Source organism: Theropithecus gelada, chromosome X (assembly GCF_003255815.1).
Source record: "Theropithecus gelada isolate Dixy chromosome X, Tgel_1.0, whole genome shotgun sequence".
Classification (NCBI taxonomy): Eukaryota; Metazoa; Chordata; class Mammalia; order Primates; family Cercopithecidae; genus Theropithecus; species Theropithecus gelada.
Genome location: NC_037689.1, coordinates 34385211 through 34492062, shown reverse-complemented (window position 1 = coordinate 34492062; position 106852 = coordinate 34385211). Strand labels below are relative to the sequence as shown.

At 41.6% G+C, this 106852-nt stretch overlaps 2 protein-coding genes and 2 pseudogenes across 5 annotated transcripts; 1 reads left to right on the top strand and 3 right to left on the bottom strand.

Moving 5' to 3' along the window:
* Positions 1-12854: 12854 nt before the first annotated feature.
* Positions 12855-13360, top strand: LOC112616586 (annotated as a pseudogene).
* Positions 13361-31315: 17955 nt separating this feature from the next.
* LOC112615134 lies at positions 31316-32070 on the bottom strand (annotated as a pseudogene).
* A 1328-nt stretch (positions 32071-33398) lies between these two features.
* Positions 33399-68092, bottom strand: PRPS2 (phosphoribosyl pyrophosphate synthetase 2). Of its 4 annotated transcripts, XM_025373111.1 has the most exons (8): positions 67834-68070; positions 60056-60250; positions 53611-53620; positions 49511-49609; positions 48680-48804; positions 38838-39011; positions 37717-37876; positions 33399-35180 (listed from the first exon to the last, which is right to left on the bottom strand). In XM_025373111.1, the coding sequence occupies exons 1-8, from the start codon at positions 67953-67955 to the stop codon at positions 35088-35090; spliced, it is 978 nt and encodes a 325-aa protein (XP_025228896.1). In that variant the 5' UTR covers positions 67956-68070; the 3' UTR covers positions 33399-35087. The 4 variants fall into 4 exon arrangements, with proteins under 4 accessions (XP_025228896.1, XP_025228894.1, XP_025228895.1 ...); XM_025373109.1 differs by lacking the exon at positions 53611-53620 and having other exon boundaries at positions 60058-60250; positions 67834-68092; XM_025373110.1 differs by lacking the exon at positions 53611-53620 and having other exon boundaries at positions 60067-60250; positions 67834-68092.
* Positions 68093-88221: 20129 nt separating this feature from the next.
* LOC112615791 (cytochrome c oxidase subunit 7C, mitochondrial-like) lies at positions 88222-88619 on the bottom strand. The gene has a single exon (XM_025372666.1). The coding sequence runs from the start codon at positions 88545-88547 to the stop codon at positions 88356-88358; it is 192 nt and encodes a 63-aa protein (XP_025228451.1). The 5' UTR covers positions 88548-88619; the 3' UTR covers positions 88222-88355.
* Between the last annotated feature and the right edge of the window lie 18233 nt (positions 88620-106852).

Sequence of the window (106852 nt, the reverse complement as noted above, 5' to 3'; positions counted from 1 at the left end):
GATGTAGAGTGTGGCATGGGGACATCTGAGGATAATGATCAGGGTTAACATATACTGGGCTGAAAAGTCAATGGTGCGATAGAGCAGCTCAAAAACCAGATACAGTAATAAATGACATTTATTGAGGGTTTGTTATGAGCCAGACACTGTTATGACTTTATATGTATTATCTCATTAAATACTAAAACTATATAAAATAGAGATCTTATTACCCATTTTTTACAAATACTGGAATTCATAACAGAAGAAATATTGGATTTGCCTCAAGTTACATAGCAAGTTATACCCACGCAGGCAGTAAAAACCAAATGTCTCCTTATTAAACCACTCTGCTATGCAAATGATATGTAAAAATCAATAGTTTTCTCATACATAAATAATTACTGATCCAAATTGGTAATAGAAGAAGAGATTCCATTCAAATCAGTGAAATCTGAAATGCTTTGGAAGAAAACTGATGGGAAATGCACAAGAACTAAGGTGATGGGGGGAGGATGGGGACTATAATGCTTCACCTGGCAGATGCAAGCTTTCTCTTTGCCCCACCAGACCCACTGTCCCAGCCTTTTATCCTGTTCTGTGTCCCTGGAGGCTGAGCTATATGTGCTTCATCAGTAGCCCCTTGCTCACTGACTTCTGGTTGGGTTTGGCCAATGGGAGGCGGTGGTTGGAAACTGAAGGGCAGGAGGAGGGAGAGCAGAGCTGCCTCCCTCTGGCTCCCTCCGCCTGGCCCTGTGTTGGCTGCAATCCTCTAATGAAGCTCTTGTTCGGTGATGCTCTCCTCCCTGAATTCCAGTAATTGTTCCTTCTCCTTCAGCTTGAGGTCGGAAAGACTCCCCTCTGAAGTGCTGCATCATCCTTTCGTACTTCCTTAAATCCTGTCCAAATATATAAATAGTCACTTTGCTGAACTCATCAATTTCTCACTTTAACACGCCGTCTGTTTCCTGGCAGGACCCTGCCCAGACACAAAGACATAAATAAATGAAGACAAATAATTGTTATTGGGGCTACAGGCCACAACATTGTAAAAATAGAAATGTTGCTTAAATTGATTTGCAAATGATGTGTGATCCCAATCAAATACCAATAGGATTTCATGCGATACTTGCCAGACTGATTCTAAACCGGGGTGCATTTTGGAAATCAGCTGGGCCTTTTTGTTTATCACAAAGATTGGGGTTACATTATCAACAAATATCATCTCCTTTCATATAACAAAGGGCACATTACCAAATATTTGTTATAAAAGTGAGGTGTTGGGTCTGACTGGGGTAAGACCACATGTGAGAATAGCCAGATAATTTCTGAATGAAAATAAAAGGGGAGGATTTCTCTTCCATATCTGTAAATGCATTATAATGCTGTATTGCCTCCAATGGCATAATACCAGTGCATCAATGAAACAGAGAAGAGAGCAGAAATAAGTAAAAGCACATATGGGTGTTTATAAAGTCACATCAATGGCAAAATGGATTATTGGGCAACTGGCTTGGAGTTTTAAAAAAATCAAGCTATTGTCCAACCTCATTTGTCTATTTATTTATTTATTTATTTATTTATTTATTTATTGAGATGCAGTCTCACTCTGTCACCCAGGCTGGAGTGCAGTGGCGCAGTCTCTGCTCACTGCAACTTCCGCCTGCCAGGTTCAAGCGATTCTCCTGCCTCAGCCTCCTGAGTGGCTGGGATTACAGGCACCTGCCACCAAGCCCAGCTAATTTTTTTGTGTTTTCAGTAGAGACGGGATTTCACTACATTGGCCAGGCTGGTTTTGAACTCCTGACCTCGTGATCCACCCATCTCAGCCTCCCAAAGTGCTGGAATTACAGGCATGAGCCACCGCGCTGGCCAAACCTCATTTCTTGTATCAAAATAAATTTCGTGTAGTTCAAAAATTTAAATGTAAGACATTGAACTTAAAAGTATTGAAAGAAACTATAGGTCAATATTTTCTCTAATCTTGAAGTAGAAAAGTAGTGCTAAGTATGACGATAACAGCAAACAAGCAAGGAACCAACAGCAACAACCCCAGAGTCTTAAAGAAAACGTTGAAAATTTGACTACATAAAAATATACCATTTATCTTTAAAGTGAGGGATGAGGCTGTATGATCAATAAAGACACATCCAGGTTTTATATGGTAAGATCCCAAGAGATTATGATATTATGAATTTAGCATATATAGTTTGCTTTCTTGCATGGTTATTTATGGTTGTTTGTTTGTTTGTTTGGGGACGGAGTCTCGCTCTGTCCCCAGGCTGGAGTATAGTGGTGTAATCTCAGCTCATTGCAACCTCCACCTCCCGGGTTCAAGCAATTCTCATGCCTCAGCCTCCTGAGCAACTGGGACTACAGGTGCACACCACCACACTTAGCTGAGTTTTGTATTTTTAGTAGAGACGGGGTTTCACCATGTTGGCTAGGCTGTTCTCGAACTCCTGACCCCAGGTTATCCACCCACCTAGGCCTCCCAAAGTGCTGGGATTACAGACACAAGCCCCACCACACCCGGCCTGATTATTTATGTTTCGTTCATATCTCCTAGTTCCCCCAATGATATCACAGACTCCTTGAGTTAAGAATGTGTTGTCCTCAGCATCCATTCTAGGTACTTAAGAGATCACTCTTTATGATGATGAAAATGAAAGTGATCATGAAAATAAGAACAATTCAATTAATTAGGCCAATTTTCAGAGGTAGATCATTAGGCAGATTAATTGATTGAAGCGACCAGTCATCTAATTATAGTCACTAGCTGGTTGAATTTACTAGGAGTTTAATCAAGTACAACTTGTCTAGTAGTCAAGCATCAATAAAGCCTATGTTTTCTTATTCAAAAGATACCAAGTTCTTCTTAACTCAGTATGGTGGACTCAATAGCTGAGTGGTAATTGGTTTTCTAATAACTGATATTATATCATTCTACTTGAATTCATTTATATTAATATACTAGTTTTTAAAAGAAAATCTTTTTTCTTCCCAACTTTTTTACTTAAAAAAATTTCAGATATATCGAAAAGTTGAAAGAATTGCACAATGCAGCCTGTATAGCTGCCTGAATTCAACAATTGTTGATAGTGAGCTACATTGGTTTTACTTTTTTGTATGTGTATATAATGTATTTATTTCCTTAATCATTAAAATGTTGCAGACAACATGACATTTTAACCTAAACACTTAAGCCTGTATCTCCTGAGATAAAGATGACACCTAAGAGGATTAATAATTTGTAATATTGGCCAATCTGGCAAGGTGGCTGAATAGGAACAGCTCCGGTCTCCGGTTCCCAGTGAGACCAACAGAGAAAGCAGGTGATTTCTGCATTTCCAACTGAGGTACCAAGTTCATCTCATTGGGACTGGTTAGGCAGTGGGTACAGCCCACGGAAGGTGAGCAGAAGCAAGGTGGAGCATCACCTCACCTGGAAAGTACAAGGAGCCAAGAGACCTCCCTCCCCTAGCCAAGGGAAGCCATGAGGGACTGCGCGACCCAGCCTGGCTACTACGTTTTCCCCATGGTTTTTGCAATCGCAGATCAGGAGATTCCCTCATGTGCCTACACCACCAGGGCCCTGGGTTTCAAGCACAAAACTGGGTGGCTGTTCGGGCAGACACCGAGCTAGCTGCAGGAGTTACTTTTTGTACCCGAGTGGCACCTGGAACTCCAGCAAGACAGAACCTTTCACTCCCCTGGAAGCCAGGGAGCCAAGCGGTTTGGCTCAGTGGGTCCCACTCCTACAGAGCCCAGCAGGCAAAGAGCCACTGGCTTGAAATTCTCACTGCCCACACAGCACTCTGAAGTGAACCTGGGACAATCGAGCTTGGTTGGGGGAGGGGCATCTGCCATTACTGAGGCTTTGATAGGTGGTTTTCCCCTGACAGTGCTAAGGAGGACGGGAGGTTCAGACTGGTCAGAATTCACCACAGCACAGCAAAGCAGCTGTGGTCAGACTGCTTCTCTAGATTCCTCCTCACTGGGCAGAACATCTCTGAAAGAAAGGCAGCAGCCCCAGTCAGGGGCTTACAGATAAAATTCCCATCTCCCTGGGACAGGGCACCTGGGGGAAAAGGCAGCTGTGGGTGCAGCTTCAGCAGACTTAAACTTTCCTGCCTGCCTGCTCTGAAAAGAGAGCTGCTCCTGACGTGGAGGATTCTCCCCCAGCACAGCACTTGAGCTCTGCTAAGGGACAGACTGCCTCCTCACGTGGGTCTCTGACTCCCGTGACTCCTGATTGGGAGAGATCTCCCAACAGAGGTCAACAGACACCTCATACAGGAGAGCTCCAGTTGGCATCAGGCCAGTGCCCCTCTGGGACAAAGCTTCCAGAGGAAGGAGCAGGCATCAATCTTTGCTGTTCTGCAGCCTCCACTGGTGATACCCAGGCAAACAGGGTCTGGAGTAGACCTCCAGCAAATTGCAGCAGACCTGCAGAAGAGGGACCTATTAGAAGAAAAACTAACAGAAAGCAGTAACATCAACATCAACATAAAGTACCCCCACACAAAAACCCCATCCAAAGGTCATCAGTCACAAAAATCAAAGGTAGATAAATCCACAAAGATGAGAAAAAAACAAGTGCAAAAATGCTGAAATTCCAAAAACCAGAATGCTTTTTCTCCTCCAAATGATCACAACTCCTCTCCAGCAAGGACACAAAACTGGACAGAGAATGAGTTTGACAAATTGACAGAAGTAGGTTTCAAAAGGTGGGTGATAACAAACTCCTCTGAGCTAAAGGAGCATGTTCTAACCCAATGAAAGGAAGCTAAGAAACTTGATAAAAGGTTACAGGAACTGCTGACTAGAATAACCAGTTTAGAGAGGAACATAAATGACCTGATGGAGCTGAAAAACACAGCACGAGAATGTCGTGAAGCATACACAAGTATCAATAGCTAAATCAATCAAGAAGAGGAAAGGATATCAGAGATTGAAGATCAACTTACAATTATAAGGCATGGAGACAAGATTGTAGAAAAAAGGATGAAAAAGAAGGATCAAAGCCTCCAAGAAATACGGGACTATGTGAAAAGACCAAATCTACAATTGATTGGTGTAGCTGAAAGTGACAGGGATAATGGAAACAAGTTGGAAAACACTCTTCAGGATATTATCCAGCAGAACTTCCCCAACCTAGCAAGACAGGCCAACTTTCAAATTAAGGAAAAACAGAGAACATCACTAAGATACTCCTCGAGAAGAGCAACCCCAAGACACATGATCATCATATTCTCCAAGGTTGAAAAGAAAGAAAAAATGTTAAGGGCAGCCAGAGAGAAAGGTCAGGTTACCTACAAAGGGAAGCCCATCAGACTAACAGTGGATCTCTCTGCAGAAACCCTACAAGCCAGAAGAGAGTGGGGGCCAATATTCAACATTCATAAAGAAAAGAATTTCCAACCCAGAATTTCATATCCAGCCAAACTAAGCTTCATAAGCAAAAGAGAAATAAAATCCTTTCCAGAAAAGCAAATGCTGAGGTGTTTTGCCACCACCAGACCTGCCTTACAAGAGCTCCTGAAGGAAGCACTAAATATGGTAAGGAAAAACCAGTACCAGCCACTGCAAAACACACCAAAATATGAAGACCAATGACACTATGAAGAAACTGAATCAACTAATGTGCAAAATAACTAGTTAGCATCATGATGACAGGATCAGATATTATTAACACATAATATTAACCTTAAATGTAAATGGGCTAAATGCCCCAATTAAAAGACATGGACAGGCAAATTGAATAGAGTCAAGACCCATCAGTATGCTGTATTCAGGAGACCCATCTCATGTGCAAAAACACACATAGGCTCAAAAGAAAGGGATGGAGGAATATTTACCAAGTATGGAAAGAAAAAAAAGGGGGTTGCAATCCTAGCCTCTGATAAAACAGACTTTAAACCAACAAAGATCAAAAAAGACAAAGAAGGGCATTACATAATGGTAAAGGGATCAATACAACAAGAAGAGCTAACTGCCCTAAACATATATGCACCCAATACAGGAGCACACATATTCATAAAATAAGTTCTTAGAGACCTACGAAGAGACTTAGACTCCCCACACAATAACAGTGAGAGACTTTAACATCCCACTGTCAATATTAGACAGATCAACAAGAAAGAAAATTAACAAGGATATTCAGGACTTGAATTCAGCTCTGGACCAAGCAAACCTAATAGACCTCTACAGAACTCTCCACCCCAAATCAACAGAATATGCATTCTTCTCAGGAACACATTGCAGTTATTCTAAAATTGACCACATGATTGGACATAAAACACTCCTCAGCAAACGCAAAAGAATGGAAATCATAACAAACAGTCTCTCAGACCACAGTGCAATCAAATTAGAACTCAGGATTAAGGAACTCACTAAACACCACACAACTACATGGAAACTGAACAACCTGCTCCTGAATGACTACTGGGTAAATAAAGAAATTAAGGCAGAAATAAATAAGTTCTTTGAAAGCAAGGAGAACAAAGATACAACGTACCAGAATCCCTGGGACACAGTTAAAGCAGTATTAAGAGGGAAATTTATAGCACTAAATTCCCATATCAGAAAGCTAAAAAGTTCTGATATCGACACCCTAACATCACAGTTAAAAGAACTAGAGAAGCAAGAGCAAACAAATTCAAAAGCTAACAGAAGACAAGAAATAAGATCAGAGCAGAACTGAAGGAGATAGAGACACAAAAAACCCTTCAAAAAATCAGTGAATCCAGGAGCTGGATTTTTGAAAAGATTAACAAAATAGGCCACTACTTAGACTAATAAAGAAGAAAAGAGAGAAGAATCTAATAGACACAATAAAAAATGATAAAAGGGATATCACCACTGATCCCTCAGAAATACAAACTACCATCAGAGACTACAATCAACACCTCTAAGAAATAAACTGGAAAATCTAGAAAAAATGGAAAAATGCATGGACAGACAAACTCTCCCAAGACAAACCAGGAAGAAGTTGAATCCTTGAATATACGAATAACAAGTTCTGAAATTGAGGCAGTAATTAATAGCCTACCAACCAAAAAAAGCACAGGACCAGATGGATTCGCAGCCGAATTCTACCACAGGCACAAAGAGGAGCTGGTACCATTCCTTCTGAAACTATTCCAAATAATAGAAAAAGAGGGACTCCTCCCTAACCCATTTTATGAGGCCACCATCGTCCTGATACCAAAACCTGGCAGAGACACAACAAAAAAAGAAAATTTCAGGCCAATATCCCCGATGAACATCGATGCAAAAATCCTCAATAAAATACTGGCAAACTGAATCCAGCAGCACATCAAAAAGCTTATCCACCACGATCAAGTCAGCTTCATCCTTGGGATGCAAGGCTGGTTCAACAAATGCAAATCAATAAACGTAATTCATCACCTAAACAAAACCAATGACAAAAACTACATGATTATCTCAATACATGCAGAAAAGGCCTTCAATAAAATTCAACATCCCTTCATGCTAAAAACTCTCAATAAACTAGGTAATGATGGAACATGTCTCAAAATAATAAGAGCTATTTATGACAAACCCATAGCCAATATCATATTGAATGGGCAAAAGCTGGAAGCATTCCCTTTGAAAACCGGAACAAGACAAGGATGCCCTCTCTCACCACTCCTATTCAACATAGTATTGGAAGTTCTGGCCAGGGCAATCAGGCAAGAGAAAGAAATAGAGGGTATTCAAATAGGAAGAGAGGAAGTCAAATTGTTTGCAGATGACATGACTGTATATTTAGAAAACCCCATCATCTCAACCCAAAAACTCCTTAAGCTGATAAGCAACTTCAGCAAAGTCTCAGGATACAAAATCAATGTGCAAAAATCACAAGCATTCCTATACACCAATAATAGACAAACAGAGAGCCAAATCATGAGTGAACTCCCATTCACAATTGCTTCAAAGAAAATAAAATACCTAGGAATCCAACTTACAAGGGATGTGAAGGACCTCTTCAAGGAGAACTACAAACCACTGCTCAAGGAAATGAGAGGACACGAACAAATGAAAAAACATTCCATGCTCATGGATAGGAAGAATCAATGTCATGAAAATGGCCATACTGTCAAAAGCAATTTATAGATTCAGTGCTATCCCCATCAAGCTACCATTAACTTTCCTCTCAGAATTAGTAAAAAACTACTTTAAATTTCATATGGAACCAAAAATGAGCCCATATAGCCAAGTCAATCCTAAACAAAAAGAACAAAGCTGGAGGCACCACACTACCCGACTTCAAACAATACTACCAGGCTGCAGTAACCAAAACAGCATGATACTGGTACCAAAACAGAGATATAGACCAAGGGAACAGAACAGAGCCCTCAGAAATAACATCACACATCTACAACCATGTGATCTTTGACAAACCTGACAAAAACAAGCAATGGGGAAAGGATTCCCTATTTAATAAGTGGTGCTGGGAAAACTGGCTAGCCATATGCAGAAAACTGAAACTGGACCCTTTCCTTACACCTTATATAAAAATTAACTGAAGATAGATTAAAAACTTAAATATAAAACCTAAAACCATAAAAACCCTAGAAGAAAACTTAAGCAATACCATTCCAGACACAGGCGTGGGCAAAGACTTCATGACTAAAACACCAAAGCAATGGCAACAAAGGCCAAAATTGACAAACGGGATCTAATTAAACTAAAGAGCTCCTGCACAACAAAAGAAACTATCATCAGAGTGAACAGGAAACCTATAGAATAGGAGAAAATTCTTGCAATCTATCCATCTGACAAAGGTCTAATATCCAGAATCTACAAGGAACTTAAACAAATTTACAAGAAAAAAACTAACAACCCCATCAAAAAGTGAGTGAAAGATATGAACGGGCACTTCTCAAAAGAAGACATTTATGCAACCAAGAAACATGTGAAAAAAAAGCTCATCGTCACTGGTCATTAGAGAAATGCAAATCAAAACCACAACGAGATACCATTTCATGCCATTTAGAATGGCAAACATTAAAAAGTCAGGAAACAACAGATGCTGGAAAGGGTGTGGAGAAATAGGAAAGCTTTTACACTATTGGTGGACGTGTAAATTAGTTCAACCATTGGGGAAAACAGCGTGGCAATTCCTCAAGGATCTAGAACCGAAATACCATTTGATCCAGCAATCCCATTACTGGACATATACCCAAAGGATTATAAATCATTCTACTATAAAGACACATGCACACATATGTTTATTGCAGCACTATTCACAATAGCAAAGACTTGGAACCAACCCAAATGCCCATCAATAATAGACTGGATAAAGAAAACGTGGCACATATACACCATGGAATACTATGCAGCCATAAAAAAGAATGAGTTCATGTCCTTTGCAGGGACTTGGATTAAGCTGGAAACCATCATTCTCAGCAAACTAACACAGGAACAGAAAACCAAACACTGCATGTTCTCACTCATAAGTAGGAGTTTAACAATCGGAACACATGGACACAGGGAGGGGAAAAGCACACACTGGGGCCTATCGGGGGTGGAGGGCAAGGGGAGGGAGAGCATCAGGACAAATACCTAATTCATGTGGAGCTTAAAATCTAGATTTCTGGTTGACGGGTGCAGCAAATCACCATGGCACATGTATACCTATGTAACAAACCTGCACATTCTGCACATGTACCCCAGAACTTAAAGTAGAATTTAAAAACTAATAATTTGTAATATCTCATATAGTTCTGTATTCACATTTTTTCAATTTGTCCCCAAAATATCTTTTACAGCTTTATTTTCTTTCTGATTCAAGAACTACTCAGTGTTTACATAGTGAGTTCGGTTGTGTCTCTGTAATTTCTCTACAATCTTTGCATATATAATAACTTCTTAAAAATGTATATCACCGCCAAAGATAACTTTAAGTTTTGTCACAAAAGTGTTACCATGACTGGCAGACCTGTATTTCTAGTTATATGCTGGATTGTTTTATATGTTCAAACAGGAACATTTTCTTCTAGGACAAAGCCTTAAGATTTTGAAACACTACTGTGTTAAAGCTGAACAACAGAAAAACACACCAAACCTGACACTGTTGTTTAAGAGCTATGAGAATTTTCTGTCTCCTCAAAAGAGAATGAGGCAGTGACGTTTGTTATATTCTTTGTTTCTTTTGCTTTTCTTTTCTTTCCCCTCGAGACATTTTGAATGGGGCTGTTAGTTGGCAAATATAAGACAATAGCTTTTTAACTTTTTCTTCAATTTTGCTGGAAAATACATAGTCATATGGTAAGAACTTCTATGTAGTAAATGGAAAAATAGAGACAGAGAAAACAAGGAAGAAAGGGAGAGAGCGAAGGAAAGAAAGAGAAAGAAAGAGAGTTGGGGGGAGGGAGGGAGAGAAGGCAGGCAGGCAGGAAGGAAGAAAAGGAAAGAATGAAGGACAGGAGAAAAGAAAGAAGGAAGGAAAGAAAAGCAGATTGAATGGAGCTTTTGGTTAGGCAAATATTAAACAAAGGCCTTTTTTATTTTTTATTTCATTTTAATACATATTTGTGTGGTACAGAATTCTTATACAGAGATGGAGTGTGTGTGGAAGGGAGGGGGAGAGAGAGAGAGAGAGAGAGAGAGAGAGAGAGAGAGAAAGGGACTGTGTAGCGTGTCGGAGGTCCCCAAGACTCTCCCGCCCCGGGCTTGGTGATCCACTAGGAGTCGCAGGACTCAATAGAGTATGGTCACAGCTATGATTTATTGCAGTGAAAAGACACAAACCAAAAGCAGCAAAGGACAATGGTGCATGAGGCGATGCCCAGAAGAAACCAGGCCCAACCTTCCAAGCATCCCCTCCCACTTTAGTCACACGAATGTACTTGATTCCTTCCGCAACAAATTGAGAAAACACATGCCAACTGCTCTCTACCAGGGAGGCTCGTTAGAGATTCAGTGCCCATGGTGTTTACTGGGGGCTGGTCATGTAGGCACACTCTGCCCAGCACGTACCAAAATTCCAGCCTCCCAATAGGAAAGCAGGTGTGCAGCAAAAACCATATTGTTTGTACAAATGGTGTAAGAGCACTGAGCCACTCTTCTCAGTTCTGGGAATGGTGGGAACCACCCTGAAATCCAAGTTCCCAGACATGAGCCAAGGGCCAACCTTTCAAGCAGGGCTTTCTAAAGAGAGCAGTCTCAGGCCTGCCATGTGTGTTGGTTTTTTGTTTTTGAGATCGAGTTTCGCTCTTGTTGCCCAGGCTGGAGTGCAATGGCGCGATCTTGGCTCATTGCAACCTCTGCTTCCAGGGTTCAAGCAATTCTCCTGCCTCAGCCTCCCGAGTAGCTGGGATTACAAGTGTCCACCACCACTCCTGGCTAATTTTTTGTATTTTTAGTAGAGACAGGGTTTCTAGATACAGAGTAAAAACTTTTCTGCTCTTCTTATAGACCATCCACCCAATCCCACACTCATCCCCACAAGAAACCATTCTTATTGGTTCCTTGCTTATCTTTCCAGAGTTTCTTTAGGCATACTAGCAAGTAAAAACATATTCTTCTGGCCCTGCCTTTGTCATACTTTGTTAGCATATACTCTCTTCCTCTCTCCTTTTTTTTTTTTTTTTTCATTTGCATTTCCTTCTGTACCTTTATCTCAGGGGCATCTGTATTTTTTCTTCTCATAGCTGGAAAACATCCCATTTTCTGGATGTTTCACAATTTACTTAACCATTTCCCTAATGGACATTTGGGTTGTTTCTGATCTTTGGTATGGCAAGCACTAGTGCAATAAATACCCTTGGGCCTCCGAAAGACCTTCTTCTGAAGAGTTAGCTGTGGCTCCAGTGAACTACCCCAGTCTGAGTGATGACGTAGAAGATCCTACCTTATTGGTCTAGTCCCCCATCTGTAAGTTAGCTCAAGAGAGATCACTGGATGGAGAGGATACAGTTCTTCTCTTTATCTTGTGAGAATTGGCCTCTCACTGGCTGGGGCACCTCATACTTTGTTTTCTAGGTCTCGTTGTATTTCTTCTTTCCTTTTAGGTGGAAATGAGGAGGAGTGGGAACAGCCCTTGGTGGGTAGGTAAGGTTTAGTGTAGGGTTGCCAAATTTAGCAAATCGGGACATGCTTCTACTAAAAAATTATTTTTTATCTGAAATTCAAATTTAATTGGGTGTCCTGTATTTTATCTGGCCACCCAGTTTAGTGCCATATTTTATTCTATTTTATTTATTTATTTTTAGAAACAGGGTCTCACTATGTTTTCCACATTGGCCTTGATCTCCTGGTCTCAAGCAATCCTCCCACTTCAGCCTCCCAATATTTTTAGATTATAGGCATGAGCCACCATACCCAGCAGTACCATATTTTAATCTAGAGATTTAAACATTGAAGGACTCCGGGGGTGAATGCTCTGAAATGAAAAGGAAGATCAGACTTGATCAGCATCCAGAGTGGCGATTAAACAAAGATATGGTCATGGACAGAAGCCCTAGGTTTGAGTCCCAGCTCTGCCAATTGACTCAGGCATAGACATCAAAGTGGTTCAATAGAAACTTGGCATTGGCCAGGCATGGTGGCTCATGCCTGTAATCCCAGCACTTTGGGAGGTCAAGGCGGGTGGATCACCTAAGGTCAGGAGTTTGAGACCATCCTGGCTAACACGGTGAAACCCCATCTCTACTAAAAATACAAAAATTAGCTGGGTATGGTGGCAGGCACCTGTAATCACAGCTACTCGGGAGGCTGAGGCAGGAGAATTACTTGAACAAGGGAGGCGGAGGTTGCAGTGAGCCGAGATTGTGCCATTGCACTCCAGCCTGGGGACAAGAGTGAGACTTCAGCTCAAAGAAAAAAAAAAAAAAAGAAACTTGGCAACATAGCAGGATGGCAAGATGGCTGCCTCTGCTTTTGCTGGTGTGATGAGAGCAGCTTCAGGAATCTATGGCTCCTGAATATTTTTGCATCTCCAGCCCACCGAAACTGTGCCAGGAATGCCTCTCTTATTTCTGCATTGTCTACTGGACGTTTTAGTCATATTCAGACACCATTCATTTCCTCCACTCCCAGGCTTATTACATCTGTCAGAAACTTGACATGTGGGCATACTTCAGTGATCCCCAACAGAGTGGCCCCCTTGCTTCCAAGTGTCCTGAAGCTGCCAGTCAGAACTGTAATATACATCAGTACACAAAAAGACAAGAGAAAGACTGTGAAAACTGTCATCTATAGGTTTCTTCAACTTCATTCTGGCCTTTGGGTGAGGAGAAAAGCTGGTTATAAGAAAAAATTCTGGAAAAAGATACCTGCAAGAAAAAAGTGATTGAGGGAATTTGTGTTCTGCAGTAAATCCCAGAGTAAACTCTAAGATAAAATGACAACGTCCTTCTGGAAGAGGTGAAACTGGTATGCTGAGGATCCTTATCAGAACTATCATTATGAAACAAACCTGAAAGTATAGATCAGAAGTTTCACTTGTTTCTCAGTTATTGAATATGTTTCTTTGTGTACATGACATCTTTGCAAACATAGGTAAATATAAAACTGATGTAAATTGTACCAGTTACTATGTAAACATCCAATGCCAACATGAAACTTATAAAAGTTTTAAACTTAAAAAAAAAAACAAACAAACTTGGCATCATACATCTTCTCCCAAAGCTGGAAAAACACCTCTTTACTGATAGGAACTTAAATAAACCCCTTAAACAAGTTGCCCGAGTCTAGTTAATGCTGTGTTGCCAGCATGTGGAAGTACAAAGTCTCAGGTTTCTTTATGCAAGTTGCTTGGTTTGGATGAGCGTGTGAGTGAGAGGTAGGTATGAATCCCACTTCCTTACAGTTCATGCTAGTTTTTTCCACTCTCAGATGTTGTAAGTCAGGGTCTGCTTGATGCAAAGGAGGGAGGACTTTCATGACAAATATTGTGGTATTTGTATAACAAGTCTAAAAGTTTTAACCCCTTCAGTTAGATACAACCATGGACATTTTTCAAGTAATAATATTTTTATTAGAAATTTGCAGATACCTTGAGCCTGTTCTTTGTAATGACATGGAAAAAGAACACAGCCTACATATCCCTTTGTATATAGGATAATTTTAGCATTGTAAAGCCCCAGTGTCATAATTAACCTTGTCTTTTGTTTCTCATTCCCCTTTTAAACTAAAGTATGAAGCACTTCACTGCTTAGTTCTTCTGTAAGTTTCATTTTACTATGAAATGAAAGTGTTCTGAAGATATCCTTGACAGGATATGCAAACGAATGTAACAAAAACCTTCCTTTGTGTTGAAGGCTGGTCCTCAGTACATACTAGATTTTTCCAGATGAGTCCAAAAGGTCAGATGCCTTGAAAAAAGGCCCCCGATGCAAATAATCAAGTAGTTGACCTGGTAAAAAAGAGGAAAGACTATTCATGCATGCATTGGTCTTTGAGCGGTTCCACCTGCTGTCTTGTAAACTCAGAAGCAGTTTTCCTGAGGTGGGTGTTACTGACAATCTAGCTCACCATCTGAGACCCATAAGTAGATTCATGAGTGGTGAGGTATAGTGAAGACCTTCACTTGTTTGGGATTCAACATACATGGCCAGCCAATGAAAATGTTAACTCACACCTGCATATGCCTTCATCTTGTTATGGAACTCGAGGCGCCATCATTCATAATGCTTGAAAATAAAACACCTGCAAGGCAGCTATTGTTAAAACCTAACTTGCCCACAAGAAAGCTGATGCTCAACGAAGTCAAATCTCTAGTAATAAAACTGGGTTACTATTCATATCTTGACTCTACTGCCCAAGTTCTTTCCGTAAGTCATCTAAACAGCCAGGACCTCAGCAATCTGACTAGATAAAAACAAAAAATTCTTCTTGAGTTTATGATCCTAAGGGTTTCTTTTTCATATTTAAAGCAGGTATTCCTATTAGATGCTGTCACATTTTGCTTATCTCTTGCTGTGTAACAAACCATCCCAAAACGTACCTGCTTAAAACAGCAACCATTTTATGTGTTCATGATTCTGTGGTTGACTGGGGCTCTGCTGGGCTGTTCTTTGGTTGGTTTCAGTTGGGGTCTCCTGTGAGGTTGCAATCAGATGGCTTTGTTCACATGTCTGGTTCCCCAGTGGGGAAGGTTGAGAGGGCATGATCTTTTCCTCTTTTCTTCCCCATGTGGCTAGCTTGGGTTTCTTTTCATGGTGGTTTGATCCTGAGAGTAAGCATTTCAAGAGAGATAAGCTCCAATGTGCCAGCACTTATCAAGTGTTTGCTTACATCATTCTTGCTAATGTCCTATTTATTGGCCGAGCCCGAAGTTCATATGGAAGGATACTCCACAGGAGTGTGAATACCGGGAGTTATGGTTCATCGGGAACCACCAAAGTAGCAATCCACCACTTGTAATATATACAATAGAAATGTTAAAAATTTCATATTCAAGCCAAGATCTGTTGTTTCAGATTTTTTTGAAGAATATTGGATTTAAAATATATTACTTTAGAATACTATGCAGCCTCCAAAAGTCACATATTAGAATATTACATGACATGGAAAAAGGTACTATGCTAAGAGTAAACCAAAAAAAGTTTTAAAACAAGTATTTGTTTGTATGTATACTCCACTTTTAGCCATTGTTACTGCTGATTATTTTCATTACTTGTCTTTGCATTTATCAAAATTTTGTCAGTGCATATATACTATTTTTAATCAGTAATAAAGTATTTTTGCTATTGAAGAAAAAATCTGAAAATAGTATTGCAATAATAGGTGATAGGTTAACGAGGTTTGAGTATGTTTATACAATATTATTTATATTGCTATATTGCTTTATAGATCCTGGAAAGTAAAATATTTGTAGTCAATAAAACAAAGTTCTTACAGAAATGCAAATAAAACAATACCCCAGTACTGTTAAATTATCAGATTGGAAAAAAGGAAAAAGATGATCAATTCACAGTGTTTGCCAGGATTTAGGGACTTTGGGTGAAAGTGCAAATGGATACAACCTTTCTGGCAAGCAATTGAAATAGATCAGGATTTTAAATGGGCATTACTTTGTAGGAATTCTTACTAAAGAGGAAAATGATTTAAATTCTCCGAACTGTAGCTACTGACTTGTACTGATTTGTGAAATTAATGGTGGTGCTTTGTTCTTTTATATACTTTCCGCCATTCTTCATACCATCTACACATAGTTTCCCAAAGCTGATACACATAAATGTTGAGAGCAGGCGGCAGAACTTGAAAGCTTCATGGTCCATGACCTTACACTGGAGCTTCTCAATCTCGGCTGCACATTGGAATGGGATCATTACAAAGTTCCTGACTACTGTATTGACACCAAAGGTTCTGATTTAACTACTCTTGGGTGTTGCCTGAGTATTTGGAATTTTCAAGGATGCCCATGTGATTCCAATTGATAACCAACTTTGAGACCAACAGGCATAGTCCAAACTCTCTTGACTGAACTGACCTGAAATTCTGACTGGTTAACCTGCATTCTCCTTACCTTCTGTTGAAAAAAAAAAAGTTGGTCGATTTCTTATTAGTGTCTCAAGTTGATAGGCTATCAGTACATATGTCTTATTGCTCTCAACAGTTGAGTTGTTTTCCTAGAGCCGGTTGTGTCTGTTTCTAAACTTTTTATTCTCTATTTGTTTTGTTTGTTTGTTTGAGACAAGGTCTTACTCTGTCACCCAGGCTGAAGTGCAGTGGTGTGATCATGGCTCACTGCAGCCTTGATCTTCCAGGCTCAAGCAATCCTCCAATCTCAGCCTCCCGAGGAGCTAGGACCACAGGTATGCACCACCATGCCCAGCTAATTTTTAAATTTTTTGTAGAGACAGGGTCTCGCCACGTTGCCTAGGCAGGTCTTGAACTCTTAGACTCAAGCGATCCTCCTGCCTCTGACTCCCAAAGTGCTGGAATTACAGGCGTGAGTCACTGCACTTGGCCCTAAAACATTACTTTTTAAAGGCAATTCTCATATTACTGAAATCATTGGAAATTGCTTAGATATTGGGTGTTTGTTGAATCCCTTATTACAAATGACTTAAGTACTTTTAATTTCAATGTTTTTTGATAATAACTGCATTTTTGCCAATGGAATATGAATAATATAGGAACATTACCTTATGCTTTGTGCTGCTAGAAGACCAGCATTGTCTTTGTCTTTCCATAAAACCAAAGCGTTAGTAACAACTGAAATATCCCAAGCAACCACAACAGTGCCCAGCAATTATAGTTGTTGGTTAAGTGAGTACAAATATCAGAAACTTTTGTTCTAGGTACATTCAAACCTTGAGGTAAGTCAGAAGCTTGTATTCTCTGCCAATGTCCACCAAGTTGGCATAACTTTTCAGCTGATTTACAAGATTTGCCATGAAATATAATTAAATTCGAGTATAACTTACCAGAACCAGAGCCATTTTTATCAGAGAAGGAAGTGATCTTTCCTTACGCAACAGACAGGGACCATTACATTAGCACCTAGCGTGGACTTACCTATTAGGGTGGTTTTCAATTTTCTCCTAAGGTTTTTGGTGATGCAGATGCTGCTAGTCCAGGGCCTCACTTTGAGAACCACTGCCTTATAGATCACCATTATTTAAAAAATCTCCAGTATACAGTGTTGTTATTTTGGTTCTCATGTTAGCATAATGACCTGAAAAAGGACTAGGCAAATGCAGTGAGTGAAATGAAGACCTTGTTTTTGGAGAAAGGCAAAGGACAACCAAATCAGTGGAAGCAAGTATTCAGGTTCTGATAGAAGTTATCATACCGTGTTTTTGGCTTTTCCTCACTACCCTGAGGTTTAATGATAAGCTTCTTCACTGTTATGCACTAGTGATTAGAATCATTGAAGTTGCCTGGGTTAATGCAAACATCTCTGCTTAAAGAACAGAAAAGCTCCATTTTCTTTTTGTTGTTGTTGTTGTTGTTGATTTGTTTGTTTGTTTTGAGACAGGGTCTCTCTCTCTGTCTCTCACCCAGGCTAGAGTGCAGTGGCTCCATCTCAGCACACTGTAAATCCGGTTCAAGTGATTCTCCTTCCTCAGCCTCCCGAGTAGCTGGAATTACAGGTGTTTGCCACTGTGCCCAGCTAATTTTTGTATTTTTAGTAGAGACAGCGTTTTACCATGTTGACCAGGCTGGTCTCGAACTCCTGACCTCAAGTGATCTACCCACCTCAACTTCCCAAAGTGCCGGGATTACAGTCGGGAGCCACCATGCCTGGCTGAAAAGCCCCATTTTCTAACCCTAGCTTTTCCTCTAGGGAACTGTGTAACCTTACTAAGCCGGTTACTTAGTCTCTTTGAGCCTTAGTTTCCTCATCTATAAAATAAGATGGGAATCATTCAGTCATGAATGTTCCATCTAACTCCAAAATCTTATCAATTCCATGACCTTTGACAGATGTAATGGGCTCTGATTTGACCACAGATGACTTTTGCCGTTTTGGCCCATAAGAGTTAAATTACCAGGTGACTGGGAAGATGGCCAAATAGGAACAGCTCTGGTCTGCAGCTCCCAGAAAGATCAACACAGAAGGCGGGGGATTTCTGCATTTCCAACTGAGGTACCCGTCTCATTTCATTGGGACTGGTTAGACAGTAGATGCAGCCCACGGAGGGTGAGCAGAAGCAGGGTGGGGTGTCATCTCACCTGGGAAGTGCAAGGGGTCGGAGAACCCCCTCTCCTAGCCAAGGGAAGCCGTGAGGGACTGTGCCATGAGGAACAGTGCATTCCAGCCCAGGTACTATGCTTTTCCCACAGTCTTTGCAACCCACAGACCAGGAGATTCTCTCGTCGGGTGCCTACATGACCAGGGCCCTGGGTTTCAAGCACAAAACTGGTCGGCCATTTGGGCAGACACCTAGCTAACTGCAGTTTTTTTTTTTTTCATACCCCAGTGGCACCTGGAACACCAGCGAGACGGAACCATTCACTCCCCTGGAAAGGGGGCTGAAGCCAGGGAGTCAAGTGGTCTAGCTCAGTAGATCCCAACCCCACAGAGCCCAGCAAGCTAAGATCCACTGGCTTGAAATTCTTGCTGCCAGCACAGCAGTCTGAAGTCAACCTGGGATGCTCAGGCTTGGTAGGGGGAGAGGTGTCTGTCATTACTGAGGCTCGAGTAGGTGGTTTTCCCCTCACAGTGTAAACAAACCTGCCGGGAGGTTTGAACTGGGCATAGCCCACTGCAGCTTGGCAAAGCCACTGTAGCCAGAATGCCTCTCCAGATTCCTCCTCTGTGGGAAGGGCACATCTAAAAGAAAAGCAGCAGCCCCAGTCAGGAGCTTACTGATCAAACTTCCATCTCCCTGGGATAGAGCACCTGGGGGAAGCGGTGGCTGTGGGCACAGCTTCAGCAGACTTTAATGTTCCTGCCTGCCAATTCTGAAGAGAGCAGTGTATCTCCCAGCACAGTGCTTGAGCTTTGCTAAGGGACAGACTGCCAACTCAGCTGGGTCCCTGACCCTCGTGCCTCCTGACTAGGAGACACCTCCCAGCAGGGGTCAACAGACACCTCATACAGGAGAGCTCCAACTGGCATCTAGTGGGTGCCCCTCTGGGATGAAGCTTCCAGAGGAAGGAAAAGGCAGTAATCTTTGCTATTCTGCAGCCTTCGCTGGTAATACCCAGGCAAACAGGGTCTAGAGTGGACCTCCAGCAAACTCCAGCAACCTGCTCCTCAATGACTAGTGGATAAATAACGAAATTAAGGCAGAAATAAATAAGTTATTTGAAACCAATGAGAACAAAGACAGCATACCAGAATCTCTGGGATACAGCTAAAGTAGTGTTTAGAGGGAAAGTTATAGCACTAAATGTCTTTGTTCTCAAAAGAAAGCGGGGAAATACCTGAAATCGACACCCTAACATCACAATTAAAAGAACTAGAGAAGCAAGAGCAAACAAATTCAAAAGCTAGTAGAAGACAAGAAATAACTAAAAACAGAGCCGAACTAAAGAAGATAGAGGCACAAAAAACCCTTCAAAAAATCGGTGAATCCAGGAGGTGGTTTTTTGAAAAGATTAACAAAATAGATAGACCACTAGCCAGACTAACAAAGAAGAAAAGAGAGAAGAATCAAATAGACACAATACAAAATGATAAAGGGGATATTACCACTGATCCCACAGAAATACAAACTACTATCAGAGAATACTAAAAACAGCTCTGCGCAAATAAACTAGAAAATCTACAAGAAATGGATAAATTCCTGGACACATACACCCTCCCAAGACTAAATCAGGAAAAAGTCAAATCCTTGAGTAGATCAATAACAAGTTCTGAAATTGAGGCAGTAATTAATAGCCTACCAACCAAAAAAAGCACAGGACCAGACGTATTCACAGCTGAATTCTACCAGAGGTATAAGGAGGAGTTGGTACCATTCCTTCTGAAACTATTCCAATCAATAGAAAAAGAGGGAATCCTCCCTAACTCATTTTATGAGGCCAACATCATCCTGATACCAAAGCCTGGCAGAGACACAACAAAAAAAGAGAATTTTAGACCAATATCCCTGATGAACATCGATGCAAAAATCCTCAATAAAATACTGGCAAACCGGATTCAACAACACATCAAAAAGCTTATCCACCATGATCAAGTGGGCTTCATCCCTGGGATGCAAGGCTGGTTCAACATTCGCAAATCAATAAACATAATCCAGCATATAAACAGAACCAAAGACAAGAACCACATGATTATCTCAATAGATGCAGAAAAGGCTTTTGACAAAATTCAACAGCCCTTCATGCTAAAAACGCTCAATAAATTCGGTATTGATGGAACGTACCTCAAAATAATAAGAGCTATTTATGACAAACCCACAGCCAATATCATACTGAATGGCCAAAAACTGGAAAAATTCCCTTTGAAAACTGGCACAAGACAGGGATGCCCTCTCTCACCACTTCTATTCAACATAGTGTTGGAAGTTCTGGCTAGGGCAATTAGGCAAGAGAAAGAAATCAGGGGTATTCAGTTAGGAAAAGAAGAAGTCAAATTGTCCCTGTTTGCAGATGACATGATTGTATATTTAGAAAACCCCATTGTCTCAGCCCAAAATCTCCTTAAGCTGATAAGCAACTTCAGCAAAGTCTCAGGATACAAAATTAATGTGCAAAAATCACAAGCATTCTTATACACCAATAACAGACAAATACAGAGCCAAATCATGCATGAACTTCCATTCACAATTGCTTCAAAGAGAATCAAATACCTAGGAATCCAACTTACAAGGGATGTAAAGGACCTCTTCAAGGAGAACTACAAACCACTGCTCAGTGAAATAAAAGAGGACACAAACAAATGGAAGAACATACCATGCTCATGGATAGGAAGAATCAATATCGTGAAAATGGCCATACTGCCCAAGGTAATTTATAGATTCAATGCCATCCCCATCAAGCTACCAATGAGTTTCTTCACAGAATTGGAAAAAACTGCTTTAAAATTCATATGGAACCAAAAAAGAGCCCGCATCTCCAAGACAATCCTAAGTCAAAAGAACAAAGCTGGAGGCATCACGCTACCTGACTTCAAACTATACTACAAGGCTACAGTAACCAAAACAGCATGGTACTGGTACCAAAACAGAGATATAGACCAATGGAACAGAACAGAGTCCTCAGAAATAATACCACACATCTGCAGCCATCTGATCTTTGACAAACCTGAGAAAAACAAGAAATGGGGAAAGGATTCCCTATTTAATAAATGGTGCTGGGAAAATTGGCTAGCCATAAGTAGAAAGCTGAAACTGGATCCTTTCCTTACTCCTTATACGAAAATTAATTCAAGATGGATTAGAGACTTAAATGTTAGACCTAATACCATAAAAATCCTAGAGGAAAACCTAGGTAGTACCATTCAGGACATAGGCATGGGCAAAGACTTCATGTCTAAAACACCAAAAGCAACGGCAGCAAAAGCCAAAATTGACAAATGGGATCTCATTAAACTAAAGAGCTTCTGCACAGCAAAAGAAACTACCATCAGAGTGAACAGGCAACCTACAGAATGGGAGAAAATTTTTGCAATCTACTCATCTGACAAAGGGCTAATATCCAGAACCTACAAAGAACTCCAACAAATTTACAAGAAAAAAACAAACAACCCCATCAAAAAGTGGGCAAAGGATATGAATAGACATTTCTCAAAAGAAGACATTCATACAGCCAACAAACACATGAAAAAATGCTCATCATCACTGGCCATCAGAGAAATGCAAATCAAAACCACAATGAGATACCATCTCACACCAGTTAGAATGGCGATCATTAAAAAGTCAGGAAACAACAGGTGCTGGAGAGGATGTGGAGAAATAGGAACACTTTTACACTGTTGGTGGGACTGTAAACTAGTTCAACCATTATGGAAAACAGTATGGCGATTCCTCAAGGATCTAGAACTAGATATACCATATGACCCAGCCATCCCATTACTGGGTATATACCCAAAGGATTATAAATTATGCTGCTATAAAGACACATGCACACGTATGTTTATTGCAGCACTATTCACAATAGCAAAGACTTGGAATCAACCCAAATGTCCATCAGTGACAGATTGGATTAAGAAAATGTGGCACATATACACCATGGAATACTATGCAGCCATAAAAAAGGATGAGTTTGCGTCCTTTGTAGGGACATGGATGCAGCTGGAAACCATCATTCTTAGCAAACTATCACAAGAACAGAAAACCAAACACCGCATGTTCTCACTCATAGGTGGGAACTGAACAATGAGATCACTTGGACTCAGGAAGGGGAACATCACACACCGGGGCCTATCATGGGGAGGGGGGAGGGGGGAGGGATTGCATTGGGAGTTATACCTGATGTAAATGACGAGTTGATGGGTGCAGCAGACCAACATGGCACAAGTATACATATGTAACAAACCTGCACGTTATGCACATGTACCCTACAACTTAAAGTATAATAATAATAAATAAATTAAAAAAAAAAAAAAAAAAAAGAAAACCCCATTGTCTCAGTCCACAATCTCCTTAAGCTGATAAGCAACTTCAGCAAAATCTCAGGATACAAAATCAATGTGCAAAAATCACAAGCATTCCTATACACCAATAATAGACAAACAGAGAGCCAAATCATGAGTGAACTCCCATTCACAATTGCTTCAAAGAGAATAAAATACCTAGGAATCCAACTTACAAGGGATGTGAAGGACCTCTTCAAGGAGAACTATGAACCACTGCTCAAGGAAATGAGAGAGAACACAAACAAATGGAAAAAGATTCCATGCTCATGGATGGGAAAAAATGATATCCTGAAAATGGTCATATTTCCCAAAGTAATTTATAGATTCAATACATCCCCATCAAGCTACCATTTACTTTCTTCTCAGAATTAGAAAAAAACTACTTTAAATTTCATATGGAACCAAAAAATATACCATATAGCCAAGTAAATCCTAAGCAAAAAGAACAAAGCTGGAGGCATCACGCTACCTGACTTCAAACTATATTACAAGGCTACAGTAACCAAAACAGCATGGTACTGGTACCAAAACAGATATATAGACCAATGGAACAGAACAGAGGTCTCAGAAATAATGCCACACATCTACAACCATCCGATCTTTGACGAACCTGACAAAAACAAGCAATGCAGAAAGGATTCTCTATGTAATAAATGGTGTTGGGAAAACTGGCTAGCTGCATGCAGAAAACTGAAACTGGAACCCTTCCTTACAACTTACACAAAAATGAACTCGAGATGGGTTAAAGACTTAACTGTAAGACCTAAAACCACAAAAATCTTAGAAGAAAACCTAGGCAATACCATTCAGTGCCAAGACCAGCTTGGTTGGGGAGACCCTAACCCAGCGGCGCTAGAGGAATTAAAGACACACACACAGAAATACAGAGGTGTGAAGTGGGGAATCAGGGGTCTCACAGCCTTCAGAGCTTAGAGCCCCAAACAGAGATTTACCCACATATTTACTAATAACAAACCAGTCATTAGCATTGTTTCTATAGATATTAAATTAACTAAAAGTATCCCTTATGGGAAACGAAGAGATGGGCCAAATTAATTGCAGCAAGAACACACCCTTAAGACACAGATCGCTCATGCTTTTGTTTGTGGCTTAAGAATGCCTTTAAGCGGTTTTCTGCCCTGAGCAGGCCAGATGTTCCTTGCCCTCATTCCCATAAACCCACAACCTTCCAGCTTGGGCATTAGGGCCATTATGGACATGTTACAGTGCTGCAGAGATTTTATTTATGGCAAGTTTGGGGGCCAGTATATGGCCAGATTTTGGGGGGCTTGCTCCCAACAATTCAGGACACAGGAATGGGCAAAGACTTCATGACTACATCACCAAAAGCAATGGCAACAAAAGCCAAAATTGACAAATACCATTCGGGACATAGGCATGGGCAAAGACTTCATGACTAAAACACCAAAAGCAATGGCAACAAAAGCCAAAATTGACAAATGATCTAATTAAACTAAAGAGATTCTGCACAACAAAAGAAACTATCATCAGAGTGAAAAGGCAACCTACAGAATGGGAGAAAATTTTTGCAATCTATCCGTCTGACAAAGGGCTATTATCCAGAATCTACAACGAACTTAAACAAATTTACAAGAAAAAAAAAACCCATCAAAAAGTGGGCGAAGGATATGAACAGAGACTTCTCAAAAGAAGATATTTATGCGGCCAACAAACATGTGAAAAAAAGCTCATCATCACTGGACATTAGAGAAATGCAAATCAAAACCACAATGAGATACCATTTCACACCAGTTAGAATGGCAATCATTAAAAAATCAGGAAACAACCGATGCTGGAGAGGATGTGGAGAAATAGGAATGCTTTTACACTGTTGGTGGGAGTGTAAATTAGTTCAACCATTGAGGAAGACAGCGTGGCAATTCCTCAAGGATCTAGAACCAGAAATACCATTTGATCCAGCAATCCCATTACTGGGTTTATACCCAAAGGATTATAAATCAGTCTACTATAAATACACATGCACACATATGTTTATTGCAGCACTATTCACAATAGCAAAGACTTGGAACTAACCCAAATGACCATCAATGATAGACTGGATAAAGAAAATGTGGCATATATATACCATAGAATACTATGCAGCCATAAAAAAGGATGAGTTCATGTCCTTTGCAGGGACATGGATGAAGCTGAAAACCATCATTCTCAGCAAACTAACACAGGAACAGAAAGCCGAACACCACATGTTCTCACTCATAAGTGGGAGCTGAACAATGAGAACACTTGGACACAGGGAGAGGACATCACACACTGGGGCCTGTCAGGGTGTGAGGGGCTAGGGGAGGGATAGCATTAGGAGAAACACCTAATGTAGGTGACAGGGTTGTTGGGTGCAGCAAACCACCATGGCAGGTGTATACCTATGTAACAAACTTGCATGTTCTGCACATGTGTCCCAGAACTTAAAGTGTATATATATATATATATATATGAGTTAAATGTTAAATTACCTTGGATATATTGATTCCTCTTCATTCTGGCTTCTCACAGCAGGATGAAAAATAACTGAAGGGCCAGGTAACCCAAAAACCTGCATGGCTCATCAAAAGATCTGCTCTCTTGACTGGGCGAGGTGGCTCACATCCGTAATCCCAGCACTTTGGGAGGCCAAGACAGCAGATTATCTGTGGTCAGGAGTTCGACACCAACCTGGACAATATGGTGAAACCCCATCTCTACAAAAGTACAAAAAAAAAAATTAGCTGGGCATGGTGGTGGGCACCTGTAATCCCAGCTACTCTGGAGGCTGAGACAGGAGAATCACTTGAACCCGGGAAACAGAGGTTGCAGTGAGCCAGATTGTGCTACTGCACTCCTGCCTGGGTGACAAGAGCGAGACTGCATCTCAAAAAAAAAAAAAAAAAAAAAAGTGCTCTCTTGAGGTCACTGTTAAAATTAGGCTAAACTTCAATCATCTCCTTCAAGGTTACTGTTAGTATATTAATTTCTTCCTTTTTTTTTTTTTTTTAAATTGGAGACAGGGTCTTACTCTGTCATCCAGGCTGGAGCGCAGTGGCGCGATCTTGGCTCACTGCAACATCCACCTCCTGGGCTCAAGCGATGCTACTCCCAAACCCCCCAAGTAGCTGGGACGAGAGGCCTGCACCACCATGCCTGGCTAATTTTTGTATTTTTTGTAGAGACAGGGTTTCACCATGTTAGTCAGGCTGGTCTCAAACTCCCGAGTTCAAGCAATCCTCCTGCCTCGGCCTCCCAAAGTGCTGGGATTACAGGTATAAGCCTTCATACCAGGCCTAGTATATTAATCTCTTGATTTAAAAAAACCAAAATCCTTGTGACTTATTCTAAGGCTGAATTGTTCTTAGAGGAACTTGAGGGAATAATTTAGTGACGGATTCAAAATCTTGTGCCCAGATCATGGCAGATGTAGAAATCAGTGCTTGTAGCCCTGCGTCAAAAGGATAATGTGGCTGGGTGCCATGCCTCACACTTGTAATCCCAAGTGCTTTGGGAGACTAAGGCAGGAGGATCACTTGAGGCCAGGAGTTCAAGACCAACCTAGTCAACATAGCGAGACTCTATCTTTACAAAAATATTTAAAAATTAGCCAAGCATGGTGCCGCACACACCACTGCACTCAAGCCTGGGCAACAGAGCGAGACCTTGTCTCTGGAAAAAAAAAAAAAAAAAAGAAATGAAACAAAACAAACGACAACAACAAAAAAAACAAAAAACAAAAAAGCAAGGATGATGGGATTATTTTGGTGTAAACCTCATTTTGTACCAAAACGCTAGCATTGAATTTTTAAAAGTGAGGTATGATTGCCGTTGTCTTATCCACTTTGTGCTAAAATGCTTTTTTAGTTGTGATTGGGCCAGGGGCCAGGATGAATCTCCTCTGTAACTCTGACCTGAGTCTTCAGGAAAGAAGATAGAGGAAGAAAGTCTTGGTTAAAATAAATCAGGTTGTCAAGCAGGGGTGATTCTGCCCCCAAGGAACATTGGCAAGGTCTGGACACATCTTTTGGTTGTCACAAATGTGGGATGGGGGCTGCTATTGGCATTTAGTGAGTGGAGGTCAGAGATGTTGCTCACCATCCTACGATGCACAGGACAGCTCCCCCAGGAAAGAATGAGCCAGCCCCAAATGGCAAGAGGGCTGAGGCTGAACAACCTTGAAACATGCTGGGAGGTGAAAGCAGGGAATCTGTCCCTGAGGAGTGTCTGGCCCCCGGGAAAGGCTGGTGCTTGGACTAGTTTGTCCAACCTCCCTCCCATCTCTCCACCCCCAACACCCTCCTCCAGTTCTTCACATCTCTCTTACCTTCCCCCTCCCCTGTCCCCATTCTGAAATGCCTCCATCAAGGACTTCGGGAAGTTTATTGTGGATAAAATTGGCTCTCGGGAAAATACAAGAGAAACATGAGAAACTAATAAATGTAGGAAAAAAATCCTCAACAGTAGAAGTATACCAGAATTGGCTTTGCAGACAATGGAGTATCTAGCAGGAAGTTTTTAATCTGGAAGAGATGGGGTCACATACTTTTTAAACAAGTGCACCTTTGTTCTTTTTGCATTTTAATGCTGAATATAGCTGTCTTTGTAGGCTTAAAATATAAATGATTCCGATTTCCAATTTTTTTAAATACCAAAAGAGTAGGAACACACCAACACAAATACTAAAAGAACAAAGCCTGATCTACCAGAAAATCTGGGGAGGGGGAAAAAGTGTTGGAATCACTGCTGAGAACTGAACCCAGCAGGCCACATTCCTAGCCTTTTCCTGGTCACCCCACTGTTTCACACACTCCAAATAAATTATCCTGCCTACAGCATGGTGCCATCATACTTCTGTGTTGTTGACATCAAATGATTGTGCATAAAGCTACCTGTGTCACCTGGCGTGGTGGCTCATGCCTGTAATCCCAGCACTTTGGGAGGCTAAGGCATGTGGATCACCTGAGGTTGGGAGTTCCAGACCAGCCTGACCAACATGGAGAAACCCCATCTCTACTAAAAATACAAAATTAGCCTGGCGTGGTGGCACATGCCTGTAATCCCAGCTACTCGGGAGGCTGAGGCAGGAGACTTGCTTGAACCCGGGAGGCAGAGGTTGCCGTGAGCCAAGATTGTGCCGTTGCACTCCAGCCTGGGCAACAAGAGCAAAACTCCGTCTCAAAAAAAAAAAACAAAAAAACGACCTGTGTCAATTCTGAAGGCTAGATTCATGTAAGCCTTATTCATGTCTTTTATTTATCTCGTACTTATATGACAGCCACATCCTAACACTATGGTATACTAATAGAGGCTTCATAAGGAACTGTTGAGTGAATGAATGAATGAATGAAAGAAACAAGATCAACTCCTTCATTTTGTCTGTGGAAGGACTAAAAATATGAATTTTCCGTTTGACATATGTCTAAGCCAAGATGTTCACATGAGTCAAAATACAGAGAAGCAAGTGGTATTTCTCCAATGTATTAAAATTCCTAATTTATGTACATGTAATGAAACTTCTCCAAAATGCAAGGGTTGAAAGTGTGTTTATGGCTGCACCAGTGCACATCAGTGGAGGATTATTGACTGTTCCAAAATCACTCTTGTGCCAACTGGTTTTCCTCAGAGTGCTTTTTAATTCAAGGACTTTTTCTATGAATTTTGTATTGTTAAAAAAAAAGTCATTCATCACATTCATTGAAGACACTAAGGAAGACTTCATTCAAGGGGGTCTTTGTGATAGGTTTAGGGACCACGGACTGCAATGGGGTCTTACAGTGGGGGAGAGAGATTAATCTCAGCTCTGGCTCCTACAAGGACAAGTGGAGATTTGTAAGCAACGAACAGGGTTGGGGGCAGTGGATGGAAAACCACTAAGGAAACATCAGGGGTAGGAGGGATTCTTGCTAGATCAACTCAAACAGAATTCTTGCTAAAGGCAAGCCTGGGTGATAAGATATTGACGGTGGTCAGATACAAAGGGCAGGAGTTTGTTCGATAAACTGACTTCACAGGATTCTTGCTCAAACTAAATTCCACAATGACAGAGAGGGAAGCCCAAGATAGGCCTGATCAAGGAGAGGATTCAGAGGAGCCTGACTATTGTAGGACAAAGAATGAGCCTTGGTCAGTGTTCAAGAAAGAATTGCCCTTTGAATGCTATGAATGCATTCAGGTGCAGAAATTAATGCAAGGTCAGACCACCATTGCTGTGGAGAGGGATCTCTGCCTATCTTTCTTTTGATTCTTGAGAAGATTGTTCCATAGCCTTGGTCCTAAATACAGAGTTTTCTGAGGCTTAAAGGAATTTAGGGTTGCACCACACATGGTGGTGCACACCTGTAGTTTCAGCTATTTGGAGGCTGAGGCAGGAGGATTGCTTGATGCTATGAGTTCAAAACCAGCCTGAGCAATATAGTGAGACCCTCTGTCTCAAAAAAAAAAAAAAAGGAAAGAGAGAGAAAGAGAGAGAGAGAGAGGAAGGAAGGAAGGAAGGAAAGAAAAGAAGGGAAGAAAGGAAGAAAAAGAAAAGAAATTTAGGGTCACTCCTTGGTTCCTTTGGTGAGTAAAAGTCAATGGCACATACTGAGCTCATCCTATGGTAAATGTACATTAAAATATGCCCAGAAATAATCATTAGGATGACTTTAAAGAGTGACGTGTTCAGTTTTAGTTCTTAAAATGTGTCCATAATTCATGGTCAGTCTTAGTTTCCATGCAAGGAAATACTAGATTTAGCACTCCTTATATAGGGAAAATCAGAGAATCATACGTCCTCAGACACAGATGGCCATGCCCTCACAAATGTTAAGAATCTCTTAATGTGCGGAAGGACAACGTACATCAGGTACCCTTCAGAGCACTCTGCCTTCTGTCTGGACTGTTCCCTGGGGTCTCTGAAGACCACTTAAGGTGTTAAAGGTAGCTGTGCCAAAGGACTGGTAATCAAGCCAGACTTGAAGGTATTTTCTAAAGGTGCCCCTGCTTTTTCTCTCTGATTTTGTGACTACAGCTCTTGAGCTTCTATAGTTAATTGAACAGATTTTAAAAGACCTGTAATGCCACAGGTCCCCTGTACATTGTTGGGCTCATCATATAGCCTGCTTTTTTGTTTTTGCAACCAGCACAAGATCAAAGCCATGCTCGTGGGATTCCTTACCACGGTGGTGCTAGGGATGCAGAACTATCCACCTTAGAAGAGGGAACAGGAGACCAAATGTCCTGGTTTGCCCAGGACTGAGGGGTTTCCTAAGATATAGGTCTTTCAGGGCTGAATTGAGAAAAGTCCCAGGCAAACCAAAACAAGTTGGTTACCCGATGGAGAGCAACCATCTGTGCCTTCAGTTAGCACTATTCCAACTACATCTAGAATAAATGGCATCGCCTATTAAAACTGCTGGGGACTTCTGCAACCATCTTTCCTCTAATTTTTGCAGAAAGATGCTCATACTCAGAGTGGCGTACACATTTTTCCCAAGGTCACCCAGCTTGCTAGCAGCATATCAGGAACCAGAATCTAGATCGCCACACTCCCAATTTAGGGCATTTTCTACTGCATTATGTTTTTCACTTTCTTATTCTCTTTTTTTGTCACTCTCTTAAAATGTAAAATTCATTTAGCCGGCTTTTCTTTTGGCCACAGAACTCATCTGTTAGGATACTGAAGACTGTTCTTCCCATTTCTATTGGGCACCACTTTTGGTTGTATTTATGATGGGATGGATGGTGAATGAGGGCTACAACGAAATCAGGTTGTTGTAAATGACCTCAATTGATTACTATCTCTATAATCACCTGGCACCTATCTGTTGTTGCTACTGCCCACTGGAAGTATTGCTGTTGTTTTTAAGAGATGGGGTTTCTCTATGTTGCCCAGGCCAGTCTCAAATTCCTGGGCTCAAGCAATCCTACTGCCTCAGCCTTCTGTGTAGCTGGGATTACAAGAATGTGCCACAGCATCCAGCTGAAAGTTGTTGTTGTTGTTGTTTGAGACAGTCTCGCTCTGTTGCCCAGACTGGAGTGCAGTGGCACAATCATGGCTCACCGCAACCTCTGCCTCCCGAGTTGAAGTGATTCTTGTGCCTTAGCCTCCCAAGTGGCTGGGATTACAGGCATGCGCCACTATGCCTGGCTAATTTTTGGATTTTTAGTAGACTGGGGTTTCACTATGTTGGCCGGGCTGGTCTCAAACTCCTGACCTCAGGTGATGCACCTGCCTTGGCCTCCCAAAATGCTGAGATTCCAAAAGCATTGTTTTTATTTATAGAGTCCTAACCACTTCAGTAGTAGGGGGAGTGGGAGAGGCTCCTTTTTCAGTCCAGGGACGTCCATAATGGTTTGATGTTACCAAACACACCGGTAAGTGGCATCATGGATTTGGTAAACTAACAACAATGTGAGCGCATCAATCTCTGCTTCTGTATGAATCCCGAATTTAGGATTTTCAACCGTCACTACTCCAACTTCTATTTCTGAAGGTTTGAAATCAATTGATAAAACAGTAGACAGGCATGTAATTGCAGTTTCCACTGTCTGTTCAAATGTCCAATCAAATTTCTTTTTCACTTTTTTTTTCAAGGAAGCTGGTTAACTCAGTTTGTTTAACTCCTGCTGCAGTGGCTTTAAATCACAGCCGTAACCTGGAGGATCACACTTTCACACCTGAGGGCCTTGTTCTTCATCTATACCAGTGAAAATCGTACAACAACCAGGAGACCTCACTGTAGCATTCTGAGTAGTATCAGCAATTCTTCTACACAGAATGTCCACAGGAATCTCAGTCATACTTGTATTTCCAGTTAGCTGCCCCATAGCGTGCCCTCTGTACCTGGGATCTGCTGTTAGCTGTCATTCCGGTCATCACAGTGACAGCCAGTGTTTTCAGTTAGAGTAAGTGAGTCACTGTGCTGGAATCCGATAATTTGTCAGGTATTTCTTCTGTATGATAATTACAGCAGTCTTTTCCTCTGGCAGTTACTGATGTAAGGCCACCCTGGTTAACAGCTTTAAAAGCATGTGCATATTCTACTTGGTAGTGCTGGCCCTGGGGCAAAAAAAATTTTAATGTGGTGGGCAAAACCAGCGCTGCCACGGGACATGCTGGTAGAACCACTACTTTAAGCATAATCAAGTTTTTTTGTTTTTAACATGCAACTATTTGTCACCTAAATGCTACCCTTCACTGAGGCAGTCACATGCCAAGACAATGTAGCCCTTCTAAAATGGCAGGAGGGCATTCTGTTCCCTTCTAGGCTTAACACCTAGAAAACGCATGAAAATCTTGCCTCTTCATACCTTACATTCTTTCTAGGGGTAGTTCAGGAGACTCTCTCTAAAAACTGAAGTTAATGTACAAACCGAGCAATTCTAAACACTTCACACTCATTTATTATCCCCATCTCACATGTAAGGACGCTGAGGCATAGGGGTTAAGTAACCAACCCAAGGTCGTTGTTGCTGTTGGTTTTAAAACTCTGGTAAGTGGTGAAGTCTGTGTTCCTGGGCATTATGCTTTCAGAATAGGAAATAGAGCTCAAAGACTGCAATAAAGGAAACCACCCAGGATGTGATCTTGGAAAGCAGGGTCAGAAAAAAGGTGGAGGGATGTGTTCCTGGGGCACAGGGAGATAAATCAGGAAGATAAATATTGGTAGTGAGAAGGAGGAACCTTGTTGATTTCACGCAATTTAGATACAGGATAGCTGAGTATGTTTCAGCCTCTAACTCCCTTCTTCCCTGGGACATCCTTGCTGAAACACATCATGTACCAAACACCCTCTGCTGTCCTGCGTCAGTCCACATTGGAACACACCATAGGGCTCTGGAAAATTCTGACATGAACCATCTAATGGTGATCACCGAGCCCTTCCTGGTCTCCCCAGCGTGATTCCAACCTCTGCATGCCTTAGTACTCCATCTTTCCCTTTACCACTTCCCTGTCCCCTGTAGTTCAGCCAGCGGATTAGACAGGACTTGCCATAGGAAATGAAACATCTCTGAAGAGGTATGACATCATTATTAAGTGCAATTGTAAAGCTGATGAAGTGTCTTTGGCTTTCACTTCTCCTTCACTTCCTTCCTCCTTTCTAGTACATTCTACCATGTTCTCTCATACACACTGTGATCACCCTTTTTCTCAGATGGACCTAGCTGTAATTCTTCATATTTCACTGTGACTTTAAGACAACATGTTGCCATTCTTAGTGTTACACATACTTTACAGCTGAGCTTCACCAGGAGCATGTAATTATGGCTTTACTTTGCACTCACGAGAGTAGTTTGAAGTACCACTGAACAGGCTGTTCTATGGAGACAGGAATCCTTCTCGGTGCTTCAGAAATCAATGAATAAGAACAAGTTTTATGCAGCCTACATTTAAGCTTGGTTTGCTCCCATAGATGGATATTGAACATCACTACTCTGATGTGTGAACACACTGTACCATCTTTAATTTTATAGGAAACATGTGGAATTAACAACTTGGACACCTTATGTGGCACAGCTGTTATGCTTTGGGGGAAAGGAGATTGCTAGTAAGTTCTTCAGGAAGAAACACCTTCAAAATGGAAAACAGCTGACATCAATTAACTTCTGGCTCTTCTGTAATTTTGTATGCTGGACTATAATCGTAAAGTAGCAAACATTTTCAGGTACTGCAACACATCACTCCATCAAAAAATATTACTCCACAATGATAATACAAACTATGAAAGCAGTCAGAATGATTTTATTGAAGTTTTTTAGTACAATGTTAGAGGATCTTAAAATCTTATATTTTAAACCAATACAAGCACTGCAAATGATATATTCCTGAATCTAGTTGATGTAGTATCTAAAAAGAAAAGTGATCATATGAATATCTATAAGTTGACTAACGTAATTTAAGATGGAGGCTAAACAACTTTGGTATATTCATATTTCTCTGGCTCCTGTTTTTGGCCAGGAAAGTGCCAAGTCCACCCCCATTCAGTAGAATTGGACAGGACCAATGTATTTGGTGGTCTCACTTAAGTTTCCACGCCAGGAACCGCAAGAAATGTACAACTTCTGGGATTAAGTTGCTCCAAGACAGTCTTCATCACCTTTGTGAACTGGAAAAACCAAATAGTCAAGGTCTGAATTTCCATTGTGTGTGGCTAAGTCCAGTCTCATTGGTTCATAAAAATATTCTGAAGGACATTAAAATACAAAGGTGGGGCTAAATAATGATAGAAACCATCAGTTCTTAATTCAGAGAATGACAATGCAGGTTCCTATATCCTTTTTAAAAATCTGAGATCATTATTTTAAAACTAGCTCTATACATTCTTAGGCTTTAAATTTAATGTTAGCTGAAATGATTACCTTTAAAGGTCAATTGGCTTTAGGCCTTGGCGATTGCTCAATATAATTTTGGAATTTTAGGATGCAGCATTTCAGGTAAGTGACAGTTATGTTTTAGAAGAGGTAATTTAAAAAATGATCCAGAACTACACTGTTCTAATATGTCTGATGTATACCCCCCAAAATGTGTCAGTGTCCATATTAAGCTAAATAAAATTTGGTCCAAATTAAGCACAATAACCAAGATGGTTTATATGAAACTGAGTTATCAAAAAAAAAATTCAAAATCCATGGTATGATAATTATAAATTTTCCAAGGTTCACTCCAAAGTAAAAGGCTAATTAATTCTATACAGGGTTTTACCCAAATGTCCATAGGCATTATCATATATATTTACACAGAAGGTTTTAATCTGAGGTCACCTTTGGCAACCTCGAAATATATAAACTATGACTTCCACAATGAAATTATATACTTGAAAGTTGTCGCCTCAAAGTACTGAAAGAACAAAGGAAGAGATCACCTGTACCCGTTAAAAGTCAAAATGACAAAAACGTTTCTCATTTAAGACAGTTCACTTAAAGACCAAATAACCACCACCATTTCCCCAAAAACTGGAAAGAAATGATCTTGAGCTTTAGAAGGGGAAACAATAAATCTTAGCATATACAAAGATCGGATGCTTTTGCCAGTGATTAACCTATCATTGCTGAGTACCTACAGCTAAACATCCAGAAAACAAAAGCAAGTCAGAAGTCAGAGTAGGCTTGCTGGGCACCTCCCATTCTGGATTTATAGCGGGACATGGCTGAACAGGTAGGACACGGATTCCCCATTGTGTGTCCTTCGGATTGCTTCGGCCAAGATCATGGAAATGTCAATGACCTAAATGCCAACGAGAAAAACAAAGGGAGAAGGGAAGCAGGACATCTTAGTTAGAGTTCTTTAAAAACTGAACAGCTGGAAAGCTGAGAAACAATTTCTGTAGCATACGTGATGTGTTGCTATCAAAACCTCCCACACTTTTGAGAGGACAGACAGCTTTGGGGTATGTCTTCAAATTACAACCCATTGAACCAGAACCGTATGGGATCCTGGAAGGGAGATTTTCAGTGCAGAGACAGAAGGCTTTTCAGGGATACTGTTAACCAGAGACACCCTTTTCCAGGGGCATTTGTTATTTTAAATTAACTTTAATCATCATATGCAAGGTTTTTCTTTCTGTTTCTGAAAAGGCGCTGACTGCTTCATTTAAAAGCACAACTGTGATCTTCTAACTCAGGGATTAGCAAACTATAGAGGACCAAATAGTTAACATTTTTGGCTTTGGAAGCCAGAGGGTCTCTGTCACAAATACTCAACTTCCCCATTGTAGCGTGAAAGCAGCCACCGGCAATACATATATGAATGGGCATGGTTGTGCTCTGATAAAAATTTGCAGAAACAGATGACAGGCTGGATTTCACTTGTGAGCCATAGTGTGCCAACTCCCATCCTAAACTACTGCTAATCAGGCATGAAAATATATGACATCGCTATTCTGACCATTTTCAGACTTATTGCTTTGTGTCAAGCAAACTGCTTTTCTCTCTGAGGAATCAGAAATCATGAAGCAGATCACTGTGATGCACTTTCACGCTCTGCTGATGGGAGATGAGGCTTTGGAGCAATGAAATGACTTGCCATGGCCGGGCTCGGTGGCTCAAGCCTGTAATCCCAGCACTTTGGGAGGCCGAGATGGGCGGATCACGAGGTCAGGAGATCGAGACCATCCTGGCTAACACGGTGAAACCCCATCTCTACTAAAAAATACAAAAAACTAGCCGGGCGAGGTGGCGGGCGCCTGGAGTCCCAGCTACTCGGGAGGCTGAGGCAGGAGAATGGCGTAAACCCTGGAGGCGGAGCTTGCAGTGAGCTGAGATTCAGCCACTGCACTCCAGCCTGGGCGACAGAGTGAGACTCCGTCTCAAAAAAAAAAAAAAAAAAAAAAAAAAAATGACTTGCCAAGGTTCACAGAGACATAGAGGCAAAATGGAGCTCAAACCCTTTGACTTATTTCAGGCCAATTGCTATCTATATGATTATCAGCTCTCTGTTGGCCCATGGGCATCCAATCAGCAGGGAAAGGAAGGAGCAAAGCTCTGAAGATCCTCCGCTCAGCCTGCTGCTCCCACCCCCATTTTTTTTATTGTGTGAATGTGTATCTATCTATCTATCTATCTATCTATCTATCTATCTATCTATCTATCTCACTAAGATCAAGTATAGTGTCTGTTCTTATCAGTTTAAAATTTACATATATAACATCAAATTTGCCATTTAAGTATATAATTTATTGGCATTAATTACATTCCTAATGTGTGTAACTATCACCATTATTTATTTCCAAACTGTTTTTATCGTCCCAAACAAAAACTATATAGTCATTAAACAATAGATAACTCCCCACCGCCCCCCTTATCCCCAGACCCTGGTAGCCACCATTCTACTTTGTCTCTATGTATTTTCCAATCTCAGGTACCTCCTACAAGTAGAAACACAATATTCCTCCTTTTGCATCTGGCTTTTTTTCACTTAGCATGTTGTTTTCAAGGTTCACCCATGCTGTAGCATGCGTCAGGATTTTTTTTTTTTTTTTTTTTTTTTTGAGGTGGAGTCTTCACTCTGTCGCCCAGGCTGGAGTGCAGTGGCACCATCTCGGCTCACTGCAAGCTCCGCCTCCCGGGTTCGCGCCATTCTCCTGCCTCAGCCTCCCGAGTAGCTGGGACTCCAGGCGCCCGCCACCTCGCCCGGCTAGTTTTTTGTATTTTAGTAGAGACGGGGTTTCACCGTGTTAGCCAGGATGGTCTCGATCTCCTGACCTCGTGATCCGCCCGCCTCGGCCTCCCAAAGTGCAGGGATTACAGGCGTGAGCCACCGCGCCCGGCCGCGTCAGGATTTTTTTCCCTTTAAAGGCTGAATAATATTCCATCGTAGCGATAGACCACACTTTGGCCGTCTGTTTGTCTGTTGATGGCCATTGGGTGGTTCTACCTTTTGGTTATTGTGAATAGTGCTGCTATGAACATGTCTGTACAAGTTTCTGTTTGAATATGTTTCCAAATTTGGGGGGCATATATCTAGGGGTGGAATTATTGGGTCATATGATAATTCTAAGTTTAGCTTTAGCACAGCCCATTTCTGACCGTTTTTCTATTGTGATTTTATTCACTCTCTACTTCTAAATAGCGAACGTTGACCTCTGCTGGTCCCGGCCTTTTTCAGGGATCTAATATGATTTATATCCTGCCACCATGAGAAGCTGCTGCCTCTGCCAAGCATGTGCCTTAGCAAGGAGCCACACACACAGAAGACATGATGCTATTTTTAGGGATCTAAAGTAGGTGCCTGGCTGCTTGGCTGCCTGCGGTATAGACACTACCTGAATCTTGGTGCAGTGTTTCATTTTGTCCTCTTGCGGAATTGTGTTTGTGACGACAACAGCCTCAAAGGCGGCATTATTTATTCTGGAAATAGCTGGTCCAGAGAAGATCCCATGGGTAAGGATAGCATACACTTTGGTGGCTCCAGCTGACAGCAGCCTGTAGAACAGCAGAAGATAAAAATTAAGGGTATGCAAATATTCTTGGCATACTCTCCCCTAGTATGAATGGTAAAAGCAAAAAGTGTGCTCTGTAAAAGAAAAATGCAACACATTTTACTCACATTTATTAACCTAAGATAGGATCATTCAAGCATAAGCAAAACACTTTGTATTCCATTAAATCGGGGACTATCAACCTTGGCACTTGAGCCAGGATAATTCTTTGTCATGGGGGCTGTCCTATGCATTATGGGAAAATTCAACAGCATCCCTGGCCTCTACCCACTAACAACACCCTACCCCCCAGCCGTGACAACAAAAAGTGTCTCTAGACATTGCCATATGTCTCCGAGGGGGCAAAATCACTCCTGCTTGAGAGCCACCCGTTTAAACCAATATAGCCAAAACGTCATTGTTTTGATGTGTAATCAATATAAAAACATATATGTAAATGAGATATTTATATTCATTGATTCATATTAAGTCTCCAAACCTAGTGGCCTTTTTACACTCTCAGCACATCTCAAGTCAGACTGGCCATATTCCAAGAGCTCCACGGCCATGTGTGGCTGGGGGTTTCCATAGTGGACAGCAGGTCTACAAATCCTTCAGACACCCATGTGGCCGAGAAGGCTGGCACGAAAGCCAAATGGAAGGAAGCAAGGGACTGAAGAAGCCCGAAAAACCATCTTTCCTTTTGTGCTCAGGGCAAAGGGAAGCACCTTCTTTGACCCTTTTTCAAGTACACTACAAGGTCACCCTGGAAAACGAAAAGGCCCATGCTTTCTTTTCTACCCGAGAAAGAAGTATAAAGATAAAAGGGCCTAGAATCTCCTTTGGTCTAAAACTCCACTGCCAAGACCAGCAATAATCAGGAGAATAGAGCCCAATTTCTAAAAGCTGATGTGCTTCCCTTTCCTAGTGAGAAGTCCTAACGCTTTCCCTACCGCCCTGCATACTTGTCCGCAGCATGGCAGATGGTGCCGCATGTGTCAGCCATGTCATCCACGAGGATGGCCACACGGTCCTTCACGTCGCCCACCAGGACCATCCGGTCCACTTCATTCGCCTTCTTCCTCTCTTTGTGGATCAAAGCAAATTCCACATTCAACCTGTCTGCAATTGACGTGACCCTGGCAAAGGCACAAATGAACATGTTCATACAGAGTCAACTAGAGATCTCTTCTTTAAAGTAGTATTTTAGGAACGTAGCAGGCAACTACACTCGAGACGATGCAAGAATCAGGCCTCTCTTGATCAGCCCAGGCATGGTCTGGGGCAGGCACTTACCAATCCACAGGGAGAAATGTGCTAACGGCAGACCTTGCAATTGGGGTGGCTGGGAATGACTGTCCGGGCACCCTGGCCACTGGATCAAACTACTGGATAAGAATTTGATATTCAATTTGTTAGTATTTGTGGGTAGCATTTTAACCATGACAGGCACAACTTAAAGCAAGTTATTTAGGAACTATTTGCCCAGTTTGTGGCACAGATAGTGGGGACAAAAGTCCTGGTTAATGCAGCCATCTAATATGTAAGCTAGTCAGGATGGGCTTCATTGCATTCAAGGTTTAAGGAGACTCTAAACTGTGAGTCCAGCTCCTCTGCTCATCTAAGGCAAATGCTCAGACATCAATGGTGCCAGGTATGGCATTGTGCCTGTAGGCCTAGCTACTCAGGAATCTCAGGTGGAAGGATGGCTTGAGCCTGAGTTCAAATCCAGCCTGGACAACATAGCAAGATCCCATCTCTTTACAAAAAAAATCACTGGCTCAGGAGGAGTTGAGCTGCCAACAGGAAGAGAAAGTGGGCAGGCCTCGCTTGTTGGTGAGCCTGAGGCATTTCAGATTTTCCTGTGAAGAGTGGACTTAAATGGTAAAACTGATTTTAAGACAATGCCACAGGCATAATGTAACATTAAGATTTTTCCTATTCCAGTTTTTTAAATAACAGTCATTATGCAATTTAGCTGAAAAAATGCTCTGGGGACCAATACACACATAGCCCAACTTAAGACGCAGTACATGGAGGATAAAACCTCTATACACTAGTTTTAAAGTCCTAGTCCTACTCATTGTGTCATCCTCAGATGGCGACCAGGAATGGAGCTCCTCGCGTGCTCTGATGAAGGACAGAAGGGGCAGTCTCTGGGGCTGAGAGGGCAGTGGGAGGGAGGGGAGCCTGGAGCACCTCCCCTCCCTCCTTCTTGAGGACTTTCAAAACAACCCCAGTTTTTTTTTTTTCTGCTTCTTTGTATTTTTTTTTTTTTTTTTGAGATGGAGTTTCACTCTTGTTGCCCAGGCTGGAGTGCAATGGCACAATCTCAGGTCACCGCAACCTCTGCCTCCTGGGTTCAAGCAATTCTCCTGCCTCAGCCTCCCGAGTAGCTGGGATTACAGGCATACACCACCACAGCCGGCTAATTTTGTATTTTTAGTAGAGATGGGGTTTCTCCACGTTGGTCAGGCTGGTCTTGAACTCCCGACCTCAGGTGATCCGCCCACCTCAGCTTGCCAAAGTGCTGGGATTACAGGCGTGAGCCACTGCACCCAGCCAGTGTTTCTTTTCAACTGTGGTAAAATATACATAACACGGAATTTATCCTTGGAACCATTTTAAAGTGTATTAATTCAATGGCATCAAGTACATTCACAATATTGCACAACTATTACCTCTATCTAGTTTCAGAACATTTCATGACACCAAAAGGAAACCCCACATCCCTTAAGCAAGCACTCCCTATCCTCCCCTCCCCCCAGGCCCTGCCAAGCAGGAATCTATTTTTTGTCTCTATGGATTTACCTATTCTGAGCTTTTTGTATAAATGGAATCATAAAATACGTGCACTTTTGTGTCTGGCCTCTTTCAATTAGCATAAACTGTTCACAGTTCACCCACATTGCTGCATAGATCAGTACTTCATCCCTCTTTAAGTCTGAATAACATTCCACTGGGTGGATACAGCGCATTGTGTTCATCCATTCATCTGTTGGTGGCCACTCAGGTTGGTTCCACCTTTTGGCTATACTGAATACTGCCGCTATGAACACTGCTGTATAAATATCTGTTTGAGTCCCCGTCTTCAAGTCTTTGGGGAATATACCTCAGAGTGGAATTGCTGGGTCATATGGTAACTCTGTATAACGTATTCGGCTAATATTTCCTCTTTTTTTTTTTTTCTTTTTTGAGTCGGAGTCTCACTCAGTCGCCCAGGCTGGAGTGCAGTGGCGCGATCTCGGCTCACTGCAAGTTCCGCCTTCCGGGTTCACGCCATTCTCCTGTCTCAGCCTCCCAAGTAGCTGGGACTATGGGCGCCCGCTGCCACGCCCGGCTAATTTTTTGCATTTTTAGTAGAGACGGGGTTTCACCGTGTTAGCCAGGATGGTCTCGATCTCCTGACCTCGTGATCCGCCCATCTCGGCCTCCCAAAGTGCTGGGATTACAGGCGTGAGCCACCGCGCCTGGCCTTCCTTTTTTTTTTTAATGAGAAATATCTTTCATTTCGTCTAAAGAGGTGAAAATAAGATGTTTTTATATTTCTCACTCAAAAGATTTTTAAACTCTTAAAACTGCAATATCCTCTTTTCAAAGCACATGCCATCTTAAAAAAAATCTTAGCAATGTACATTTGCACTCAAAGAAAAACATGCAGCACCACTGTCTTCTGACAAAATTCTGCATAAAAAAACCCTATGCAACTTTTTGCAAATATGTTCCTTCTTTATCATTCAGGGACTTCAAACCACAAACATTCAGTGCAATATTTATTGTTTCTTATTTCTGTAGGAAACACAGGACCAATGATGTCTTCTGACAACTGTTTCCTGATGATTTGTTGGGTTTATAGGATCTGAGGATCCTCAGATCCTATAAACCCAACAAATGAATTCCCAAACAATCTTAACAAAACTATAGAAGACCAAGAAAGCTTAAAAGAGACAAAGAATAAAGACGAGTCACCTAGAAAGGATGACCAAGTCCTCAACTTCCCCAATGGAAGCCAGAAGTTATGGAGTCATATCTTCAATGTGATATGAGAAAATAGCTGTCAGGCTAGGACTCTACACTCAGCAAAACTGCCTTTCCAGAAGGAGGGCAAAATAAAGATAGTTCCAGCCAAACTATACAACCTGAGAATTTATTTCTAACATATAACCACCTAAAGAATGCAACTTAAGCAAAAGGAAAATGACCACAGATACACTGAGATGTGGTGGGGGGCAGGGGCAGAGAAAGGTGAGCAAAGATATTGATCAATCTGTGGACAAATCTAAACAAACGTTGATTGTACAAAACCAAAATAATAATAATGTCTACTTTGTGAAGAAGGAAAAACTAAAGCATATAATAGCTAAGCATGGTGGCTCACACCTATAATCCCAGCACTTTGGGAGGCTGAGGCAGGCAGATCGCTTGAGCCCAGGAGTTGGAGACCAGTCTGGGCAACATAGTAAAACCCCGCCTCTAAAAAAAATACAAAAATTAGCCAGGCATGGTGGCATGTGCCTTTAGTTCCAGTTGTTTGGGAGACTAAGGTGGGAGGATTACTTAAGCCTGGGAGATTGGGGCTGCAGCGAGCTGTGATGGCGCCACTGCACTCCAGCCTGGGTGACAGAGCAAGACTCTGTCTCCAAAACAAAAAAAGCACATGGTAAGGTGGTGGTCATAAATCCAAATATGTCAATTATCATAAAAGAAAAGGGACCAAACTTTCCAGTTAAACACAGAGACTGTGAGATAAGAGAATAAGACATCAACGTCCTTGAAGCAAAGGGAAGTATTACTACGTTGAGGTCCATGCTTCTCCTACCCTTAAAACACTCATCCTACCCTTAAAACACTCATCCTTCAGGATGCAACCCAAACCACAGTAGCCCTAGCAGATACCCTTTGTTTGTAAACTTGTCTAGCTGTCAACAGTTTCCTTACTTAAAGATTTAATTTTAAAAAATCAATTTAAAGGCTAACAAAAATTTTGCTCCATAATCACCTTAAAACACATACAGTTCAGCCGGGCACGGTTGCTCACGGCTGTAATCCCAGCACTTTGGGAGGCCGAGGTGGGCAGATCATCTGAGGTTAGGAGTTTAAGATGAGCCTGGCCAACATGGTGAAACTTCATCTCTACAAAAATACAAAAAGTAGCCAGGCATGATGGTGGGTGCCTGTAACCCCAGCTACTCGGGAGGCTGAGGCGGGAGAATCGCTTGATCCCCGGAGGTGGAGGATGCAGTGAGCCAAGATCGCGCCACTGCACTCCAGCTTGGGCGACTGAGCGAGACTCCATCTCAAAAAACAAACAAACAAAAAAGCACGCACAGTTCTACTATCTACATGCCAATGTCATAAAAGTCACTTAAACTTCAGGTAAGGAAAGCTACTTTCTGGGAACATGAGACAGGTTTTCCCAAGACACATGAACACCTTGCACAAAATGTCCACATATATTACCGCCTGCTTATTTGGTAAAGACTAGGCAGATATGGGCATGACAGGACACCAATACACAGCCCAGCACTGGGAAGCACTGCCCTTTGTGGCAGAAGTTCTATACCGGAGAAGTTGAAGCAGAACCTGTTTTCATCCCTCTGCCAGGTGATGCCTGTTCTCATGAGCCTGCTTACAAGCAAACAGCAGGGTAGGCATGGAAGTCGGACTCGGAAGGAAGGTGAGCTCTGTGGTTCTTGGCAGTGGGGGACACAGACATCTTACTTGAGTGGGGAGGCCTAGCCACTTAAAGGTATCCAATGGTAATGTCAGAAGAAGAAGATAAGGGAAAATACATACCCCTGCAAATAGCTTCCTGGGTTTTTAGAACACTATGATTTCCTGAAAAAGCTATAGATAACTCTTCTTTTCCTTGTATATCTTGGAGACCTAATACATACTCCTAACAAATGATGTTGACACAACGTACCACACTGAAATCTTAGGCAGAAAAAGGCAGAATGAAAATTATATTCATACAGTTTTGGATTTCTTCTGGGCACATATTTACAATCTTTTCTCTGTGGGTGCGTGGGCCATATCAGCTCCCCCAGGAGAGACAGATACATAGTACACCAAATTATTCATAGTGGTACTACTGGTCGAGATATAAAGTCGTTAAGATTTTCTTCTTTCTACTTTCCAAATTTCCTATAGAGCATCTCCAAAAATTATATAATCAGAAAAAAAAGTTAAACCTGAGTTATCCAGTTTTACCCTCTTCCCATACCACTTTTAGGTTGACACTTGCTATCTCAGCAGTGGTAGGTAGGTTTCTTAGGTTTAATTTGTTTTCCATGGGTAACCCAACCAAGCTACAAAGCCTACCCAAGAGTGACCTCCTGTGGCAACATTCAGTTTTATCTGTAACGCGTCAACTTTCAAAGCTTTTTCTAAAGCAACAAACTCCAATTGGTCAGACAGAAATGTACAGTATTTTCCTTTGCTAAATGTGACTTTTTGCATCAAGCAAAGAAGCCACAGATAATGTCAACCGCATGTGTCATGTATTACCTGCAAGGCTGTTCTGAGGAGACTGTCAGTTGGGGGCCAGAACATGAAGATGACAATGATGTGTTGTGGAAACACTTGGAAAAGATAAAGGAGGTGACAAAAAAATCTGAAATGTATGTCCCTAAAAAGCTTGATTTTCCTGACAGAGGGAGCAGGGGTGGTTGAGTGCAGATTGCTTGAAAGGAGGTCTGAACAAAACAAAACAGCATCTGAACCCCAGCCATTTACTCTGTTTACTTTATTCTGCATTTTTTAAAAGTAGGAGTTGGCAAATAGCTATCTATTTGAAATGGGGAAGTCTGTATATGATGAAAGATGCCATTTCAAATCAACAGAGGTGGATTATTTAATAAATAGGTTTGGAAAAACTAGACAGTAGGGTGGGGGGGGCTGGATTCTTATTTCATTCTTTATTCCAAAATAAATTTCAGATGGAAGTAAACTTGGGACATTAAAAAAGAAAAAAATATACAAAATCATGGGAGAAGACAAATTTTAAGAGAAGGATGACTCCTACATAAACTCAGAAGCCATAATGCGAAGAAAAAATAAACATGACTATATAAGAAGGTTTTTAAAGTCCTGCAGAGAATAAAAGTACAAAAAAGGAGAAGAAATGAAAAAACTTGGAGAAATATTTGCAACACACATGAGAAACAGCTGTGATCTCTTGTCTATGCAGAACTATAGACAATCCACAAGAAAGGTCCCAGCCAAGAGAACAATAGGCAAAAGATCTGAATAGAGACCCCTTTCATGGCAAATCAACATGCCCTGGTAAGGGCACTACCCTCACCCACAGCAACCTGAGCTCACAGGAAGAGGAGGCCATAGATCACCTACCTGATCTGGAAGTAAACTGCCTGATAACCCACTGTGTGAGCAAGGTTGTGTAGAAAGTCACCGGCATCCATTCCTGATGCAACGTCAACTGGTATATCTCTTGGAAAAGACCATATTTTGGCACTGCCCATCAAACCTAAAATGGCTCATGCCTTTTGACTCGGCAATTCCACTTCTAGGAATGTATCCTACTTGCACATGTGTACAACATGTCAAAGCAACGATATTGCTTCAGAACTGCATTTAAGAGTGCAAACAATGGCACCTACAAATGGGTAAGAGGGGGCCTGACTCATAGGAGCTGTGGTACAAGCACACAAGGGAATATTGCGCAGCTGTACAACACAGCTATGAAATCATTGTTAAGATACAGCAAGTGAGTTTTTTAGAAAAGCACAATGAAGAACTGTGTACATCACATTGCCATTTGTGTGAAATAAATAGGCAGATATATGCTTAAATAACACAATTCTGACACTGGAAATAACAGTGGCATTTAAAGAACGGGGATGGGACTGTACTGTCTGAATTTCTGCTAAGAGCATGTATTATATTCTTACACTATGTATATAAAAACAAGGCTGGGGGAGGAAAGAAAGATGGTCAAACAAATTTGTGGAATCTACTATTCTTTGGGCTGAGTAGCTGCCAAAATAATATTTTCTGGTTTACAAAGATATCTGCCAGACAGAAAGGCCATGTCCTATACTACCAATTGATATACAAAGCCTCCAAAAGATAACCCCAGAAAGATAGAAAGTAGATTCCTGGCTGCCAGGAATAAGGTTGGGGGAAGTAAATGAAGAGTGACTGCTAATGGGTATAGGGTTTCTTTTTGGGGTGATAAAAATGTTCTGGAATTAGACAGTGACTGTTGCACAGATCTTTGAATATGCAAAACACTGCTGAACTGGACACTTTAAATGGGTAAATTGTACATATTTGGAGTTTTTTGGTTTTTTCTTTTTCTTTTTTGAAATGAACTCTCGCCCTGTCACCCAGGCTGGAGTGCAGTGGCATGATCTCAGCTCACTGCAACCTCCACCTCCCAGGTTCAAGTGATTCTCCTGCCTCAGCCTCCTGAATAGCTGGAATTACAGGCGTGCACCACCAAGCCCAGCTAATTTTTGCATTTTCAGCAGAGACGGGGTTTCACCCTGTTGGCCAGGATGGTCTTGAACTCCTGACCTCAAGTGATCCACCTGCCTTGGCCTCCCAAAGTGCTGGGGTTACAGGTGTGAGTCACCACGCCCAGCCAATTGTACGTATTTGAATTACACTGTAACAAAGCTGTTATTATAACCCAGTTACATCTGAGGCTAGCTCCTGTACCCCTTTGGCTGGCTTCTTTGCCTCTAACCTTCCATCAGGCCAGTGCATTTGCCTCATTGAACGCAGATTCCATGTGACTTGCAGAACTTTCCAAGTCAACTGCAAGTAGATACGACTCCAAAATGTTGCTCACAATCTTTTGCAGAGGACACTCAGCGTAATTCAACCTTGATTCTTGGCCAAGGGCAATTTTGTGAACATTACACACCGTACAGTAATAGGCTAAGTGATACAGCGCTGCTCTCCACCCCATGACTGCCCATCTAGGGTCTTTGCAAGTTAACTTTCTGCTCCCGTTTCTTATATATTTGTGTCTCCTCCCTGGCCACAGCCACTTCCTGCTGCTGACAGAGGCTGATCTCCAGCTGTATGGTCTGTTCCTTCTCTTCTGTGCTGGGAACCCAAGCAGCCGTTGGAAGGCAGCTTTGAGCAGAATGAACAAGGCTCTTCTAAGAATCAGGGCCTGTGTTTCCCTGCAAGAGTGTTAAGACAACTTTCTGGGCTACTTCTAAGCTTTTGCGTTTGATCCTAGGTCCTCAGCTGGGTTGCAGGCAGATGAGGGTGCCGAATGAGGGACAGGCTTTTGATGTCAGACATGCCGAAGGCTGATCACTTGTCACTTTCATCACACCTCTATTAGTGCACATTTAGAGCTTCCTCGCTTCCTCACTGGACTGGGGGGTGGGTAGAAGTCTCTCCTACCTCTCCCTTATAGAGGTCTCTACCTACACAATAAAACTCCCCTCCCAGCCTTTTTTCTTCCCAGACAGCATCTGCAAAGCTCTACAAGGTCATTGGGTCACCAAGCCTCAGTTTGCAGCATTCTCTTATTGTGCTCATCCTTGATTGTGAACACCCTGTACCCCGATTGCTTGTTAACACCTGGAGTATCTCTGCCAAGCCCTTGAGATGTGCTATTCAGTACCACGTTCTCACACCACTAGGTGCGTCATCACTGCCATACTCTTACTACCAGGTTGTTAACTCTCCTTCACCTCAGTTTCCTTTTAAACTTACTTATTTGATAGTCCAGTAATTGTTCTTTTATCCCCAAGTATTGGCTGCCTGCTGCCCTGTTGTCTGCACGTGCTGGGTGTGCGTGGACTGTGTTCTCTTGGTTTTCTAACTTTGGATCAAGCATCGGGTCAGGTTGAGCAGGGAGCACTCACCGAGCAGCTAGGATTGTGAAATTCTCCCTCTGCAGGGGCTCTGCAGCCTGGAGCACATTTCCGTGTGTATTCCACTCCACATCTGAATGTGGCACAGGCTCACAGGCTCGTGGTTTGACTTCTCATAGGTGACTATTTCCTCCCCTAATCCAAAGGCCGAGGTAAAGACGGGCTTTCCCCTGGCTTTTGGCTAGAAATCTGGCTTTCAGCCCTCTTTTCTTCTTCTTCTTCTTTTTTTTTTTTTAGAGTCAGGGTCTCACTCTGTTACCCAGGCTGGAGTGCAGTGGTGTGATCATAGCTCACTGCAGCCTGGAGCACCTGGACTCGAGTGATTCTCCCGCCTTGGCCTTCCAAGGTGCTAGGATTACAGGCATACATCACCGTGCCTGGCTTTAGCTCCCTTCTTTATGGGGGTTTCCACGTGAGCATTAAAACCCAAGCCACCAGACTCTTCCTGGACCTGATGCCCATCCCCCAAGCCACCTGGCCATGGCTTTCAGCCTCTGCTTTATTTCTTGGTCTCAGATATTTCCCTTTCTTGGTATTCTATGTACAGAGATTTCTTTTAAAAAAATTTGTTCTATTTTGGCTACCATTTCCAAGTGCTGTTAATTAAAAGACTTATTTTCCAATTAGGCCCATTACTTTTATAATCAGAAAACAATAACTTAAAAAAACCTCGAACACATCTACCCTTTGCTGAAAACAAAGAAACCAACATATACCTATTGTGTATGTGTGTCTCTGTGTATATTTTCTTCTTTCCTGAATGATGAAATATTAACAAAGATGATGGGTTTCTGCTCTGAAAGTGAAGCCTGTGGTCTACCTACTTGCTCATTAGCAAAATAAAGTTTTAAGTAATTTACAGCATGCTTCCTTATCTAATACATGGCAAAAGGAAAAACCAATCAGCAGATGGAGAAATCTGCAAGGTGTAGCCTGCATGATACCTTTTGGCTCCCCCTGCGTCAGGTGAAACAATGATACAGTTCTTCCACTCGGCAATGTTTTCCCGAATCCACTGCAGGACTGCGGGCTCCGCATACAAATTATCCACAGGAATATCAAAGAATCCCTAAAGGGAGAAGTGAGTGTCATGTTGCAGGGTTTTGTTTTGTTTTGTTTTTTCCTTTTTTTTTTTAAACAATAATTGCTTTCATTAAATAACATTTGCATTTTTTGTTCAAAAGAAGCTTTTATAACAGACGCCCTTTTGTTAATTTTAAACAGAATTAAATCAAAAGACGGATATGTTATAGGGGCATATTTCAGTCCAATCTGTCTTTTGGGACATATTCTATTGTCTTATGATGGCCTATATTCTGAGGAATAGAATGGCTATGCAGGACTGTGAGGGAAAAGGTTTGTTGTCTCTTAGGTATTTATTATAAATCAAATACTTCACGTTCATTATGTAACACAAAGTGGCACAGTAAAATTTGGCCTGTTTTAGAGACAAAGAACATAAGTTATGAAGAAGTTAAAAAATGTATATTATGATATTATGACTCCGCCATTCTAATTATTTTCCATAAGCTGAGATGGAACTACATAGAGTTTACTACCAAAAAGCCATCCCCACTCCTCCAAAACTGATTGGGCGGCAAGGTGCTGATAGAGACTGGAAGTACTAATATCAAATTATATTTCCAAGTTTAGTAAAGACAAAAATCCAAGACAGTAGCCATATATAAACTCAAACACAAGTAATGTTACCTCTTCTAAGATTATTTAATTTAACAGACTTGATTTAACCATTTGCAAAAGGAAAACATGGATACCTGTATCTGAGAGGCATGCAGGTCCATGGTGATGATGTGATCCGCCCCGGCCACCGACAGCATATTGGCCACAAGTTTTGCAGAAATTGGGGCACGACTCTAAAAATAAGAACATTAATTTTATAACAGGAAAAGATGGATACTGTTAGATTCCTCCCATTAGGACGTACATGAGAAAGATAAATCATAGATGCAATCAACGAAGCATCAAAAAGAAAATTATACATGTTGTAACAGCAAAAGATATATTCGTTCCATCTTATTCAGCAAACATTTACTATTTACATATACCACTGCAAAACTAAGTGCTTGACGCTGGGTATAGAGAACAAGTATAAAAGAAGCAAACAGTTCAACACATGTACATGTAATGTCACAATATGTATAACTGAAATCATGATAAGTGTGTAGAAATAAAAGGTACCGAGAGAGTAAGATGATAGTAGTAGGAAGGACATAAAGTTTAAACAAGATCATTATTAGCGGTCCCTCTGAGGAAATCGTTTCTAAGGCAAGTTTAGCAAAGGTTAGGAGAATAGTGTTCTAGAAGGACCGAGTGGCACATGTGAGATCACTGAGGCCAAGAGACCCTCACACAGCCAGAGGCTAAAGAAGTCCAGCTATTAAAGAGGAATTCATGTGCCAACAGTTGGATGTTAACACTATTACAATGGAAAAAAACAAGGTCAAAGAATGAATACTGTAAGGGGATTGATAATAGTTACTATTTAATTTCATACTTAGTGTCATTTACTGACATTACATTCTTTGTAAAATTACCTAACTTCTCTATAGCTTTGGTTTCCACATCACAAATTATGGACAATACAACTGCCCACATCGAAGAAATTCAAGCGATTATACAGACACATGATTAGACCTAGGTGGCGTTCAGCATTTTGTTGTAAACAACAGTATTTCTGCCGGGCGCGGTGGCTCAAGCCTGTAATCCCAGCACTTTGGGAGGCCGAGACGGGCGGATCACGAGGTCAGGAGATCGAGACCATCCTGGCTAACACAGTGAAACCCCGTCTCTACTAAAAATACAAAAACTTAGCCGGGCGAGGTGGCAGGCGCCTGTAGTCCCAGCTACTCGGGAGGCTGAGGCAGGAGAATGGCGTGAACCCGGGAGGTGGAGCTTGCAGTGAGCTGAGATCCGGCCACTGCACTCCAGCCTGGGTGACAGAGCGAGACTCCGTCTCAAAAAAANGCAGGAAGGAATTACATAAAAAATGTTAACAGATTATTTGTGTTTTACCGAATATAGCACTTTTTAAAAAGAAATATATATTTTATCATTAAAAATAGGTATATATGGGGTACGGTGGCTCACGCCTGTAATCCCAGCACTTTGGGAGGCCGAGGCAGGTGGGTCACAAGGTCAGAAGATCCAGACCATCCTGGCCAACACGGTGAAACTCCGTCTCCACTAAAAACACAGAAAATTAGCCAGGTGTGGTGACGCATGCCTGTAGTCCCAGCTACTTGGGAGGCTGAGGCAGGAGAATCACTTGAACCCGGGAGGCAGAGGTTGCAGTGACCGAGATTGCGCCACTGCACTCCAGGCTGGGCGACAAAGTGAGACTCCGTCTCAAAAAAAAAAAAAAGTATATAAGTATGTTCAAAACACAAAGAAAAGAATAAGAGGAAAACACTCTAAAAAGTTAACAGATGTTTCTAGAACGTGAGATTATAGGAAAATATATTTTTCTTGTTTTTTATTTTTTCAATCTTCTCCACTAATTAGAGATCATAACTCATGTTTTCATCATTTAACTCCCCTGTACTACATCCCACGTTGCCTTTGGGATAAAATCGAATTTTCTCAGCTTTATTCTCTCAAGTTCTCCAGCTCGTCTGGCTGCAGCCTCCTAGGAACAGCTCCTTTCCTACACCTCTGCTTCAGGAAGCCTCCCTGAAGTCGGCCTTGGGATTGCTCTTCCTCCTCTAGAAAACACTTGAAGTCTGGCCATTATACCCACATGCCTGCCTTGTCCCTATTCCACTGCCTCTGCCGAGCCAATGTGTTTGATCCTCCAGGTCTGGTTCAAATCTCCCAATTTTAAGGCAGCACTCCAGGAATCATCTCTCCTTTCTAAGGGGGCACAGAATTGGTAAGCATTTGGCCCTACCATTTGGGACTGCCTTGTGATACCTGCTGAAAGATAGATGTTCCGATATATTATATGTACAAATGTCATAGTTCACAATTAGAATACATCCCTCAAGGGCAAACAATTGGTTTTGGAGATTTTCACATCATCCGCAGAACACAGTTCCACACTCTGCATTTGATAGTTCTTCAATAAATATTTACTAACAGATTAACACTAAATGTCCAAGGCTTACTCATTAGCCTCACTAATTACGAGAATTATTTAGTGTAACAAAGTTCCAGGACAATAAAAAAAGCAAATCAGTTGCTACAACTGCTTTGTAATAGAACCTGATTTGCAACGCTAATCAATTTTGTGCTTTTCCTACAATTGTCTAATCAGTTACTACGGGTTGAATGGTCCCCTCTAAAATTCAGGTGTTGCCAATGTGATAGGATTAAGAGGTGGGGCCTTTAAAAGGTGATTCGGCCCTGAGGGCTGCTCCCTTGAGAGCGGGATTAAGGTCCTTCTAAGGGAGGCTTCAGGCAGCATTTTGCAAACTTGCCCTTCCGTCTTCTGTCATGTAAGGACACAGCATTCTTCCCTCTGGAGGATGCAGCCCGTAACAGACACCAAATGCCGGTGCTTGGTCTTGGTCTTCCAGTCTCCAGGACTATGAGAAAATACATTTTTGTCCTTTTTCCCCCCCTCCCACGACACACGTTCGAAGAATATTTCTTTCTTTTTTTTTTTTTTTTTGAGACGGAGTTTCACTCTTGTCGCCCAGGCTGGAGTGCAATGGCATGATCTCAGCTCACTGCAACCTCCACCTCCCAGGTTCAAGCAATTCTCCTGCCTCAGCCTCCCGAGTGGCTGGGATTACAGGCATGCGCCACCACGCCCGGCTAATTTTGTACTTTTAGTACAGATGGGGTTTCTCCACGTTGGTCAGGCTGGTCTCCAACTCCCGACCTCAGGTGATCCGCCCGCCTCGGCCTCCCAAAGTGCTGGGATTACAGGCGTGAGCCACCACGCCCGGCACCAAAGAATATTTCTGTTCTTTATAAATTACCCAGTGTGTGGTATTTTGTTACAGCAGCACAGACTAAGGCGCCAGCAAAAAGAATCCTCCCTTCTCATCTCTCCTCAGTGGCATCCAGTGTTTCTTAACTTCTGGGATCCAAACCACAGGGTAATTTCTAAATTCACACTTTCTGATTTTCTTCTTCACACCTTGTTTACAAGTTTGGTTTTTGTTCTGTGTCTCAGAGTTCGGCTCATACCCAACTGAATCTTGCAGGAAAAATGATTTACTAGTTAACTGACTTGCTAGCCTATACAAAGAAAAGTACAGCATTGAAACAAAGGTAGAGTCAAGGTACAGTAGCCAAAAGTAAAACACTCAGCTCCCCTAGTGAAAAATGCATAAAAGTCAAATGTTTTGCAAGTCAGCCCAATCATGACAGAGTCCCAGGCTATTCCAGATGTTATTCAATGCATCAAACATCGCCTTTCGAAAAGTGTAAATTTGACAGGCTTTTAAAAAAATTACAAGACTGTAGAAATTCACATCAGGAAAAACTGTTCTCAATTTCTCTGGTACAAAAAAGGAAACAAAAGAAAATTTTATTGAAAAGAGAACATGATCTTGAAAATGATTTTGAAAAAAGAAAATCCCCAAACTACAAGTCCTTTACCCGCCTCAGAAGTCATTATTCCCAGCCTTGCCCACAATCTACTATTTTTTTCTTTTTTCTTTTTTTTTTCCTTTTGAGATGGAGTCTTGCTCTGTCACCCAGGCTGGAGTGCAGTGGTGAGATCTCAGCTCACTGCATTACAACCTCTGCCTCCTGGGTTCAAGCAATTCTCCTGCCCCAGCCTCCTGAGTAGCTGGGATTACAGGTACATGCCACCATGCCTGGCTAATTTTTGCATTTTTAGTAGAAATGGGGTTTCACCATGTTGACCAGGCTGTTCTCGAACTCCTGACCGCAGGTGATCTGCCCACCTCGGCCTCCCAAAGTGCTGGGATTACAGGTGTGAGCCACCATGCCCAACCCAACCTCTTGTTTTTACCAGGGAAGGGAACCAGCAGTTATTGAGTGTGTTCTATAGCAGGGACTGGCAAATTAGAATCCATGGGCCAAACTTAGCCCACGGCCTGTTTTTGCATAACCAGTGAGTTAAGAATGGTTTTTACGTCTTTAAATGGTTGAAAAACAATCAAAAACAGAACAATATTTTGTGACATCTGAAGATTATATGAGGTTCAGATTTCAGTGCACATAAAGTTTTACTGGAACACAGCCATACCCATTCATGTACACATTGACTAACAGCTGCTTTCACACTAAAATGGCAGAGTGGAGCTGCTGCAATAGACCCAGTGGCCCACTGACATTGACATCCAAAATGGCATCCAAAATGACATTCAGCTCTTTTCAGAAAAAGCCTGCCCACTCATGTATTATGATATGGTAGGTACTTCATAAATAGTAGCTAGTGCTGTACTTAATTTACAGATAAGGAAACTAAAGATACAGACAGTTTAAGTAACTTTTACAAAGGACAAACTGAGTAAATAATGGTGCTGGAATTCAAATCTGAGCCTACTTGATTCTCAATGCCAGAGCTCAGACCACTTGGCACCATGTCTTTTACAATTAATATTACATCATCATCATTTTTCTATGTTAATATTATATTGTATGGATGTGTCCTAATTTATGAAACCATTCCTTCGCCATCAGAATCTGTCCCTGGTGTCTTGTACATACAACGAAAACCCCAAATAAAATGTTACGTATGTGCAGGGCTTGCTTAAAAAGCAGCAACAAGGTTTACAGAAAAAAACAAAACCAGATTTGAATCTGGTTAAGAGCTTCTAGATTTTTTTTTTTCTGGGCTTCTTTGCAAGGAATTCCAAGTAGAGCAATTACACAGAATTTCATTGTCATTAGACGTCATAGGTAATACAGTCCTCAGGGAAGGGAAAAAGCACAACAGAAAGTCTCGGAGGGCTGCCCAGAGCTCCTCCTGTGGCTGCGCAGGAGAATTTTCTTTCTGGGATGAGAGATCAAGTGTAGCCACAGCTTCTCATCACAATCTAACACCACATGGCTTTATGCCTTCCTAAATGAAGCAAAAAGGTAGAAGTGCATTTCCCCTACCCCTCACCCCCACCCCAATCATGCTTGGTCTCCTCATCATTAACCTGTACTGGTAAACAGTAGCACTTGTCTAAGAGATTCTAAGAGATGAAGTATGCTAACAGGCTGCGGCCATCTCTCTTAGGTGCTTACTAAATACCTGTTCCCCTCACCGAAGTACAGTTTCTCAGTACAAAGCCAAGCCATGTGATCCAAGGTAAGGAAGGAATAGTTGGGAAAAGTATTATCAGTCATTTAAAAAATGCAAAGGTGGGCCAGGCGCGGTGGCTCACACCTGTAATACCAGCACTTTGGGAGGCCGAGGTGTGCAGATCATTTGAAGTCAGGAGTTCAAGACCAGCCTGGCCAACATAGCGAAACCCCATTTCTACTAAAAATACTAAAATTAGCCAGGTGTGGTGGCGCATGCCTATAATCCTAGTTACTTGGGAGGCTGAGGCAGGAGAATTGCTTGAACCCTGGAGGCAGAGGTTGCAGTGAGCCAAGACTGTGCCACTGTACTCTAGCATGAATGACAGAGCGAGATTCCATTTCAAAAAAATAAAGCAAAGGCATACCTCAAATAATAGATAAAATTAAGAATTAAGAATTCCTCTTTCAGAAGTTTGGGGAGAGAACAAAATTGTCTCCTCACTACAATATGAGTCACACTGACTACACAGACATGTAAGAAATAATGGTGTCAGGACAGCTTATGTGTCTTGGCCACCTCCAAGGTCAGTCCAGAGGCTATAGAGAGGGTGGCCCTATGTCACTTGCCCAGGACAGTCTAGGCAGACACCTGTTTCCCAGCACAGTTATCCATAGAGCTCCCTTTCAATCTTGAAAGCATCCTGGCCTAGATGATAAATGATATGTACTAGCTCCAAGCCCAAAGTGTCCTTAAACTATTTGTCTCTTAACACATCAGTGACTTCCTTTAAGACCTCCTGGAGTGAGCTGAATGGTGGCCCCAAAAATATCAGAGCCCAATCCCTGGAACCTGTAAATGTTACCTTTATTTGGAAAGAGGGTTTCTGCAGATGTGATGACATTGAGGATCCTGAGATGGCGAGATTATCCTGGATTATTCAGGTGAGCCCTAGATGCTACCTCATGTATCCTTTAAAGAGAGATGCCAGGTGTGGTGGTCATGCTTTTAATCCTAACACTTTGGAAGGTCAAGGCAGGAGGATCTCTTGAGCCCAGGAATTCGAGACCAGCCTGGGCAACATAGTGAGACACGCCTTTACAAAAAGCAAAAAATATTAGTCAGGTGTGGTGGTATGCACCTGTAGTCCCAGCTACTTGGGAGGCTGTGGTGGGAGGATCACTTGAGCCCAGAAGTTTGAGGCTGCAGTGAGCTAAGATTGTGCCACCGCACTTCAGCCTGGGTGACGAAGTGAGATTCTGTCTCTAAAAAGAAAATTGAAAATGAGAGAGTGAGCGAGAGATCTGATGGAGACAAAAGACGAGGCCATGCGCAGATTCCAGCAGAGATTAGAGTGATGTGGCCTCAAGGCTGGCAGTCACCAGGAGCTGAAAGAGGCAAGGAAGGAGGAGCCTCCCCGGAAGCCTCCAAAAGGAATATTCCTCTGCCAACACCTTGATGTTGGACTTCTGGCCTCTAGCACTTAAGAGAACATATTTCTGTTGTTTTAAGTCACCCAGTTTGTGGTAATTTGTTATAACAGTGCTAGGAAACTAATACACCCCACTGTGATTACTTCTTTCCTAGCTGTGTTCTCTAACGAGAAACCACACGACTTCCTAAGCCACTACACACACTGTCTCTCAAATGTTACCAGTGGCCCTGCTTATGTGTGGTTGATGATGAAAGACCTCTCTTCCATCAGCAGTTAAGCTCAGAAAGTCATGGAATTGTCTGACTGGGATAAAAAATTAAAAGCAGCTACAATGTTATTACCAAGAAACACACTTACAGCAAAGTGATTAAAGAAAGGGTAGAAGAAAGAAAATAAACGTGTTTTCACAACGGGCCAAAATGGAAAACACATTTAACTGTCTAACATCGGGAAAACTGCTACTAGCTAGTTAGACAACACAGTTCCACAAAACGGTTAAAGCCGGCTAGGTGCGGGGCCTCATGCCTGTAATCCCAGCACTTTGGGAGGCTGAGGTGGGCAGATCACTTGAGGCCAGGAGTTCGAGACCAGCCTGGCCCACATGGTGAAACCCATCTCTACTAAAAATACAAAAAATTAGCCAGGCGTCATGGTGCATGCTTCCCAGCTACTTGAGAGGCTGAGGCAGGAGAATCCTTAAACCTGGGAGGCAGAAGTTGCAGTGAGCCAAGACGGCGCCACTGCACTCCAGCCTGGGCAACAAGAGTGAAACTCCATCTCAAACAAAACAAAAAAACAACAGTTCTAGCCACTGCAGTCCCAGAAATCCACAGGACTCTTCTTGTTAGCGGTGGCTGGGAGCACTACGTGCAACTAGGGGATGGAGGCTGGACTGCATCACACCTCCTACAATAGAAGGAGTGGTGAAAAAACAGTGCTAGTTTTTCCAACTCAAATAAGAAAACATTTTGAAAATACAACTTTGTAAAAAGAGGTCACCACAAATCAGATATGTGCTAACAAAATTGTAGAGCTTCCAATATTTTATCACTTAAAGAGGAACATGGGGTTACAAATCACCTAACAGTGGAGGAGGGCATGTATAATGATAAAAGGAGTAATTTTCTAAAGAAGTTACAATATATTCAATATCTTAGGGCCAAATACAAAATATAAAATCTATTGAGAGTGAAAGAGCTTGATTAAAAATACAGCTACAGGCTGGGTGGTGGCTCACGCCTGTAATCCCAGCACTTTGGGAGGCCAAGGCGGGCAGATCACTTGAGGTCAGGAGTTCAAGATTAGCCTGGCCAGCATGGTGAAACCCTGTCTCTACCAAAAATACAAAAATTAGTCAGGCGTGGTGGTGCACACTTGTAGTCCCAGCTACTCAGGAGGCTGAGGCAGGAGGATCGCTTGAGCCTGGGAGGCGGAGGTTGCAGTGAGCTGAGATTGTGCTACTGCACTTCAGCCTGGGCAACAGAGTGAGATTCCGTCTCAAAAACAAACAAACAAACAAACAACAAAAAACCAGCTACAATGTGAGAATTTACTAAACCACAAGGAAGGAAGAAATAATGGCAGAAGAAATAATGGCAGAAAACTAGCTCTTCCATGACATGGACAAGGAGAAAGATGCTAAACAATCCTGTGGAAACATACAGATGGGAAGAATAGCTAGGACAACAGATTATACCAATGGGACAAAATTAGAAAATTGAAACTTAACAGCTAAAAATACACATAAAACTCTAGAATCAAGTTTAAAATAAAAGGAGCTATACGAATAGCTAGTGGGAGGATACCGCTTCATAGCAGTGCATGTGACCTAAGGTTTTGGCTGCCCAAGGTCAAGTTTAGATCATAAACACACACACACACACACACACACACACGCACACACACACACACAAAATCTATCAGTGGTCTAATACAGTGGTTGGCAAACTGTGGCCTATAGGCCAAATCCAGCTAGCCACCAGCCACCAGTCACTTGTGTTGGTACTGCTTGTGAGTTAATAATGGCTTTCACATGTTTAAATGGTTGAAAAAAATTCAAAATAATATTTCAAGGCACGTGAAAATAATATGAAATTCACATTTCAGTGTCCATAAATAAAGTTTTATTGGAACACAACCATACCCATTCATTTACATATTGTCTATTGCTCTTTTTGAAGTACAACCAGAGTTGAGTAGTTGCAACAGAGACCATATAGCCATTTACAGATAAAAGATGTGGACCCTTCTAATTAGATTTTAGGTGAGAAATTAACTCATTGGCCATCTTCAAGACAGGGAATGGAAACCATGACTTGAGGAGGCTGGGATTAAAATTCAGGGGGACTTTGATATATGAATTCAAATTTATAAAGGGATTTTTTTCAAATATGAGGGGATCTTGTGTGCTACTTCAGAAATCTGTGTTGTTTCAGAAGTGAATTATGGAGATAAAAAGCAGCATATTGGGGAAAACTTCTCTTGCACTGAGTTACCAAATCAGAGAACAGCAGTGTGTCTTGCAAACTGGCAGGATTCTCTGAGCCCAGCTGAACATCTATCTATCCATAAATTATGGAACGTACAACAGCTGGGAATTGACCACTGTAGTAGGTCAAACAATATCCCCCTAAAACTCATGTCCACCCACAACTTCAGCATGTGCCCTCATTTTGGAAATAGGGTCTCTGCAAATATAACCAATGTAAAGATGAAGTTGAGTTCATTCTGGATTAGGTTAGGCCTGAAATCCAATGACAGTGTGCTTATAAGAAACAGAGAAGAGACACAGGGAAGAGGCCAGGTGAAGAGAGAGGCAGAGACCAGAGTGATGTAGCCACAGCCAAGGAATCCAAGGAGACACCAGAAGTTAGAAGAAGTGAGGAAGCATCCTCCCTTACAGACTTCAGAGGGAGCGTGCCCCTGTCCATTCCTTGATTTCACACTTCTGGGCCTCTGAAACTGTGAGGGAAAAATGTCTGCTCTTTTAAGCCACGCAGTTTGTGTAATTTCTTATGACAGCCCTAGAAAACGAATACAATCTCCTTCAAAGTTCTTCTCAACCTCCGATTTCTCTGTTGCTCTCAAAGGCAAAGGCCAATCAAATTTTCTTCAATTTTTTTCTAAAGCCTCACAGAGCCTCCTCTGATGCTAATGTTGTGGAAAACATAATTCAATGATACTATTTCTACTCTTTTTAAAAGGTTAAAAAGAGATCATGGGTTTTTTTTTTTAATTAAACTTCTTATTTTGGGGGAATTGTAGATTGACATGCAGTTGTATAAAACAACGCAGAGATCCTGTGAACCTTTTACCCAGTTCCCTGTGGTAACCTCTTGTAAAACTATAACACAGTATCACAGCTAGGATCCTGAAATTGATACAATCCAGTGATCTGATTCAGATATGCTCCAGTTTGACTTGTACTCTTATGCATGTGTGTTCTATCCACCACCACAAAGACATACAACAATTTCATTATAACAAGGACAATAATGGTATTTTAATACCTGCAAAAATATGCATTACCTGTTTATTTGAATATTAACGTCAGGGTAGGTTCAAAGCCAAACCTTCAACAAACGAAATGAGGAAGCATATTTACTTGATCATCAAAGGAAAAAGCCAACATTTTCCAGATAATTCTAATCAAATGGATAAATGAGGAAAAACAACATTGACAGTGGCCCAGAGCAGGTTTCTAGGGCAGGACACACCTCTCCTACCTTGTCCTTTTTATCTTGTCGGGCATATGGGAAACACGGGATCACAGCAGTCACCCTGGATGATGACGCGATCTTGCAGGCATTGATCATGATAAGGAGCTCCATCAGGTTGTCGTTAATTTCCCCACAGCCACTCTGGATGATGTAGACATCTTCCCCTCTCACACTTTCACCAATCTCCACGCTAGGAAAAGAAAACTGCCATCGGTTAATATTGAAGCATATTTGCATCTTGGGCATCCCTGAGACCACCCCCAGGTTTGGTGATCACCAGGATGACTTATAGGACTCAGCCTAATAGTTGCACTCATGGCTGTGATTTGTTGCAGGGAAAGGACACAGAGCAAACTCAGCAAAGGGAAAAGGTGCATAAGGTGAAGATGGGGGAAAGAGGGTGCAAGCTTCCAAGACTCCTCCCCAAGGGGAGTCAGAGGTAGAGCTTAAGGCCCCAGTAGTGAGCTGTGACAACACGTGTGAAGGGCTCTCTACCAGGGAAGCTGCTTAGAGACTCAAGTCCCAGGGTTTGTATTGTGGGCTGGTCATATAAGCACCCTCTGCCTAGCACATACCAAAATGTCAGACTCACAGGCATTCAGCATGAACCACATTGTTTATCAATTGTTTAAGAGTTTATGCAGTGAGCCATTCTTACTGGGAAACGGTGGGTACCCTCGCAAAATCTAAGCTCCCAGAGGCCAGCCAAGGGCCAACCTTGCAAACAGGCCTAAGTCTCAGGCCTGCTATGTTAACTCTTTTCTGCAAAATACTATATTTAGTTTTAGTTTTTTATTAAAGTTATACAGTCATATTGCTTAAAAAATTCAAACCATTCTGTAAGACTTATAACAGAGAAAGTGCCCAGAGGCCACCAATTTCAACTCTTGATAGGGTTTTTAGATATTTTCCTTCAAGTCTAGCTAATATGTGTGTATTGCTGTGTCTTGATTTTTCATTTTAGGCAAAGTATATTGACTTCTCACTATGGAAGATGAGGATTGAACTCTATTTCCATTCAGTTCCATCACTTGCAATGCAAACTTCCCATCTCGCCATCGTCCCAATATAGATCAATATACACATTAAAGATTGACTCTACGTTTTTAACTGCACAAATGCTGCTTAGAGCTCTGCCATGCAATAAACTTAAACGAATGTTTATATTTTCTTTTCATGCACATCTTTTCTTTCTATTTTCCCTGGAGGTCATTCTCTTACCTTTTTATCTGCTAAGTTTTCTGAATCCTGAATCCAGATTCCACCCTAAACCCTTCACTAACAATCAAAATCTCCCAAGGTCAGAGGCCTCAAGTCCCATCTGCATTTCATCATCTTGCAGGCATCCCTCCCAGGGGTGGCAGGCCTGGGTTATCTCTCTGCCTGTGCACAGCTGCCATCCGGGGATCCCCTGCCCCCTCTCCTGCACTCCATTTGCCATTTTCTGTATCCTCTTTCTTGGTATACTTCCTTGTTTTGCTGGTTGGCATCCTCACATAGCTTCTGGAGAAAGAGTAAATAGCAGCTAAGTTTTTGAAAATTGCATGTCTGGAAGTTTCTGTATTTCCAGGTACAGAATTCTGGATGTCCAACATGAGAGGGAGAGCCAGCTCATCCCTGGTATATTCCTTTGGTGGGAAGAAACAGAAAATAGTGCTGTGTGCTCAGGCACGTCCTTCGCAGAGCTCTGCATCCAAACCAAGACGATGGTCAGCTCTGCTATGTTTTGAAAGGGGAAATTTCTTTCAATGATTGATATTATTTGGAACAACTTGAGCATAGCATGAATTTCGTGTCTTCTTATGCACAACCTCTTATCCCGAGACTGCAGAAAACTGCACTGCACCCAGCTGAATGAAGCCACTTAGAAATACACAAACATACCCATGTACACACCTCAAGGACAACGAGCCACACTCATTCACATTTGGTGTCACAACTTTTCACGTCATTTCAGAGAACCCTAAACCTCAGGCATTTTTTCAATGGAAAATCCCATCTCTGTCGTAATATTTATGTAATTTTTTTTTTCTCACTTTGTTGCCCAGGCTGGAGTGCAGTGGTAACATCTCAGCTCACTGTAACCTCTGCCTCCCGGATTTAAGTGATTCTCCTGCCTCAGCCTCCCGAGTAGCTGGGATTACAGGTACACACCACCACACCTGGCTAATTTTTGTATTTTTAGTAGAGACAGGTTTTGCCATGTTGGCCAGACTGGTTTCGAACTCCTGACCTCAAGTAATCCGCCCACCTCAGCCTCCCAAAGTGCTGGGATTACAGACGTGAGCCAATGCACCCAACCAATATTTTTTGAACATGTAATACATGTCAGTGTTTTATCATTTTGATAGGATCCCTAATCCGAAATTCTGAAATCTGAAACTTTGAGTGTCGACATCATGCTCAAAGGAAATGGTCATTGGAGCATTTTGTATTTTGGATTTTTGGAGATTTGGAATGCCCAACCAGTGAGTACAATAGAAATATTCCAAAATGCAAAAAAATAAAAATAAAAATTTAAAAATCTGAAATACTTGTTGTCCCAGGCATTTCTGATAAGGGATACTCAACCTGTATAACATTCCTATGATTTTTTAATGGGTCACTGAGGAAGTTTTTAAACATTATGTCCCTAACCCCATTTTTCTCATAAGCCCTGTGGTTTTGGATTGCCTGATTTTGCATAGCGTGGTAATTTTTAGGAATACATATGTCACGTTACAGCAGAATTGTCTGTAAATGTATTCATCCCAAAATGAAATATTTTAAAATTACAAATGAGGAACATGAATAATTATCCTTCTCCCTTCTCCTGCTATCAGATACTCAATACAATTGTTTTCTTAAAAGAGTCAAATAAGGTCGGGTGCAGTGGTTCACACCTGTAATCCCAGCACTTTGAGAGGCTGAGGTGGGCGGATTACCTGAGGTCTGGAGTTCTAGACCAGCCTGACTAACACGGAGAAACCCCATCTCTACTAAAAAATACAAAATTAGCCAGTGTGGTGGTGCATGCCTGTAATCCCACCTACTCAGGAGGCTGAGGCAGGAGAATCACTTGAACTCAGGAGGCGGAGGTTGCAGTGAGCCGGGATGGCACCATTGCACTCCAGCCTGGGCAACAAAAGTGAAACTCCGTCTGGAAAAAAAAAAAAAAAGAGCCAATTATACCTAATGAAAATTTAAAAACAGGCTGGGCATGGTGGCTCATGCCCATAGTCTCAGCTACTTGAGAGACTGAGGCAAGGGGATTGTTTGAGTCCAGGAGTTCTAGTCCAGCCTGGGCAATGTAAGCAAGACCCCGTCTCTAAAAAAATTTTTAAAGGAAAATAAAAATAAAGTTTTTCAAGTTGACATGTTGTGAAAATTGTTTTGATAACATTCACACATTTTCTTGCATGCCTTCTACTATGGAGGAAAATATGCCAACCTCACAGGATGAGAGGGACAGAAAGAGTTCTATGTGCTCCCTCCTATTTCAAGATCTAAGGAGCTAAATCTAACTGCTTTGTGAACATTACATCAACTATGCGATGAACTTAATTTGGAAATTGCTGTGGTTTAAATGTGTTCCCTAAAGTTCATGTGTTGAAAGCTTAATCCCCAGTATAGGAATATTGACAGGTGAGACCTTTAAGAGGTGATCAGGTCATGAGGGCTCTGTCCTCACAAATGGATTAACGTCATCATTGCTATAGTGTGCTCACTATCTTGAGAATGGGTTTATTATATTAGCAAGTTTGGCCCTCTTGCTGTCTCTCAAATGTGCTCTCTTGCCCTTCCACCCTTCTGCCATGGGATGATGCAGCAAGAATGCCCTTGCCAGATGCCAGCCCCTCAATATTGGACTTCCCAGCCTCCAGACCTATGAGAAATAAATTTCTTTTGTTTATAAATTAGCCAGTCTCCGGTATTCTGTTATAGCAGCACAAAATGAACTACAGCAGAAATCAAGTACAGTATTATATAGCTGAGAGGTCGACAAAACACAGCACACAGGCCGTTTTTCTATGGCCTGTGAGTTAAGAATGGCGTGGTGGGCAGAATAATGGCCCCCTAAAGATGTCTACATCCTAATCCTTTGAATATGTGAGTTTATATGGCAAAGGGGAAATAAGTTTGCAGATGGCATTCAGGTTGCTCACCAGCTGACCTTAACATGGGGAAATTATCCTGGATTATTTAAATTGGCCCATTGTAATCACAGGGCCCTTAAAAATGCAAGAGGGAAACAGCAGAAGCAGGGTCAGAGCAACATTTTGTTGCTGAAATTGAAGGTGGAAGAGGCCAATAGTGAAGGAATGTGGGCTGCCTCTACAAACTGGAAAAGGCACGGGAACAGATTCTCCCCTAGAGCTTCAGAAGAGAATGCAGCCCTGCTAACCTGTGACAGACATTACTGAGGCAAGGGGATTTACAGAACTGTAAGACACAGCAGCAACAGAGACTACGCGTGCTAGCACTGCCTAAAATATTTACGATTTGGCCCTTTACAGAAAAACTTTGCCAACTCCTGGTCTTATGACGTTTATCCCACAAGATTAGATTCTTTGGCCTGTTTTTCCTCAGGAACCTCAATTCTCATATGACTAGCAGTCCAGGGGAGGACAGAGAATATCATCACCATGGCAACTTTTCCCCTAAAGCTAGTCCTGCTTCTACTCAAAAAGATGATCATGACTACCTTTATTCTAGGTCTTTAAAAAATTGTGGCCAGAAGGCAGCATCCATTTGCCGTTCCGCCAGAGGATCTTTATTGACCCCCAAATAAAAAGGCTGAAAAGCATCACTGACTCAACAATAAACTGGCATGGTAACTAAAAGATAGCCACAGACTCTTAACACTTTTCCCATCAAGGAGCAGGGTCTAGTCTCCCGCCCTTGAATCTGGGAGGGCTCTGTACTTGCCCAACAGCTTATGACAGAAATTATGATACACCAACTTTCAAGCCCAGTCCTTAATGGACTGGTGGCTTCAATGTCCTGTCTTTTGGAACATGTGCTCTTAGAACCCAGCTTCCATGCTATAAGGAAGCTCAAGCAGCCCCATGGAGAGGTCTACAGGAAGAGGAGCTGAGGTTCCTAACCAAGCTCCTGGGCAAAAGCTAGTAACAACTTTTGCTACCAGTTTTTACCAGTCATGTGAGCCATCTTCAAGAACCCTCCAGCCCCAGTTAGCCACCTCAGCTGTGACCATATGGGGCAAAAACAAGTTTTCTTCACTGAGCCCTTCCCAAATTGCAGATTTGTAAGCCAAATCAACAATTACGGTTTTAAGCCATTAAGCTCTTTATTTATTACATGGTAACCGATAACCTCGTATAACTTTGTATAACCTTGTCTCACAGTATAGCTTAAGATTCTGCCAGCAGGTTAACTGACCAGGGTAAAATGTTACAACAGAGACATCTAGACACCTGCTGTCCTAAGATGTCACCATGGAATTTCCATGGTCTATAGTGAAGCTGGAGCGGACCTCTCCCTGCATATCTGAAATGATTTAGGGATGAAAAGGTAAAATTAGAAGGCTCTATGTTCAGTTAAGTAGCGTATAAAAAATGTAAAATGGGAGGATTGATGGCCAGGAGACAGCAAACCAGATTTCTGATTCTAGTTCAGTGACAGATTCAAGAAGGGGCCCTTACATGAACTGAATGAATTTTGTCTTCCTTTTGCCCTTCAGTTTCTCCTCTCTACAATCACACAGTTAAAAGCTGGATTCCTAGCACAGTACCCAGTCCAGAGAGGGCTGTTTATAAAAATTAAGCTCTGTACTTGTACAGTTCATGGAAAAGAGAAAAATCAGGCAGTGAACCTTTTATATTCTATATATTAAAAACATAAAATATAGCTATATAGGCAATTCCCAAACTTCATGCTGAGTGGTTTTTGAGGCCCCACAATTTCTAATTATCAAGTGATGGTTATAAAACACCAAAAACGAAATAAAAGTGAGTCTGCTTTATATTTGAACCAAATGTATAAACAATCATACCTCAATGTCTGAGTGAGTTTTGCCCAACGGCACATGCGGTATTTTTAGGAGAAACTCAACACTGACTTAGCAGTGAACTGATCTAGATTAACCATGCTCCTTAGCAAAAGATCATGCAGCACTGAGTACATGGAAGGGCAACATACTTGCTTTCAAAATTTACTTCACCAAGAAATTTCTCCTTTACTCATATGACAACACCTTCTGAACAAAAACTATTCTTCTCATGTTCCTAAAGCGACTGAAACTTGAACAAGACTGGCAAAATATTGCAACACTCAAACCTAGCTCTATCCTTCTCCAGAGCCCTACACCATCCTCTCAGACTTCTGCATTAAACACTGCAGAGCGGAATTCTTTAGCCAAAGTCCACCTGCCACTCATTCACAATGTTTCTTCACTTATATTATCATCGGAGCCATAACTGGAATTTGCCACCTGGAGGAAGTCACATAAGATTCACATATCCTAAAAAGCCGACTTGCCAAAAAATAGTACCTTTCCCATCAGTATTAACATAACTCCTCATTAAGAAATTTTTGCCTGACCCCAAGTCATCAAGATTTTCTCCTAGAAATTTAATAGTTCTAGATTTTACACTTAGGTCTATGATCCACTTCAAAGTTAATTTTTACAAATGGTGAAAAGTATGGATGGAATTTCTTATTTTTTGGGCATATGGGTGTCCAACTGTTCTGGCACCATTTCTAGAAAATGCTGGTTAAATTGGATCTTTGCCAAAGATATAAAAATTATCAGTAACCGTGGACAGTTAACGGTACTAGATATTGGAGGAAGAAGGGGGAAAAATGAGACCAATTTGAAATGAGTCAAGGGGCTGTGTGGACTCAGGCACGTGGACAAAGGAGCCCCCCCAGGTCAGCTTCCGAGGATGGCCACCACCTGACCCACAGGCAGAGGCGACCACTTCTCCTGGGCTTGAGAAATGGGTGTAAGTTACAGTCGAATCACGGCATTGTTGCTGTACACAGCAGAGTCCCAGAACAAGAAGGAAGCTGAAAGTCCATCATCTTTGAAGCAGCAAGAGTAGTGGGAGCAGAGGGGAGCCCAGCACGTGCGCCCTGGGGTTCTCACAGTCTTTCAAACCTTGGCACAACTCCACGCTCTGGATAACGCAGTGGTCTGCGCCCTGGCTGCTCAGGAGAGTCAACTGGGAAGCTGTAAAATCGCTGATCCTCCGCCCGTTGGATCAAACCCTTGGGGGCAGGTGGGGGAGGCAGCGTTCAGACCGTCCCCAGGTAAACCCACTGTGCAACCGGAGTTGGGGTCGGGAGAAACCTTTAGTCGCACGCACTGGTCTGAGGTTCAGCTTTGCAGGGACGCGGAAACTGGGACCAGCCAACCCTGGACGTCCCTCCACCGCGCGCTGACCCGATGCGGTTCCCGCCCGCTTCGCCCACTCTCCCCGACGGTCTGTGACCGCCCAGACGTCTCCCTTCCGGGATGGGGACGCCAGGCCCGGCAGCGCCGCTGGGAGGCCGGGAGCGGCTCGGGACCGCGGAGTCGCCGCGGTCCCAGGACCAAAGGCCCTGCCGCCGGGGGTACAGCCGGGGCGCGCACCGGGACGCGCGGCGCCCAGCCTCGGCTTCTTCGCAGGCGATGGCGCGGGGGCGCGGAGGCCGCGTTGCCACCGTCCCGCCCCGGAAGGGGGAGCGCGGCGGCCGCGGAGGTGGCCCGGGCAGGCGCCGGCCCCCAACCCGGCCCCGCAGCCGCGTGCCCTGCGCTCTCCCTAGCCCGGCCGCCAGCGTGGCCCCCACCTGGTCTCCTGGTTGCTGAACTTCTTGGTGACCACCTTGCCCAGCTCCAGGCCCAGACGGTCGGCCACGCGCTGGGACAGGTCCTGATGCGAGCTGCCGCTGAACAGCACGATGTTGGGCATGGTGGGGCGCGGGACTCCGAGGGGCGCGCGGCGGCGGAGGAGGTGGCGGAGGCGACAGCGACAGCGACGCGGGGGGCTGCTGCTGCGGGAGCGGGAAAGCGCGGCGGCTAGATGTAGGGAAGGGGAGGAGCGGAGGGGGAGGAGCCAGAGGAGGAGCTGGAGGGGGCCGAGAGGGAGGAAGAGCGGCAGTGGAGGGGGAGCTGGAAAGTGCCAGGGGGCGGGGGCACAGCCCTGGCAGCAGTTTTGGACGCCCTGGGTGGTCCTGAAGCCCGAAGGTGTCCTTGCTCCGCGAGAGAGCTCCGAGCCTCATTCTTGACCTTCCAGACCTGCCTCGCGGGGAGAGCCAATGAACCGCGGTTAGCTGGGCTCAGAGGGAGAGTTCGGGACGGGGCGGGGGGCTGGGGGGATCCCTCGAGGTGCTTCGCAGCCCGGAGCGACTTCCCACCCCGGAACATCGCAAATCCAGTGTGGGCGACTGGTGTTCAACTATGGCAAGGGTCTGCAAACTACAGTCTATGGGCCAGATCGCGAGAGCTCCCTGTGTTTGTACCAGAGAGCTAAGCATCGTTTTCATACATGAACATTTGCACTTTATGTGATGATAGCAGACACCGCCTTTGAACTCCAATGAAGAGAACTATCCCCCCGGCAAAAGAATTCCTTTTCTCTTATTAATAGATGTGGGTTGCAAATAATTGTACTCAAATATTATTGTATTTTGGATTATATCAATAAAAACATTGTGACAATTTTTTTTCTCTCTTGTTATGTAAGTTCCTGCGTAATATCTTCCCTTTTGTTGCTTGGTCTGCAAAACGTAAATATTGGCCATGTGGTCCTTCATAGTTCAAACTTGATGACCCCTGAACTACAGTTGCCCCCGCACCATGTGTCCTTAAAAAAATCCAGCCACTATGTGAGTCCTCATCACAGGCTGAGGGGAAGTGTTGCTCTTGATGGCTCACTGGATCAAACCAAGTCCCCCACATTCACCATTTTTCGGTAGATGTGATGGTCCTTGGGCCACTTCACAACCTTCCGCCTGTCGGATGCTCAAGGGCCTGATCCCAGGAACACAGATCTCCCTAGACAGTCCAGCTCAGTCCCTCCACATCCCTGGAGTCAAGGCCTCCTTCCCCTCTTTCCTGCTAGAAACCAGCAAAAAGGTTTTCTCAAGATGCCAATGCAGTACCAGAGCCAACTTCAGGGCGCAAACCAAGTGTAAGAGAAAGGAAACCAGTCCCTGTCTATAGAGGGCTGGTTGGTGATGCTAGTCACAGTTTCACACTCCTCAACAAAGGCTGATTCAACCGGGTAGATAAATGGCTTGGTTTTACTAATGTTTGCCAAGAACTGGCTCTCCATCAACAGCAAAGCCCACTTGCAATTGGGTTGTAGCCTACACTAATCAGACTTCATAATGGGATTTGGGAGATTGCTGGGGTGATTCGTATCATTGGGATTTTTCATCTGGGTCCTTGTACTTTGCAAGGAAATTACTTTGCATATCGAGTGTTTCTTGTAAACTTTTGTATCTGCCAACCTATCAAAAAGTTATTTAAACTAACAATTTTAGCAACATTTCTGGCCCTTTTTCATTCCGCCTAGAGATGTGTATGTGCCCTATTATATGAGAAAACAAACAAAAACCCCTATCTGCAATGGTTTATTATCTATGTATTTCACAGTTAATTACCATAGCAATGAGATTTATACTTGACCACTATGTTTAAAATTTTTATTGAGTGAGTCTGCTAATGTAGTTATATTTAAACTCTTCTAATAAAGTTTACTATCAGCAAATTACTATAATTTTTATATACTTAAAATTTCTCTCATAGATAAAATTGACTAATAATGGATTCCTCTAAATATATACATGCTCTTCTCAAAGGGAAAGTGGCATCCGCTTAGCATGATGGGGCTGTGGTTCTTTGGTAACACAGAACCAAAGCTGATGGACTATAAAACAGTAAAAGTTAAAGCCCCTGGCCTTTGGGTGGGTAAATGGCTGCAGATTTGGAAGCTTGGATTGAATTGTGACAAACCATGGCCTTGATAGCACCAAGGAGAAACAATATCTCAGTTGGGGCATCTAATACAATGATTGTTGGTTCAATAGTTTGATGAGTTACTCTGCTTAAATGCTGAATGTAAACAAGGTGAAATGTGCCATTGGGGTTGATGAGAATACTAATGGGAATCATTGAAAAATCATCATGAGTCACAGACTGTTCAGAAAGCTGTCACTTGTAAATGAGTAGCTACAGATGATTTTATTTAAGTGCGAACACTTTCTCTCCCAAGTGCCTTTATACTTGATCCATAGGAGCCAGGTTGTGGGAAACGTTGGTCTAGAGCAGGTTTCTGAACCTCAGCACAACTGATATTTAGGCTGGGTAATTCTTTGTTGTGGGACTGTCCTGTGCATTGCAGGATGTTTAGCAACCTCCCTCGCCTCTACCCACTAGATGCCAGTAGCACCTATCCACCACTGTGACAACCAAAAGTGTCCCCAGACATTGTCAAATGTCCTACAAGGGGCAAAATCACCACAGGTTGAGAATCACTAGTCTGAATGAACCCCTGGCCCTTCTCTCCTCCATGTGGGCCTTTCCTCGTGGTTGCTTGGGCTTCCTTACAGCATGGCTGCAAGGTTCCAAGGAGTGTTCTAAGAAGGTAAGTCTCAATGAGCAAGTGCTTATCAAGCCTCTGCTTTTATCTTGCTTGCTAATGTCTCATTGACCAAAGCAAGTTACATGGCCAAGACCAGCCGTCAACATGGTATAGGACAACAAAAGGACAAGAGTACTGTCCACCAACTGTCTACCACAGTGCACTTCTTGAACAGCATTTGAAGTTGGGGAGCCTCTGGAAAAGAGGAACACTTGTTCAAAGACCCAAGACTTAGAAGAGAAAAAGAACATATACTCTGTGCATATGTGATCCAGGTCTCAGACTGTTTATAAAATATACATTATCTTAAGATGAAATGTTAGTTTAAAAAATAAAAATGATGAGATATTTTCCATTGTTGATTTTTATCTTCATTGACTCATGGATAGAGATTAATGGTAAAACAATGATTTGAATTTATGAACAGTTTCACGTCTTCTATTTCCTACATCATCTGGCCAAGTTCTTTGTATGTAGTAAGAAGTCTAAGTATTTGCTGAGTGAATTTATCCCTGACTATTTTAGGGCTGAGAAATGGAAGAAATGGCCCAAAGACACATGGCTAGTTGAAAGCAGCAAAGAAATTAGAATGTGGATCTTCTAGCCCAGTCCTTTTCTCTCTGGAATGGTACTGTCCAAAAGAAATGTAATGATTGTTTCCTATATGATGCTATGAAAAAATTTTAAACTTTTTTTAAAGAAATATAATGCAAGCCACATATGTAATTTATACTTTAGTAGCTGTATTTTAAAAGAATATAAAAAACAAGTGAAGGTAATTTTAATAATACCTTTAACCCAATATCCAAAATATTATCATTCCAACATGTAATCAACATAAAACATATTAATGAGCTATTTTGCATTTTTTGTATCAAGTCTTCAAAATCCAGTATAGATTTTACACTTAGAGCACATCTTAATTTGGACTTGCCATATCTGAAGTGCTCATCAGTCACATGTGGCTGATAGTTGCTGTATTAGAACAAGAAGTTCTAGAACACTAGTTCCTAAGAGCAATGCCAAGACACTCTGACATAACCTTTTCCTTGTATGTTTTTATTAGGGGTGTGGCAAATAATTTATAACTTATTATGAAACACTAACATTTACAAACAATTTATTTTAAAAATAAGCCAAAATAGATTCAACTTTAATTCTGTATTAATAACATTTTCACTCATAATCAAGTATTTTTTCTAATTTTTATTTCTAAAACTTTACCTTTTACTTCTATTGTTTAAAGAAAAATTCAAAAACAGAGATGAAAATATAATGAACACCCATGTACCCACCACCTAGATTTTGTAGCTGTCAAAAATTTCCCATGTTTGCTTTATCTATTTTTATCTAAAGTATTTTAAAGTAAATTACAGATGTTATATATTCACATCTAAATTATTTAGCCTGCATATATCTGTAAAAAGATAAAGACATATCACCATATGCAAACATTAATTTAAAATTGATCAAAGACCTAAATGCAAGAGCTAAAACTATAAAACTCTTTTTCTTTTTCTTTCTTTTTTTTTTTTTTTTTTTTTTTTAGCAGAATCTCACTCTATTGCCCAGGCTGGAGTGCAGTGGTGTGATCACGGCTCACTGCAGTCTCGACCTCCTGGGCTCAAGTGATCCTCTTGCCTCAGCCTCCCGAGTAGCTGGGACTACAGGTGCACTCCATCATACCAAGCTATTTTTTGTATTTTTTGTAGAAATGGGATCTTTATAAAAAATACAAAAATGTTGCCCAGGCTGGTCTCAAACTCTCATGCTCAAGTAATCCACCCTCCTTGGCCTCCCAAAGTGCTGGGATTATAGGCATGAGCCACCGCACCCAGCCTAAAACTATGGAATCCTTAAAAGAAAACATAGGTATGAATTTTCATGACTTTGGATTAGGCAAATATTTCTTTAATATGACATCAAAAGCACAAGCACCACCAACAAAAATATATAAACTGGACATCAAAATGAAAAACTTATGCTTCAAAGGATACCATCAAGAAAGTGAAAGAAGTCCAGGCATGGTGGCTCACGCCTGTAATCCCAGCACTTTGGGAAGCTGAGGTGGGCAGATCACGAGATCAGGAGTTCGAGACCAGCCTGACCAACATGGTGAAACCCCGTCTCTATTAAAAATACAAAAGACATTAGCCGGGCGTGGTAGCACGCACCTGTAATCCCAGCTACTCAGGAGGCTGAAGCAGGGGAATCACTTGAACCCAGGAGGCGGAGGTTGCAATGAGCCGAGATTGCACCACTGCACTCCAGCCTGGGCGACAGAGCAAGACTCCTTCTCAAACAAAACGAAACAAAACAAAAAAAAAGAAAGAAAGAAAGAAAGAGAAAAACAACCCAAAGAATGGGAGAAAATGTTTGCAAATCATGTATCTGATGAGGGTCTTGTATCTAGGATATATAAAAAATGACCACAACTCAATAATTAAAAGACAACCAAATTTTAAAATGATCAAAGGAGACTGCACATGAATGTTTATAGCAGCTTTATTCATAATTGTTAAAACTTCAGCGCAACCAAGATGTCCTTCAGTAGGTGAATAGACAAACTGTGACACATCCAGACAATGGAAAGCTATTCAGCACTATAAATAAATGAGCTATTATGTCATAAGAAGACATGGAGGAAACCTAAATGCATATTACTAAGTGAAATAAACCAATCTGAAAAAGCTACAGACTGTAGTATTCCACCTGTATGACATTCTGGTAAAAGCAAAACTGCAGAGATGGTGAAAAGATCAGTGGTTGTCATTGGCAAGAGGCGAAGGACGGATGAATTGGTGGGGCACAGAGAATTTTTAGGGCAGTGAAACTACTCTATGATACTACTATGGTGGATGCATGTCATTACATATCTGTTGAAACTCATAGAGTGTACAATATCAAGGGTGGACCTTGATGTAAATTATGGACTTTAGATGATAATGACGTGTCAATGTACGTACATTGATTTTAGTTAGTAGGAGAGGCTGTGCGTGTGTGTGGGCCGAGAGTATATGGGAGGTCTCTGTACTTTTCACTTAATTTACTGTGAACCTAAAACTGCTTTAAAAAATTTAATCTCTTAAAAAATGAAAAATATGTGGGCAAAAGATCCGGTAGACATTTCTCCAAAAAAGATATCCAGATGGCTAATAGACACTTGAAAAGAGGCCAGCGCCATGGCTCACGCCTGTAAATCCCAACACTTTGGGAGGCCAAGGTGAGTGGATCACCCAAGGTCAGTAGTTTGAGACAAGCCTGGTCAACATGGAGAAACCCTGTCTCTACTAAAAATACAAAAATTAGCCGGGTGTGGTGGCAGGCATCTGTAATCTCAGCTACTTGGGAGGCTGAGGCAGGACAATTGCTTGAACCCATGAGGCGGAGTTTGCAGTGAGCCAGGATTGCACCACTGCACTCCAGCCTAGAAGACAGAGTGAGACTCTGCCTCCAGAAAAAGAAGAAGAAGAAAAAAAGATAGTCATCATAATTAGCCATCAGAGAAATGCCAGTGAAAACCATGAGGAGATGCCACTTCATACCCACTATGTTGGCTGTGATAAAAAAGATAATGATGACAAATGTTGGTGAAAATGTGGAGAAATTGGAATCCTCAGACACTGTTAATGGGAATTCCAAATGTTGCAGCTGCTTTGGAAAAGTCTGGAAGTTCCTCAAATGGTCAGAGTGACCATATGAGCTGGGAATTCCACTCTTAGGTATATACTCAAGAGAGTTGGAAACAGGCATTCAAATGAATAGTTTACATGAATGTTATCAGCAGCGCTATTTGCAATAGCCGAAAGATGAAATCAACCCAGATGTCCATCAGCTGATGAGTGGATAAACAAAATGTGGTCATCTGTACAATGAAATATTATTTAGCTTTTAAAGAGAATGAAATTCTGATATGTACTACAGAAGCTTTGAAAACATTATGCTAAGTGAAGAATACAGACACAAAAGACCACTTAGTGCATGATTCCATTTACATGAAATGTTCAGAATAGGAAAGTCTATATACGGAAAGTAAATCAGGGTTTGCCTAGGGTTAGTTAGGGGGATGGGAAGATGGAGGGATGGCAGGGCTAAAAGCAAAAGGGTATGGGATTTCTTTGGGGTGGTAATAAAAATGTTTTAAAATTGTTATGATGAGTGCACAACTCTGTGAACATACTAAAAGTCATTGAATTTTACACTTTAAGTGGGTGAATTGTATGATATATAAATTGAATCTCAATAAAGCTCTTGAAAGGAGAGATAAAGACATTTTTCTTTATGATTCCAAGACCATGATCACATCTAACATACTAACATGTCAGGTTGTCTTGATATAATATTGAGATAGATCACTGGTTTAAGGTGCTGACAGCCTTGTAAGCCTCCATTATAAGCCTGCATTTTAGCCTTGTAAAATGCAAACTTTCTAATTCTATTAATCTTTGCTGTGTACAATATTAGCCGGAATTCTTCAGTACAAAAGAGCTTCCCTTCGTCTTCTGGGCTACTTGATTATCCTAAAATAAGGTTTGTACTAGAGAAAGAAGAGAAAAGTTAAATTTTCTTCACTTTCATTACCACTTTCCAGAATCAGAAGTTTGGTTTTTGAACACTGTTTTCCATGGAAAGGAATCAAGTATTCTTGCGATTTGACCAATTCAAGGTCTGGATCAGGAACGGACGAAGTGAACCAGAACATCTTGTCTCAGATATAGCAAAGATGATGGGGAATACGTCAGAAGGATAAAGGTGCCAGTTTAAAATGATTACTATTGCCAGACATGGTAGCATATCTATAAACATGGTGACTCGGAGGCTAACACAGAAGGATCACTTGAGCCCAGGAGTTTGAGGTCAGCCTGGGCAACATAGTGAGACCTCCGTCTCTCAAAAGCAAAATTAATTAATTAAAAAGTGGCTACTATTGATTAAAGGTAGGACAGTGTGAACATCAAAAATTAATGCAACTTTAGTTGCTTGAAATGTACCAAATATGTAAAAATCAGTGAGTCCATAGTGATACTCAACAGAATGAAAACCTGAACAAAAACAAAACTCGCTTGAATTCAGTGAAGATGAATATGAAACTGGCTTCTTTCTGTGAAAATTGGTCATTAAAGCTTTCTTCAGAGGCAAGGTGAAGATGTAATTACACTGATTTCTCTTGGTAATTCCATGTAATCTGATGCTGCCAAGGGGAATGTCCTTTTCATGCAGGTTGTATCAGTCACTTCTAGAAATAGTGGACATGGAAGATTCTTAAAGGGGGTAAAGGATTTGCATTGCGGGGGAGGAGGCGGGATAATATTCTGATGTACATGAAGTAATTGAAATTAGGCTGAGCTTAACTTTGGTGTGAGTGTCTAAATTAAGCAAGGGTCAATAAAAGCGAGTTGTCTCAAATCCTTTCTGGAATAAGGTAGCAATTAAGAGAAGAAATAACAATATTGTGTATGTACATAGCACTTACTATGGCAGGGCTTTGCAGCAACCCTATGAGTTCAGTTTTATTACTCTCATCCCCATTTCACAGGTAGAGAAACTGAGAAACAGAGAAGTTAGATAACTTGCCCAAGGCCACACAGCTACATAGTGGAGCCAAGCAGCTCTTTACCACTACTCTCTCCTGCTCCCCACTTCACTCTCCCATGTAAGTGTAAGCAGTTGAAGAAGGCTTTCAATTAGAGATGAACGTAGTGTATAAAGAGTCCTTCTCCTTCCTTGTGATAATGTTTTCTACTTCTAAACAATCCCGGTAACACAGTCTTGATAAGGATTATCCCACCTCGCCAAGAAATGTTGGGATGCCTCCAAGCGTGACCCTGGGCTTTCTTGTCTTTATTCTTTCTACAAACTCTCCTTGATGTCATCCAGGCCCATGACTTAATCTTGATGACTTTCATGTTTGTATCTTCAGCTCAGACCTCACACTTGAGGTCCAACTTGAACATACAACTCTACAACAGGGGTTGGCAAGTTATGGCCCATGGGCCAAATCCTGTCTATAACCCATTCTTGTAAATCAAGTTTTACATATTTACACATTCATTCATCTACATATTGTCTGTGGCTGCTCTTGTGCGACTAGGACAGAGTTGAGGGGTTGTGGTAGAGACTCCATGGCCTTCAAAGCCTAAATATTGACTATTTGAACCTTTAGAGAAAACACTGGTCTTCTCCAATGGGAAGTCTTCATGCTCTTGGTCCAGCCTGCTCTTCCCTGAATACGTGGCACCTCCAACCACTCAGTTAATCAGAGGCAAAATGTGTGAATCACCCTCGATTCTGTCTTTCCTGTCACCCTCCCATCCTAAGACTGTTGATTCTGTTTGCCAAATCTGGACTTCTCTCCATCGCCATGGCCACCAGGCAGCCCCTGCATCAGCCTCCTTGAACCCTCAAGGAGGGCTCTCTTCTAAAGATCTTTGTCTCCCTCTAATCCCTTTCTATACCACAATCAGAATGATTTTTTAAATTTTTTATTATTTTATTTTATTTATTTGTTTTCTTGGAGATGGAGTCTCACTCTGTCACCCAGGCTGGAGTGCAGTGGTGCGATCTCGGCTCACTGCAACCTCTGCCTCCTGGAATGAAGCCATTCTCCTGCCTCAGCCTCCCAAGTAGCTGGGATTACAGGTGCCTGCCACCATGTCCAGCTAATTTTTGTATTTTTAGTAGACACGGGGTTTTGCCATGTTATCCAGGCTTGTCTCAAACTCCTGACCTCAGGTGATCCACCCGCCTCAGCCTCCCAAAGTGCTGGGATTACAAGCATGAGCCACCGCGCCCAGTGTGACTTTTTTTTTTTTTTTAAAATCAAAGCTAATGAATTACTCTTCTCCTTAAAACCTGTAGATGGCCTCCCATAATACTCGTTAATTGGCCCTGCTTAACCCTCCGAGTTCATATCACCTTCCCCCACTGACCTTCAGCTTCTCTCCTCTCCTTTCTAAGATGCACAGAACCTGTCTGGCCATGGGAACTTTGCACATGCACCTTGCTCTCTCAGAAAACTCAAGATGGCTCCTCTATCACAGGCTTGGTTCATTTAATCTTTTAGTCTCAGTTTACAAAGATCACTTCTTTAACTTCCCTCTACACAACAATTCTCTGTCCTCCCCCAACCCCCAGCTCAGTTTTCTTGATCTCATTACTCTGTCTGTTGATGGCCCTCATAGTATTTATCTTCATCTGTAATGATCAATTTGCTGCCTTTAGTTGCATGTTGAATATCTTTGCCATTGGTGACTAGAACATAAATAACGTTAGGTCAGGGATTGGATCAGTCCTGGTCATAGCTTTATCCTCAGAGTCTAGCACAGAGCTAGCCAGACAACAAATACATGCAGCTTTGTGGGTCAGCTATAGGGTCTTTGTTACAACTACACAAGTCTTCAATGGTAGCACAAGTAAATGATTGGGAGCGGTGTGTTCCAATAAAACTTTGTTTATAGACATGAAATTTAAATTTCATTTAATCTTAATGTGCCATGAAATATTCTTTTGGTTTTTTTCCCCCAGCCATTCAAAAATGTAAAAACCATTATTCGCTTGAAAGTTGTATAGAAACAAAGCTTCTGTGATTTGGCCTTAAGTAGTTTGTCAATCCCTCATCTAGCATATTGCTTGGCAGAGTCTCATAATTTTTTCAAATAAAGAAGGCATGCAAGCAAGAACTTCAAAATTAGAAATATTCTCCAACCGATTCTCCTTATATTAGAAATCAACGTGATCCATGCAGATAGCAACCAAGAGTTCATTAATATCTGGCATCTTCCTAAACACCCACTTCTCCTTACGTTGTGCAGACAAAGTCACTCTCATAAATAACCCAGATATGGAAAGGAATTAGTATTCAGTGACTCTCAGAAACTTTTTAGAGTAATAAGGAATAACTCTAACAAAGCATGCCTTTCTGTTCATTGTATAATAAGGTACACACACACACACATACACACACACACAGAGCTAACTTTTTCAATTCTACCATTGGTTTTTTTGTTCTCTGGATTCTGAATTATCTCAACCTTTTTCTTCTCTTCCCTGAGAATACTGAGGCACTTTTCCTTCGAGAAACTGGTAGTAAACCAGAGAATAGTGTTTGCATGTATGTGTTCTTAGTTTTCTTATTCTTGACTTAGATCTTTACCACCATTTTCTGTTCCCACCATCATCAGGTCTTTAGGACTGTCATGGTAACACTGTTTCTCTTTATTCTCCTACCTTCAGTATCTTTTGCTCCCCACGGATCAGAGGTGTCAGCTAAAAAAATACAAATTGCTTATTCTACCTAATTAATTTAGCCAAGGTAGTAGAGAAACGTTGAAATCAATATTTTATTGGTGTTTATTTTTTTTTAAAACTGTTTATTTCAAAAGCTAGTGTTTTTTTTTTTTTTAAAAAGAGAAAACGAATAATTTTTGAAAACATTTTTTTTTTCTTTGAAAACAGACCTCTAAAGGAGGTGAAAGAGTTTGGCATGTACTTTCTGATGGCTTATCATATATAAGAATCTGATTGATGACCATAGATTTTTAACCAAAAAAAGTTCTTTTCCATGAATGCCAACTTACCATAACAACTATCTACATATCAGTTCTCAAAAGCATGACGTAATTTTCTCGATCTTTTAAAAGAAGAATTATGTGACCTTATTCAGGCTTGAAAAAGCCTCAACTCAAGTGTCTTTGGGGAAAAAGCCACACTTAGTAAATGATTAACTTGCTTGGCATTCCTTCAAGGTCACTCCGTCATAGATAAGAGGACTGTGCCAGCCACCATCAGGAATTTAAGATCAAGCACACTTCTCTCTACTATTTAGACCCTCATTTCCAGATACCTTAAAGGAAGCCAATGAGATACATTTAATAAACATTCATATTGTGTGAAATACAAATAAATATAAATTGTATCAGTTTAATATAGAAAAAGGTTGCTTGTTTATTCAATAATTGATGGGATCCCAAGAAGGGAACATGAGTTCCTACTGTGTGCCAAGCTCCTTGTCATAGATTCACCTTTCATTCCCACAATAACCCTGTCGGATAGTGTTTCACTAGTACAGATAAGGAAACTGAGGCTCCTGGATAGTGATGCATCCAAGGTTACCTAGCAAGTAAGAAGTGTGCAAGGATCCAAACTCTCTGTTTTCTGTTTATAAGTTTGATTTTTCATATTGAAACACAGAAGATAATTGCTCACTCTTCTCTATTGGATAGGGCGAACTGTCCCTAGGGAACCAGTGGGTTTCTAGACATCTGATGATAGACCACGGGTGACAATAAATATATTTACAACTGGAATGGGAGTAAAATTAACATAAAAATCAATACACATATAAAATTATAAACGCCCTCCCTCTTATTCTCTAAACTGAGCTATACCAATCCAAAACTGCTTACCAAGTAATCTAAGTTGTAACATATTGCTCATTGAATATTCTAATAATTTCTAAATCGTTTCTTGATTTTTAGAAATTGTTGCTGCTCTGTTTTGTTTGACACAGCTATGACCAGATGAATGATGCCTCTGTCTGAGCCATGATTTGATGCAAGGTGCCAAATCCAACTCATCCAATGACGTCCCCCTTAAATGGAGTGTCATTAGGGCCCCAATGCCAGCTCTTGGATTTGTTGCTGCTCAGGGGCCACCAAGATGAGTACCCAGGTCTCAGCTGGCTGAGCCTTTGTATATGAGAACTTTCTACATGGCATGGACTCCAGAACTATGGCTCTGCAAACCATGGGGCCACCAATGTCCCCTGATCCAGCCTGCTCTGTTCCCCCCTTCCGAACACCAGCGCTAGGCTCCCTACATTGGCACCACCCCCATGTCCCATGACCCACCTTTGAAGCTGTTAGAGGGTCATGTCCCATGACCTGTGCCATGTCCCACGGCCCGCCTTTGAAGCAGTCAGAGGTAACATCTTATCTAATCAGCAGAGAATATATGTTAAGAGTAACAATACTATTTTTCAGTGCTGAATTTACTTTCAGTTTCTGATGAACCAACAGCAAATTAATAAAAAACATTTTCCTGCCAATTTTCCTAGCTGGTATGTTAATATATTTAATATTTTTATAATTTTCTGAGTCACACAGCTACCAGAAGATCATATATCATCATTGGTCATCATGACATTCAGTGACATGGCAATTACCTTAAACTAACAAGTTCATATTATAATGCAAATTATAAGTTGTTTTTACCACTAGTAACAATTGCTATTTTACTATTTACTGATTCATATAGAAATACATACATTTCAGGTTGAAACTTATAAAATCACTGATGTTCAACCATTTTTAACCTATAAAAACAGTAGTTTCATATGGTCCCACCAGATAGTTCTAACAACTTGAGTGGCAGTACTGGGTTATACCTGTGGAATATACTCTGATTTAGACAATTATACTTTTCTCTTCTTGGCCAGTGGTTCCCAGCCAAGGGGCAATTTTGCCTGCCAAGGGACATGTGACAATGTCTGGAGACATTTCTGTTTTTCACAGCTTGGGAATGTTACTGGCATCTAGTGGGAAGAGGTCAGGGTGCTGCTAAGACATCCTACAATGGATAGAACAGTTCCCACAACAAAGGATGATTCAGCCCCAAATGCCAATAGCACCAAGGTTGGGAAGCCCTGCTATAGGCAAATTGTACAGACTAAATGGCCACATGTGTATATGTGTCATTGTGGTTTAGAGTTCTCTCCCTTTCATTTTCATCTAGACCTTTATTTGTGCTTAACTTTTGCTTGTAAATACCTTGTATTTTGTTAACTGTGATCCTCAGCTGAGGGGAGGCTAATTTAAAATTAGCAGCTGGGAAAATAGTACACCATAGATGAGTAAAGAAACCTTACTGTGATTGATTTTACAACAACATTTAAGTAAAGAGAAAATAAATGAGCAATGTCATTGTCTACTCTTTCTACATGAAATTCAGGTTTGTAACTGTTTGCTCTCCTTTTCTTTTAGATTTTCACCTAAATCCTCCCCTCCCATACCCTCTGACTTGCTCACATTGGTTTACCGATTGCCTTAAGGTATCTCATTCTTTCTGGCATTTTTACTCCCCGCTGTTCTGTCCCCAATTCCATGCCTGGACCTAGTTGTGCATTCTTCTTTAGTTACTGTAAACTTACTATACTTACTATGGTGATGTTCACAGAGAACTTGCTTAATGTGTGTTTTATGATTTAATTGATGGGCCATATTTCACACATATAGTTCTATATAGTTTATTTTAACCTAAACTTTTTATTTTGGAATCCTTTTAGATCTGTAGAAAGGCTGCATAGATGGTGTAGTTTCTACATGTCTTTCACTTAGTCTCTCCCAATGTTAACCTCTTACACAAGCACAACACATTCGTTGAAAGTATGAAACGAACATTGGTTCAATACTATTAACGGAACTCTAGACTTTATTTAGATTTTACTACTTAACCACTGTAGTCTTTTTTTCTGTTCCAGGATCCAATCCAGGATCCTACATTGCATGTAGCATAGAGGTTTATTTCTTTGATATTTCCTTTAAAGAAGAGTGTTTGAAAGAATGACATTGGTCTCAATTTCTATTTTGGGGAGAAATGCAACCCTGAAGAAAACATCATACTCTATGCCACACCCCAGCCTGTAGTGCGTCCCCCAGGCTGGAGTGCAGTGGCGCAATCTCGGCTCACTGCAACCTCTGCCTCCCAGGTTCAAGCAATTCTCCTGCCTCAGCCTCCTGAGTAGCTAGGATTACAGGCATACACCACCACACGCGACCAGTTTTTTTTTTTTTTTTTTTTTTTTGTATTTTTAGTAGAGACAGGATTTTACCACGTTGGCCAGGCTAGTTTCAAACTCTTGACCTCAAGTGATCCGCCCATCTCGGCCTTCCAAAGTGCAGGGATTACAGGCATGAGCCACTGTGCCTGGCCAGGTTATTAACTTTTAAAATATAGAAAACTCCATGTAAACACCAAATCTTTGACATCTCTTGAAAAACCAGAAGATCTGGGAACATAGATCCTGCCTGCACATGTAGCCATAGTTGTCTGCCTCTGGGTAGAGGCTGCCCCCTTTTCCCGGGGCAACATTCTCCTGTCTGCCATCTGCCCCAGCGGTCTCTATTTTCTGCCCATGGAAACCAAACGTTGATTGTCCTATCCTCAAGACTGTGCTTGGGTTTGCTGTTAGACCATGCCCTAAGCACACCTTTCCATTTGTTCTGTTGGCTCTTCTAGGTGTCTGATTTTGCTTGTATGCCTCTCAGCCTTAGGACTCATTTAAATTAGAGGGCAAATAGCTGCCTGTCTCCAATTAACCTGGGCCTACAATGCAGATCAGGGCGTGCATGGGGCTGGAGAAATTTAATTATCCTCCTGGAGAGGGAGTGCGCTTTTACCGTTGAAGAGAAAAAACCAAAGAGCATATCAAGTAGGTCTGTACAAATGTTGCCTTAAGATGGAGGCTATTCTGAAGCTCTTGATCCTGAACTAGGCTCAACAGAGCATGGCCGGCAGCGTTGAGGTCAGGGATAGAGACCCACGAAGTCAAAGGACTTGCACTCTTCCACATGGCAAAGTATCTGCTTCTTGCCTTGTATTTTAGAGAATTAAAGAAATTTACAATTTTAAAATGAATAATGCAGCCCTAAGAAAACAAGTAACAGTGGAATTGTCTAACTCTAGATTTATGTTTCAGATGCTGTTGGTTGGAAATTTTATTTTTCATATAAATTGTAACCACATGTGGCTTGAGATTTGCTGGTTTAGCTTAACCTCCCAAATAATACTTATTTTAGAAATATGTTTATATTTCCATTTTCTTCTGGAGAAAGGTTTTTATTGTATCATCATTGTTTTGGTATTATTCTAATTTTTATTGTGCATTAAAAAAAAATAACATCTTATTTTATTTTTTGAGACAGGGTCTCACTCTGTTACCCAGGCTAGAGTATGGTGGTACGACCCCAGCTCACTGCAGCCTCTGTCTCCCAGGTTCAAGTGATTCTCCAGCCTTAGACTCCCGAGTAGCTGGAACCACAGGCACATATCACCACACCTGGCTAATTTTAGTATTTTTTTTGTAGAGATGGGATTTCACCATGTTGCCCAGGCTGGTCTCAAACTCATGAGCTCAAAGCCATTCACCCACCTTGGCCTTCCGAAGTGCTGGGATTACAGGTGTGTGCCACAGCGTCCAACCTATTGTGCATTTTTCCTATATTTTGGAAAAATTAAAGTATGGGAAGTGTATCGGTCTCATGGCAAAGCATCTGGAATGGAAAGAACTAGAACTTACTATTTTAACCTTTTGAAATAGAGCAACTTCCAGAGAACTTGTCTTTCTAAAAGTGAAGGAAATTTAAGAATATATTTCTTCTTGATCAGTTTATTGAGTGTGTGCTGAGAATCTGTATTGGTAATTTTTATTTTTGGAAAAAAAAACTTCCAAAACAATTTTGCAGTTTTGAATGAAAGATGACTGTATGCAAATCAAATGTTCAACTATTAATAAGTTAGTGTTTGAGGGCAATTACATTTCAAAGATATAAAAATCAAAAGAAAAAATTGGGAAAAAGTTTGAAGAGAGAAATAAGGTGTTTTCTACAATATTTTCTTTCCATAACCCCAAACCTTTTAATAAAAGAGAGCAATTTGAATTGTGCCTGTTATTTAGAAAGATGATAAAATAGCCAGTCTCATATATATGTGTGTGTATATATATATTATTTTATTTTATTTTATGTTCCGAGATACATGTGCAGAATGTGCAGGTTTGTTAGATAAGTAAACGTGTGCCAAGGTGGTTTGCTGCACCTATCAACCCATCACCTAGGTATTAAGCCCCGTATGCATTAGCTATCAATCCTGATGCTCTCTCTCCCACTGGCCAGTCATATATTATGATCCAGCTTTCTTCTGGGAAAAAAATTATAAAACTATACTTATCATATTTGGCTCTAATATGTTTTGCACCCATATTGTTCATTCCCCAAGCACTGTGCTAAGTATTCACATTTATTAATTCAATTAATCCTTATAAAAGCTGAAAAAGTATGAATTACTATCCCCATGTTACAGATGAATAAACTGAAGGGCAGAGAGAATAAGCAAGTTGATCGATAGCTGCTAAGTGGCAGAGCTGGGATTTAAACTTAGGTGTGTATGATCTTTCAAGCCTGTCAACTGAACTACTGCACACACTGCCCCTGCTGATTGCTATGGCGTTATGTCCTGTGATTCCTATGTGATAAGAAATAGGAGAGCAAAACTGTCTCTCTGGCTTCAGCCACCCCTGCTGTTGCCGTGAGCAGGAAGCAGGATTCAGGGGTCTCCCGGCCTCTGGTTTCTCTAGCACCCATGTCCTGACCAGATTTCAAAGGCTTGGAGTTGCAACTACATATTTTCCAATTTGTGTGTTTTTTATTTCCCTTCCTAAAGGGATTTAGGCCAGCTTGAAGATAAAAAACACAGAAACAAGCAAACTGGACATACTAACACAAGATTAAAAAGACCAGGTGGATTTAAAATAATTACATTAGAAAGTCAAGTTAGGGCCAGGCACAGTGGCTCACGCCTGTGATCTCAGCACTTTAGGAGGCTGAAGTGGGTGGATCACTTGAGGTCAGGAGTTTACGATCAGCCTGACCAACACGGAGAAACCCCATCTCTACTAAAAATACAAAATTAGCCGGGCGTGGTGGTGCACACCTGTAATCCCAGCTACTTGGGAGGTTGAGGCAGGAGAATCGCTTGAACCCAGGAGGCAGATGTTGCAGTGAATAGAGATCACGCCATTGCACTCCAGCCTGGGTAACAAGAGCGAAACTCCGTCTCAAAAAAGAAACAAACGCCAAGTTAGAAGTGAACATTTGAAACCCCAAAGAGTGCCTATGTTCTAGGCAGCCAAGAGAAGCAGAGAAGGAAAAAGTAATCTATGTGATACCCGGTGGTGGTGGTGGTGTGGGGGGATATTGACAGACTCGAGATTTTTTTTTTAGTTTTATTTTTGTTATTATTATTTGGTATTTTTAGCAGAGACAGAGTTTCACCATATTGGTCAGGTTGGTTTTGAACTGCTGGTCTCAGCCTCCCAAAGCGCTGGGGTTACAGGTATGAGCCACTGCACCTGGCCAGACTCGGGATTTTGAAAGATGGCTTTTAGCATTTGCTGAAGAGCTAGTTGCAGTAGGAAATGTAAGGACTACCCGCCATGATGAGTTTAGCACCTCTCTTCCTCACGGATCCGTTTTTATGAGTTCTCTATTCTATATGAAGGTAAGCAATGCAATTGGACCAAGACCCCCTTCTCTCCCAAGGAGCTGCGTGTGATCCCCAGCTGAGGAGAGGCTTGCACTCGCAAGTAAGTACACTTCGAAGGTGATTTGAAACACAATACTGATCAGATATTTCAGAAGAGGTCAAACATGAATGTGAATACAAGCGGAATCAGCATTTGCTCAGAAGAATAAAGGCAAGTATGATACTGAAGGTTCATAAAGGGTCAGGGAGTAAACACAAACATTACGTTCTTTCTGTTAGCTGAGTTTTTCAAGTTTAGGGTACAAGACATGAAGGTCTCTTGAGTACGGATGAGTTTTTAAAAAAACAAATCTTTTAAAAAAATGTTCTCAGAGAAAGTATTTTTAAAAACAAAAGAAAGATATGAATTTTATATGACTTGAAAAATGACCTAGAACCAGCACAAAGCTATCCCAGGAGAAACAGCACTGGCTTTGAAGTGATAAATGTTAGGTTTGGCTGTGGGGTGTTTCACGACAGAGCTGATGGGTCACCAGCACTCATGTTAGAAGCACAAGTGAAGGCAGGCATCTGTATTTCTTCTGCCACACCTAGCACCAGAGCAGTCCCACCTTGTTGCATAAATGAAGGGCTATGATTCACATTACTGTCCACATGGTGTGTGTCTCCTGAAGTTGTACAGTGCACAACCTGAGTACCCGTACACAGCAACCCTGAGAGAGGGGCATCTCTTTGGGTTTTGAAAAGTTTCTCTTTCTGTTTTATTGTCTGCTGGATGGGCAAGTATAAAAATGTAAAACCAATGGCTTGGATAAGTATTTCAGTGTGCTTAGCTTCGACCCAAAAACGATTGCTGAAGAAGATGAATATAGAATTGAATTTTTAAATGGAATAATGTAAAATATAGAAAATGGGTTGGTTATCTTCAGAAATTCTGTGGTGATTCTTTTCTTAGAGAAAGGAAGCTTTGCTGGACGCAGTGGCTCACGCCTGTAATCCCCACACTTTGGGAGGCCAAGGCAAGTGGATCGCTTGAGCCCAGGAGCTCGAGACCAGCCTGGGTAACATGGGACCTAAAAAAATAGTAGATATGGGGTCTCTACAAAAAATCAATAAATGAAGCGGGAGGATCTCTTGAGCCTAGGGATAGAGGCTGCAATGAGCCGTAATTGCGCGACTGCACTTTCACCTGGGTGACAGAGTGAGCCCTTGCCTCAAAAAAAAAAAAGGCTTCTACGAAGTAAATAATCGTTTTATATAGAAATATATTAGAAAAATTCGGATATGTCTACATTCAATTTGCATGAAGGGCATTGCAGTGCATGGATCCCAGGTCTGTGAGTGGAAAGCACACGCGGAGGGCGCTGCTGTTGCCACTGCATACCCAAGAGCCCACTCAGACCCTCCAGCAGAGGGCGCAGTGCGGCCTCTGTTGTGCACAGCTGTGCTGCTTTAAGGAAATGAGAGCCTCTGTCTCTGTCTTTAGAAAGCAGAGGTAATTAATCAGTGGGGGCACTGTGTGGGGAATGGGGCTTTAGTCCCCCATACTCTTGGTCAGCTTCCTCACCCCAGTCACCTCAAGCAACCATATAATATAGGGAAGAGGGCAGGCTTGCTGTGCCAATGTAGCTCCCAGATGACTTCCCAACCTTTCTGGAAATTTAGGAGCCACCAGGGAAATTATTTTATTTATCGCACAGGGATTATTCTTACTTATAATCCTAATGCACAAGGATTAGATGAGTTAATCTAGGCCAAAATGCTCTTGTAAACTGCTCATGTAAGATACCATTGCACGGATGTAAATGCTAGATACTCATAGTCCCATGATCCCCATACATGAATGTGTATTTGAATCTGGGAGCTTCAAAAATACTGATGCCTGGGCCACTCCCAGGGATTGTGATTTAACTGGCATGCAATGTGGTCTGGGCTTTGGAATCTAAATGATCTCCAGGTGATTATAAATATGCAGACAAATTTGGGAAACTCTGCTGTAGTCCATTTCTCCCCTTCTCTCAAGGTAAGCCTATTGTTGGCCCCTTTTGTCTGTGTAATGATAATGATGATGACCACGATGATGAAGATCATGAGTGTACATAGAATAATTCACCATACTTGGCCCTTCTGAGATTTCTCTTTGGAGAGATCCCTACTGGATTATAACACACTGACAATAGAGCTTAGCCATAAATATCATAGGATGTCTGCTTTCTTTCATTTCTTTGTATGTCATATACCATATCTTGAAACTGTTGGTTGAACTACATTTCACTTTTGCATTAAATATTTCTGAGTATTGGCTCTACATTAGGCATTGTTCACTTTTTAATTTTTTTCTTCATGTCATAAGTTTATTGACAAACATATCTAGTATGCCATATGAGTTCGAGTTTGATCCATTTCCAGAGGCTGCACCTCTTAAAATGCTCTTCATATCTGTTAAATGGATGAACTGAAACATCCTTATGTTTTAAGCAGTTGGTGTCTTGCTATAAGGAAGGGTGTGGCAAATGCAGATCCAAAGTACAAACACATCTTAGCTAGTAACCACCACTTGTTTTCCACTGAAAATGGCAAATTCTTCCCAGGGCCCTCCTCATAGTGGCTCCTATGGACCACAGAGGTGGTGAACCTCCAGATGCTCAGGCCCAACATAGTGCTGCTGGAAGCTCTGCGAAAGGCGCAGAGACCGAGGACGGATGAAATGGCAGCACCTCACCAAGACCTTGTTTTCACCTACATTAGGCATTGTTAAAAAAACATTTCAGGATCCGATATTTGAGTCCTGGGCAAATATTGGCGTGTTCAGAGATGTGTTATTAATTTGGCCACTAGATGGCAGGACTTTGTAAATCATAATGAATACAAAACAAAGCCCATAATAAAATTCTTAATATAAAAACAAATAAATGGCTCCTAGGTGAAGATGGAGCAGGCTTAGGTAGTATTCTAAGGGACGTACAGTTTATCTTTGATGGCCTCGAAAGTCCCCTTTCTCCAGTCTGTTTGGGTAGCTCCAGGGCTACCAGGACCACCTGCCCCCACATTGGTACATGTGCTCTCTGCTTCACTCCTGAGCTCTCGGTCTCTCCTGGTGATCAGGAAGGGCTGGACAGCAAACCAAATGGTAGACCATATGGATTATGCTAATTTCAGGCCAAGTGATGCAAGACTGGGGAGAGTGAATTTTTGCTTTTCCCCATCCATAGTTTCTTCCAGGCAATAGTGCAAATAGAAGAACCAGGAAGGAAAGGTGGGTATGCTGCTGCAGGATTTATAACTCATGCTGACCCCATCAGGGGAGGAAGCCACAGGCCTGTGGGACTCTAGATGATCAGGTGCACTGGCTTGGGTGTACAAACCGCACCAGCTGGGATTCAGGTTGTCTTCAGATTTAAACTATTACAGGTATGCAAGATAAAGGTGTTTAGAGTCATCCCAGACTATTACCTGTTAGTGCTTGCAGGTGACTATGTATTTTTCTACAACTATTTGTTAAAAAATGTTTAGCTTCAGGTCAGGTAAGCCCTCTTCCTAAGCCTGAGTCCTTGGGGACACTATGCCCAGTTTATGCCACAACTAAAATACCCACACCCTAATTTTCAGCCCACTGTTATAGATCAAAACTGCTCTTCAATAGTAATGACTGAAAGTGTTTTTGATATAGTTAGGTGGATAAAAGACCTCTGTAGGACACCTGTCTGTCTCATTCCCACTTTCCAATGGAGAAAAGATGTCAGTGATAACAATGGAATGTTGCTTTGCAAGCGTTTTTGGCTATAAACCTCAGTCTTTAGCAATAAAGATGGTGAAGATCATGAACATTCATCTACCCCTTCCCCAGGCCCATGGCCACACATGTGAAAATGTGTTTGGAAGCTGAAGAAAATATACTGAGCTTGTTACTTGAAGATGTACAGAAAATATTGTTTTAAAATAGTTCATCAAGCCAGGCATAGTGGTTTGTGCCTGTAATCCCAGCTACACGGGAGGCTGGGGCAGGAGGATCACTTGAGCCCAGGAGTTCAAATCTAGCCTGGCCAATATAGTGAGACTTCCATTTCTAAAAAATAAAAATAAACAAATATAAAGTTCATTATATGTTTCCTGATTTTTCAAATCGCTGTAAATTTCCCAGTTGCCTTCACAGTTAGGTGCCAGTGTGTGGCTGAGTTCTAGCCAGTAGAATTCGAACAGATGTGGCATTAAACCTCACATACTCCTCCATGACTTTCCCCTCTTCCTGGTGGCTGGTAGGATAATGACTAGAGTATTCTGGGAAGCCAAATTTTGAAGATGGCAGAGCTACCATCAGCCTGGGCCTCTGAATGACCATGTGAAACAGAGCCCTTCTCTTCCCTCCCCCTTACTTTATACACCAACTCCCTTCCCCAACTTCTATCCCTTCGAAGTGTTATGTGAATCAGAAACTTCTCTGTGTGTGAGCCATTACATTTTTGGTTCTACTTGTCACAGTGCTTTAGGTTGTAACAAAGGACATGCATGATTCACATTGGAACTCTCCATCTTAGGCACCTTAAACCCTGCTTTAGGAAGATGATAGACCCCCCTGATTGGCAAATACATACTTGGTTTGATGAAATAACTGACAACAAGCTAGCGTAACACTTTACAATTGAAAGCAATTGAAAATCACATTCAAGGCAACGTTGACTGTGTACTCCAGTGTTCTTGAAAAGTTTAGGAATTTCAACTGCATGCAGGTTTTATGGTTCACAGATTTCATTGTAGAATGCTGAATTAGAACTCTCGGTGAACCCTAGTCACATGCCCGTTTTAAGTCATGAATACCTTACTTTACTAAACTAAGTAATGTTTTATAACCTGCCTGGATGGAAAGCCATTTAAATACAGTGATAGATTAATAAGAGATAACCGTGTGGAAATGGGGGAAATCAGTGACCTGGGTCATACTCCTAGATTTCCCACTACCTTCAGGCCATGGACAAGTTATTAGATCGGTATAAAAGTAACTGCGGTTTTTGCCATTACTTTCAATTCATACTTCACCTCCCTGAACCTGAGTCTTCTCTCCTAAAACAATGCAGTTGGAGGTGATTTCTTTCAGCTCTAACATTTTATCATTCTGTAGTCATTATTTTTTTCCTTTTTGCTCTTTTAGAATTTAGTTTTTATTTCTAACAGTTAAACACTGATGGTTTAAAAGATGGATTAGCAAACCTTTTCTGTAAAAGGCCAGATAGTAAATATTGTAGGCTTTGCGGGTCACACAGACTCTGTGGCAACTATCCAACTCTGCCATTCTCATGGGAAAGCAGTCATAGACAACACCTAAATAAATGGACGTGGCTGTGTTCCAGTAAAAGTTGATTTGCAAAGATAGGCAGCTGGCTCCCTGGCCATAATTTGCTGACCCCTGTTATACAGGGCCAGGTGTCTTCCTGCTAGGACCTACTGCAGCCATTAGCAATAATTTCCTGCACTGTACCTCCCCACCCCCACCCTCTGTGGCTCCAGTTTTTCCTCCCTGGATATAACCACTTTTTTTTCTAATTAACCTCCATATCTCTCAATAACATGTATACAGAACAATTTCTGCCCAGAAAGCTTGCTCAGGTTTAGCAAGCCCTCCAAACGATTCACATTAAAATTTTAAAGACATGCTCCAGAGAATTTTTTCACATTATTGTAAATATATATATATATATTTAAGTTTGCTTTTTTCTTAAGCCCAGTACTTCTGTTACTAGCCCTACCTTTATCACCAGTTCCAAAGTTTGGCTGGCACCATATCTTCCTCTTTATTCTGGACTCCTTAATTTGGAGGCAGGGGTTGGGGGGAAGCCTGTCATCCAGTAGCCTCCTGAGGAATGGTAGTTGGGAAATACATTTTTGAGGTTCTGCAAGTCTGAAAATGTTTCAAGCATACTTTCACACTTAACTCAAAACTTGGCTGACGGTAGAGTTCTTGATTGGAAACAGTTTTGCTTCACAATGTTAAAGTCTTTATTCTATATACTTGTAGTTTCCATTGTTTCTGTTGAGAGATTCAAAGCATTTCAAATCCTGTAATAAGATTGTTTCTTCCTCAGTTTTCCTCTCAGGAAGCTTCTCTGAGCTTCTCTTTGACCCTAGCATGTGTCTCAGTGTGGTTCGATTTTCATCCATTGTATTAGTCACTCGGGGACCCTTCCAATTATGCCTTCAATTCTGGGATAGTTTCTTGATTTACTTCTGCGACAGTTTCCTTCCCTGCATTTTTTCCTGCCTTCTTTTTCTGGGACTTCTCCCACTTAGTCGTTGGCCCGCCCGCCTGGAGTGATACTTTTTTTTCTATTTTTCATTTCTTTATCTTTGTGCTCTAGTCTCTGAGAGAATCCTCAACTTTTTGTTCTATTGAGTTTTTCATTTCTGTGTTCATTAATGTGAAACCGTATGAAATTGCCAATATTTGATGATTTTTAATCTTACAAATGGCAATCTCGTAATTTCCAAAAGCATGCTCTTAATTCCTGATTTTTCTTTTACAATATTTTGATAGCATCCAGTTCTCATTTCATGGATGTAACATCTTCTCTTATCTCTCTGAGAATACATTAATGGTAGATTTTTTGAATGGTTTCATCTTCCTGTGTAGCCTTTTTTCCCAGTTCCTTTTTTCTGTCTAATTGTTTTGTTCTGTGCCTTTCGCATTAGAAATTTTTCTCAGTTGATGATAATATCAAATTGTAAAAGCAAACATTTCAATAGCACTTACTCTCTGGCAGAAACACTTTTAAATGTTTCATGCATGTGGACTCATTTCATCTTAGCTACAATCCCAAGTGGGCTTTTAGAGATGAGAAAACTGAGCCTCAGAGGTTGAAGCTGTCTGCCAATATTTTAAGATGTGGCACCAAAGAGGACCGAAAGCTCTGTGCCAGTGAATGGAGCTTGTCAACTGTGGGTTTCACTGAGAGCAATGGAGCCCCCTGTGGTGGGCAGAATAATGGCTCCAAAAGTGTCCACACCCTAATCTCTGGAACCCGTGAATGTTACCTTACATGGCAAAAGGGGACTTTGCACATGTGATGAAGCTAAGGACTTTGAGATAGGGAGCATAGCCTGGATTACCCAAGTGGGCCTTAAGTAATCACAAGGGTCCTTATAAATGAAAGAGATGGGCAGAAGAGTCCAAATCAGAGAAGGGGATGTGAGGATGAAAGCAGAGGTTAGGATGGGCCAAGAAATGCAGGCCACTTCTGGAAACCAGAAAAGGTGAGAAAATGTATTCTTCCCTGGAGCCTCCAGAATGAATATAGCCCTACTGACATCTTGATTTTATCCTTTTAAAAATTCCATTTTTAAAATTAAAAAAAAAATTATTATTATTATTATACTTTAAGTTCTGGGGTACATATGCAGAGGGTGCAGATTTGTTACATACGTATACACATGCCATGGTGGTTTGCTGCACCCATCAACCCATCACCTACATTAGGTATTCCTCCTAATGCTATCCCTCCCCTAGCCTGCCACCCCCGACAGGCCCCAGTGTGTAATGTTCCTCTCCCTGTGTCCATGTGTTCTTATTGATCGACTCCCACTTATAAGTGAGAACATGTGGTGTTTGGTTTTCTGTTTCTGTGTTAGTTTGCTGAGAATGATGGTTTCCAGCTTCATCCATGTCCCTGCAAAGGACATTAACTTATCCTTTTTTATGGCTGCATAGTACTCCATAATGTGTATGTGCCACATTTTCTTTACCCAGTCTATCATTGATGGGCAATTTCAGTTGGCTCCAAGTCTTTGCTATTGTGAACAGTGCCACAATAAACATATGTGTGCATGTGTCTTTATAGTAGAATGATTTATAATCCTCTGGGTATATACCCAGTAATGGGATTGCTGGGTCAAATGGTATTTCTAGTTCTAGATCCTTGAGGAATCACCACACTGTCTTCCACAATGGTTGAACTAATTTACACTCCCATCAATGGTGTAAAAACGTTCCTTTTTCTCCACATCCTCTCCAGCATGTGTTGTTTCCTGACTTTTTAATGATCACCATTCTAACTGGCATGAGATGGTATCTCATTGTGGTTTTGATTTGCATTTCTCTAATGACCAGTGATGATGAGCTTTTTTTCATATGTTTGTTGGCCACATAAATGTCTTCTTTTGAGAAGCGTTTTTTCATATCCTTTGCCCACTTTTTGATGGGGTTGTTTTTGTCTTGTAAATTTGTTTAAGGTCTTTGTAGATTCTGGGTATTAGCCCTTTGTCAGATGGATAGATTGCAAAAATTTTCTCCCATTCTGTAAGCTGCCTGTTCACTCTGATGATAGTTTCTTTTGCTGCGCAGAAGCTCTTTAATTTAATCAGATCCCATTTATCAAATGTGGCTTTTGTTGCCATTGCTTTTGGTGTTTTAGTCATGAAGTCTTTGCCCATGCCTATGTCCTGAATGGTATTGCCTAGGTTTTCTTCTAGGGTTTTTATGGTTTTAGGTCTTACATTTAAGTCTTTAATCCATCTTCAGTTCATTTTTGTATAAGGTGTAAGGAAGGGATCCAGTCTGAGCTTTCCACATATGGCTAGCCAGTTTTCCCAACACCATTTATTAAATAGGGAATCCTTTCCCTATTGCTTGTTTTCGTCAGGTTTGTCAAAGATCAGATGGTTGTAGATGTGTGGTGTTATTTCTGAGGCCTCTGTTCTGTTCCATTGGTCTATGTATCTGTTTTGGTAACAGTAGCATGCTGTTTTTGTTACTGTAGCCTTTTAGTATAGTTTGAAGTCAGGTAGCATGATGCCTCCAGCTTTGTTCTTTTTGCTTAGCATTGTCTTGGCTCTGCAGGCTCTTTTTTGGTTCCATATGAACTCTAAAGGAGTTTTTTCCAATTCTGTGAATGAAGTCAATGGTAGCTTGATGGGGATAGCATTGAATATATAAATTACTTTGGGCAATATGACCACTTTCACGATATTGATTCTTCCCACCCTTGAGCATGGAATGTTTTTCCATTTGTTTGTGTCTTCTGTTATTTCCTTGAGCAGTGGTTTGTAGTTCTCCTTGAGGAGGTCCTTCACATCCCTTATAAGTTGTATTCCCAGGTATTTTATTCTCTTTGTAGCAATTGTGAATGGGAGTTCATTCATGATTTGGCTCTCTGTTTGTCTGTTATTGGTGTATAGGACTGCTTGTGATTTTTGCACATTGATTTTGTATCCTGGGACTTTGTTGAAGTTGCTTATCAGCTTAAAGAGATTGTGGACTGAAACGATGGGGTTTTCTAAATATACAGTCATGTCATCTGCAAACAGAGATAATTTGACTTCTTCTTTTCCTGACTGAATACCCTTTATTTCTTTTTCTTGCCTGATTGCCCTGGCCAGAACTTCTAATACTATGTTGAACAGGAGTGGTGAGAGAGGGCATCCTTGTCTTGTGCCAGTTTTCAAGGGGAATGCTTCCAGCTTTTGCCCATTCAGTATGATATTGGCTGTGGGTTTGTCATAAATAGCTCTTATTATTTTGAGATACGATCCATCAGTGCCTGGTTTATTGAGACTTTTTAGCACAAATGGCTGTTGAATTTTGTCGAAGGCCTTTTCTGCATCTATTGAGATAGTCATATGGTTTTTGTCACTGGTTCTGTTTATGTGATGGATTACGTTTATTGATTTGCGTATGTTGAACCAGCCTTGCATCCCAGAAATGAAGCAAATTTGATCGTGGTGGATAAGCTTTTTGATGTGCTGCTGGATTCGGTTTGCCAGTATTTTATTGAGGATTTTCGCATTGATGTTCATCAGAGATATTGGCCTGAAATTTTTGTTTTGTTTTTTCAGAGACAAGGTCTCCCTCGGTTACCTAGGCTGTAGTGCAGTGGTGCTATCATAGCTCACTACAGCCTTGAACTCCTGGGCTCAAGTCATCCTCCCACCTCAAGTCTCTCGAGTAGCTGGACTACAGGCATGCATCGTCATGCCTGGCTAATCTTTTTCTTTTTTCTTTTGTAGAGATGGGCTCTCACTATGTTGCCCAGGAGGCTGGTCTCAAACTCCTGACCTCAAGTAATCTTCCCATCTTGGCCTCCAAAGTGTTGGGATTACAGGCATGAACCACTGTGCCTGGCCGACATCTTGATTTTATTCCAGTGAGACCTGTTTTGAACCTTTGACCTCCTAAGCTGTAAGACAATAAATGTTTGTCATTTTGAACCACTCAGGTTGTGGTAATTTGTTACAGAAACAATCGGAAATGAACACACCACCTATTCTGTTGCAAAAACCTCAATGTCATTTCACTCAGGCAGGTGGAATTTGCTAGGAATTTTCTTATCTCCTGCCTGGAGGGTATGTGTGCATGTACTTGTAGATTTAACCTAATTCTCCTGTTGTCATTACAGTACCTGCTATGGTTTGAATGTGTCCCCCAAAGTTTACGTGTTGAAAAATCAATCCTCAGTGCAACACTGTTGAGAAGTGGGACCTTTAAGAGGTGATTAGGTCAAGAGGGCTCTGTGCTCATGAATGGATTAATGTCCTTATTGCGCGGCCGGGCAGGGTGGCTCACACCTGCAATCCTAACACTTTGGGAGGACGAGATGGGTGGATCACCTGAGGTCAGGAGTTCAAGACCAGCCTGGGCAACATGGTGAAACCTCATCTCTACTAAAAATACAAAAATTAGCTGGGCACAGTGGCGCGTGCCTGTAGTCCCTGCTACTCGGGAGGCTGAAGCAGTAGAATCACTTGAACCTGGGAGGCGGAGGTTGCAGTGAACCAAGATTGCACCACTGCACTCCAGCCTGGGTGACAGAGTGAGTCTCCATCTCTGAGTTCATTGTAGAATGAATGGGTTTTTTATAAAAGTGAGTTTGGTGCTCTCTCACTCACTTTACCTCTGTTTCACCATATGACTCCTTCCACCATGTTATGATACAACAAGAAGGCCCTCATCAGATTCGCCCCCTGAGGGCTCAACTGCTTCAACCAATTCTCCTATTTTTAAATCCCATCTTATATTAATTTGCTAGGGCTACTGTAATAAAGTACTACAGACTTGGTGGCATACACAACATAAATTTATTGTGTCACAGTTCTGGAGGCTAGAAGTTTGAGTTCAAGGTGTTGGCAGAGTTGAATCCTTCTGAAGGCCATGAGGGAAGACTCTGTTCCAGGCTTCTCTCTGTTCAGTTTGTAGATGGATATTTTCTCTCTGTATCTTTACATCATCTTCCCTCTGTCCACATGTGTCCAAATTTTCTCTTTGTGTAAGGACGCCAGTTATACAGAATTAGGGCCCACCCTAATGTCCTCATCTTAAGTCAATTATCTCTTGAAAGACCCTGTCTCTAAATATGGTCACATTTTGAGATACTGGGAATGAGGTCTTCAACATATGAATTTTTTTTTTTTGCTGGGAGGGGTTGCAATTCAGCTGCAACGCATTTTATCTCCACTTCTAGTGGTAAATGGGGCCACCCATTCCTGAGCCTTCTGGGGGACCTACAGGATAATTCCCATTGCTTCTTGGTTTCTTCCCCTACAGGGTTAGGCTTTGGCTGTCTCCAGCTACCAAGTCAGTTACCACATGTCTTTCTGTTTTCTCACTTCCAAAATTGTGTTATTACTCTATATTCTCTTCTCTTATTTCCTTTTGCTAAATTTATGCCTTAAAAATGCATCCCAGTGCTTTGCTTGAGGGTGATTTTACATGGAACAGAAATAAGTGCTTAATTTTAATGGGCAATTTTAACTGGAAGTCCTGGTAAAGTAAATTGCATAGTTTGACAGAGACCAAAATAAATCGAACATTTGAAAATCTGATTTTTCATAATTTACATGGAGTCAGTTGAATATGAGTCAAATTAGCTATAGTAGTCTGTTTTTTAAAAATGTTTTAATAAATATACTAGAAGGTTTTTGAATTATCGCCAAATCTCTGTATTTGACTGACTTTGGTTGAAATCTACACAGCAAATGATGAAAGAAATTAGTGATAATTATCTAGGGAATATGTGGCAAGAAAGCATTGAGATGTTTTAACCTTCATTGAAACAACAATCATTTAGTCTATGAGAAGCATAGTTTGCACTTAATTCTTTTTTTTTTTTTTTTTTTTTTTTTGAGACAGAGTCTTGCTCTGTCACCCAGGCTGGAGTGCAGTGGCATGATCTCAGCTCACTGCAGCCTTCATCGCAAGGGTTCAAGTGATTCTCCTGCCTCAGCCTCCCCAGTAGCTGCGATTATAGGCACGCACCCAGCTAATTTTTTTGTATTTTTAGTAGAGATGGGGTTTTGCTATGTTGGCCAGGCTGGTCTCAAATTCCTGACCTCAAGTGATCCACCCACCTCGGCCTCCGAAAGTGCTGAGATTACAGGCGTGAGCCACTGCACCTGGCCTTAATTCTTTCTTACAAGTCCACCGAGATAATGATCTTCATAAAGCTGGAATATTCTTAGAGGTAACACTAGGGTTCTTTTATGGGTTAAGCTATGAGAAGAAAACAGGTGCTTCACAATTCTCAGCCAAAATATCATCTCTTCTATGCCGATTGGCAATAACCTTGGGCCTTAAACATTCTTCAAAAAAATCCAAAGTTCTTGGCTGAGAAAAAAAAATACTACTCTTTCTATAATGGGCCCCATTACCCCATTATTTCTCACACTTTTCATGAAGTGAATTGGTATTCCCTCTAGCTGGAAATAGACCGAATTATTATTATTACTATTTTTTTGGTCTTGCTCTGATGTCCAGACTGGAATGCAGTGCCATGATCATAGCTTCCTGCAGCCTTGAACTCCTAGGCTTAAGTGATCCCCTCACCTCAGTCTCCTGGGTAGCTGGGACTACAAGCATGCACCACCATGCCTGGCTAATTAAAAAAAAATTTTTTTTTTTTTAGAGATGGGGTCTCACTGTGTTGCCCAGTCTGGTCATGAACTCCTGGGCTCAAGCAATCCTCCTGCCTCAGCCCCTGCAGGTGACTTTTAGAGCAGTGGTTCTCAAAGTGTAGTGCCTGGACCAGCAGCATCAGCATCACTTGAGAACTTGTTAGAAATACAAATTCTCAAACTCTACCTCTAGTGAATCAGAAACTCCAGGGATGGGGCCCAGAGTTTTAACAAGCCCTCCAGGGGTTTGTATTGCACACTCAAGTCTGAGAGGTACTGTCTTAGAGGACTCAGGGATAAATTGACTGCTATTTTAGCACCTGGCATAGTGTCTGACATATTGAAGATACTCAATAAATTTTTCACAGAAAGTACCTAAGAAAGACTCACTTAAGACACGCGATATTGGAAGAGACAGCCTAATGGGCATAGTATATCTTTCATCTTTATAAAAGATCAATAGAAGAATCCATCATGCAGACAGCTGATGACTCTTGCATAACTGTAGTTAAAGGTGTTGTGTAGACTTTGTGACCAATGTCCTTTATTCAGTGCCCTGTTGTAATAAATGAGCTCACTTTGAGAGAAAGTTTCCCTCTGAAGAGAAATGAAAAAAATGTAAAACCCAAGATTTGCCTTTTTGGCTTCACTCTCAGGAAATTTAGAGCTGCACAATAATTCTCTGCTCCCTTTGTCCTCTTCACATGGGTCTCTTCGTTCTCTAATTACCCCACTGCGCCTTTTGCTTGATCATGAGTAGTCTCGATGCCTTTGGAAATAGACAAGGTAAGGGTTTTAGATAACGAGGTGCGTGAAAGACCACGGGCAGCCTGGATGCCACGGACAGCTAGCAGAAGCTATGGCTGGAAATGTGACCTTTGATCATTCAGGTTTGCTGCATACACAGAGGAAGATGCAATGCGCAGGGGTTATCAGTGGCTTGCTCCTGAGAGCAGATCTGCTTGGGCAGGACTCCAGAATATTTGGTGAGATAGGGATACTCCCTAGAGGGTAGAAAAAACCCTAAGGGCATGGCAAACATGAGCTTCTGGAAAGATCTGATGAGTTACTGTCTTTGATCAGCTGGGCAACCTGGGGGGCTATAAAGCTTAGTGAAGCTTGTCTCTCCAGTTGGGGGTGCGACTGGGTGCTTTCTGTGAGTAGATCACACATGGATCATTTATACCCGATAGCTACATTAAAGAAATGTCTGTCCTTAACCTGGGGCTGTTAGCACCTTTCTAGCAATTATATCCCTGTCCTGTTGTGACAACCAAGCAGTAGGTTAAAATGAAAATTACCAAGATGTAGTGATTTCAAAAAATGTCTGGAAATTTTTTGTCTTGGCTCCCATCAAGAGCCATTGAATATAGATGGGCTTTCATCACTCACTTTTAATGAGAATGTGGCAGGAGGTGATGATTGGGGGCTTCGAAGCTAGGTCATCAAAAGCAACACATCTGCCCTGGTTCTCTCCTTGGATCACACACCTATGGAAAGATAAGAGGTGGCTACCCTGAAGCAGTCACAGGGAAGAGATCATGTAGACAGACCACAGAGAGATAGAGAGTGATGCTTAAGGATGCTCAGCTGATCCAGGCTCCAGCTGTTTGACGCTTCCCAGCCCAAGCACCAGATGTGGAAATGAGGAAGCCTTTGAGCAGCCATCATCTGACTGCAGTCACATGAGGAACCCTGAGCAAGAACCAGCCAGCTGAGCCAGTCAGTCTTCCAAACCTTGAGAGCATAACAATCAATGGATGTTGTTTTAAGGCACAATGTTGGGATTGGTTTGTTACGCAGCAATAGGTAACTGCCACAGGAACTGAACATTTTTTGTCCCTTGGCTTCTGCGATATCACTCCCTGGGCTTTTTTTCTGATTGGTGGCTCCTTTTCCAGGCTCCTTCATGGGCTAGTCCCTCCAATAGCTTATTTCCTCAAGTTCCCATCCTCTTCTCTTTCCATTCTTTTCTCTTTCCTTGGATCACATAATTCCCATTATTTCCATGATCTCAATCAGGGCAAAGGATGGTGGCATGTACTGATGAAAGCCAACCCAAAAGCCATCACCACTGCTGACAGAACACTGACTTGTTCCAGTGGCAACCCTTGATGCCAAGGAGGGTGGGCTCTTGCCCTGACTCCAGGAACTGAATTGTGATGAGTTGAAATCACAGTCAACCAACCCTTTGGTCATTCATTGGTTTGGGGGTGGGCATTTCCTCCAGGTCTGGCTAACAAGATAAAAGGGGAAATTTGCTTGGGAGTTTCCCTTCCCTATAAAGAGTTTTTAAGAATGTAAAAGTCTTGGCAGGTAAGACCTCTTGGCTGTCGCCCTTTTTCATTTGCTCCTTTTGAAACATGGATGTTCTTCCTGGAGGTTGAGCAGCATGTAAACCCCTAGACAAAAAGCCAACATGCTAAGGATGGAGGAGCTGCATCCATCTTTTGCTTCTTGATAGCATTATCATCCCTCTGATCCAACTCTTCCAACTGTTTCCCTCTGGTTTTTGTTATGGGAGAAAAGTGAACCCCATATGGACACTGCAGTGTCTTGCCCAAATTTTCTCAAATGTGCTTTATGGATTGTAAGGGCTATTTCTCTAGTTTTGGTGCACATTGTTTCTAACTGTTTATAGCTGTGATGTCATCTTGTGGTCTGCTGAAAGGCTACTGGAGCCACAACAGCCAGACAAGATACATCAAAGTATCCACCTTCCCTGGGTGGCTGCAGCTACTGACTAATGGGGCCAGGAGCAGGAAATCCCAGCTCTTTTCCCTCAAAGTGGACCACACTCTATGGTGAAATTAACACCCCAGAACTCCCCAAGATTACACAGCTGAACAACTAGAATGAGAACTGGAACCCAGGCAGTCTATCTGCAAGTCAGAACTATTCTTTTTGAACCCTTGATAACAGACATTATCTTGAAATAACAGAAATCCGAGAATAAAATCTGAGAATAAAATTGCTTGCAAATTTACCAAGATTAAATCCATGTTTTTGTATGTCCTATCACTTTCGAGTTCTTCAATTTTTACATATTTTCAATGAAATACGGCATTTTATGTTTGATATGTACTACAGACATTACACCATGCATTTTCTTCCATCTGCTGGGCTTCTTCCCCCAGCTCCCCTCCCCCTACCTCTGTAAACCATACATTTCCTGACCTATCTTCACTTCTCACCAAGACAACTAATTTTAGGAATGGTAGAATGGTGTGAGAATGTGAACACCAGAATTTGAAGTTTGGCTCTGCCGCTTCTGAGCCATGTAATTACTTAATTTGTTAAGCAACTTAATTTCTCTGTGTCTCACTTTCCTCATCTATAATACTGGGATCATAATAAAAGTATTCGCCTCATGGGATTGTTGTGAGACTGAAATGAATATTACTTATACTGCCTATGGCAGAGTATCTGAAACAAGTGAGTGCTCAATAGGCTTACCGTGGGGATTATATTTTACCCTGAAAGGTCATTGCCATCTTGGCTGAATACTGGGTTCTTCATCTGTAATTCTTTTATCTTAGTGGTTTATGGATGTTATCTCACTTCCATCTACCCTTTAGTACTCTTTAGTGTGGTTTATGAGATGTCTGATGCTTGTCTGATTTTTCTGCCTTTGTAATTTATGTATTATTTCGATCTGCATAATGTTTGTAAGATGTTCTCTGCATTTCTGGAGTTCAGGAATATTATCAAGGTGCTACTAGGCAAGTGCCTTTGATTTTTGTTAGTCCCATCTGGACCCCAGTGAGCCCCTTGAATCTGCGGACTTGTGTTTCTTCAGACCAGGAAAATCAGCCTTCTATTAGTTCTTTAATTGTTCACTTTTTTTTTAGTGCTTTTCCTCCTTCCTCTAGAACTCATGTTACTGACATGTTAGGTCTTCACAATCTCTTGTCTTTGTGTATCTTATCTTGTTCCTCATAAATTCTGTTTTGGCCTCTTTTCTCCAGAACTTTTTCATCTTCCCAAACTGAAACTCTGTACCCCTTCCCTCAACCTCTGGAAACCACCATTCTACTTTCTGTTTCTGTGAATTTTACTGCTCTAGGTACCTCATATAAGTGGACTCATACAATTTTTGTCTTTTTGTGTCTGGCTTATTTCACTTTGAATAATGTCTTCCATGTTCATTCAGATAGTAGCACATGTGAAATATTTATCTGTTGATGGATATTGTTTCTACTTTTTGATTATTATTTTAAAAAAAAATGGTGCTGTGAACATTGGTATACATGTATCTGTTCAACTCCCTGCCTTCCATTCTTTTGGGGATATACATAGCAGTGGAATTGCTGGATCATATGGTAGTCTATGTTTACTCTTTTTTTTTTTTTTTTTGAGATGGGGTTTCGCTCTTGTCGCTCAGGCTGGAGTGCAATGGTGCGATCTTGGCTCACCGCAACCTCTGTCCCCCGGGTTCAAGCAATTCTCCTGCCTCAGCCTCCTGAGTAGCTGGGATTACAGGCACCGGCCACCATGCCCAGCTAATTTTTGTATTTTTAGTAGAGATGGGGTTTCACCACGTTGAGCAGGCTGGTCTGGAACTCCTGACCTCAGGTGATACACCCGCCTCTGCCTTCCAAAGTGCTGGGATTACAGGTGTGAGCCAGCGTGCCCCGTCTCTATATTTAACTTTTTGAGGAGCTGCCATTCTGTTTTCCACAGTGGTTGTACCATTTTACATTCCCACCAACAAAGCACAAGGATTACAATTTCTTCACATCCTCACCAACACTTGTTCTTTTCTGGGATTTTTGTTGTTGTTGTTTGTCTCCCCCCCCTTTTTTTTTTTTGGATAACAGCTATCCTAGTGGGTGTGAGGCGGTATCTCATTGTGGTTTTGATATGCACTTCCTTAATTGTTTGGCATCTTTAGTCCACTTACTTTGAGGCCACTAATTCTGTTCTCATTGGTTCCTTTTGCCTCTTCTATTTTGTCTACTAAATTTTATTAATTTAGTCATTCAGTATTTGTGTACTTCCTATGTTTAATGAACAGATATACAGAGCAGCGAACAAGACCCACAGATCCCCTCTTAAAACATAGAAATCAGCTGGACACAGTGGCTTACGCCTGTAATCCCAGTACTTTGGGAGGCCGAGGCAGGTGGATCATGAGGTCAGGAGTTCAAGACCAGCCTGGCCAAGATGGCAAAACCCCATCTCTATTAAAAAGACAAAAATTAGTTGGGTGCGGTGGCAGACGCCTATAATCCCAGCTACTTGGGAGGCTGAGGCAGGAGAATTGCTTGAACCTGGGAGGCGGAGGTTGCAGTGAGCTGAGATTATGTCACTGCACTCCAACCTGGGCGACAGAGAGAAGTCTCAAAAAAAAAAAAAAAAAAGGAGAAATCATTTGTTTTGTTTCTAGTCCCATAAAGTCTTCTTGTAATGCTAAAATGGAATTTCTTTAAGTCTTCCCTTTCATTTTCTGTTCTGGCTGTTGGTGGTATGTCTCCTCTATTTATTACTGTTCTGTTTGGTCTCCCTCTCCCAGGTTACTGGGCTTCATTTGCTGAGAGTTCACCTTCCACAGTCAGGTGAGCTATTGCAGTCCCTCTAGGGGTGGCAAAACTCAGTCTCCATTCCTACGGGGTAAGGTTGACCCTCAGGTAGGATGTTGGGAGAGAAAGCCTTTCTGCTCCCGGCTCTTCCTAGTTGCAGCTTTTAAGGTATTTTTGCATATTGTTTCTTTAGTTCTTTCATCTCAGGAATAGAAATAACAAGGCTCACCTGAGCAGGTAGGACTCACTAGTTCTTTGGGAGAAGAAAGAGCCAGTGGCCTTTCTAGGTTAAGACACATAGCCGGGCACGGAGGCTCATGCCTGAAATCCCAGCACTTCGGGAATCCGAGGTGAGTAGATCACCAGAGATTAGGAGTTTGAGACCTGGCCAACATGGTGAAACCCCGTCTCTACTAAAAATACAACAAATTAGCCAGGATTGTTGGCAGGTGCCTGTAATCCCAGCTACTCAGGAGGCTGAGGCAGAATTGCTTGAACCTGGGAGGCAGAGGTGGCAGTGAGCTGAGATCACACCACTACATTCCAGCCTGGGCAACAGGAGCAAAACTCCGTCTCATAAAAAGACACACAGAGGTAGATAACACACTTCCCAGGGGCGATTCGTTTATCAGGAACTCTAGATTTAGTTCCTTTTATTGCTTCTATGGGTCTCTATTTGAATGTATTGTGTGCACTCTGCTCCTGATAAAGAAAATTTGTGTGAAATGTTTGCAAAGCTTGCTGTAAAATGGAAATCTTTGGTGATTTGAAAACTTAAGCCATTGTTTATGTATCGTTCTCCCTAGTCTCACTTTTCAGGGAAAGGGGTAGGACTTAGACCATGACCATGTGTGGGAAAATTTAGTCATTAAAAGGAGTAGAACTAACAATGGAAGTGTTAATTTGGTGCCTGGAATGGATGTGGTGTCACCATAAATGGCGCAGTTGAAAGAGACTCCACTGGAAGGGCTCAGTCCATACCTGCAACACCCTAGGATAGTTCATTTTATGTGTCAACTTGACTGGGCCACACAATGCCCAGAAATTTAGTCGAACATTACTTTGGGTGTGTCTGTGAGGGGATTTTTGATGAGATTAACTTTTAAATTGGTAGACTGAGTAAAGCAGATTACCCTCCATAGGGCCTCAGCCAATCAATTGAAGGCCTGAAGAGAACAAAAAGGCTGACTCCCAATAGAGAATTCTACTGTCTGTTAGCCTTTAAACTGCAACATCAGTTCTTCCTTGTTCTGCAGCACCCTGCTGGCCTTCAGACTCAAACTGGCGTATCGATTCTGCAGATTTTTGACTTGCCAGCCTCCATAATCATGTAAGCCACTTCCTTATAATAAACCTCTCTCTCCCTCTCTCTCTCTCTCTCTCTCTATATATATATATATATATATACACACACACACGCATATGTATATATGTGTGTGTATATATGTATATCTTTCTACATATGTATGTATGTGTGTGTGTATATATGCATGTATATATGATGTATGTATGTATACACACACATATACACACACACATCCTGTTGGTTCTGTTTTTCTGGAAAACTCTGACAAATACATACCCTCTCCAGAGATACCTAAGTCTGGTCTTCAGCCAGGTGGCTCCATCTTTGGTCTCTTGGTTCACTGGAGAAGAAAGTCCTATGTCCATTATTTTCTCTAGGATATCAGACTCCACCTCCCTTTGTAAAAAAAGGTTGAACATCACCCCGAAATAAATAGATAAATGCATTTACTTATAAATTGTATACATGTACCACTCCATTACTAAATCAAATGTACTACATATATTTACCTATAAATTAAATAGGTACCACTTCATTAATACAGCAAATGCATTATAAAAAGATGAAAAAAATATAACTACAGTTTTCTTCTCCACTCCAGTGAATCATCTTGTATGACCCCTTGGATGCTTGCACTCCACTTTGCTGACCACTAGCTTAGAGTTCCCTGCCCGCTCTGAGGCTTTGGATGCTCTCCAGGCTCCGTCAGCATGCCAGCTGGCTTGAGAGAGGAAATTAAATAGGAATTGGGAGAGAAAGGAATTCAGGGTCTCTGGTTGATACTGCCATCTTATCTCTTCGTATTTGATTGACTAGATTAAACCAGTGGGTCCCAAACCTAGCTGAAGTGAAAAGCTTAGGCCTGTGGATTTTTTTTTTTTGGTTTTGTTTTTAGAAATAATTTTCCAGGTGTTTATGATCTTAGCCACTTTGGAAAACAGCTGGCTGTTTTCTAGACTAGGCTGTTTTCTGTTGACTTTTTTGAACAGTGCCGGCTTAATAGGAATAAAAATTAAAACTTTTTTTTTTTTCCAGGGAGATTAAAAATAAAGCCAGGAACAAATGCTAGTCTGTGTCCATAAAAGGTCTGAGAAGAAATACTTTTATGACAGGTACAGGGTATGTTTCTCCTTTATTGATTTTGTTTTTTTTTTCTTCTGATTCAATGCTACAAATTACTTAAATTTTACTGAATTGCACTTTTTATACTTTTCCAGCTGTTCAGGCAAGAGATGAACATGGATTAAATTTCACTGTCACACTTG

What these genes read in the sequence shown, in the direction of transcription:
- PRPS2 (XM_025373111.1), bottom strand. Translation starts at nt 67,955, where the DNA reads ATGCCCAACATCGTGCTGTTCAGCGGCAGCTCGCATCAGGACCTGTCC. An exon ending in TTCAGCAACCAGGAGACCAG is followed by an intron (nt 60,251 to 67,833) that starts GTGGGGGCCACG and finishes TTCTTTTCCTAG; the next exon opens with CGTGGAGATTGGTGAAAGTG. An exon ending in AACACTGCACCAAGATTCAG is followed by an intron (nt 35,181 to 37,716) that starts GTAGTGTCTATA and finishes GTTGGCATTTAG; the next exon opens with GTCATTGACATTTCCATGAT.
- LOC112615791 (XM_025372666.1), bottom strand. Translation starts at nt 88,547, where the DNA reads ATGTTGGGCCTGAGCATCTGGAGGTTCACCACCTCTGTGGTCCATAGG.